This window comes from Emys orbicularis, chromosome 16, assembly GCF_028017835.1.
Source record: "Emys orbicularis isolate rEmyOrb1 chromosome 16, rEmyOrb1.hap1, whole genome shotgun sequence".
Taxonomy (NCBI): Eukaryota; Metazoa; Chordata; order Testudines; family Emydidae; genus Emys; species Emys orbicularis.
In genome coordinates, this window is record NC_088698.1 from 15286246 (window position 1) to 15430424 (window position 144179).

The 144179-nt window shown below is 44.0% G+C and overlaps 1 protein-coding gene across 7 annotated transcripts; it reads right to left on the minus strand.

Moving 5' to 3' along the window:
- Window positions 1–846: 846 nt before the first annotated feature.
- On the minus strand, window positions 847–102296 carry HIC2 (HIC ZBTB transcriptional repressor 2). Of its 7 annotated transcripts, XM_065417804.1 has the most exons (5): window positions 101962–102296; window positions 94690–94914; window positions 93719–93994; window positions 55862–56005; window positions 847–3681 (listed from the first exon to the last, which is right to left on the minus strand). In XM_065417804.1, exon 5 carries the CDS (start codon window positions 3643–3645, stop codon window positions 1945–1947), a length of 1701 nt encoding a protein of 566 aa, XP_065273876.1. In that variant the 5' UTR covers window positions 3646–3681; window positions 55862–56005; window positions 93719–93994; window positions 94690–94914; window positions 101962–102296; the 3' UTR covers window positions 847–1944. The 7 variants fall into 7 exon arrangements, 4 of the variants coding, with proteins under 4 accessions (XP_065273876.1, XP_065273877.1, XP_065273878.1 ...); XR_010562204.1 differs by lacking the exons at window positions 847–3681; window positions 55862–56005 and adding an exon at window positions 81834–83205; XR_010562206.1 differs by lacking the exons at window positions 847–3681; window positions 55862–56005 and adding an exon at window positions 92116–92507 and having other exon boundaries at window positions 93849–93994.
- Window positions 102297–144179: the final 41883 nt, after the last annotated feature.

The following is a 144179-nucleotide window of genomic DNA, read 5'->3' on the forward strand; positions in this document are numbered from 1 at the left end:
TAGCTTTCCACAAGGTCACGCCAACAAAGTCGAGGGGCCAAGAATCGGCAGGCTAAACTCTCTGTCTTCTCTCCTAAACCAATAGCAGCTGTTGGCTGTGATGTCTTAGGCAGATGTTGCAAAAACATTTTGTTGCTTTTTTCATTTTGGTGTGTGTGTGTGTGTGTGTGTGAGAGAGCAATTTTCTAAAAGGGAGGATATGAAACACTTTGGTTTTTTTTTTCCCCCCTCCTCCCCATCGTATTGCACTCTGGATTCTAGTAAATTATAGGCTGCTACTCCCCTCACCCTCTGTCCTGCCAGGTGTTTACACACTGACCCAGATGTGCTGGAAGAATGGAGGATGAGGGGACCTTTTTTCTATAGCATCCAGGTTCAATAAACAAAGCTGGAAAGGGCCCAAAAGCTCTAAGAAGTTTCCTTCCTTTTATCTAAAAGTGACTACAAAAAGCCAGGAGTTTGCTGAGTGAACCATTCTAAGCATCTATCCACTGGGGTCTCTGGCTTAATACATTTTTGTCTTTGGCCGAGCTTTGCTTTAATATTTTTCTAGCTGACTTTTGATGGAAGGACGGGGTGGTAAAAAATCCCTTAATTTTAATTTAGCTTCTACTTTATACATTTACTTACAATAAAAGAAAAAAAATACCTGCCTAATCTTTCACTAACCATCTTATTGTTCTCATGAATTCAAGAGGTAGCAAAGGTAACGGGTCTGTTCATACAGACTCGCTCTTTAGTGAGGGAGGAAAGCTAAAAACATACACACACACAAAAATAAAATAAAAAAAAATAAAAAAAAGTACCTAAGGAACTTGTAGCAAGTCCAGCCTACATCAAACCCTTTCCCTACCCCACCCACCCCAAGAATTAACCTCAGACCTTCCAGTTCAAACATTCACATAAACATTACAATGGTTTTTCCTTTAATAAAACAAGTACCTCTAAGCAAAGAATATTCATACGAAACTACTAGAAAAGTAAAGACTACCCCCTGCTCACTGAAAGAAATTTCCAGGGCATCCACACCCCTGTTCAGTCATGGGTAAGGCTGCAGAGGTGGAAAGGAGGGGTGAGGCATGTGGTTAGGTATGCCAAGATTAAAGACTAAACCCAAAAGAAAAAAAATGTGTTGCCATTTCCTTAACTGAAATACTACTTGGCACACACCTAGGTAGACTGCTTTAGCCATCTCCACCTCATGGGGAAGGATGACAACTCCCATCACAGCTTCCCACAGAATTTAAATGGGCTACCAACCCTGTTACAGTCAGTCCACAGCTTCTGCACTGGGTACAGCAAAAGCAATGCTTTGTGGTTTTGTAGCCACTTGGGCTGTTAGAAAATGGGGTTCATTTTTTTAAGGAGTGGCAAGAAATGCCCTTATTGAATCTGGCTGTAGGGACATTAGTAATGTAACATGAACGCAAAAGGAAAGGCAAAGCCCACAGAGTAGCCAGTGGAGGACAGGTTCCACTTGCACTTTTCGTTAGTGCAGGAAATAACACTTGATCAATGTCTATAAAGCACTACAGGAGTGCCAAGGAAGAGAGGGGGGAAAATAAAGAGTTGGTACAGCCCTAATTGATCAGATGGAATTTCTCTCATTCCCACTTACCATCCAACAGGCAGGAGACCTCACTCCTGCTACCTGGGTGGAGGGATCAAAAGAGAGGCCAAGTCAACACCCACAAAAATAAATGGCATTTCTTGCCACACCATTGAGATTTAGAAAGGGAGGGGTGGGGAATGATTTGAGAAGGGCATCAGCTTGGCTGTGGACCTACATTTCTTTGTCTTTAATTAAAAAAAAAAATCTTAAAGCTACGTTTGTTTAGGCCGCCCATGACTGAACAGAGGAAGGGAGTTGCCCTCTTAAGCAGCAAGTCTACAGAAAGGTAAATCACTGCGGATGGGCTCGAAGCTCATTCTGGAGTCTTTGGCTTATGTGGGAGAGGTATGCATTCGCAGGTGGCTGATCAGATTGCGCTGCTGGGTGAATTTCCCACCACACAGTTGACATTCGTAGGGTTTTTCTCCTGAGTGGACACGCATATGCTCTGTCAGTCGGTACTGCCGGGTAAAGCGCATCCCGCATTCCTCGCAAGCAAAGGGCTTGAGCCCTAAATGGCTGCGCATGTGCCGTGTCATGGTGCCCCGCTGTGTGAACATCTTGCCGCAGATGTTGCAAGGGAAGGGCCGTGTCAGCCAGTGAGTCTTCTCATGCTGCCGCAGAGTGGCTGGATCCTTGTAGCTCTTCTCACATACTGAACACTTAAAGGGCCGGGATTCTGCAGCGTAGGGCTGGTTAGGGTTGGACAAATCTTCAGCTTCCTCCTTGCCACCGTACGTGCCTTCCTCCTTGATGTAGAGGTCTTCCTCGGTGTGCGTCTCCACGTGGGCGTTGAGCTGCTCGGAGCTGGGAAAGCCCTTGCCGCAGGGGATGCAGACATACAGGTTGTCACCGTAGGCCACAGGCTCAAACCCCTCCTGCCGGTAGACGTAGTTGGCGCTGGTGTGCCCCCCACTCTCACACTCGCTCTGTCCACTGTCATCGCTCATCTCCTTGCCGTTTTCTATCTCCTCTTTGCACTGGAACGCCTGCTCCGGGCCATAGGCGTTGCTCAGGTTCCGCTCGGCCGACTTGGACAAGGGACCCACCAGGATGCCATTGGGCAGCCCCTCGCTTTCCTCACCACCTTTGCCCCCCTCTTTCCGGTCAAAAGCATTGTCTTTCTTTATCCACTCCTTCTTGCGCGCCGAGTGCCGGAGGCTCTTGCGCTGGCCGCTCTCCGCCAGGGAGTGGCTCTCCTCGTTCATGTCCATCTCCATGGGCTCGCTGCTGTCTGCTGCGCTCTGGGGGGCTCCGGCTGCAGACTCGTCAAATGATGAGGCACTGTTGGCTGCGGGGGCTGAGGCAGATTGGGGAGAGCCGTGCTGGCTTTCGCTGTGCTGTGTGTCGTCCTGGGAGGCTGCCGTGGGGAGCGACGGGCTTTTTTTGGACAGGTCGAGGCCGAGCTCCTGGTCGCCGCTGCTTCCATTTGCACTGCCGCCGTTCTTGTTGGCTCCCCTGCTTAAGGAGTGAGAGTTCTCTTGGTTAGAGCTGCTGATGAAGATCTCATCGTCAGAGACCTTTCCCTTTGGCAGCTCTTTTGAGTGCGAGCCCTTCATCCCCTCAGTTGACCCTGAATAACGAGTTTGGATGACTGAAGTGGTAGAAAGCCTCTGACTCCTGGGGGGTCTCCCGACACTGGGGCCGCCGGCCCTGCCAGCGAAAGACCTCCCATTCCGCTTCAGTTTCTTCCTGCAGAGAGCTGCCAGGTCGTGCAGTTGGAGGTAGCTTGCTGCGGTGAGGAGAGCATTAAAGTTCTGTTCACCGGGCTGGTCAGTCGTTAAGAGCTTCCCAGTATAAATAAAGTCCAAGATCTGTCGGAACACGGTGGGGTTCACCATGTCCGTGTCTAAGTTAATCAGGTTGTCATGCAGGACGAGGGATTTGAAATACATGCTGCTGGCTGCAAGGATGTTCTTGTGGGCACGAAACAGGGCATTTTCTACCACAATAATCACATCACAGAGGAAACCTTTGGCTCGTTGCTGGTTCAGCTGCAGTAGCAGTTGTTTGGCATGATTTGGCAGTTCCATCTCCACCTTCTCTTCCTTTCACCTTCTCTTCACCACCTGCAAGACAAGAGAATAAGGTCTGTGAGCCCACCATTTCCACTTGGACAAACCTGTGTTTAATAGACTGGTTTAACAGACTGCTGGTTAATACTAGGTTTGACACTGACTAAGGAGTTCTGGGTGCATTCCAGCACTGCAAGCTGTGCTTCTGCTAAGAATACAGGGAGAAACATTTCTCATGCTAAAGCCTCAGGGTTTTTAAAATATATATATTTTTAAACAATCATGATAGGCTGAAACTACCTATCCAAAGGCATCAGCAGGGAAGCAATGGTTAGTTTGCAGTTTGGTTTTTCTTCCACTTGAACTCCTTTAAGGGGGTGGGGGGAAGGGGGAAAAAAGCAAGCTGTTTCACCATTATTTGTATATTTGAAACATGTAAAATATTTATCATAAGCAGCAGCTTTCATTGCTTTAAATATGTGGTTTGTGTCTTTGGGGTTAAAAATATTAAATCAGCAATTTATTCCATATGCAATGCAATTTAATTACATTGAGGTGGGAAATCGGGGGGAGGGGAGAGAGGGAACTTTTAAGAGTATAAAATGTGAGTTTAACCCCCCCCCCCCCGTTCAAATCCACATCCTGGTCCCCATGAAGACAAGGACGACAAAACCAGGGCTCCAAATTAATTAGCATTAATAAAGTTCTTTAAAATGCTAAATGTTCTTGTTACCACTGCTAAAAAGCTCGTCAATAACTTTCTTTTTTTTTAATCCAAGAAAATAAATTTAAAGAAAAATGAAATAATAGTACATAAGGGTTTTGTTTAAACAGATGAATCACCTATCTCATGACACTGTTTCCTTTTTCTCATTCTGTCCCCTGAATGATGGTGAGATTGAAGACCACAAACACCTTTTCTATCCATATATTGCATATTTTTATTATACACACACACAGCGCTAATATATCTGGACTTTTAAACATCATAAAAATCCACTGGCTTTCCAAGCTCTATTTTATCTTTTGAAATGCATGGCAGGGGGAACATCAAGATCAATTACATTTGTGGATTTCCTGGGTATTACATGGAATACTTGACACTAACCCTCTATTATGCGCATTGTATTTGGATTTCCAGTTCCTTTTATAGTTCATTAGCTGGATTTCATACATGCAAAATCCAGCCCCGTACTTCACTGATCTCAGCACTCAAATTCTGTGGAGGCATTTCCCTGACATCTATTTTAAAAAGTATCTTTTCCCTCCCAGCCAAACGAGTTTTGGGTAACCAGCCTGGAGTTAATGAACTTCCTCCAGATAGAAATGTAAGTTTCCTCTTCAAAAAAAAAAAAAAAAAAAAAAAAGAAAAAGAAAAAAAAAGTTTGTGATTTTTCTCATTATAAATGGTTGCTTAAATTCACTGATCTCTATTAAACACCAAACATACACCACGTCAACACACTCTCTAGACCTTGGTTAATTAGTTTGTAGATTATCCTCCATTCTTCTCCCTCTGGTGAACCTCAAGAATTAATTCCAATTAACTTTTGACCCAGATCTGGAATAAAACCACTATCATCTTCAATATGAAGCTCTTACCCAGGGAGAGTTCATATTGAAGTCATTGAATACAAGGACTGACCTCCAAAAATCAGCTGTAAGCAACATGAGAAGTGAGAACAGAGAATTAAGCAGAGCGTTTGGAGGCCATAAGAACACTGGCTGGGTTCTCTTGGATATATAGCATCTGCCAGAGCGTGTTCATGCTTTTAACCATCTCTGACTTGGGCCTGTTCCACACAGTTTTTGTACCAATTTAACTATTTCAGTTAATGCTGTGATTTTAATACTGATATTGTTAAATCAGTACAACCCCTACACTTGCCACACAAACAGTTATATTGGTATAAAGGCTTATTACTATAAAACTTTAAGTACCTTTGCACTGATATAACTGTGGCCACGCTAGGAGCTGTACCAATTTAACAATACCAGTTTCAGATCAGTCTAGGTAAAGCAGTACAGGAATGGCATGTAGACCAGCCCTTGGATTTCTAAAGGAAAAGAAGGGAAACAGGGTGGGCAAAGTCTGAAGGTTCCAATGTGTTGACAACTCCTTTAGAATACTCCAAAATATTCTCCCTCCCATTTGTCTACATCTTTCTAGTTCCCTCCATACTCATATGCAATCCAGAATTGTACTGAAAATTTGCTTCCACTAGGTCTCTTTCAGCATTACAAGCTTCTCTCCCACTCTAGCTGTCCTGTCTATCATTCAAATGGTTTTCTCCAAGGAAATAGGCCGGGAATGTAGCAACATTCTGGTAGCAGTTAAGGGGTTAAACTTTCTCTTTTTAAGATCAGTAAGTTAGTTACCAGTTAATTTTTTTATTACTTGTGCTTCCCATTACCATGTTCAGACCCACCTTATCCCTCTGGGTAAAGTCTCACGTACTCAGGATAAAGAAATATTGAATGATGTTGTCAATCTCGAGGCTTGAAAAAAAAATCCATTCTACCACTAGCCAGTGATGAATGGTAAGGGTTCCCTGGCAAGGGTGGCCTGCATCATCAATTTCTGTGCCATGCAAGCTTTCACTGGATACCTGAGTTTCTAGCTCTTATGGCTGTATAGAAAAACCTTCCAAATATAAGCCAATGCAATCTAGTGCTCGCGCACACATACTTTTTATTTAAAATTTAAAAACCGAGGGCTACATTCACTGTACACTCTGGCTGTTCTGTGCTGTCTCAGCGACACAAGGCAGCCAGAGCGTACTGTGCAGAAGTTTAACACTGTTCCCAGAGACGGGTGGATGCTAGAAAGGGCGGAGGACAAAGAATAAAATGCAAGCCTGAGCAAAATAGTAATTATTCATTTCTTCTCCCCTCCCCATATGGCATTTCTGTCTGGTAGGGAAGCACACACTAGCTGCATGAAAGCCCTAGGAGACTAGGATCTCCACTATTTGATACTGACAAGCACTTAAAAAAAACTATGCATGCTGTAATTAGCCATACTGGAGAGTCACAGCACACATCCAATTTGTCTGGTTTTCATGGCTTGTTTCCGGAACTCCTGATTAAGAGGAAGAGACAGCAGCACACAAAGGCACCAGATACCCACATTTATCATCTAGTCATGTAAAATATGACTAACTTCTGTGTCATCGAGCCATATGGATAGGGAAGGGGAGAAAAACGTTACTTACAACATAACTAAACACAACACCTACATATAAATAAATACCTATTGCTCAATCAGAGCAAATGGTCAGCTAGTTGCATTGTTCTCACTAACAGTATGATTGTTGTTCTATGTGCACATAACACCCCACCCCACAAAGAGAGAGTGATTTTAAGCTGTTCTATAAAGGAGATATGTGGGAAGGGAAATGAGAGACAACAATAGGTCTTGCCTAGCCAGACAAATGAGAAATTTAGTAGGTTACTGAACTAAAACCCAACTTATTTCACAGTTTGTGTCACTTGGAAATAGTGATGTCCAGGCAAATTTGTATACACAGAATATGCAATATGCCTGAATTGCAAATGCCTGTTTGATATAAGGCTTTGCAGAGACAAAGCTCTGATGCAGTTGCTCAGGGAAAAGACCTTTGATTACATCATGTCAAATAAATCAGGGAACTAGCTGTGGAGGCCCCTCTTGAAGTAGCTGGCATATTCATTTCCATGTTACAGCACAAATGCCAACTATGGAAGTAACTATCCTAAATGGGCAAGTCAGTACTTGGGGTGGGGGAGGGGGAGGAAGGAAGTTTTACATTTTAACTCTTATTTACGATTTCTGAAAATACGTCTGTAACCTTCCTTCCTAAGCCTGTCTTCTTTAGCTTTTTTAGCATGGTGCATGTTCTTTAACGATGTCTGCTTATTAAAGTGCTTCAGTTTTCCTTATGTGTCTTTGTGCATCAGCATCACAAGTATTAAGTAATTACTACCACACATTGTTATTTTGTAGGGCTCATGAAAAACAGTGAGCTTCCTAAAGCAACCATGGAGTAGCAGAGATTGGGCAGAAGATTTTAAAGCCAGTAGTCAATTTTCAACTCCAGGCACTCCAATGCGATCTAACGGATTAAGAGTTCCCCAGACTAGAGATTCCTGTTGATTTAGCAGCAACTGTGTAGTGAACTCAACGGAGCAGCACTGTCCCAGGCCAGGTCTAGGAGCGCTTTGCCAGTATAGCTATAATCTATTTTGCTATACTGGCAAAAGCTCCTAGTGTGGACACCGCTTATTCCAGCCCCCACAAGCAAAATAAACTTTACCAGCAAAAGCAGGTGGCACAGCTATGTCGGTCACAGATCACACCTCTTCACACCCCTGACTGACAAAGCTATGCCAGCAGATATTTGTAGTGTAGACCTGGCCTTTATTTGTATCTTCTGAAGCGCTGAGCAAATCATCATAAATCCATTACAGACATTGGTCCAGAACTGACCAACTCCAAACACCTACTTAACAGGGATGCATCTTGAGAGAGAGAGAGAGAGAGAGAGCGCACCTTCTTGTTCACTAGATGGGCACAGGAATTATTCAGCAATCCACAGCATTTAGGAGACTACACATAATCCCTAGGATGCTCCCAAACAGTAAGTAACAGCATTGATCCAATACAAAAAATACCACAGCATTCCAAATAAATGGTGAACATTACAACTTTATAATAAATACCTTGCGCACCTGTATCATAGCTCTGAAAGGGGACAGGATCTTAAAGCTTTACAACTGTATCATGCTCAAGAGAGAGATTCCTGAAAAAGCCAAAACCAACAACTGTGGAGCATCACAAACACTAAGGTTATTTTTGGCCCACTGAAAGAAACCTGGCTCTGTTCTAGGGGAAGGAAATAAAAAGCAAAACTTGTTCCATTCCAGGAGTAGCATGGGCACAGAGGGATTTCAGATGCTTTTCCATTAAGAAAGATATTTAAAAACATGGCAGACTCTCTTTGCTGACTAGGAGACTTATTACTGACATTTGTGTTCAAACGCAATGGAGTGTCCTTTGAATACTGTGTAGGACCAAACAGGACTAGAGGTGTGTTCGTCACATAGTAGTAGAGATTACTCAGATATAAAGGAAGGCTCCTGCCCAGTTTCAGTGACCCTGCAGTAACAGCAACCACTTAGCATGCACCGTTTCCAGAGGTATGAACCTCATCAAGGATCCTGATGCACAATAAAGGAAGGAAACAAAATGGAGTCTTAGCATTACAGGGAATTCGCCCCCACCCACAGCCAGCGTCTAGCTAATGGAAAAGTGGGAGAGAACAGAAATGTTATGCTTCTAAGAAGATATTACACACAATGAACATCATTAAAATAAAGCTACGCTAACTAGGAGCTGACACTGTCTTCATAAGCAATATTGCCTAAGGAACTGGATGCTTGTGAGAATTGATAATCAATGTATTAAATCAGTGGCTCAAAGCCAAACTAGGGCATATTCTGGTCTGATGGGCATTGAATACAGTGTAGAACATATCACGTGCTCTAAGAGCTTTGCTGCTTTATTACAAAGTGAGAACAACTTAATCCTCTCTCCATTTACCATCAAGACTCCGGAAAGGAAATTGGTTAAAATTAGACTGTCAAAACACATAAAAACAGTAACAAAAAATAACTACTTAGGATGAAATACAAAATGCCACTACAGTGGTTTAGGATTGTTTAAGGGCCATAAAAAAGATAATTACACCGATCCCCCAAAGCAAATCCCAAAGAAACTAAGACTGTAACTATCTTTGCAACCTATGGCAGGAGACACTATTTGATTTCACTGCTGAGTTTCAGACTGGAGTGTTAGACAGTGTTTATATTTTAAAAGGAACACCAGTGAAGCAAAGAATCGTTCCAAAGCAGACCTAACGAATCACTTGTTTCATTTAAAGAATTTGTAGGTGGGAGAGAGGCTAGAAACTGAGAAGCCGTTTATTGAAATAACTCTACTATTGATAAAATCTAACAAGCGGAGATTAGAAACTATGTATCAAATTAGATGCTATTAATCTTTAGCCTACCATGCACATTTTAATATACAAAGGAAAAGGTGGTATTCTCCTTGACTGCCTGCTGTCCCCAGCAGCTCTGTTCACTGGAGTACACATGAAAAATAAACAAAAGAGGGAAGTTTATTCCCTGTTCTGCTTTCTTCTTCCACCAATTTATTTGGGTCCCTCTAGCCTTTACCAGTTAGAAGAATGCACTCTGTGTCCAACTGCCACCAAATTCCTGTGGGCAAGTCACTTCACTTCTCTCTGCTTTAGCTTCCCCATCTGTAAAATGGGGGTCAGAACACTTAGCTCTTTGCGAGAGGCTTGGGTGAAAAAGTGCTTTATCAGGATGTATTCCTACTCTAATGCTCCCTTCATCCCACGACCATCTGCACTGCGGGATTACTCCCCGCATGTTCATTTCATTGAGGTTTTTGGGACGAGGCATAGGAAACGTGGGCTCTCATGGATGCTCACCTCCCTGCAGACTGGTGGTGCCTCACAGGTTCCCCTGGGGAGCTGCAAATGCCACTAATTAAACACAGGCAGGGGGCCTGGGTTCAGCTCTAAAGCAGTCAAAGCCAGCCCTAGGGATGTGCTGACAGTGCTATCACAAATGGCAGCCTCCCATCTCCTGAACACAGTCAAAGCGCTGGAGCTGGAAGCAGTGTCAATGAAGTGCTCCTTTTCATTCTCTCTCTTTAAAAAAAAAAAAAAAAAAAAAAAAAAAAAGGGATCAGCAAAAGCTCTAGGTGGAAGGGGTGAAACACCAGGAGATCCAGGTGGGAGACTGGCCGCAGCACCATCGTGTTCACGGACAGAAAGTCTCACACTTCATCTCAATATATTTCAGATTAGCCCTGCAAGCAATACAAGGACAGAGGTGTGCACAGCAGGGGCCGAGCAGCACGCACAGTAGGAACAGGCTGCACAGTTGAAGCGGTAGGAATGGGGATGGGCGAGAGAAGGGAGGATTGTGATATCTTGTCAAACAGTAGGGTAAGATATTGAGAAACTAACGTGAGCCACAATTGGGCTGCTGTGTTGAAATCAGTACTGTGCAGAACTGCTCTCAAAAAGAAAGGGAGTCTCTGCATACTAAAGCAAATGCCTCAGAACTGCTGCAGAATCTGTTCTGCTTGGTTTTTGATACAAGCAGCTTTTGGTTTGGTAGCCTGTGCTGGGATGTCTGGACATGAAGCACTAGGGCAAAACAAGCTCAGCAGCTAGGGACCCCTGGCTTCTGTTCTCAAAATGTGAAAAACGGAAAAGCAAAAAGGTTTGAGGATTCCTGCAGCACCTTGTCCCCCTGCCCAAAAGATAAACAGTGCCAGATACCTGATGCATAGCAAACTGCACACAGGGCAGAAAAACTCAAGAGGGTGAAGAATGCAGGGATTCCTTAAGGCTAGTATGTGTTGACAATACCAGGAAAACAAAGGGACATCAGGTCTGCGTAAAGCTGCAGCAAAGCAGGGGCACCTTGTTATGTGTTGAAAGTATGAGCATTAGAATGCAGGTTAACCACTTTGTTGCCGCTTACCATGCCAGGTACATTGGACTAAGGGCACCTCCATCCAGTGCTGCCTGACGTGCCAGGTACATCCCATGATGTTCCATTGAAATCACAACAGGCCATCAATAGAACGTGGCTGCACAGATGCTGAATGAAGAACCAGCAGGGACGCTGTTAAATGCAATTAAAAAACTGCAATCAAAATTGAAATGTACATTTCAAACGGCCACCTAATTCAAAGACAACAACTGCTTCTATTAACCCCCTCTCAGACTGTTGAGCTGCACAGAGCAGGGATGTGCAAACATGGGGAAACCCTTGCAAACGTCTTGGATCCCCTTCCCTGGCAAGCTCCTTTCTCAGAAATACAAGAACCCAAAAGAGCTTCAGATGGGAACACGGAAATGCTTGCCAGGGAATAGCTGTCCGTAAGACACCTTCATCGCCTCATTTTGCCCCTTGAAGGATATCTAGCAACTAGATATTACAGTGATGGGCGATTTAGAAATCCTTCTACATAGTTAAAAGCTTCATGCCACAATCTTCAGAGTCCCATACTCTACACCAGAGGTGGGCAAACTACGGCCCGTGGGCCACATCCGGCCTGCGGGAACCTCCTGTCCGGCCCCTGAGCTCCTGGCCTGGGAGGCTAGCCCCCAGCCCCTCCCCTGCTGTTCCCCCTCCCCCGCAGCCTCAGCTCGCCCCGCCGCCGGTGCAATGCTCTGGGTAGCGGGGCTGTGAGCTCCTGGGGCAGCTCAGCTGCAGAGCCGCGGCCTGACCCAGTGCTCTGCACTGCGCGGTGGTGTGGCTGGGCGGCGCGGCTCCCTGTCCTGGTGCTCTGGGTGGCGTGGCTGTAGCGCCGCCAGCCACCAGTGCTCCAGGCAGCACGGTAAGGGGGCAGGGAGCGGTGGGGGTTGGATAGAGGGCAGGCGAGTTCGGGGTGGTGGTCAGGGGGCGGGGGTGTGGCTAGGGGTTGGGACGGTCAGAGGGCAGGGAACATGGGGACAGGAGTCCTGGGGGGGCTGTGAGGAAGGAGAGGGGGGGTTGGATGGGGCAGCAGGGGGCAGTCAGGGGCAGGGGTTCCGGAGGTGGTCAGGGAGAAGGGGTGGTTGGATGGGGCAGAGGTCCCGGGGGGCAGTCAGGAATGAGAGGAGAGGTTGGATGGGGCAGCGGGGGGCAGTCAGGGGCGGGGAGGGGTCCGGGGGCGGTCAGGGGACAGGGAGCAGGGAGGGGTGGATGGGGCAGTAGTCCTGGGGGGGGCTGTCAGGAGGCAAGAAGCCGGGGGGCGGGTGTCAGATAGGGGGCGTTGGCCGGGCCACGCCTGGCTGTTTGGGGAGGCACAGCCTCCCCTTACCGGCCCTCCATACAATTTTGGAAACTCGATGTGGCCCTCAGGCCAAAAAGTTTGCCCGCCCCTGCTCTACACAATGCTTTTCGCTTGGCTATTGAAGCAGCACTTTTAAAAGCTGCCATTGCCCTACCTTGAAATCCTGTCATAGAGCTGCCATCGCATTAAGCCAATCTGGTTTCCTGTGGACCCAGTTATATATAAGGGGAAAGAGTCCATTATTCCAAGACAGCACCTCAGGGCATGCCTACCGCACAGGCACTACAGTGGCATAGCTATGGTGCTGCAGCTATCCCGCGGTAGCGCCGTAGTGTAGGTGCTTCTTGCACTGACGGAAGAGGCTTTTCCATCTACCTTGTTAATCAGTCTCTCCAAGAGGCAGCAGGTAGCTGTGTTTACACAGGGATTAGATCAACCTAACTACAGCGCTCATGGCACAAAAATGTTCACAGCCCTGTGTGATGTAGCTCTGCTGATCTAATTTTTAAGTGTAGACCAGGCCTCAGTGTACCACAATGATAATGGAGCTCTCGGACGATTTAGGACTTTCACTGTGTCTCAGTGATTGAGGATTAAACCGATTCATGGCAAACTACATCGTGGTCCCCACCTAAAACTTAGGTCAATCTAACTAGATCGTTAAGGGCTGTGAAAATGTCATGTCCTGTGCGACACAGATAGCTCAACCTACTCTCCATTGTAGACCCAGCTAGGTTGACAGAAGAATTCTTCCACTGACTTAGCTACCGCCTCACAGAGAAAAACCCCTTCCATCGTTGCAGGAAGCATCTACACTGCAGTGCTGCAGCTGAATGTTGTTATACATTGAAATGTATAATTCAGAACCACCCTTTCCTGCCTACAAGAAAAAATGATGCGTCTTCCCCGTTTTAAGTGACTGTTACACAGGTGCTCCAGGCTTGTGAAATTTAGTGCAACTCCTACAACCGCAGAGCCTCCTCCCTCGGAGTTACCATAATCAAATAAAGAAGGATTACTGAGATGGATAATCCTTTGGATGAGACATTAAATATGGGTCCCTTTATAGGGCTGTTTGTCAAAGTGGTACCACTTGTGAAATCAGGGAAGTAATTAAAACTAAATTTTGCCTCAAATAGGAGAAGCGCCCGCAAAGCACTTCTAGTGCTGTGAATTTTGTCGTCAAATGAACACAGTTACACAATATGCGTCTGGGCCTGATAAACCAGGGGCTCAAGGACAGAACATGGCAAACACTCTTTCCCTTCCCCAGCTCCTCTTGGGTTAGGAGCACACTGTCTCCCAGCATCCCTCCTACTATTGGTCTGCCTGGAAGCCTGTGGACATTCCTGTACACCCCCCCCCCCCCGAAAGATTCGGGGGAGGAGGTAGGCTTTAAAGGAGGACAAGGTAAAACTCAGGAAGAGGAAGGATGCCTGGCTTGTCAGGCATAGTTTTTATGAGGGACTGCGTTGATATTTCATAATTTTCTCAGCAAAAGTAGAAATTACAAACTACAAAGCTTGTCCAAGAGGAAATAAAACCCCTGCCTAGCTTCATAAGTACTCATGGACTAGAAACCTTGCCTAGCTTCACAGGACTCTCAGCAATGAGGTTCGGCTCCCCCATTAGGGAGCAAAATATTATACATTTGCACAGCTCTAATTCTTTTTGCCTGCCTTGTGTGCCTGTCCAGCTGGGAGTTAATGATCTGATAGCACTTCTCAAGTAAGTTATAATCCTGGCTATCATTTCCATGCCCCAGAAAAATCAAACTGCAAGACACTTTCACTGTAATGAATTTCCTTAAAAGGGATTGATAGTAAATGAGGACCACTGGCCTTGCAGCTATAAAGCTCCTCCCTGGAGAGGATACCGAATGCAGAGAGAAGGTTCTTCATTCTGCCTGGATGTCTGCTGGGTTCAGGCCCAAAATATACAGAATGCTGAACCAATACCACTTGTATCCTTACAGTTTCATAACTAAGTCATTTTTATGCTGAAATAACATTCCTTTTGTATTAAGATTATAGCTGTTAAAACAGGCCAAATTGTTTATTGACAAGATTTCATCGAAGAGGCGAAATTTAAGCATTTACTCTCTTACTGACCCAGTTTACACTGGACCAGGATCAGCAGTGCAGAACCGGTTTAAAAACAGACCACTGCCAGTGTGAAAAGTCCAAGCTGTGTTTAAACAGAGTGTCTGTATTCGCTTAGGCACAAGGGTTTCAGCCCCCGTGAACTGGAACCTTTACCTCTCGTCTCTTTCTGGAGTAAGCCAATGACATCCAGGCTGTGGGTAAGCTACTGCTGAGTACATAATGGTGGCTGCATGTGCCAACACTAACTCCGTGAAGCACGTGGAGATACCCAGCTTAGGAGGGGGGTGCTGAGCAAGGCATTAAAGCATTTCTGGAATCTGGAGTGAGACAGCAGCTCAAATGCAGATTTACACACAGATTACAGCAATTTGCTACTCGCTACTGTGAAGCAAGAAGCTCTGCTCAGTGATTTCTGCTGTAAGGGAAAAACTGCTAATAGAAACAACACAGAACTGTTTAAATAAAGATACATTTCCCACTGGTGGAGCCTCCTACTTCACACTGAGGCCAAGCTTCCCACTGGTCTCTGCCTGTGCTGCCCATCCCTAAGCAGAAATCTTGTACAGAACACGTTTGTCTACTGCTGCCCACATGAACCAGCAACCATGGAGCAGTGAAACCCTTGTGATATTTGCCAAGCATGATGGACTCCAGGGATGTAGCAGAACCATGAAACAAAAACCACAAGAGACAGGAGGAGCAGGTAGCAAGCAACAGACGCTGACATTCCTGCAACTCACAACTGGCTGAACAAGCTCACCAAAACCTGCATTTCGACAAAACCCCACCAGACAAAGGCAGCCCTAAAGCCAAGCAGTCATCTGACACAGCCTCTTATTTCAGAAAGATGTCCATATCCTTAAGCAGACCCAGCACACACAAGCAAAAGACACCTCTAACGCACTTACCAGCCAGGTCCCTTTGCCAGAAGCTGGGAATGGGCGACAGGGGATGAATCACTTGATGATTACCTGTTTTGACTGTTCATTCCCTCTGGGGCACCTGGCATTGCCCACGGTCTGAAGACAGGATACTGGGCTAGATGGACCTTTGGTCTGATGCAGTATGGCCGTTCTTATGTATGCAAAATTCATCTAGCTTCTTACAGCCAGTTAGCTTTGGGCCTTGATATACAGAGTTCTTCCTTTAAGATTTATCTGGATGTCCTAGACCTTTCAAAGACTTTCATTGGTTAATTCATAGGACAAGAGCTAATCCTGAAGCGGTAGGCTCTTTAAGGACTGCAACGATGACACGGGATAGGAAGAGAAAAGGCTTCTAGTCCTAGGAGGTGGCACAAGGGAGGGACTCTTGCCTAGAGCAAGTCAAATGGTCAAGGTTTCCCCTACCTGCCCTGGCTTGCCATGTTTCACCTTAGGATGGCAGGCTAGGCGAGTGGGCATATAACAACTCCCTGCCAAAGCTGGCAAGTGACTCAGGAGAGATGTAAAGAAGTCCAGGAGATTCTTCGCCCATTCATGGGGATGGAATTTACTATGCTTTTATCTTAGAGCTTCAAGAATAAGCACATTTCCTCTTTGGGTTATAGGGTTAAAGCTGAAGTCTAAAACCTCCAGGCAGGCAGGCTTCCCCTTTAATGATCTTCCTTTGCATAAAACTAGTGTGATTGCCAAACCAAGCGCCACATACAATGGCAACCAAGTCCACCATCAGCACCAGCAAGATGCCTGCCTGACCCTATGCTGCATCACATAAAATCAACATCCAGACTCTACAGCCACAAACTAACTTACAAACCAAGAGAGCTACATTCTTCAATCCCATCATTAATTCTTCCAACCCCTACTTCACTCCCTTTCCAACAGGGCACTAGAGGAGAAACATGATAAACCCCAGAGAATCCAAGACCACACACAGCAGTGTAGCCACGCATCCTGCCAAGGATACAGCTAATGACACAGAGCTCTAGGTCATTAAGATGTACAGGCTGCTTAGGGGTGCATCTTCCACCCATTATTTATAGACTAACACTTTGCTCAGTGTTAATGATTGTTTCACCTGATTTGAAAGTGGGCACTGGACATGCACTGCTGCTGTAAGCAGCTCTGAATACTCTGCTGAAGTCCTGTTCCAACGTGAAGCCACACCCCTCAGCGAACCCAACTATGACTATCCCTCCAGCAGGGACAGGAAATAAAGAGGTGGTCAGGGATGGGAAAGGAGCAAACACTCCCAATGTCATAAGAGAGGAGCTGGACATCAGCGTGCTGGCCAGCCTGGAGGATGGAGGAAGCAGTGGCTACGGAGTTTAGTTGGCAAGAGAAGAGAGGAAAATCAGGTTTTAGATTTTCAGACCTGGTCTGCACTTAACGTTTAGATCAATCTCGCTACATTGCTTGGGGCTGGGAAAAATTCACACCGCTGAGCACCACTGTTAGCCGCTGTTAAGCTAAACTAGCTCTCGGTGCAGACACAGCTACATCAATGGAAGAATTCTTCCATTGACTTAAGTACCGCTGCTCAGGGAGGTGGATTAACTACACCAACAGAAAAAAAGCAGTTCTGTTAATGCAGGAAGCACCTACTCTAAGAGCACTACAGTAGCATTGCTGCAGCTGTGCTGCGGCAGCACCCGTAGTGTAGACGTACCCTGGATCCTGGAGTGGGAGGGAGTGCCCCACTCAATCTCTGGCACTCTCCTTTGCCCGACTGTGGCTGTCTCTACCACTTGCATTGTTGCAATTGCCAGTAGAGAATTAAGAGAGTTATAAAGTTTGTTAAACCAGGCCTCGGAGTGCTGAGGGAACGGGGCAGAACTGGAGACTGACTCTCCCACACAAGTCCCATTTATTTTGTGTCCTCCCCTGAAGCTCCTGGGCTCAGTGAGCTTTGCTGGTTGTGTCAAGAGAGGAGCATTCCACACAGAGCTGACTGCACAGCGTGACAGTGCAATAACCCCATGCACCCATTGCTGCAGCAGCTGTACTAAAACCCAGTGTGAAGGCAGTGATGGGAGGGGCTGAGGAGAGGAGACGGTATATGAGCACATTTTGCGCTGCTATAAGAACTTCGACCAAGCTGTCATTACACTTCTACGTCCTGACTACCAGAGAGCACAGAAGTTGGGTGTGCTTAACGTACAAAGAAATAGATTTTGTTATCACAGGTATGAAATTTTTGCCTAGACCCAAATGTCTGTGCAGCTAGTGATGAGGTAATGCATTAAACAGCGAAGTCGTCATCCATCTCCTCAGCAAGAAATGAAGGAGGTGCCTTTGGCGCTCAGTTACCTTGAACAGCCATTATGTACTATGAATTGTTTGCCAAGTACTAACTGGTTCCTCAGCCCTGTACAGATTTCTACACCTCAGAGAAGTTTCCACTTCTGAGTGAGCTGCTAGAGACTATTGTCCTGGAAAGTCCTCCCCCTCCCACCAATAAAAGGCAAAAGAGTAAAACTAGTGAAAGATTAAACTGGCCACAGATTCTTCAGGACCGGGCACATGTCTTACTTTGTAAAGCACCATTTAAACTTTACAGAGCACCAAATAAGGAGTAGTAAATAATAAATCGTCATGGAGCAGAGATGCTGTCTGTCAAATTGCAAAAACACGGCTGTTCCATACCTTAATCTGTGCTGTTGGTAGGACTGCTAGAGATACTGGTTGCCCTCAGCTGACTTACTCTAACAAGCACCCCTGTTTTTATTTTAGAGGTGATTTGGAAGATTTCCTATGCTGGACATCTGCTTTTATTGACACTGTTGAGATTAATGTTTTAACAGAGAGGTGATGGGGAGGATTAAAAATACTGTGGGAGATTTCTCTTCCCTTCATCCAGTATAGTCTAATTTGCCAGTCTGCACCTGTGTACCACTAATGATTCATTTACAAAGCATCTGTGTCTGTCTAGGCATTTATACCATGCTGAGTGTACCACTTGCTTCATATAATTTGGAGAACCAGATTTTGCTGTTACTCCATGAGAATCTTGGCCTGAGTTGATAGAACCAGAATCTACAGCACAGTGATGAAGAGTTGCCTGCCCTCCTACCCCCCATGCCTCTCTTTTAGCTCCCCACCTTCCTGTGTCGCTGAGTTTTCACTCCTACGTGTTCTGGCACCAGTTTCAAATACTGATTGAATTCAACGTGGCATAATCTGAAGCAGATCCAACAGCACACCTTGCAAAATTCTATTTGCTTGGGGTGTGCGCTTTTTTGTTTCCTGGAGAAGTGAGTGAGACGCCATTAGTATTTTCCATCATCACCACCATAATAAAGGCAAGCGAGTAGATATTGACCTGGGCAGGTATATTGTCATAACAATTCTATTAAGTTAATTTAAAGTACATTCTGTGGGTTACAAAACAATCAAACCATGAGTATGGGGCAACTAGGAAAGTCCCATTATCAGGATTAATGGGTGTTTTGTTGGTAACTGCCTGAATACCCAGGGTTAAGTATTTCAAAAGTCATTCATCTTCAGTTACCACCTATGCAACTGCTACTTTAACTGCCTATTAATTTGCTGAAGGACAGAAGCCTCAAGGAACATTTTATATGAGGACAGAATGGATTCCCTTAGTTCTTTAAGCTATATTAGCACAACCTCATTTGGCAATTGCCCCCAAGGGTGCTGGGGAGCAGAGAGGTGAGGCAGATTCTATTTATAGAGGATAACCCTGGAAGAAACAGGAGCTACTGGAGAATCAACCATGAGGGGTGAGGCTGTGACAATGCTGAATCTAGCAAGAGGTGCAGACGCACACAGTCTTTGTGACAAAGAAAGCTCTCACAACATGCAATAGGTGGGGCCACGTTCAAGTTTTAGGCTTGGCTGGCAGGTTTCATAGGTACTCCTGAGGAGAATTCACATAGGTGTATTCAAAAGCTGCTGCAAGAGTGAAGAACTAAAAGGCTATTTAACTATAAAAGACTGCTGAGTCACTTCCTATAGCGCTCTCCCCTTCCCACTTGAAGGGGTGGATGGTAAAAACAGCAGGCTGGACTGAAACTGCTGCACTGGTTTAAATGGAGTAGTTGTTCCCAACACGTTTACAGCCATCAGATCAGAGTCTGGGCCAGTGAAAGAGAACAAATTCTATCAACCACCTCCTCGAGGAACATGGATGCTACACATCAGGGGGAAAAAAAGTATTGTTACCACTCTGCCATTTCCATCTGAGCCCACTAAAATAAAGTAACAGCATCAAAGAGCTCTCTAGAAGGGATGCTGATGTGCTCTTTGGAAGAATATATCTGGACTAAAACTTCACTCTTGGCATGGTGTATTCTCAACACCTGTACCCAGTATTTAACTGCCATCACTTGCAGGACCTTGGCTGAACAGCATTTAACCACATACAACCCTACCACTGAGGTGGGCTAACTTAAATTCAAGCATCATTGTGCCACAGTGCAGGTGCATCAGCACAAGTTCTGCATCCTTGCTCCCTCAAACACACACCTGGTGAGGCTCAAGCAGGTGAAGAAACCGCACTAACCAAGAACCCTAACCACACTAGGTAGGAAACAGCCATACTCGGATGCAATCCAGCAGTCTTTAACCCTTGGTTGGTTGATTGCCTAATCAATCTACTACCCTAGCTATACAGTATTCAAGGTGATTTCTCTAGAATTCAGCAGAGATGTTAGTCTTTTTTAAAATAAAATAAACTGCTCATCCATTTTAAAGAATTAGAATAGCAAAAACCGCCTCACCATACATACATCCTGCAACAGGGATCTAGTCCATCCTGCGACAGGAGGAGAAGATAATGTACTAGTAGTAGGTCTTCTCCATGCCCGACTACTATGATGCTAATGTTTTCAGAGGCTTTTCTCCTCAGCTTCCTTATTAATACCACTGTTCCTGCAGACCTTAGAGTAACAACGACAGTACACCCGTATCCAAGAGCCCGCGTATCTCTGATTTCTCACAAAGTTAGTCCTTGCATATCCAGGTCTCCCACTGAAGTCAATGAGAGTTTTGTAACAAGGTATTTACTGGGCCCCTCGTCATCTTACACAGGGGAGAAATCCTAGATGGCTGGGAGCAGCCTGGAGAAACATTCCACTTTCAAAAGGGGTTATTTCCTTTTTAAAAAAAACACTAACTTTTTTTAGCCAATTTTTCATCAGTCTGGTTTAATGCATCCCAGCTGTATATGAGAATGCTGGCTCCCTCACAGAGATATTCCCAACTGTACATATTCATTTCTGAACAGGTAATGGGTCTTGGCACAGCCGCTGGATCCTATGCAGAGGTTGGTCGTGACATGTTGGGAAAGGAGTTGAATTCTCATCTCCTGTTCTAACTGGGAGGCAATTCAATGAATACACCCAAGAACCTGAAACAGACACTGGTCTAAATTTGTGATTTTTTTTTTACTACATTTTACTGTTAGCATTTTTATTTTCAGTGCTATTGCTCTCTCCCACTGATTGTGCCCTGACTATTTAGCAAAGAGATTCTCCGACACCCCTTCCTGGAGTTTCTAACAGGGAGAACTCAACATAGCTCTGTTGGGTTTAGCTGGTATACAAAGAACAGACATCACTGACAGCCACAGAAACATCTACAGTGCTAACAGCAGGGCTTATGGGTAGCTTCTGTCCCTGAAACTGTAGAGCCAAAGGGATCTTGGACAGCAGGCTTGGTGTCTCAGACGAAAATTGTTTTTTTTTTTTTTTAAATATGGTCTTAGTAATAAAGTGGAGGAAATAAACAGAGCTTTGGAGTTCTGTATTCCCTCCATGACTAGGGTAGTTTTAATAGAAATTCCTGTATTGGGCCTAAACACACAAGCTGAGATTTACAAAGGAGCCTAAGAGTATGTTTACACTACAATTAAAAACCCATAGCTGGCCTGTGCCAGCTGACTTGGACTCATGGGGCTCAGGCTGAGGGGCTGTTTAATTGCAACGTAGACGTCCAGATCTGGGGCTCTAGAACCCTGTAAGGTGGGAGGGTCCCAGAGCTCGGGCTGCAATCCCAGCCCAAACATCTTGTCTACACCACGATTAAACAGCCCTGCAGCCTGAGTCAGCTGGCACGGGCCCGGCCTGGGTCTTTAATTGCAGTGAAGACATACTGTAAGTGACTTAGGAGCTGTTGAAATCCCCACCCACAGTGATTGTTTATACATACTACAAATTTTAGAAAACTGATGAATAGTATTCCCATTTTAGGATATAAAACAAGATTAAAAAAAAAAAGACATGGGCTTATCTAACACATTAGAACTTTAGGGAGAAGAACATTCAGATTCAGATCTGAATTTTACATTTAGGACTGCCTGTAATTAAACAAAACCTAAAATCTAAAACCTCCATAATTTTGCGTGAGCGAGATATTTAAATCTCCAAATTGAAACCAACACCTAATGCTTTTTTCCCTGGTTTGAATAAAAAAAAAAAAAAAAAAAAAAAAAAAAACAACAACTGTAAGTATCCCTCTTTCCAGTTCTGGCAGCTGAAATTTCACAGGAAAATGCCAGACTTTTGCCAAGGATGGTGGAAAGTCTCATGAGAATGCTAACCTACTACAAAATCCTCCACTTTAACATGGCCAAAATCCCAGTGGATCTTGCTGGATCTCAGCCATTTGGAATTCAGCACCATTGAATTCAAACCTTAGCCCCAATGCATCCTTCTTGGATCATTGCTAATTAAAAAAAGAAAATGGTTAGTTATTCGACTTTTATTTTTAATTAATTGCTATTTTCCTAGAAAGGGTAAAGAGTATTTTTCTTTTAATGAGTCAAATTATTGGAGAACTCAGTGACAGATTATCTTAAAAATAGTTTGAAGGAAAAAAAATAAATTAGAAGGAAAAAAACTCCACAAAACAAAAAGCACTTTACCACCGCAGGGTTCCTTTCCCCTGCTGTGCACAACCATTACATGCCATTCTGCCTCCCCGTCTGAGACACTGAATCTGAAAGATCCAGCATAAAAGACCTGGTGAACACTGTGCCCGATAAGAAATGTTTAAAAAAAAAAAAAAAGATGGTTATAACGACACTGAAATAATTAGAATATTCACAAAAGTTCCCCTTGGATTCAAGTCAGCATGTGGGAGTGACAGATTAAGATCAAGTATTCACAGCATTTCCCAGTCAGATGCTGAGATATCAAAGCCTGCATACTAAGGTGCACTGGTGTTTCTTGGGGCGGAGGTGGCTACCTAATAGCAGACACTGCAAGCAGCATAAGTAAGAGAGAGGAGTTTGTTTTTTTAAGTTTGATATTTGAGAAAGAGTAACAGCTCTGGCCTAGTGCAGGCAGGCTCTGGGCAAGCTTTTCCCAAACTACTCTGCCAACATATGCCAACCCTGAATTAAACCAGGACTTACTGGTATGCCCACCCTTACACACACAGCAAGCCGGAAATGCCAATTGTGTCAACTTCTTCTGTCAACAAATTGGGGCCATTTTATGGTCTCTTCTCCTACATGACACAGTAAACTGAGTTACTCTTTGATTACAATAAAGCAGGCAGTCAGTCACCTGAGCAACGAGAGTACAGTACTGAATTTTGTCATCACCTTCCATACCAGATCTCAAAGCTTTTCACAAACCTTCCTGGACACGGTTGTGAGGGAGAGCGTATTACTCCCATTTGACAGCTGAGGAAAACAGGGCACAGAGAAATCAGTGACTTCCCCCCAGGTCATACTTCAAGTCAGTGACAGAGACTAGAACAGAACCCAGGTTTCCCAAGCCCCAGTCTGATGCTTTAATCACTAGATCATTCTTCATCTTGTGGAAGGGAAAGGCTCCTTTCCATGGAGTTTGAGACTCTCTTTCTTGTAGCTATGGAGAATTCCTGTCAATAGGAGGAAGAAGGCGATAGTGGAGATGGAGAGCCAGAAGGAGGGGGAAAAATGGGTATTTAAATAAAGGCATGCGATTCCCTGTGCAGGGATGAGCTGCATCTCCACCCCATGGGCAACATGGGATTTTCCTGAGGGGCAGCAGCCCTACCTCACTTTGGCCTGGAAGTCTCCTCCCCAGCACCCCATTTTGTTTTAGGCTAAAGCGATATGAGGATCAAGCCATGCAGGATGCACTTTACTTTTAAAAACAATTCTCTTCCCTTTCAGGAGCTCAGTGAGGATATTCATTGGCTTGTCTAGCCCCTTCCTTGAAACGATGCAACAGCCCAGTGAGATGGAGAATTCAGAGGTTCTCCCGAATGGCCCTGAAGCTACAGCTGGAATCTGCTGCAAGGCTGCCATGCATTGTATCAGCCGATTCAGTAGGTAACAAGTCTTCTGAAACCAAGTCGAACAGCTCAAGTGATTTAGTGTTCCTGCCTGGACTTGCCAAAAGACCTTAATGCAAATACAGCCCCAGGAAAATGAAGGTGGGCTCTATAGTTCCCTCCCCCCTCAGGGCTTTTTCTTCAATCCAGATGCACTTCATTACAGTTGCACTTCAACTGAGATTTCAGTTTATTTTCTGAAGCAGGGAAAGGGGGTTAGTAACCCACAAAGGGCACAAACTCTGGTGTTCCAGAGGATTTGCAGTCTTCTCAAAGGGGTGTTTTGTCCATTGACATGTTTGCTGTCACATGAGCCACTGGATTCCAAGCAAGTAAAACAGGCTCTCTCTCTCCCAGGAGTGACACATTCAGGCATGGCATTACTTTCCTTGAGGGTATTTGCAGTTTACTTTTTAGTGCTACTTTAAGTTCAAAGAGTCTAGTAAAGCCCCATTAAGCCATTTACATCAAACTGGTTAGTTAATTATCCTGTTGTAGACTTTAAATTGGTGATTTATAACCCCTTCCCAGAGATGCCAGTATTTGGAAGCAATTCAGCAGGGCAGGGCATTTTGTGGGGTCGGGTGACAGAGGGAAAAAACACAGACTTGTGTTGCACTCAATTAACTTTTTGGGGGAGAGCGGGGGAAGACACCCCACTGTTTAAAAGGTGGCAGGGTTCAGGAGACTATATAGCATGAGCTCTTCCCTCCATTATAAGGCTGTGTCACTTCAATACTTCCTCATTTGTTTTTACACGATGTGTTGGAACATATCTAAGTTGGACCAAAATCCCCGTGTGCCAGTTAAGATTAATAGATTCTAGGACTGGAAGGGACCTCGAGTGGTCATCGAGTCCAGTCTCCTGCCCTCATGGCAGGATCAAATACTGTCTAGACCATCCCTGATAGACATTTATCTAACCTACTCTTAAATATCTCCAGAGATGGAGATTCCACAACCTCCCTAGGCAATTTATTCCAGTGTTTAACCACCCTGACAGTTAGGAACTTCTTCCTAATGTCCAACCTAAACCTCCCTTGCTGCAGTTTAAGCCCATTGCTTCTTGTTCTATCCTTAGAGGCTAAGGTGAACAAGTTTTCTCCCTTCTCCTTATGACACCCTTTTAGATACCTGAAAACTGCTATCATGTCCCCTCTCAGTCTTCTCTTTTCCAAACTAAACAAACCCAATTCTTTCAGCCTTCCTTCATAGGTCATGTTCTCAAGACCTTTAATCATTCTTGTTGCTCTTCTTTGTACCCTCTCCAATTTCTCCACATCTTTCTTGAAATGCGGTGCCCAGAACTGGACACAATACTCCAGTTGAGGCCTAACCAGCGCAGAGTAGAGCAGAAGAATGACTTCTTGTGTCTTGCTCACAACACACTTGTTAATGCATCCCAGAATCATGTTTGCTTTTTTTGCAACAGCGTCACACTATTGACTCCTATTTAGCTTGTGGTCCACTATAACCCCTAGATCCCTTTCTGCCGTACTCCTTCCTAGACAGTCCCTTCCCATTCTGTATGTGTGAAACTGATTGTTCCTTCCTAAGTGGAGCACTTTGCATTTGTCTTTATTCAATTTCATCCTTTAAGGCATAAAGCCGAGGGCTAAATTCCCAGAAGTGGCCATCACCCAGCGGGTTGAGCACTTGGAGGATCTGACCACTTATTTTGGTGCCTCAGCTTCTTCTGAAAGCCCAGCACATAATGGCTAGAAAGGGAACTCGGTAACCTGCCCCCACTAGGGTTTATTTTGTCGTGTTCTTCTGCCAACCACCTCGTTTTCAGTTTGCTCTCTAGCGCCTTTACGCCAAACTCAAAAAGCGCTAGAGACATCTTTCCATTAAGCCTCATACGTAGGTGCTGGAAGGGGGGGGCATTTGCAGTGCTGCTGCCCCGCCCCGGCTTGAAGTGGGTTCCATCACATACAGGGTTTACCGTTTGGTTCAATGGCTCTCAGCACCCCCACAATACAAACTGTTCCAGCGCCTCTGGCCTTATCCCTCTCTGAAATGTGCTATGCCCATTTTATACTTAAGTTTATCAGCTCGGCCAGGGGGAAGCCGCAGCATGGGTCAGTGGCAGAGCAAAGTCTAGACCCCAGGAGTCGTGACTCCTAGGACCTTGTTATAAGGACACTTCCTTTTTAAAGGATATTTTTGTTCCTGTAGGCTCGGGTTATTTCCGTCAGTCCTTCCAGCCCATTCAGGGTTTTCACAGGCAAGTGAATGGTGCCCTTAGGCCCATAGCCACAAAAAGCTAGTCAAGCCCCACAAGAACAGCAAAAAGGACACATTAATTTCTCTTCCCCATCCCTATCAGCTATTGCGGGCTAGAGGCATCTGACCTATTGGACCAGTATGCTGAGTTTTACTGACCAATTAAAGTGGTGACTTAAAGCCACTGCTAAATTCAAATATACATACATACAGTTAGGAAGTAACTTTGGTGCCAATCCTGCAAACTGCTTTATGCAGACCAGTCCCTGTGCTCATCTGCAGCCATACGAACTTCAGGGATCCAGTCACACAGGCCAGCTTGCAGATTAGGGCTTTCAAAAGGGGACCCATTCTGTTTTAGGTGTGTGAAAAAGTCAAAGAGAGTGTTTCCATTCAAAATAGAACAAAGAAAAGTGGTCCAATTGTGTGGAAAAGCCCCACAAAATGGTCCCCTTTCCATGGAAAAGAAATCTCATTTTCAAGCAAACCCAATTTACCCAATATCAATTCAAGTTGGAAAACTTTGAAACTTTTCATTTCACAGGTTTTTGATGTGAAAGTGGCCATTTCATGAGGGTTTGGCATAATACCCCCGAAGTTTTTGGTTCAAAAAATGGTCTGGAACAATAGGATGAAACCGTTTCAAACAAAGTTCTGTGAAAATATAATCACTTTTGCACAATTTACTGCTGCAAACTGCAAAGCTCGAGATCTAATAAAAACATAAGTAAACAGAGGAATGCTTAAATTATCAAAGAATAATAATAAAACATTCTCTGAATTCCCCTGCCTTTTCTTGGAAGTAGTTACACCCAAACCATCAGTCAGGGTATGTCTACACTACAGCAGTTATACCGCTGTAGCACTGTAGTGTAGACTCTTGCTATAGTGACAAAGGGTTTTTCCATCGCTGTAGTAAATCCATCCCTTTGAGAGGCGGTACCTAGGTCGATGGAAGAATTCTTTTGTCAACCTAGTGGTGTCTACACTGGGGGGTTAGGTCAGCTTAACTATGTCTCTCAAAGCACACCTACATTTTAGGTGTAGACCAGGCCTCAGTCCAGTAGCTGTTCTGTTGTGCTAACCCCTCTGGAAACACATAGTAAGGTAAGTTCAAATGCAACTCTCAGCCTCAAAACAGCCCATCACAACCTGAACATTAGGATTCTAAACAAAGTAGATCAATTTTTCGAATTCAATAGGAAGGAGGGGAGAGAAGGGGGAAAACAGTGTGGATAGATGAGCAAACCTTTCCTTTACCTCCCTAAAACCTTCCATTCCTAACGCATGCAACAGCCATGACCATTTCTAGAACAGGTGTGTCCCATTAAATACATCCCATGTCACACTTGTGTCCCTTGGACACTGTTCTAGGGATTATTTAGTACCACTGCACACCAGCTGTAGTTCACCCCACAGAGGTATCCTGTAACACCCTGCAAAGGGGGGGGCACTACTCTCAATTGCGTACAGAGCCCCTCACCATATGACCTTCTAAAGACATTCTACAGATTTGCAGTGGCATCTTACAAACACTTGTGCTCTTGGTGCATGCACAAATACGGAAGCAAATGCCATGCCCCACTCCCCTAGACTAATATAACGACGAGTGTATTTTCAAGTTAAATGTACAAAACATTTCAAATAATTATGCTGGTTATTTTTCATTTATTACTTGCAAATCCTTGGCTCATTTTATGCCAAATGAAAACATGGAAGATCACCTTGAAGGAGGATACAGAACTACATAACTAGGGAACACCTGCTCGGACTCTCTTCACAAGCAGGAATTGCTATTCAAATATTGCATATACAGGATTATCACAGGCTGACTGGCCCTTTAAGAGGAGTTGGGCTCAGCCTTCCCTGCAGCAGGCCAGCCATCCTCCCAGCTGGTCCTAACTGACTAGGGATCAGAGGGCCCTAGTCAATTATTGGGTCCAGCTGGGGAGAGGTCAGAGGGTTTTTAATAACACAGCTGGGCAAGCTCAGCCAGAGGGAAGCCAGAAGGATGGTTGGGTTCCCTAGGACCCCAGAAAGACTGGGAGCAAAGCCAGGGCAGACCCTTAGAGTGGAAGATTCAGGTGTTACATTTGGGACTTTGATTACTATGGGAGGGAGAGTTGAGCCCTGGAGGAGCAGGTGACCAACCATCAGTTTTCTGTTATGTTAGGACTCTGAGGGAAGAAGCGTGAGAGTCAGTGCTGTGGTAAAAGACTGGAAGAGGACAGAGTCTCAGCCCAAAAAGGCCAGAAGGCTGAGCCATGTGCATCCGCAGGAGTGACTGAAAAGTTGGATAAGTGGAAACTGAGGCAGGGAAGCCACAGGGCCTCGGAGGAGGTTAAACTGTGACAAGAATCTGGATCAAAGGAAAGTGAGCAACAGACACATCTAAAAGTAAGTGAAAAGCCACCGGCGTCATGGTGGTGATATTATTATTGGTTATTTGTTTTACTGTTGCACCTAAGGGCCTTAGTCCTAGACCAGGACCTCATTGTGCTAGATGCTGTATAAACACAGAACGAAAAGACGGTCCTTGCCATATGGGGCACACAACTGAAGTGTAAGACAAGAGACAACAGATGGGGGAGTACAAGTAATCCAGGAGACAATACTGGTCAGCAGGATAGGGTGTGGTCTCTGCACACCAGCAGCCTGTTGTCAAGTTTTCTGTAGCCACTGTGGTAAAGGAGGAATTTGAAGGTGACTAATGAGTTGGCTTTATGGATGTTGGCGAGGATGCCACCAAGCACCGAGGACAGCATGGGAGAAAGCTTTAAGGTGTGTGTTTGAAAATTCACGTGGGCAGTGGAGGCTGGCATCGTGGGTCGATCAGAGGCAAGCACCAGCAGCGTGACGGTGAACCAGAGATGGCAGGTAGGGTGGGGATTGACTGAAGGGCCTTGCAAGTGAATAGAAGCAGTTTATGTTTGATGTGATAGAGAAGTTCCAATTTAAATTCTTAAGAAACTGTTGGCCCAAGACGCAGCATTTGCCAAAGGGGCCTCAGGTTACGAAGAGGAGACTTGAGGCTGCAGGTCAGTAAGTGCCATCGCCTACAGCAGATACCAAAGAAGGGCAAATTGAATAGTAAAAGCTTCTTGGTAACACAAAGAGCAATGCTAGTTTGGTGGCCAGTCATTACTTCTCTATCCTCCTCCACCACAAAGGGGCTAGCTGGACATCCCTACGCACATGTACTGTCATTGCATCACCTCCTATCCCACAAAAGACAGCTCAAAGTATGTGGTGGGGAGCCTGGGGACCATTGGTTGCAAGCTGTCCCAGGATGATATTCATAGGATATAGCACCGGTTCCCAAACTGTGGGGCGCACACCCCTAAGGAGGGTGCAGAGGGAAGTTTGGGGAGGCACGGCAGGGAATGGGTCAACCCCCACAGGAGGTAGGGAAGGAACACCCCCCAGCCCCACTTTGCCCCCTGCTCTGCTCCAGCCCAGCTCCCAGTCCCCAGGGGGTATGGACTGGGTAAGGTGGGGAACAACTGAAGAAGGTTGGGGACCACTGGGTTATAGAGCAAGGCCAGAAGGGACCATTGTGACCATCCAGTCTGACCTCCTGCGTAACACAGGCCAGAGAATTCCACCAAGTGATTCCTGCATCAAGCCCATAATTTCTGGTGGAGTTCGAGTAGAGTTTAGAAAGGCATCCAACCTCAAATTAAAAAAACGACTCCAAGTGATGGAGAATCTGCCATATCCTTAGGTAAACTGTTCCAATGGTTAATTCGGATTGAACGGTCTGAACTCACATGAGTAGGGCCCTACCAAATTCACGGTCCATTTTGGTCAATTTCACGGTCATAGGATTTTTAAAATCATAAATTTCATGATTTCAGCTATTTAACTCTGAAATTTCACAGTGTTGTAATTGTAGGGGTCCTGACCCAAGAAGGAGTTGTGTGTGGGGGGGTGGGTCACAAGGTTATTGTAGGGGGGGCTGCGGTACTGCTACCCGTACTTCTGCACTGCGGCTGGCAGAGGTGTTGCCTTCAGAGCTGGGCAGCTGGAGAGCAGAGGCTGCTGGCCGGGAGCCCAGCTCTGAAGGCAGAGCCACTGCCAGCAGCAGCGCAGAAGTAAGAGTGGCATGGTATGGTATTGCCACCCTTTCTTCTGCACCACTACTGGCGGGGCGCTGCCTTCAGAGCTGGACGCCCAGCCAACAGCCGCTGTTCTTCGGCTGCCCAGCTCGGAAGGCAGTGCAGAAGTAAGGGTGGCAATACTGTGACCCTCCCCTCCCACAAAATAATCTTGCAACCCCCTTTTGGGTCAGGATCACCGATTTGACAAACACTGGTCTCCCCCATGAAATCTGTATAGTATAAGGTAAAAGCACACAAGACCAGATTTCACGGAAGGAGACCAGATTTCACAGTCCGTAACGTGTTTTTCATGGCCGTGAATTTGGCAGGGCCTACAGATGAGCATATTTGTCCATCTGTACTGTTGTGAAAGTAGAGACAGCTTCAGAAATCATGAGTAGCCTGCAGGCGTGAAGCAAATGGATGCCTGAATGCCTTTAGTAGGGCTGGGCAGAGTCCAGAGTTCAATCATCTTCTGATACCCAGCTTTTTTAGGGCTGGGTGAGAGCAGGTTAGATGAATCCAGTTTAGGTCACCAGTGAAGAGAGGAGTCCTTGGTTTCAGTCTAGGCCTTAGTAAACCTGCATCCATTTATCCCACAGAATCTCAAACTGGCTCTGTCTGCACAGGTGAAGCCTAGAGCTGGGGCATCCTCTGGCAGTTCTGGTTCGAGGTTTGTGTAGGCAAAAAACACACACAGCTCTAATCACTGCTATTTTCCCTCTTTTCAAGAGATCCCAATTCACACCTACACAAACAGCTGTCAGCTGTACCCTTATTCTTTATTCAACTTGGTCTTTGACCAGGAAAAGATCTGTGGCATAACCGCCACCCGATGTTCTGTGACAACCAAAGTTCAACAGTTAAGCTTTTCCTATCCCAAAGATTTTAAACAGTTTCCACTCTTCACCGCTATTATAGTGACTGCTATATCAGGGATTTCTTGGCAGTCAGAGTATGTCTACACTGTAGCTGGAAGCCAGCCTTGAGCTAGTCCTACACAAGCTAGCATGCTAAAAATATCAGTGTGGATGTCACAACTCTGGCGGAGACTTGGTTTAGCCACCTGGGCTCAGACCCAGGGGTCAGGTGGGTTTGAGAGTCTGAGTTGCTGCATACACAGTACTATTTTTAGCATGCTAGCTAACACGAGTCTGTCTACCTGGGCTTGGAAGCTCGCTCCCAGATGCAGTATAGACATACCCTTAGTGGCCAGCTGGGTTAAGGACCCTTCAACTCCACAAGAAAATGAACACACAACCCAGCTCTTCTGCTGTTTTACTTCCATAAAGCCAAACGCAGGACATTTCTGCTACTGAAAACCAACCACAAGATCACATCTGCCTCACCTGGAAAGAAGTTTAAACCCAACTACTTTTCTGTTCCTCGCAACAAACAGGATGCAAATCTAGGGAATCTTTCATACTGAATTGCTACTTGGTTAGACATAGACTTATTTAAGAGAGCAATAAAATATATTGTCTTCAGCTCTGTAGTACTATCACTCGCTTCCTTTGCCAAATACAAGTATCAGGCCTGGAGGAACTCCTACCTCCATGGACAAGGTCAACTTATTACTCTGACCGAACGTGCCCAGCTCTGGACTGGGATAGTACGTACACCTTTCTGTTTCCACACAGAGCCACTGGGTCTTCATTTCGAAGTAAATGAGGAAAAGGGTTCAGGTTCTATGGGGAAAATTAGCTAATTTCAGCTTGACGCACAAGGATTTAGCTGCCAGTTACTAGTTGTGTGGGAACTGAGCTGTACAATAGCTTATATCCAGGACTCAGTCCAAGTGTTGAACTCTCACTGCTGTCAGCATAGCTAAGCACCTAATCCACTCGATATTCTGCAGCAAACTATGGCTATTTCGAGAAATGTCAGCCTTGGGGGTATAAACTCCTAGCAACGTTCCCAAACTTGACTGAATGCATTATATAATTGAAAGGAGTTTTTATTAGTGAAACAGCAAAAATCCCACTGCCATTAAGAATAAAAATTAATGAGCTACTGAACAGCAATGATTATTCAGAAGGCTGTCATGTTTACTGTGAAACCATAGCCATAAATTATGGGTTTTTTTAAATGTAATGTATAAACAACCCAAATTTTTAAATAATTTTAGCCAGCAGCTCAGCATCCAAACCAATTTTACCATTGGATGGACTGCCTTTCAGATCACTTTTCCCCCCTCCTAAATTACAAGACCAAATATACGGTTAAAGGGTTAAATAAAAAACAACCCCCTTATGTTTTCTCTTTCAATACATAGAGCACAGGAAGATAGAACAGCTGTACATGAATGCCAGCATGCTGACAACACCATATCACTTAAATTTTGCTCTCATGGATTCCTATAGTTGATTTGCTCTGAGACGTATGGAATATTGGTGTTAAATGCCTGCTGTTTTCCCCCCCCCCTTTAAAAAAAAATTGGGGGGAGAAAGGAAAGTCCAAGGCTATGTTATGTGTGTATTATAAACACTCACATGCAGAGTGGGTGCCATTAAATTTTTTTGATATTCGTCACATTGCAGTATTTGCGATATTTCTTGTAATAAACTTGCTATGATGTTTCCTATTTTTAACTACCATGGGTGGTTAGCAACCATTTCTTAATGGCACCTACTGTACACTTCCCACAACATCCTCCAAGCTTCTACTAATATTCAATTCTGAAAGCCTAAGTAATAATAAAACCACACCCAAAACCCCCAGAAAACAGACATCAGTTTCCATTCTGCTTTGCTTTCCATGGTGTAATGATGGAGAGGCTGATGTGCTGGATACTGGTGAAGCTGGAACCTCTACCACACTTTCATAATATCCCTTATTAGAAAATGGGCATTGTGTCAGTTTAAAAAAAAAAAAAAAATCATACAAATTTCCAATTAATAGTTACCATTTAATCCTGTTGTCCATCTACATTTCCTTTAGTTGCTTGGATTAGGGAGAGGAGGTTATGGAAAAATATAAAACATATCCTGAGTATAAAAAGATGAAGCATATATTGCCATCAGGGAAAGTTTTTTTTTTTTTTAAATATAAACACAGCCTTTTTCCTGAGCAGAGCCCACTTTACATGAAAAAGCAGGAGACAGGTATTCATCACACGGTTCCTATGGAAACTGACACTAAGCAACTTCCCTGTTCTACCTTTTGGCTGTCTGCATGTGTGCCCACAGTACTGGCTGGAGCATCCATCCCAAAAATGTTTTCTCATCAGGAGAGAGTGAAACCGTGCAGGAGGACAGCCATGTAAGAGTCAGGGACTGGGACAAAACTAGGAGTGAAAATTAGTGAGTCCTGCGGCTTGTTGAAGAGAACAAACAGGAGAGTAAGAAGCTGGCATGATGAAGAGAGGAATGAGATTTATCCCCACCTGAGCCTTGTCTATACTAGTAAATAGGTGTTTTTTTACAAGATAGCTTTCTCATTATAAAAAACCCACACCATTATGCCTAGTGTAGAATAGTAAAAAGCTCACATGGTCTTGTTTAAAGACTATAGATAAACTTATTACTTTTACTCTCATAGCAAGTGGACATGCTAACTATTTCCTGCAGCTAAACCAATGCAAAGCGAACCTGTTTGGTTTTTACATCAAGGGTGTGATGAGGTTTCTTGCCCAGCAATGTCGTTTCTCATACATCAAATGAGTGATTATTTAATCTGATGGCTACTGGTAGAATGATAGTTCTTCATTGTATCCTGTCATTAATATAGTACACTCAGATTGGCTTTAGGAACAGACCTCTTGTACACTTCAGCCAATCAAGAGGCATAGAGTTAACCACAAAAGTACATAATTACTAGTCTGGTCCCTGACTGGCTTAAGATTTAAAAAAACCAAACCAACCTCCCACCCACCCATCCAACACATACCCATGCCTAAAGATCAGCCATGCAGTAACCTGTTTGGTGTAATTACAGCAATAAAAGAAATCCTACATTAGACTGAGCTACGTTTTCCTAATTCAAGCATGTGTCAGGCCAAGCATGGCAAATGCCACTTGGTCACTCACACTTTCTGTGAAGTTTAACAGTATTGTTGGTTTTCAAATGGGGTGGGGCAGGGCAATCAAATCCTGAACTTTAGTATTATGGACTGAATAAGCAGGAGAAAGAGGGGGCATGTGGCTTATTTGTCATGTATTTTTGCTTCTTGTGATGGGCAGGCCTGGTGTGAATCACCAGAGCATATGCCCCGTGTGGTGTGAGAGTTGGTGCTTTCCTAGTGCCTTCCATATGGGGACCTCAAAACTCTTAACACACAAACATCAACAACTTTTTTTAATTGACTAATGGGGGAGGGGAGATTCTGATGGCACACACTTGGAACAGAAGGTCCTGAAAATTAAAATTCAACACCAGATTTGGCCAAATAGTGAATCTGGTGTCTCCTTTGGAGCTACACATTTGTTGCTATCTATATTAATTCTTGTTTGCGTGCGAGTGGGGGGCAGACAGGTGGATGGTTCAAAGATTCGTGTACTGTTCCTTTAAACGGACTGGAGGACGTTCTGGGTAGAAACTTCAGAAAGAATGAATAGTTTTAGGATAATACTGCTTTCCTCATCTAACAAAGTTCTTTGTTCAGTGTTAGAATAAAATGACTTTTTCCCCCAATACTTTACCAGTGTCAATGACAATTCCCTTAAGGGGGGAAAAGGGGCTGTTCTGCTCCCCTCTTTAAAGAAGTCTTTTCTGCAATTAATCTGAATTACAGTAGTAATACCCATTGGCCCCAACTGAGATAAGTGCCCCACTGTCCTGAACAGCTTACAATCTAAATAGACAAGACTGTCGGAGGGTGGGATAGGGAGAAAACCCATGAGTAAGTGACTAAAAATATTCATCAATTAAAACCGGAATAAGACCAATATTGTGTGCTTGAGGCCTTTGGAATTAAAAACCTGCTTAAAAAGGAGTAGTTACTTCCACGCTTGTTCAATCCTGTCAGATAGGGAGGGCAGTCCAAGACTGTAGACTCCCAAGAACCTCATTCCGTGGAGGTTTTAAAAGACATTAGTGTCTGCCTAGCGTTAACCAGAGGGGCACCAAATCAGGCACAGTGGGCAGGTACAACGCTCATTTGCCAACAGAATGGTTGAGCAATTGGGTTTTACTCAGACAAGGGTTTGCACACACAAATCTTCTACACTCCCAGTTTTTTGTTATATAAATCAAGCAGAGACTAATTCCATCTTGGCACAACAGGAGCTCCCCCAAGACCCTTGCTAGAGCCCTGGCATAGAGGTAATTGCGAGAGCCAGGCAAAGACCTGACCACACCCATCACAACTACTTTGTGTGAATGGAACATTACATTTAAACTTTGTACCCAGCCCATAAGTATTACCATAGCTTAACTTCTCTCTCTCTCTCTGAATAATACCTCAGGCAAGGACTGTGTATAGCCCAGAAAGGGGAAAAACATTTCCAATTTTCTAAGATTCCGTGATCCTGCTGATCTTCAACCTTTCCCAAAACTGCTAAATCCCTGAGAGATGCCTTCTCCAAGGCTGCCTCCTGATGATAAAGTACCTTCTTCCAATCAGGGAACAGAAACAGTACAAGGTAGCCTATGTGACCAATCATAACTAGCAGCGTTAAGATTGAACAGTCACACAATGAACAGGAGCAATTCCTAGAGTAAAATAACTCACAAAACAGCTGCCAAATAAAAATGTGACAAAGTGACCATCTGCTCATGGATGCTGATCACAGGGAGAGAAAGCATGCATGTGCACCAAAAAGCAGCTAGCATTGGCTGCCTTATGCTTGGCTGCTGGGAATGCTCTAGGCCAAGAACTGAGCATCAGCACGTTCCACCCCCTACGTCTGATAGGTACCCCCGGGGAGGTGGTGTGTATGCCATGTTAGCTAGCTTCAGCATAAGCCAAGGAAATACTTTTAATCTCAGTCTAAACACACAGTTCCAGCTAAACAGGTTTCCAATAATGGTTTGGCTGGATACTGAGGATGCCATAGAAAGTGACATGTTCTGAACACCTTCCAGGCCAGGTTTTACTCTGTCAGAAGCCCAGTACTGACCGGACCTAGGTTTGGAATATTTGACAGAAACTGTGTTTGCGAAAAATGCATTTAAACTCAGGCTGGGTCTACACTACAGACTTTAATTGATGCAAGTTACATGGGCAAACAGCTGCTAAAGTTTATATATCACTTGTGCATTGGCATACTTGGCTGTTTACATTGACACCATGCGTACTCACCAGGAGTGCTTTTCTCAATGCAAAGTGTGGTGCACCATAGATAGGTATCCCAATGTGCCACGTGCTGCTATCTAGCGTGAAGCCTTTTCTCAATGTGTTCTGGGGTAGAAATCACTCTCCCAGGAATCTCTGGGAGCTAGGGGGTCAAGTTCCCAGCATGCAACTTTCGCCATCCCAGAATGTCATTCATATCCCATAATCTTTTTGCCTTTTTTTTTTTTTTTAAATCCCACAAACCCGTGCAGCACTTTTGGCACTAGCCCATCTTGCTACAGAATACATAAACGGCTAACTTTCTACGAGTATGCAAGTGTTGGTGGATCACACTTCACCAATATCCAAGGTGGCTGGTCAGGGAAGGCGCATGACACTTGCATCTGTAAGAATGCGCTGTTGGCAGATTGATGGGATGCTGGCAGTGAGGAAAAATACCAATGGTTAGACCTGCCTGTTGTGGTGGACACTATTTGAGAGGAAAAGCTGCCACCAGGGTGGAGGGTCAAGGTGGAGCAGCTCTTACTTTGAACAGCTAGACACAAGGGCCGTTACAAGAGCTCAGCATGGAGTTATGCAGTTGAGGGAGGTTTTGAAAAAGCCCTAGTAATGTTCGGTGCTGGACTGTTCTTTGTGCTTGGAGAATTGGTGCTGCTAGGAACTATGTAGTACTTGCTGTACATTTATAAATGTGTATTTCCCTCAAGCTAGGAGTTATGCAGTGCTTGCTGTACACTTACAAGTGCTGTGTGCGTTGAGTACTGCTGTGCATTCTGCAATATTTCTTGTGAACTCAAAGATAATGGTATTCTTCAAAAATAGACATTTATTGACTTGCAAAACCAGTGCAGACAAACAATGTGCAAAAAACAGCAGGCAATGAAATACAAACTTTAAACTTAACAGAATGGGACTTTGACATTGGAAAGGCAGCAAACATTTCTGCCCATTTCAGTGCACAAATGTAGTCTGTTGTGGCTACACATACACTGACCTGTAAGAGCCAAGGTTGGTGTACATGCAGCTGTGGTTTTCCTTGCTGTCACCCAATGTGGAGTAGGAAGACTAAGGATGCAGCCTGTGATGCCACAGGGGGGATGTAGGGAGCTGCTACCATGGAGTTCTCCAAGGATGGCAAAGGGCAAGAGTCTGGAATCTTTGGATCTGTAGGTCAACCAGGGTCTACAGCAGTTGGGTTTGCTGCCTGAGAAAACCCATTATATGCTGGTTCATCTCCCTCTTTTTCCTGATGGGATTCCTGGGCCTGTCTCCTGTCCATTCTTTCCTTCTCCATGCCATCTGCTGTGTTGATCTCCAGGCCATTTGTTTGCAGTCCAGTGCAGCATTAACTTGCAGGATCTCCCTGAATATGTCCTCCCTATTCCTTGTTCTCCTCCTAGTCAGGGCCAGGAGTTCTGTGAGCAAGGGAGGGGCGCCTCTCAAGGCTGCAACAGCAGCAGCTGCTGATAAAAACAGACAGATGTGTCATAGGATTTACAGTCCCAATGGAAAGGGAAAAATAGTTTCAAAACTCCCTTAACCTTGTTCCCATAAACACTTAATATGAAATGCTTATTGATACTTCAGCTTTGGAGCCCAGCCACAAGGAGAGCAGCCCACCAGGGGCAAGGAAGGAATTTCAGTTGCATGAAACAAAATTCTGGTCCCTGTTCCATGGCTACATGTGCAGGGCAACAGCACTGAATAGTGGCACTATTTTCTAAGGCAGCGGCGGTTTTAGCTGAGGTCTTGCCCAGGAGGGTAACAAAGGCATAGAACACTCAGCTGCCACTGGCTGCCCAAGGCCGCCTAGGTCCATATGCCTCTAGCCTGTTTACTGCAGAGTTATCTCTCGGATACAAGGGACTTCCCTATGTACATAAACAAGCTCCATGTGGCTCCCCCTGCCAGCCCCCACATCTAACCCAACAGGGGAAATGAAGAGCAGGTGCCAGCTCTAACTCGTCTGGTAGGAGCAGAACAATGAAAAGCAGATACCTTTGTCTTGTTAACCGGGGGATGGGCCAGGTGCCATCTTGAAATTTCAACAATTTAAAGAAAAATGCCTGCTTACCAGAGGTCCTTTCCCCTCCACTGGGCTCGTCCATGCTCGCCTGCTGGGACTCGCTAGATGGGGGTGAAGTCTCAAACAGGTCCTGGCTTGTGGCATTGTTGGAGTCTCATCTCCCTGCTCTTCCTCTTCACAGTAGGGATCTGTGGCTCTGGCTCCTCAGAGGTATCCATGGTGGTCTGTAGGGTCTCCGCCAACTATGGCATGCAGCTCGTTGTAAAAGCAGCAGGTGTGTGGCTCAGCGCCAGATCGATTGTTGGCCTCCCTGGCCTTGTGATATGCCTGGCCAAGTTCCTTCGCTTTCATATGGTGCTGCTGCTGGTCCCTATTATGCCCTTTTGCTGCATCCCCTGTGCAATCTTTTCATAGGTTTCTATGGCAAGGCGACTTATGTCGACCTAACTTTTAGGGTTGCCAACTCTGACTGAAGCTATTCCGGGAGATTCCCCCCCCCCAAACATGACAATGTCATTTTCTTAAAATCTCCCAGATTGCTTTCAATAGTCGCTGGGAGATGAATGCCAATTCCGGGAGACTCCAGGCCAATTCTGGAGGGTTGGCAACCCTGCTAACTTTGCAGTGTAGATCGGGCCCTAGTTCTGCTAGTGTTCTATCTCCAATGAAGACAAGAGCCTAAAAAGTGTAGCCAATAACACTGTTAAACACAAGACAACAGAAAATACCACTCCAGAAGATCCTCCACATCTTCATAATCTTTGGCCCTGCGCAGCCTGATACTTGATGAAGAGAAGTTATTGCTGCTAAGACACAGGCACTTCTGAAAATTTTACCCATAAGTCACATGGACAGAGGCGGGGGGGGGGGGAGGGGAAGAGAACTTTGCAATTTGGGATGAATATTTTGAACAGAAACTAAAGCAATCACCAACAAACTGGTGTAGAATAAATACTAGGACTCAAATTCGTCCTTTATAGAGAGGATTTATAAAGACTGACAAGTCTGAAATGACCTGAAATATTATTTTTCCATGTATATGAATATTTCTAAAACCATCCAAGGGACTGGAGAGAGTTTGTTGCCTCCTAAAGGGGGAGCTTTAACTAAAAGGTTGAACAAGATTATAGTGGAAACCCTGAGGATACTTTAAAGTGGTTTTGCTGTGTTTGGGCATACCTTCTAAAAACCATTATTCTTGGGATTTTCCAGCAAGTTAATATTTTCCTTGCTGCACCAACTTTCCTCCCCCCACCCCCCTTATTAAAAGGACAAATTAAAGTAGTATACTGAACAGAGAAATGGCGGTGGAGAGGTTAAGTAATTTGGCCGAGGTCCCAAAGAAGAGCATTGTCTAGAACCCACATCACCCAACTCGCTGTCCTTTTGTAACAAATCCAACATAGTAGACAGGCAGTTAAGTAAATTACACTGGTCTACAATTTTTGAGAAGTCGTCTGCTTCAGAGATAAAATGTGCTATTTATTATGTATTTTGATGTGCTGAATTCAAATATGACAATTAAAACAACTGATTGGCTACTGTTTCTAAGATATTTAAGTTTTTACATTTTATGTCTATGTATATTGTGTAGATAGTAGAGTTTTAATTATAAATTGTAAACCTAGGTCTTTTCATGTGTTTATGGTTGCTTTACATGATAATATTTCACCTGTCCTGTTTATGTAACACTTTAAAAATCAGCAAAAGGGTTATATAAATAAAATTTATTATGAAACAAAAGGCAAACTATTCTGTACATAGTTTAGTCCTATTCAGTGTCTACTCGGTGCTTCTTGGCTTGTCTCTTGTATTCATTAAATGGAGCATCTCTTGTCACTGTCCAGCAATAGTCTGCAAGCATTGATGGGCTCCATTTGCCCTGATAGCGTTTCTCCATTGTTGCAATGTCCTGGTGAAATCGCTCGCCGTGCTCGTCGCTCACTGCTCCGCAGTTCGGTGGAAAAAAAATCTAGATGAGAGTGCAAAAAATGTATCTTTAGTGACATGTTGCAACCAAGGCTTTTGTATGCCTTGAGGAGGCTTTCCACCAACAACCTGTAGTTGTCTGCCTTGTTGTTTCAGAGAAAATTTATTGCCACTAACTGGAAGGCTTTCCATGCCGTCTTTTCCTTGCCACGCAGTGCATGGTCAAATGCATCGTCTCGAAGAAGTTCACGAATCTGAGGACCAACAAAGACACCTTCCTTTATCTTAGCTTCACTTAACCTTGGAAATTTTCCACGGAGGTACTTGAAAGCTGCTTGTGTTTTGTCAATGGCCTTGACAAAGTTCTTCATCAGACCCAGCTTGATGTGTAAGGGTGGTAACAAAATCTTCCTTGATTCAACAAGTGGTGGATGCTGAACACTTTTCCTCCCAGGCTCCATTGACTGTCGGAGTGGCCAATCTTTCTTGATGTAGTGGGAATCTCTTGCACGACTATCCCATTCGCAGAGAAAACAGCAGTACTTTGTGTATCCAGTCTGCAGACCAAGCAAGAGAGCAACAACCTTCAAATCGCCACAAAGCTGCCACTGATGTTGGTCATAGTTTATGCACCTCAAAAGTTGTTTCATGTTGTCATAGGTTTCCTTCATATGGACTGCATGACCAACTGGAATTGATGGCAAAACATTGCCATTATGCAGTAAAACAGCTTTAAGACTCGTCTTCGATGAATCAATGAACAGTCTCCACTCATCTGGATCGTGAACGATGTTGAGGGCTGCCATCACACCATCGATGTTGTTGCAGGCTACAAGATCACCTTCCATGAAGAAGAATGGGACAAGATCCTTTTGATGGTCACGGAACATGGAAACCCTAACATCACCTGCCAGGAGATTCCACTGCTGTAGTCTGGAGCCCAACAGCTCTGCCTTACTCTTGGGTAGTTCCAAATCCCTGACAAGGTCATTCAGTTCACCTTGTGTTATGAGGTGTGGTTCAGAGGAGGAGGATGGGAGAAAATGTGGGTCCTGTGACATTGATGGTTCAGGACCAGAAGTTTCATCCTCTTCCTCGTCTGACTCAAGTGAGAATGATTCTGGTGCATCAGGAACCGGCAGTCCTTCTCCGTGGGGTACTGGGCGTATAGCTGATGGAATGTTTGGATAATGCACAGTCCACTTTTTCTTCTTTGACACACCTTTCCCAACTGGAGGCACCATGCAGAAGTAACAATTGCTGGTATGAGCTGTTGGCTCTCTCCAAATCATTGGCACTGCAAAAGACATAGATTTCCTTTTCCTGTTCAACCACTGGCGAAGATTTGTTGCACAAGTGTTGCAGCATATGTGTGGGGCCCACCTCTTGTCCTGATCTCCAATTTTGCAGCCAAAATAAAGGTGATAGGCTTTCTTAACCATAGTGGTTATACTGTGCTTTTGTGATGCAAAAGTCACTTCACCACAAACATAGCAGAAGTTATCTGCACTGTTCACACAAGCACGAGGCATCTCTGCTCACTTTGACTAAACAGAAATGTGTCCCTTTGCAAAATCAAACACTGACAAATAAGAGAGCACGACACTGTATGATTTCTAGAGCTGATATAGGGCAATTTGTTCAGCAGAGTGATGTAAGCTTCGTTATGATTGCATCATCCATGACTTCTAGGAATAACATGATGCAATTCATATCATGTATGACGCAATACCAGCTTCAGATTGCATCATTCATTGTTTTGCCTAAAAAGCAAGTACTGTCCAAACCCAGTCATAGATTTATTCATAGATCCAGTCAAAGATGTATTTTAGTCATTTCTGGTTTAAATTGAGATCCCTTCCCTTTATAACTCACTTATCCTCCGCCATTCCCAAGTCAAGGGTCGTATATACTGACCCAATAGCATATCTTGAAAACTAGAGCCAATCAACAATTTTAAGCATCATTTTCGTTCTCAGTGACCCAGAATTAGTAAAGTTTGACTACATTTATTTCAGAAGCATTTTGCCTGTAGAGCAGTGTTACGTATCTGCATAGCTGGGACTAGAGCGCTGATCTTTCAGCTCCCCCAAAACAAACAAAAAATACAATGACCTCTACCACTTGGGCTAAAGCTGCTCCCCCATAGCTTATAATAATAAGGCCCCTCTTCTGAGGGCCAGCCACTAGAAAATAATATTATAGACAGTACATTATACACAGATCTATAAGGTGGGCCATGCAAAATGTAACATTTAAGGTGCCTATCACTGTAGTATCTAAATGCAAATATCATAACACTTTAGAGAGACCAGACAAAAGCTCCCTGCCCTGAGCTGCTTACAATCTGTGTGTTCCAGAGAATCCCACACGTGGAAGATAATCATGGTGGTGATTCATTGAAAGAATGATTTAGGTTTGAGACTGGAGGCAGCCAGCTGGACTAACTTAAGTGCTGTAGTTAGAGCTTCTCCATGCCATTCTCTTCCACTCCCTCCCCCACCTCTCTACCCCAAAAAAAGTATGGGGGGGAGAAGAGTCCACAAGTCAATGGGAAAACTATGAATTAACAATGCCAATGTCAGGAGCAGGATACCAAAAGCACTATCATGGGCTCTCTCACACAAAATAAATTCTACAAGAGCACCTCTTCTCCCAACCCCCAAAACCACACACATTCACTTCCAGTCTTAGAAGCTCATATCAAATTCCAGGCCAAAATAAAGTTATAAGCCTGTTGGTTTTTATAGTCAGTCTTAGACAGGACTGTCCTGACACAGCATACACAGATTTTTTGTAATTGTAGGGATTGTTCATATGTTAGAGGTATTGCATGTAAACAAATTAATGGTATTAAAATACACAGGTCCTGTCCACACTACAACTTTTAAACCAAGCTTATCAGTTACCTGCATAAACAGCTCCAAACATACTTTGTGTTCATACATCACAAGGTTAATCCTTGTTTGGCAACTGGCAACTTACAGTATTCCACCCCTGCCAGCAGACACAACTTCTTCCTCGAACCAGTTCAATGCAGTTTTTTGCACCGTGAATAGAACAGCTCCCGCTACACACCCTATTGTGCATGTGCAACTTTGCGATTTCTACTCCCTCTCAACTAATAGTAATAGGGTATCTGTGTGTAATGCCCCAGTCACTGCTAATGCTGCTCTATCTGTAGGTCTTCCAAGAATACCACTGAGACAGTATGGGATTGTTCCAGAATGCAATTATATCGAGTTAGCCAGTGTGATAGGTGTGTCTACACCAAGGAAATGAACATACAGTTGTGCTGTGAAGAGAGCTGCTATGTGGACATAAAATTAACTTATGCCTGTTACAACACACACAGTTGAGACAAGAACTATTTAAAAAGCCATGGTTGTACTTGTAGCATAGACAGCCTTATACATATGTGACATTTTTCCCACTTTAAAACCTTTGGACCGATTTTCTTCCAATTTGGCTTATTCCTCAGACCTAAGAGAGGTCACAAGTCAAAGGGATGTTTGAGCTTTCTATGTTCCTCCATTATTAAGTCATTAGGGTAAAAGATTTCTGATCCAAAAAGGGTGGCAAAATGCCTAGCACATTAGGGATGCTAGGCATTATTGACTAAATTAAATAAATACATGACAAATTCTCTCCCCTCCCTCCACTAAACAGATGCAGGTATAAATAAAAAAAATCCCTTTAATTTAAGGGAGTCAAGATAGAAAACTTCATGTATTATGTGCAACTGAAAGGGGAAATGGGGGGGGAGGGGGAAAACCACAGACACTGAAATTCAGCCTTCACTACAGTGTGCACAACCTATGTCCACTGCTATGTGAAGGCTTGTCATGCGCAATTGCATTAACACATTCATAAAGAAGTTTTTACATGGGCTCTGCATGTTTTTAAGGAAAGTACAAGTCAGGCCAAGTTTGGAATCCTCCAACCTATGCAGTTTGAATTACAGCAGCCCAAACTAAATTCCTTTGTGGAACTCCGATTCAAAAAAAGAGGGGGGGGGGGAACCTCCCCAAACTTGGATTATCTAAGGATTTTATCATAAAACCAGAGAGTAGTAATATTTATTGACATGCCAAGAGTCCTGCAGCACAAGAATTTAGGAAAACCTAGAATACAGATACACCTAAATATCTTAACAAACCACCATTTTGCTTTATATAATGTAATCTTACAAGTGGGGCTGATCGCATTGCCTATTAAGGTTGCTTGATACGTTTCATCATAAGATTGTGTTTTCAGTTGCTCATAATTTTACCAGGTTTTAACTGATTGGGCTGAAGTTTTCCATGCTGTGTCTGCCTGAGACTGATTTATTATTATTATTATTAAGAAAATTTCAAGGAAGATAGTTCAGTCATTTCCAAGGGAGGATATGGGGGAAAATATATTGTTTGGCCCATATTAAATTCTGGCAAACTTCTCTTTTGAAAAGCTCTAGTCTCCCTAATGTGTTGAAGGTAGAACTTGACTTTTAGCATGGGGGTGGCCCGGGTGAAAATCTGGAGACTTTGGGGGGGGGGGGGGGGGGAAGAGTTATCATGCTCAGACTTCAGGTTTTAGCAGCTTAATTACTACTACACCTCTACCCCGATATAATGCGACCAGATATAACACGAATTCAGATACAACGCTGTAAAGTCGTGCTCCGGGGGGGCGGGGCTGCGCACTCCGGCGGATCAAAGCCAGTTCGATATAACGCGGTTTCACCTATAAAGCAGTAAGATTTTTTTGGCTCCCGAGGACAGCGTTATAGCGGGGTAGAGGTGTATCATTCTTAATACCTTTTCCAGAATGGCTATTTTGGTAAATTGTCAAGTATAGACAAACCCTCAGACTCTGTCAAATATCTGTGAAACTCACTGGCAAAGTGTCCCATCCTCCTCTAGTGCTGGTCCACACAGGATAACAGCCTACTACAGTTATCAGTTACTCTGTTTGCTGAAGTGGCAGAGGTCTGTGTGGTGCACCCACTTAGGGTACGTCTACACTTACCTCCGGGTCCGACGGCAGGCAATCGATGTTCTGGGATCGATTTATCGCGTCTTGTCTAGACGCGATAATACATCCCACTTCCGGGATCGATTTAACAGGTGTGTTGTGAGCAAGACACGAGAAGTCATTCTTCCGCTCTACTCTGCTCTGGTTAGGCCTCAGCTGGAGTATTGTGTCCAGTTCTGGGCACCGCATTTCAAGAAAGATGTGGAGAAATTGGAAAGGGTCCAGAGAAGAGCAACAAGAATGATTAAAGGTCTTGAGAACATGACCTATGAAGGAAGGCTGAAAGAATTGGGTTTGTTTAGTTTGGAAAAGAGAAGACAGAGGGGACATGATAGCAGTTTTCAGGTATCTAAAAGGGTGTCATAAGGAGGAGGGAGAAAACTTGTTCACCTTAGCCTCTGAGGATAGAACAAGAAGCAATGGGCTTAAACTGCAGCAAGGGAGGTCTAGGTTGGACATTAGGAAAAAGTTCCTAACTGTCAGGGTGGTTAAACACTGGAATAAATTGCCTAGGGAGGTTGTGGAATCTCCATCTCTGGAGATATTTAAGAGTAGGTTAGATAAATGTCTATCAGGGATGGTCTAGACAGTATTTGGTCCTGCCATGCGGGCAGGGGACTGGACTCGATGACCTCTCGAGGTCCCTTCCAGTCCTAGAATCTATGAATCTATAAGTGCTCGCCGTCGACGCCGGTACTCCAGCTCGGCGAGAGGAGTACGCGGCATCGACGGGGGAGCCTGCCTGCAGCGTCTGGACCCGCGGTAAATTCGGACTAAGGTACTTCGAATTCAGCTACGTTATTAACGTAGCTGAATTTGCGTACCTTAGTCCGAAGTGGGGGGGTAGTGTGGACCAGGCCTTTGATGTCAATATGATGGAATCAGCTTTTTCAGTTTGCTTTTTTTAATTATTTATTTATTTAAAGTAGGCCATTAAAAACACACACAACCATGTTAAAAGGACATTAATGTCGTAAAGTCAAGCACTCAGAAGTTAGGAACTACCAGCAGTTTTACTAAGGGTTTACTTAGCAGTTTACTAAGGCATCCTTAGTTAGGAAATGCCAGAATTAAAGTTGCCTGTGCAGCCTTAATTTGGTCCCTTTACACATATGCATGAGCACATTTTTTTTCCACAGGCCCCCTGCCTCATTCAGTGCTCAGGATGGATGGCGCTCACTTAATGAGCAGCTATTCACAATTTTGTTTTCTCATTGCACAATGTGTGGCCCTGTGCCTTATTCACTGTATTCTATCCAAACCCTGCTCTGAGGCACAGTTATCAATTTCCGCAGTGGTTTTTCTATGATGCTCATCACTATAGGCTCAGTACTTCAGAAACATTCATGAATTTATTTTCATAACACCCCGTGAGCTGAGGGAATACTATCCCCATTTTGCAGCTGGGAAACTGAGTCAGATTAAGGTCAAAATTAACACTGAGTTTGGGTGTACAGTTTGAGAGGTCTAGGCCCTCGGAGCACTTATCATATTGCACTTCGTTTGTTCAAAGCAGAGCTCAGCTGCTTCAGTTGCAGCTGTGGGTGCTCAGCACTTCTGCAAATCAGACCCGGGGTCTCAGGCTGGGCACCCAGAAAATGAGGAACAGACAATTAGTGAGCAACTGTGCAATGTTTGGTTTAAGTGACTTAACTAGCATCACACAGGAACTCTGGCAGAGGCAGCAATAGTCACATTCTCCAGCAGTCAGCTGTCTTAACTGTGACACTGTCCCTTCTCTTCCTGCAATCCCCAGCCTCACTCATTACACTCCTTCCAACTGCTACAATGAGCAAAGCCTGGGTCCTACAGACATACATAACCCTGAATCATCCCCAGAGCAGATCCATCTGCAATGTATGAGACAAGCATCCTAAGAGGAAAAAATACTATGATCATGTAACTAAAGCCTGAATCAATGCATATGCACAAAAGGCTGAATTAAGGTTACACAGGCAACCTTAATAGTGGCATTTCATAACTTGACTTAGCAACCTTACTAATGTTCTTTTAATGTAGTTTTGTGTGATTGCTTTTTACAACATTTACAGACCATCTGTTAAAACACAAACTTGATTTTTCTCAGTTGAATTTGCCTGGTTTGGGGGCTGCTCAAGGCTATAAAAAAATTGGAGCCTGAAGCAACTTTTGTGGGTTCATTTCCCCAGGGAACAGCATAGCTAAGAGGAATAGTCAACACAGAGGAGAGAGGAAAATTATAGTACATGTACATCAAATAGGGTCACAGAAGGAAACTGAAACCAGTTCCAATCTCTGGATCCCACAAATCCCTCACCCATGTGTTCTCTGGCACCACTTCAAAGTAACCTGGGGAAGAGGCATGTTCACCTGTTTCAGTGTACGCTATTTCCTCAGTGGCTATAGAAACAGGCACCAAGAGGATCCCACCTGGACCAGCCATTGTAGTTCCTGACCAGAATCTTGCAAAGGGTAAACTTTATTCTGAAGGGGAGGAAAAGAACAAACAGCCCGTGCTTATGCCCTCTCTGTCTTCTTTGAGCAACTAATATCAGGAGATTTATATTCAGGGCAAGAGCCCATGCTGGCAGGAGAGGAAAGTGCTTCTGAGAAGGAGGGGGAGGTGGGTAGAGGGAATAGCCTACAGTTTCTTGGCTTGTGACCAGCAAGCTGGACGCATTCTGTGGAACTAGGCCAAAGTATTAGTTGTTATATTCAAAAGAATACTTGAATCCCAGCTCAAGGGAGCCTAGTTTGTGGCTCTCATTTATGCTGTACATCAATTGAATATCAAACCACATTTTCTGCCTTCTGAATAATAAAGCTTAATAGTTTGGGACTCCCATATGGCCTATTGTTAAGATATTTCCAAACACTGGCTGCGGTTTTATTTCTGAAGGAAGGAAGACTTCCCCCTCCTCCGAGCTTTACTTGGTAAAAATAGGCATGTGGCAAAATAAAAATAAAGTACATCAAAAGTTCTGAGAGGGGCTTAAAAATGAAGGGGTCGAAAAGATGGGAAATACATTTTGAAATGTAAAGGGGGGGGGGGGGAAGAGAAGGCCACTGTCTCATGCAAATGCGTGTTTCAGGCACAAGCAGCTGGTGCCACCAGCCTCTGCAGTACTGAACAGGGGGTGTAGAAGCTTTCAGAGCCCACGAGCTGCCCTAACAAAGAAGGACCACACAGATTCAAGCCATTCACAAAAGGAGCCAGGCTGATTATTTGATGATTACTTACAAGGGAGCTTGGCCAGTAATGTAGGCAATAATACTGGAGAAACCTGTTCAATGCGTAACCTGAGTTTGTCTTTTCACAAGTCCCTCTTTACTCAGCTACTCATTCTCAAAGGGCACTGCTGAGGGATGAAATGTATCAATTTTCTACACAAGACTAATTTTGTTAACGATAATAATAATTATTATTATTAATAATAATAATAATAAATGCTTCTACGGTGCAATACACACAGGCACTATTTTATCTGAACATCCAGGTGAAGGCAGGAAGTATTTTTATTCCCACTTCACAGATAGGACAATGAGGCAGAGAGATGTTAGAAAACTTGCCCAAGGTCAGAGTCATGGTCAGAGCCAGGATTAGAACTAGGCGTTCCCCACTTCCCGTCCTGTGTTCAGACCCCTTGGCCTCTTTGAAAAAGAGTAAGTCAGTTTGAACTGTAACAAAATTTGACGAGTGTGCCCAAGCACCCAGTTCCATTCAGTACAGGGCAGCGAACTGCTCAGAAACCTCTCAAGTCTTATACTCTTAACAGACAGTGTTACAGAGGGAGCACCACAGGGCATCCAATTGAACAAACTCCTGCTCTCAGCAAGCAGCACCACAAACTGGCCCTAAAGAGGGGCTATCCAGGCCTCCTCACTGAGGAAGATGAAGCCCTGCATCTTGACCATCCATGGTGTAACATACTGGACTGTGTTTAAGCAAATGATCCAGGAAGATAAGAGTTCTCATACCAGGCAGGGGTATGGGGGCACAGCAAGATCACCAAAACCTAGCAGCCACTAGACTCCAAGGAACTAAGGGGGCAGGAAGGTTAAGGAGCAACTTTTTTCCTCTGGCTGTTGCCACTGCTTCACCCTTGCCCCACAGCAACTTCTCATTCCTGCCTCCTCCCTTCCTCTCACGTTCTGCTCTAGAGAAGAACCAGGTTTTAGGAACCAGCTGCCTTGACCCTGTAGCTCACAGCTGTCACCTGCCTCCTCCCTAGAGCTATGCAAAACCCAGAATTTCCATCCCACAGGGAATTCTGACACTTCAACATTTGTCTTCATCCCAAGTCAGGGCACAAAGGTGAAATTGTGAAACTTTTTGCAGAACAGAAAGTCTGAAAAATGTGTTTCCAAAAAGTTGTAGTGTTTCAATTTGACATTTTCCATCAAACCAGTTAGACATTCCCCAAACTGAAGTTATTTAGTTTCAGTTTATTGAACTGAGCTGAAATGTTTTATTTCCAGTCAGTGTGCTATTAAACCTCCGTAACAGGAAAATCTGTGTTTCATTATGGGAAGGCATAATCCTCCAGGAATCCTGGCCCATAGAAGATAAAGGTGGCCTGAACAACAACTCCCATAAGGCAATGCGCTGTCAGGGAAATGCAGTTTAATGTTCTGTTGAACTGATTGGAAACAAAATATTTCAGATCAGTTTAAAAAACAAACAAACAAAAAAACCCTGGTTGAACCAACCCAAAATTATTTCATTTTGATTTTCCTAATTGGGGGTGGAGCTGAAGATTTTCAACAAAATCAATTTTCCCCACAGAAGACTTTGATTTTGCAGAAACTGCATTTTCCTTTGGACAATCATTGACAGGATTTCCAGGTAGCTCTGTGTCTCACCATGTGTAAATGGCACTTCTGGGAAGCATAACACAGGCTCGAGGGGCACAGAAGGTATCCTACAACCCCACGTACACCTTTACCCACTAGCTACAACCTGCATCCCTTCCTTGGCACCTATTCCCAGCTGTCATTACCTTCATAAAAAGTTCCATCAAATTTTACATAGAAGGATAACTTCTCTGTGGAGTTACAATAAATTCTCTCTGTGCTGTAGAATTCTGGGATACCTTAAAAATAAACTATTGATTGAAGCTCATTCTCTATCATAGAAATTTCTCTAAAACGGTATTTTAGACTTGGGTCAGTTTCACACCTATGGAAAGGGTCTTTAGAAATTAGAGTAAACACCCTTTCCCCCCCTACCCCCCCATAACCTCAAAAGGATTGGAGGATCGAGATCATGGCAAGAATAGACAGTGGGGTTTGGAAAGAATGTTGAGACCCCCTGCTACAGAGGTTACTCAACATAGGTGCCTGTAGGTAGAGCCCATCCTTCTACTGCTTGAGCTGTTGATACTGCCTCAACCCAGTGAGTGAAGAAGCGAGTGTGTATGGAGGTTCTTTATGTTGCAAGTTCTTTCTTATCCCACATGTATGTGTCTAGCTCATCCATAACGACTCAATGGAGGATCCTACTGTAAGAATGGGTGCAGGGTTACCCTGCCACTGCAAACAACAAGATGCTGCATAAGGACCAATGTGCAGTCAGTCATTTTTAGTAGTTTTCCTCTATAAAAGTAGTATAGTATATTCCTAATTCTTGTACATCTTAGGGAAGGGGAAATGGGATGTGCATATATTTTGATTTACTTCTTTAAAAAACACTTAGCCCACAGAATTCCAATGTTGGAAACTCTAATAAACCTCTTTATAAACCCTATAACCTTGTGACTGTTTTATAATTGTAAGGAATCATAACCAGAGAAAGATTTAGTCTAGCAGTGATCTGCCCTCAAACATATTAATCTGTCACATCTAATATAAAGGCAACAAGGAGACTAACTTATACAGACTGAGTATGGATTTGATGGGATCTTAAACTTAAATTACCCCTAAAGCCAGAGTAAATTTCTCAACCCAGCACCTACTAGCCCAAGGACTAAGCCTACTAGCCAGAGTGGAAAAAATACCTTTGTTTTTATTCATGATTTTTAAGCCTTCAATGCATGTTTTACAGTTGTATTTTACTGCTGTTGGACATTCTCAATATGGCTGTGACACATATGACCAGCTTTCTTTTTATTTCCTCCTTTAGCTGGGAGATTTGATTTTTCTGTTTCTGATTACAGTATGTGGTGGGGGACGGGGCCTTTGCTACCATGCCTTCCCCAAAGCTATGCTACCTGAAATGTAAAGGAATACAATAACTATCATTGTATACAACAACGTTTTTAATATCAATTCTCTACTTAATATTGGAAATGTTAGTTTTTCCTTTTCTAGCTTCATTCCACTTTCTTTCCTAGCACAGATCATAGGGTAGGTTGTTTTGCCTTGTTTTTAGGGCATGTTTCATCTTTCCTTCCTTTCCCCACACCCCCGCCTCTCTATTTTCTCTCTCCTGAAATCTCAGTCCCCTGCTTCTCTTCTCTAGCTTAATAATTCAAATATTATCTAGATCTTAAATCTCTCCCTTCTTTCTCCTACCCACTCACACACTCCTCTGTTCGCTGAAGGGAATTGAGTTCTGGCCCACTCCACATTTGGTTCCACATTTGGTTCCTTTCTATCCTCCAGAGAAGAAGCAAATGTCTCCTAGGACGTGCAACTCCACCTTTTCCTCCAGAAAGGAAGACAGCAGCTCACTCAATCCTCCTGTCCCCGGACCTGCCACTCAGCCCTCTAACCGATCCCAATTGCCCGTTCACCCTGCAAGAGCGGTTAAGTAGGTTTTTCCAAACAGAGATTAAGAGATAACCCTGAATGCAATTTATAGTTGCTTGCATATAGGAGCCAGACCTGAAACCCACTACTGATGCTTACAAAGTCTTTTGGTGTTGAACCAGGGAGCCCTGGTTTCAACAGTTGCAAGACCAATGAAACCAAGTGTGTCAGCGCGGCTGACTTAGTGGGATACTGAAGAGGGTTTTTTACATTCTCGCATAGTGCCGTAGAATAGACGCCTATGCCAACAGAAGCATTTTTTCTGAACAACGTTGGCTAGGTCAGCAGAGGCCCTCTAAGGTTGACATAAGCCCCAGCGTAGATGGAACTACGTCAGCATAGCTACATTGGTCAGGGGTGTGGGGTTTTTCCATATCCATGACCTATGCCGCTATGCCCACATAACCTTTCACAGTAGGCCAGGCCTGAGCATGTGGTTCTCAGTACCAGTCACCCAAGGTAGGGTAATCCCATCAAGAACTTCAGAACATACCGGAGGGACATTGGTTCATGTGGTGAATAACTGTAGCCAGGAAGCAGTTGCCTACTGCTTCAAACACGAATTCCTTCTGCTAGCAGGGAGCCAATCACCTCCCTGCTCAATATTAAATTGTAACATTATTAGTGCCTAGGATGAACTTTTAGTTCCACTCTACAGCAATGGACAGACTACAACATGTTGGAGAGACAGGAGAGAGAAAAAAAATATCCAGGTGTGAGACGCTTATTGCTCTGGTCACTGCAAAAAATGAAGGCTTGAGCTCACATTTTTGCCTGATTGCATAGCTGTCTCTGCTACCCATCTAATCTGCTTAGAAAACTGGTTTTGAAGGATATGGTTCAGACATACCAGTCGTGTAAAGGGGGGGGGGGGAAGGAGGAGGAGAAGTGCTGCAGCTGCAAAAGATAAAATAGAGACAACTAATTTTCTCAGAGGTTGCAACACAAGCTCTCTCCCCCTCCTCCATATACAGTCAACTACACTGGGTGGATAAGCTAGAGATTCTGCAGTGTAAGCAATAACGCACAACAAGGTGTGAGAGCCTCTCTCTCCCCCCTTTCCCTAATACCCACGCCCTTTGGGGGTGCAGTGGAAACCAAAAGGCTGAAAGCCCAGCCACCAGAAAGAGGGAGGTGGGAGAAATACCTGTCCTGGCTCATTTCAATTGTGATACCACTTTCATGATGGGGTGGAGGGAAATACATGTCACTAGATGTTATACTGAGACAATATGTGGATAAGGAGTTGCAACTTCTGTTTGGTGGTTAGGTTTTGAACCCCAATTGTGTGATCAGATTTCTCCTATTATCCAGGCCATTTTACAAACTCCAACAAAAATTCAGTTGAGCCATATGTCCTGGAAATTAAACAGATGAAGGGGGAGGGAGGGAGGGAAATCCACTGCATTTTTTGGTGACAATATCTGAAACTTACACATGGAAATCTCATTTTATAGTCGCTGCCATCTCTAAACTACGGCTGGATGATAGATGGGGTATAATTTTAAGTGGCCCTTGAACAACACTAAATAGGCCAAAACATTTTCAGTCTAAAAAAAAGGTGTGTGTGTGTGTGTGTGAGTGTGAGTGTGAGTGAGAGAGAGAGAGATAATGAATGGGTCACCAACAGACAATTAAGCAGCAAAATTAGTGCACCAGATTGTGGTTGCACTTACATCCCATCAGTTAAATTACTCCAGATTTTACAGTAGAAAAACTGAAATCAGAATCCTGCCCAGCACTTTAGGAAGGCAGCTGCATTTTTTTTTTTTTTTAATGCGTAGGATTTCAAACCAGTTTGCTTTGTTTCAGAAGCTTAAGCTCCCCTTATCAGAGGGGCTAATGGCCTTTAGCAGCTGAAAGAAAACTTCTAAAAATTAGACATGCGTGCTTTTTTCCTTCTTTGTGATGGCTAAAGAAGGTATAGTTGTGTTTTTTCTCTGCTTATTGTCTTCCTCTTCCCCCTCCCTCCTTGGAAATCTCAGCAATGTGATACTAGTCATTAGGGGGGGTCTCTGAGGATGTATTTTGAGAGTGCGGACTCCTTAATTGAAGGTGCAAGTGTATCGAGTCTTTAACAAAAACTTCCTCTCCCCAAAGTTAAATATGTATTAATGAAAAGAGCTTGAGTCTGACTAAAAATCCCTTTTCCCACTTAATTATTCCAACTATCACAGTCTTGACTCTTGCAATGTCACCATTTAATTCATTCTCAAGTCCTCAGAATCTTTCAGGCCGTTCTTTTTCCTATCAAAGACCAGACAAGGTTCCAAGTGCAATTCTAGCCACCCACACCTGTTTGCTGGTCAACTCTCAAGGCATTCCACAACCATCTCCCCCTGGCCCCCCAATTTTTAGGTGTATTATGCTACAGCTGGCTGAAGTAAGCAGATATTCTAGATGTAAATGGAAGTCAAAATACAGCCAATGCAGGGATGCTTAGAACATCTGATATCAGGGGACACCCAATCAACTAGCAGCACCCCGCATGGTGTTGATAGGGCAAAGCCCCACATGCTTCTGCTGAAGCACAAAGCTAAAAGACCGAGTATTTTTCACTATCCAGAGAAGTGCCTTTTTTTCCTCCTGCTTAGCTCCCCTCCTCAGCACAGCATACAATTCCGAAAAATCATTAGAAAAAGGTATTTGTGACTCTAGAGAACACGACTAGTCCTTTGTATTTAAATAGTTCACTTCATTCAAGAATCTCATAGCGCTTGGCAGTGCTATTCGCCACTTTACAGATGCGAGGTTAGATGACTTGCCCAAGGTCGCAAAGCAATAAAGAGGGAAATTGGACATAGAGCCCAGACTTCTCCAATTCTGAGCCCACTACCCTAACCTCTAGACCAGAGGCATCAAACAATGGGGTCTGCAGGCCAGATCAAGCTCAGCTGATGGACTTGTCTGGCCATTAACATTCAGATACTGTAAAATCTGAAGCTTTTGTTTTGAAAAAGCATTTCTAGCCTTCATGGTTACGAAGGTAACAATCCAAATAAGTGTGTGAAGCCCTGCAGCAGCATCCTTCCAGGTCTGCAAGCAGCCGGAAAGATGTGGACTGCCCACCCCCCATTAATCTCATTAGGATATTAATCCTGAAGCCCAATGACAACACTTCATTAACTATTTAATTGCTGATCACTGCTTACATTTGAGCAGATGGAATGGGAGTTACTGTAGGGAAGAACAGAGGCGGCACAGACAGGGAAGACAGAGAAAAGGGAAAGGAAGATGGGAAGATGACAAAAGGCGCAGAAACAGCAAAGATCCTGAAGGGCAGCATAATTTCCCCCCTCGGTGCTGATTAGCAACCAAACCATGCAGCTTCTAAGACCCTGTGCAGACTAAGCTAGTCAGGACACTTTAGCTAACATCACATTTCTAAATCCTAGTCCAAGCATTCAAGTCTATACAGATCCTGTTTCTGATGACATCACAGGGACTAAGAGCAAAGCTATAATGTGGTATGAGATCACTGGGATGACAAGCAATAGAGAGCACCTTGCATCTATGTTCTGGTGTATTTTATATTCAATAGACAAGAATAAGTTGTACTTCTCAGACTGAAGGTTGCATGTGGAAGAGTTAATTTCCAATTTCTAGTATAATTTTGTAGTTAGACACTACCACATGGCTAGTATTCTCTCTGATGCTCCATCCAAAGCCCCATTACCCAGTGGAAAAAGGGATTCAACTACTAGTTTGCACTCCCCTCGAACTTTCCAAATCAGAGGATTTCAAATTGCTCTACAATCAATGACTCACCTACCTTGAGCGCAGCTATAAATATTATACCCGTTTGACAGATGGGTAAACAGTCCCTCTGAAGTCACCGAGATTGCAAGGCTGTGATTGAGGGCATACTTGACCCAAAGATGTTGACTTCAATGTGAGTTGTGAGTGCTCGTCATTTCTGGAAGAAAAGGGGGGGGGGGGGAATCTACTTTTACTTAAGTATTGAAGCCTGGAAATTTTGTCTAACATTAGGCACCTAAAAGTGACTTATCCAACGCCACAGAGACCAAAACCCTCACCCCTACTTCAACAAGTGGGCTACACTTCTTGCCTATGGTCTCTTTGTTCTCTAGAGCTGGGGCAGCATTATTTGGGGCCTGGTCTTCTTGGTCTTTATGGCTCCAGAGTGTATAGCAGGAGAGCAAGGAAACTCTAAAACTGAACTCTGAAGTTTTATTTTGTGGGAGTGTGGTGAATACTTACGGGATGGGGGATTCTATCCGGGAAGCAGTGACTCAGAGATTTTGGATAAGCAGCTGAACATGAAGTCCCAATGTGATGCTGTGGCCAAAAGAGCTAATGCAATCCTGGGATGTGAGAATCTCGCATAGGAGTAGAGAAGTTATTTTACCTCTGTATTTGGCACTGGTGCAACCACTGCTGAAATACTGTGACCAGTTCTGGTGCTGACAATTCAAGAAAGATGTTGATAAACTGGAGAGGGTTCAGAGAAGAGCCACGAGAATTATTAAAGGATCAGAAAAACCTAACTTATAGCAATAGACTCAAGGAGCTCAAACTATTTAGCTTAACGAAGAGAAGGTTAAGGGGTGACTGGGTTACAAGTCTAAGGGCTTGTCTACACGTAAAGCGCTGCAGCTATGCTGCCGTAGTGCTTTTGTGAAGATGCCACTAGGTCAGTGGTCCCCAACCTTTTTGTGGCCAGTAGCACATTCATGTTTTCAGAAGAGTGTGGCGGGTGCCAACAATTTTTCAAGGCTTATTTTGAATTTGTACATTAAATAATACAAAAAACATCATATTTAATATTACATAATATATGAATCCAGAGAGAAGAGAGAAGCCGCAAGGACAGAGAACACCGGTGCTCACAGCCCTGGAGTACTCTGTCCCCAGCAGGTGCGGGGCCCCAGCTTCTCTCCCCTGCTGGGCACTAGGCGGGCCCCGCGCCTGCCGGGAACAAAGAACACCGTGCCCGCAGCCTGAGTTCTCTGTCCCTGTCAGGCGCGGGGCTGCAGCTTCTCTCCCCTGCTGGGCACTAGGCGGGCACACATAAATGCCCCAACGGGCACCGCACTGCGTTGGGGACCACTGCACTATGTTGATGGGACAGCTTCTCTCGTCGCCGTAGAGATGGTACTTATGTCAGTAGGAGACGCTCTCCTGGGGACATGGTGCTGTTTACATTGGGGGTTAGGTCAATAGAACTACGTCACTCAGGGGTGGATGGCCATAGTACCTACATGGGGAACAAATATTTAATAATGGGCTCTTCCATCTAGCAAAGGTCTAACACGATCCAATGGCTGGAAGCGGAAGCTAGACAAATTCAGACTGGAAATAAGGAGTAATTGTTCCAGCGGTTAACTTACCCAGGGTCATGGTGGATTCTCCATCACTGACAATTTTTAAATCAAGATTGGATGTTTTTCTAAGGGATATGCTCTAGGAATTATTTTGGAGAAGTTCTATGACCTGGTACACAGGGGGTCAGTCTACATGACCACATAGATTCCAAGGCCAGAAGGAATCACTGAATTCATAAGAGAAGGGAACTGGACTTGCCCCCTTTCCTCCTCCAGTATGACCAAGGTGCTTACAGCAAGTATTTAAGGAGCAGTAAAGATGATGCCCTGGATCCCAGCAACACCATTTTCACAATCCATTACCCGATTTATTATTCGAATACACAGAGCTCCACCTTGCTGGAGCAGCATCGCTCATCCACACAGAGCCTGTTCAGAGTTATTACAATAAATACCAGAAGTTATGAGTCTTGTGGCATCTTCTAGCCCTCCCAGCAGTATTTGGGGAACAGTCTGTCAGCTTGAAAGACTGATAATTTCTCATTGCTTGTCCTGGGCAATAGGTGTGCCCCTCACCAAATAGGCTTACTGCTTAAAAGCTTAATTGCACCCATGGTTTAAACATTATCCCCAACCGCACTTGGGAGTATTTGGATTTGGGTGTTTCAGGTGTGGGACTAGGGCCTGCGCTGGGCTATGTTGGAGTGGAAGCCACTGGTAAGAGCAGGTTATGTACACCAGAGGGCAAAGGCTGGGCGGAAAAGTGTTTGTGTTTTGCTCAGATTTGGCTGCACTTGCATTTCCAGCTGGGTTTGGGTAATGTCCACCGCATTGTTTGTGACTAAGGGCAGGTTTCCTGGTCTCAGATTTCGTTTCCACAACAAAAAGATCAAAGTTTGAGCCACTTGTGCAACTGGGGTGTGTGCAGCGAGCAAGTGGCAACTGCACAGCAAGCACACTCAGCTGTGCTCCTTCATCCCGTAGGCTACGTGAAAAAGAGAGGAAGAGGAAATAGCCCAGGTCAGACCTGGATTACAATTTGCCATCCTTCCTTTACAATCTGACGTTTTACAAAAAGGGTTTTAATACTCCAAGATTAAAGGCACACTCAAATGCTTCTCTATAAAACCCTTCCAAAAAAACCAAACAAACAAACAAACAAACAACCTGCCACCTACAGAGCCAGTCCTCCTTTTCTCCCCCCTCATTGGGCAGATATGGATTCCTCTACCCCACAATTCTTATGGAGAACAACACAGAAGATCAAGTTCTTTTCATTCACTCTCATTTCTGGACCCATTTAGTCCATACAATGTAGACATGCAATGCACTCTATTCCCAAAAAAGAGTTTGTGCTGCTTCTTCGGAGACTGTGGGAGAAAACAAATAAAGTAGGGCCTGAAACTAGGTACATCATAATAGTCATAAACTTAGAGCCAGGGACCAGGAATCAGCAAGTCTTAAATTCTAATCTCTATTTACAGTGACTTACCGTATTAACTCAAGCAACACACAAACTTGCCGGGTCTCAGTTCTGCAGTCTATAAAAAGGGAGAAACTATAGGGTGTTGCATGGTTTTATTATAGCTCAGATATGGGGAGCTTTGCCCCTCTGGGGGTGTCTGAGCCCCTCTTGTTGCTGCCCTTGTGCACTCCAGGATCTGGAGGGACCATGCCCATCTACAGGGGTTGGACCCCCTCCTTACTCCCCCACCATGTGAGCTGGTTCTGGGGGAGCCTGTCCTTTTGGAAGAGTAGAGGCCCCCTCCCCACATGAGCCAGGATCTGCCCCTTTGAGCGGGGTGCAGAGAACAGGTAAACGTCATCTATTTCATAGGCTCTAAAGCACACACGAGAGAGATGGAGCAGTTCACACATCTCACTGCTGTTTCAGGTTGTGTTCATCTCCATGGGGTGTTCGCATTCAGCTCAGATCACCACAGTGTGAGGAATGGGCCACTTCGGACCTTTCAGAGCTTCCAATGCTACAGATGGCCAAGCAGAGGAGCCTTTCCCCTCCATCGTCCCTCAAGCCCTCCTGTTTAAAGGACGATGATCATTGAAAATGATACCTATGCCAAAAGGAGGGCTTCTCCCACTCCGTGTCGGTACTCCACCTGCCCGAGAGGCAGTAGCTGTGTCAAGGGGAGAAGCCCTCCCATTGACATAGTGCTGTCTACCCTGGGAGTTAGATTGGGGTAACTGCATTGCTCGGGGGCACAGGCGCCAACTTTTCAACCTGCTGGGGGATGCACAACCCCCGGCTCTGTCCAAGGCCCCACTTCTGCCCAGTCTCTCCCCGCCTAGTTCCGCCCCCTCCCCTGAGCAGGCTGCATCCCTGCTCCTCCCCGCTCCCTCCCAGCCTCCCCGAAACAGCTGTTCACGGGGAGGTGCTGATCCGCAGGTGGGAGGAGCCATGGAGTGGGCAGGAGCTGATAGGGGGGCTGCCGGTGGATGCTCTGCACCCACCTTTTTTTTCCCCTGTGGGTGCTCCCGCCCTGGAGCACCCACGGAGTCAGCGCCTACGCTCAGGGGTATAAATGCTTGCATGGATTTTCTTGAAATTTACTATGCTTTGTGGGAATGCAGAGTAGGGTTAGTGACCCACATTTGGAGAGTCGTTTGAGCCCAGGGTTCCGGAGATACAATCCCGGAGAAAAAATTTTTTTAAAGAGTTTCTAGGGTTTGTCTTGTTTTGTTTTGCACGGAGCTGAAGATCAAACTACTGTATTGCTGTGGTGTGTGTCAAAATGGTCTCCAATCAGTCAATTTTCACCCGAGGTAGTGCATGGCACCCACTAAGTCTTTGGAGGACCCAAATTGTGAATGGTATTTAAGAACACCTTCACTTCCCTTGCACAGATGTGCAGTCTGGAAGGACTGAAGTGTGCATGTGCCAATAAAGCAAAAAGGATTTCTAGGCAGCCACTTTGTGCTTGCCTGGGTAGTCCAAGGGAATGTGCTGACACCATTGCCCCAGTGAACACCTTGCCACTGATGTTTCGAGTCTGAACCTTTGTCCCTCCGTGCACAAAGAGGGAAAGTAGCCTGGGCAACTTCTCTCCCCCCCACTCCCTGCCCTTTTTGTCTTTTAACAGTGTTAGATGGAATCCTGTGAGTGAGTGTGACCAGGCTATGCGAAGAGCTTGGACATTGTAGCAACTGTGTGTTAATGGGGCATACTGAGGCGTTGCTGAAATGAGGGCAGAGTTAAGATTGTATGGACAACCTTAAGTGAGCATTTCCTGGTTTTGAGAAGTTTTAAGTTTTGCTCACCTCAGTGTTCTGCAAGGGGCTCACCTACCACCAAGCAACCTTAACTCTGCATTAATGTAGTTTTTTGCTGCTGAATACATATATTTTTGGGAAGCACACAGATCTTCATATAAAAACCTGTGGCTATGGGCAAGGGGTCCGTCTCTTGGGCAGGGTAGATTAATTAAAATCAGCAAGCAGGAAACCCTGATTTAAATTATCGATTTTTAAATTGCATTTTGCACTGTACTTTATTTTCCTGAAGTAGGTGGATTCTTTTTAACATGTTATTTACAACTAAATATAGCCTTTACACTAACTTTGATGCTTCTCTTTGCTAACCAGGAGACTACACTATATCTATACACAGTTAAATTATATAGCTCAACTTGATCTTTATTCAGATTCTTACTTTTTACATTTACTATATTAGAAAATGCTTAAAGATGCAAGAAAAAATTTAGCAAATAAGAAATGTGATTTGTGTCAAGCTCTATTTGGATGGAAATTCAATTCAAAATATACAATTAATTTTTTTAAATTAAACTATTTTAAAAGTGCCTGATACATTAACTCTTTTCTTATCAAAACATGTTTTGGTAAGAAAACTGATTTATTAAACAAAGGAAGTATGAATAGTTAATGAATTGAACTGATAGTTTCTGGTCACCCTGACCTTCAAGATTTTAAAACTAGTAGATCTTACCCTCTCACACCTAGTTTTTAATTCATAGATTGGAAGAGGAAAACAAACTTTCCTGCATTTTCAGCTCTCAATTGGTTTAACTGTTTTAATTAACTGAACTAAAAGGAAGAAAATATTCTCTGCATCTGCAGGAGAGACTACTGTTAAAAGCTGGTTTAGCTCTTTAACAAATGTGGTTACAGGAGTTTAGCCTGTAACTTCCAGCAGCTCAGTGGTTTGACTTTCTTTAAAACTTGGCAGCAAACGTACTGCTTAATTTTTTTGTATTAAATTATTCTAATAGATTATAACGAAGTTTAGGCCTTAATGTAGGTTGTCAACTTCACATTTAATTTTAAATAGGTTTATGTAAAAAAAAAAAACCAACAACAACAACTATTTAAATGAAATCTAATTTAAATAAAAAACGGTAGGGTTTTTTTTATTATTAAAAATATGATTTTTACCCACCCTGCTCTTGGGAATAGTGAAGTTCATGCATGGATCAAAGAGGGCATGTAGCGCTAAGAGAGACAGCGGCAAGAGTTGGCTCTGTGTTGAATTTTTTTTTAAACGAGATATTCTGGAGATGGAGTATTGCCTACCAGGTTACAGCAGCTTTCAATTAAAGTTACATTTTATCCTTAGGCAAAGTTATACAGCATCTCTCTAATATTAGCAGGGCACATTTTCACTCATGTAGATCTTTATTCCCCACACACCACATGAATAATAGAACAACATTGTGAACATCGGCCAAATCAGCTGGGAAATAAGAATTTTCTCTTCTCTCTCATCTAACGAAATATCCCTCCTCTAGAAACATCATTGAACAACTGGAGTTAAGGGGGGAGTGGGGGGGAAGTGGGGTGAAAATGCAGGAGATGTTTGCTTCCTAGTAATGTGTGGCAGGAGTTCACACACAGTATACTTTTTTGTGCAGCATGAATGACTGAATCCCACCCCCCCCCACACACACACACACACACACGTGTGTTAAGGCTCAGCTTCTGCTTTAAGCCATCATAACCAGAACACAAATAGCACCAACCTATTGTTTTGAACACGCTTCAGAAAGGTCCAAGGCTCTGGCCATGACTCTCTGAGTATTGCAGTCCAATGGCAGCGGCAACATTAGAATGGGACCTACAGCAGGCCTTTCTCATCCCCTACCCTGCCTGGGAGGCATGCTGAGAAGGCGGCTCTTTGCAGCAAGTCTCCGGAATGTAGCATGGCCCCAGGCAGCAAGAGTGGTTTCCAGAGAGGCTGTTTGCCAGTTGTTTCTTGTAGGGTCCCACAGTCCTATTCTTTAATATTAAAGACAATGGGGATCAAAGGCAACAGAATCAAAGGCCTCTCCCAGCCCAGCTCCTGGGGAAAATTCTGAGCCTCCTTAGCAGCCTTACCTTGCTGAAGAGGATTCCCATTCTAGGCATGGAAGACAGTTGTTGGCAGCCAGGCAAAGGAGACCTTGAGTAAAATTTTCAAGAGTCCCTATGTGACAAGTTCCTAAGTCACTTTAGCCTGGTCTGCACTGCACGGTTAGGTTGAGGTAAGCTGCCTTGCGTCAACCTAGCTGTGGAAGTGTCTTCACTTAAATTTGGCTACCGCCAACATAAGTGCCTCTCTGCACCAGGCCTACACTATAGATTTATATTGGTATAACTCCGGGGGGGGGGGGGGGGAAGGGGAACAGTTATACCAACCGCCTTCCCCCCATTCCCCAAAGACAGCGCTGTGTCGATGGGAGAGCTTCTCCCATTGACATCACTACTGCCTCTCAGGGAGGTAGATTAACTATGCCAATGGGAGAGCTCTCTCCCGTGGTCATCACAGCATCTTCACTTAAGTGCGACAGTGGCATCAGCGTTTTTAGTGTAGACCTGCCCTTAGCAACACCACCTCCCCGAGCGGCATAGAGTCAGTGTCGATGTAGTTAGGTCGACGCTGCGTCAGTGTAGACACTGCATTGCTTACATCAACTGTTGCTGGCTTTCAGAAGCCATCCCGCAATGCCCTGCACGGACAATACAATCCATACGAGTGCTCCTGGTAAGGACGTGCACTGCTGACATGAGCCAAGTGTGCGCACACAAGCGATTTAATAACTGCCGTGACTGTATGCCGATGTAAGTTAGGTCCACGTAATATTGTAGCACAGACATGGCCTAAGAAAGTCAAGGGGACTAATGCTACTAAGTCACTTCTGAATCCTTCCCATGCCATTTTGCTTAGGGCAGTGGTCACCAACTGGTCGATCCTAGAGAATCTCTCTCTATTACGATCTCCGGTGGTGCAGTGGGGCTGTGGCTAAGGCAGGCTCCCTGCCTGCCCCAGCCCCACACCGCTCCCGGAAGCGGCCAGCGCGGCCCTGGGGGAGGGGGTCTCCTTCCATGCGCTCCTCCTGCCTGCGAGCACTGCCCCCGAAGCTCCCATTGGCCAATGCATTAGCCCCTTCCAGGAGCAGCGTAGGGCCAGAGTAGGCAGGGAACCTGCCTTTGCCTTGCTGCGCACTGACCGGGAGCCACCCAAGGTAAGTGCCACCCGGCGGGAGGCCGCACCCCAACCCCCAGCCCCTCCTGAAGCCAGCACCCTAAACCCCCTGCCCCAGCCAACCCCCCCTCTCAGAACCAGCACCCCACACCCTCTCCTGCACCCCAACACTGCCCCAGCCCAGAGCCTCCTCCTGCATCCAATCTCCCTCCCAGAGCCTGCACACCCTCCCGAACCCCAACCCGGTGAAAGTGAGTGACGGTGGGGGAGAGCGAGCAACAGAGAAAGGGAGGATGGAGTGAGCGGGGCAGGGCTTTGGGGAAGGGGTGGAGTAGATCCTAGGTTGACCTTAAATTGATCTTGGGCATAAAAAGGTTGGAGACCACTGGCTTAGGGCATGAACAAAACCCCTCCTCCCTCTCTATCATGTTGTTTGCCAGAACGCCTACTTTGTGTTTCTATAACTTAACTTTTTTTACTGGGACAGGTTAGGCTGGAGGGCCAGTCGGCTGCTTTTCCGGTGGTCCCTACCCTTTGACAGTCCTTCCTGGAGTTAAAGCTCCCACCAGCATAGCTTTAAGGGTCATTTGAACATACAAGCCTTCCTGCTGCATCTCACGATGTAGTCCCCAGGGAAGACTTAAGTCACTTAAACACTTTAAAAATGTTTAGCCTGTATTCCTGCATACAAACTTGCTAACCTCAACCATGCTTTTTGGAACAATGCTGGAATGGCTTGTTGCCTTGTACACTTGCTGTAAGCTTTCACCCTTGGTTCAGGTGCATGCACTGGCTGTATATAAACTAGGAAAACTGGGAGCTAGATTTTATTAATGGTGGTGGTGGCGGCAGCAGTGGAAACCATAATGTAGACGTGACTCAGACACTTCTAGTTGCATCATCTAACTGCTTAGAACAGGTCCAGAAAGGGCAGCGAGGAAGAATGCATGTGGTTCTGTGTTGTTCACATTCATGCTACAACCATGGTGGGAGATTTTCAGAAAAAACGCAGGCAACAGGATCATTACTGTGGGTACTGGATATTCATGACATGGGTAAAGAACTGCTTAGTGTATCCAGAGTCCATACTGCCTACTTTTGAACACCTTCCGTGTCAAGGGTGGTGTAGTGTCTAGGTAGGGGCATGTTATCTAAAACATGGAACTGGTAGCGGCAGGTCACTGAGTCAAACAAACAAAAACCCTTACACCCAAAGTGGATGGTTAGTCAGTCAGCTTTTTCCAACTGACTTTTGCACATCTACCATGATAACTGATTGAAAGGCCATACTCAAAGAGCAGTTATCAACGGCTCATTGTCAAACTGGTAGGACGTATCAATTGAAATCCCACAGGGATCTAGCCTGGGTCAGGTACTAGTCAATATTTTCATTAATGATTGATGAAGGAGTAGACTATGCTTATAAAACTTGCAGATGACACCACAGTCAGAGGAGTTGCTAGCACTCTGGAGGACAGGATTAGAATTCAAAATGATCTTGACAAATTGGTCTGAAAATCAACAAGATGAAATACACTAAAGAGAAGCGCAAAATACAATATTTAGGAAGGGGGGGAAAATCAAAAGCCCCTATGCACCATGGGAAATAACTGGCTGGGCAGCAGTACTGCACAAAAGGATGTGGGGTTATAGTGGATCACAAATTGAAAGAGTCAATATGACGTTACTGAGAAAAAAAAGGGGGGGGGAAGAGGGGGAAAATGCCATTCTGAGATGCATTAACAATGCAATATGTAAAACAGGGGGAGATAATTGTTTCGCTCTACTTAGCACTGGTGAGGCCTCAGCTGGAGTACTGTGTCCAGTTTTAGGCTCCACATTTGAAGGACATGAACAAACTGGAGAGAGTCGGGAGAAGGGGGTGGGGGGAGTTTAGAAAACATGACCTATGAGGAGAGGTTGACAGAATTGGGCATGGTTAGCCTAGGGAAGAGAAGGCTGAAGAGACACATGACACAGTCTTCAAATGAATAAAAAGGCAGTTTAACAGAGGATTGATCAATTATTCTCCATGTCCACCGAGGCTAGGACAAGTAGTAATCTGCTGAGTTTGCGGCAAGGAGATTTAGATTGGATATTAAAACTTTTTTCCTAACAGGTCATGTAAGGAGGTTGTAGAATCCCTATTATTGGAGGCTTTTAAGAAACAGGTTACACTAACTCCTGTCAGGGATGGGTTTAGGTATACTTCATCCTACCTCAGTGCAGGGAGATGGACTAAATGTCCTCTTGAGGTCCTCCCCAGGCCCAGATCTTAATTTAAAAGAAAAACCTAGCCTCAGTGGTGGCTTATCCCTCTCACTGAACAGCAGCCCCTCCCCCCAAAAAAAGTCAATCCGGAACGTGTCGCATTTGAGGAAACTGGATATTCCAAGCCCCCCCCACCCCCCATTCTGTCGCCCAGAATTCAGTTAATTGGCACCCAATTTATCTCCATATCATTTAAGGGCCCAGACATGAAGATACAATGCAAAACCAGAGCATGAGGGGATTTACATTTTCCCCCAAACAAACTTCTTTGTAGCAGCATCTAAATTCCCTCTGGTGATCGCTAACGAAAGGGCACAACAGCAAGGGACGTGTACTTGGTCGTTAGTCCAGTACTGTGTCAGGGTTAAAGTATTCAGCACTGCCAGAGGCACTAGATTCTAGGAGCAGGCAGGCACAGCTCTCCATCTGTATTCGTTTTAGTGAGTTAAACATCAGGTTTCGATAAACTAATATATGAACCTTAGAAGTTTGCTCTTCTCCTTGATTTGGAGAATTTTTCAACAGAGCAGGTTTTTTGCCCCCTGTACACCTATCTTGTTTCCTCTTATTCCATCTAGGCATTTACAGCACCCATCACTGAGGTATTCCACCTGCCCTCTAACTACTTAGATGCATTCACAAAGAAAATAAACCCAGATTAAAAAAACCTGTCCGTTATGTCCGCACACAGCTGAAGTTTAATTAGAATTAATTAGTGGCAAAACAATGCTCTATCTATGAAGTCTCACATTTATTTATAAAAGGCAAAATTAGCCCAGATCTAGAATACAGGTCTTGGGCACAGCAGCAGTGTAATAAAGTTGCCTGGCACCGCGCTTACTGCTGACTTTCAACAACACTTAAAAAAAAAAAAAAAAAAAAGTGTTTAGTTGCAGAAACATCCAGGATGATCCACCTGTAGCACAACATGCTTCACCTGCATTGAGAAGTTCCATTTTGTAAAGGAAGGGACAGAGCCCCTGCTTTTCATTCAGAACATAACTGGAGCCTACCAACCAAGAAAGTGGGTTAGGATTAAATCACTGGAGTAGTGACTAGGGTTGCCAACTGTCTAATCACACAAACCCAAACACCCTTGCCCTGCCCCCTGCCCCGCCCCCCCATCGCTCCCTCTCCCCCACCCTCACTCACTTTCACCGGGCTGGGGCAAGGTGTTGGGGTGCAGGAGGGGGTGCAGGCTCTGGGCTGGGGCTGAGGGGTTTGGAGTGTGGAATGGGGCTCCGGGCTGAGCCTGGGGTGTAAGCTCTGGGAGGGGGTTGGGGTGCAGGAGGGGGCTCGGGTGCTGGCTCCGGGAGGGGGTTGGGGTGCAGGAGGGAGTGAGGGGTACGGGCTCTGACTGGGCAGCGCTTACCTCGGGCAGCTCCTGGTCAGCAATACAGTGGGGCTAAGGCAGGCTCCTGGCCAATGGGAGCTGCAGAGCCGGCGGGGGGGGGGGGGGAGGTGTAAGCGCGCAGAGACCCCCTGGCCCTCCTCCCTGGGGCCGCAGGGACGTGCCGGCTGCTTCTGGGAGCGGTACTGGGCCAGGGCAGGCAGGGAACCTGCCTTAGCTCCGCTGCGCCACCGGACTTTTAGCGGCCTAAAATCTTCCAGTTTGGCTTCAGTCGCCTCCAGGAGATAGAGCCCGATTCCGAGAGACTCCTGGCGAAACCGAGAGGGTTGGCAACCCTAGTTGTGGCCCTACTGCTCTCTCTAGCAGATCCCTGCTTTACAGGCCTATAAAAAGGACCCAGAGACTATTTAGGTCAACTCTCCAAATCACACATTGCTGAGCATCCCTTGTGAGTGCTCACTTGCTGCTCCTGTCTTCATGCTGCAAGTCTGTGGCAAAACATACAAATAGTATGTAGGTGTCCAATGTAGAAAGGGTCCCAAATTGCATCAGTGGGATAAAACTTTCAACTAAGAGGGGATTGAAAGTCTATTTAAATAGACTCCAGCCTTGGTCAGGGGTATCTGCCCCTGCTGGAAGGGGTAAATAATGGGCCTTCAGGAGGCACTTGAGATTTCAGCATCAGAAGTCAAACAACAGCTGAACATGCTGTGGTCGACAGATGGCCACTGATCACCGGGGCTCAGACTATTCTCAGAATTTCGAACCTGTCACTTCCCTTAAACACCAACGGTTCATGACTTTAAATACAAGAATGGGGAGAGGGGAGAAAACTAAAAACCACCTGAGTCAAATACCAAGAGCCTTTTTGATTCACAGTGCTCCAAACTGCTCAAAGACCAAAGATTAGTCTCACAAGAAATTCCTCTTTATGAATTCAGGGCAGCCCAGATGACAAAAATTAAAACTGCAGCTCAGCTCTAGCAGAAATGTACCCATCTTTCAACACCCACTGACATCATTAGCATGCTACTGTCAGCAATGAAGAGCAACTGAGATCAAACACAAACTAGCAACAACACTCTTCCTCGGCTCTCCCCCTAATGGGTCAGAATTTTTGGCTGGAGCTGGTCTTTTTCGGATAGTGCCACTGCATGCTACTGTTATGATCCAAAAAGCACAGAGCCAGGAAATCCCACGTTCACACCAACGCGATCCTCTTCACTCACACCTTTTAGCACATGGAACCCAACGTTAGTCATCTAAATGTGAAAATTAAATCGGTTTTAATGTGGGTTTGGGCACCTATAATCAAAAGCCTCCCCTGTTCCCAAGTTCAGAGGCCCTTTCTTAGATTTGGGATAAATGTTTGTTTTTATAAATCTCTCTACCAGTTGATTTGTACAATAGTTTGCAACACTATTTTTAAACTGCCAGTAACTAAGCTAAAACATAGCCTGAAACACCAAAGCAACTGCTGTCACAGTCCAGAAATGTTGGGATTTTAAAATTCAAGTCCAGTCCTGTATAAAGGGGCTGCACACACATGTGTCAATCAGCCACTGTGGCAAAACAGAGGAGCTCAGGCTGAGATTTCAGAATGGCACAAACGTTTTGGGGGTGAGAGAAACTGCCAGTCCCCTAACACATCTGGAACACTCTCTGAATTGTTAGTATTGACTCAGGGGTTGGCACTTAGAAAAACAAAACTAGAATGAGAGTAGCATCTGGCTTCTCCATCTCCCGTTTCACATAAAGGGACACTTTTGGTAGCGAAGAAGAAAAGAGGGAAAGAAACCAGTTATCTATATAAGAGCTAGGCACTGTATGGATGACAGTTTTTACAGACAAACTGCCTACACTCAGTATCCTGAAATTCTTCAAGACCTGGTCTGACATTTTTACATCAACCTGTATGAGGAAGCATCGTGAACCCCCATCCTCCCTCTCCTAGCACCAGAACAAAAAGGAAAGCAAGCAAGCACCCGCAGGGTATTTATGGAGAGTGGTAAACAAACAGGTGACAAAACCCTGGGGTGCAAGGCAGCAAAAATCCCTGGCAAGAGGGCTGGTATTGCCCTGGGTTTGGATGCTCAGCAAAAGGCTCATAATTAAGAAGCCAGAACTAAGCCTACATGATATTGCAACAGCTCAAGTACTATTCTGAAGCAGGTAAACTAATATTGCCTGTACCTGTTCCAAACCACATATTAATACATGGCTTCTGTTTCTACAAAGTCTGCTGGCAGCTCTCCTGGAAGGAGCTCCTATCTCCAAGACGATCTTGCATTTTTGCCTGGTTTCTGAAAAAGGATCTCAAATAAGTGGCTGGAGCGCATGGTTTTGGAAACCCCACTGTGTTTATCTTTACTGATAAGCCTGCAATCTTGGCTGGGAGTGCATCAGCCTGTGTCTGCAGCAAAAACCCTTCTCTAGCCAATGCCTTCTTACAGAATGGGCTCTCAGGTCTGGGTATTTCATTTAACCCCTTAATGGCCTGTGGCTAATAGTCTTCTGCATCAGTGCCTTTGTAAAAGGGCACAGACGGAAATAACTCCATTGAGTCAATTGCTGAGAGCCCTTTGGTTTTCTGAAGCTGGAGAACAGCGCAATGCCCAAGTATATTTAGTAGGTTTGATCCTTTGCTAGTGGACTGAAGGTCTGCTCGTGCAGGTTTGTTAGTACTTGAGCGCTCCATCCAGACACAAACCAAGGCTAAATATCAAGAGTCCCTAGGGACTTCCCAAGGTTGTGATGCCTAGAGCTTGGGCAGCTGAATGCTACAAACAAGAGACTGTTCTCTCAGAACAAGTCTCCACTTCTTCTCTCTTCCCCCCCACCTCCAGTCCCCTTTCAACACACATGAGGTGGCCATCACCAGGCTGGTTTCAGTTAAGCATGTGCCTTGCCAGAGGTGTTTTTTAAATGGGGTTTTCAAAAAGTTTTATTTATAGGACGTGCATACAGTGCACCAGGCTTTCAGAAGCAGTACAAGCCTAGAGAGGGCTTTTGCACTCATGAGCTGCTGCAGCCTTTATTCCAGACACACCTCTTGCCAGGTGGAAGAGCATTTACTCATTAACTGGTCCATAAAGATCCACTTTCCCTAGGTCTGCCTGTCCCCATACCCGAATCACGTACAAAGGAAATAGTACTACCTGTCTCCCAATTGCTCTTAAACAGACACAACCAGCGTACTGGAAATTCCAGCTGAAACATTTTCATCTCTGTTTTGGAGCAATACAGGTCCCAGCCTACTAGACCTCCAGCAGAAATGAAAAGCCAGACAAAGGATTATAATGAGTCTACTGGAATTTCCATTAGAGCATTACAGCTCGGAGGGACACAGTGCAATAAGTGGGGCTGGGAAAGCTTGCCGGCCACGTGGCCTGGCGCTCCTTGAGTTTGACGAAGCCAGCAAGTTTCTTAAGCAGCGTTTGCAAGGGTTTATTTAACTCGCGTGACCAGTTTCACACTCTCTTACTAAAGGAAAAACAAGATTACAAAAGAGTTTCCAGACAGAAAAGCATGCCCATCCAGAGAGACACAAACTTTTGCTTGGGTTCCGATCGGAAAATAGAGGCTCATGTGCAACTCTTCTGGTTTTGCTTTCACATCCAGGTGCAAAGCCAGCTGAGATTCACTGTGCAGGTCTTCACAGCAATAGCTGCAAGTCCCATTTCCCCCTCACCCTTGGCTTGTCCTGCACAATCTAAATAAACCGTTGCCAGACAGACACAGCCTTTCAGATCACAAAATAGATTCCTAGACCCTGAAAATGACTTTCCTCTTCTGAAATGATCCAAACAACTGAAGCATTTTGTCTTGATTATACAGCAAGTGGCTTAGAGCAGTGATAGAGGAGGAGTGGAGATGTGCTATGGAAGTACAGAAAAGGAGTGGGCAGGCTGACCCAATTGCTAATGCCACTCAAAGCCCAGAAACCCTCACTGAAAGGGTCAGCTGCATGCTAGACTGCTGCTGGACAGAAATGGCTTTGCCATTCCCTGGGCTCACTCTTGGGAGGTTCTGAACAAATTTGGGCAAACTCCACTAGTCCTGCATTTGCCCTCCATTTTATTTCAATCCATTGGAACCATGAACAGTACAGTCATGTGCATGTGAGTACAATATGGTTTTGAGTCCAAGAATGACAACATAGGAAGGAGGAGAAGGGGACATGAAATCAGTTCCAGACTGAGAGAAAAAGACCACCTATACATAGATGCTCTCTGAAGCATCTGGCATTTGCCTCTATTGGAGAGGATGCCAGACTAGACAGACAGATCCTGGTTCTGATCTGGCATAGCAATTCTTGCATTCCAAGCTGGAAAGGAAAGAACATGCTGGGGAAAGCGTAGAATACATAGATGCTCACAGAGCACTGTCACGTAGAGGGGGACCAGGCCACATGACTAACCACCCCCACCCCATCTCTGGAGAAGTTTGATTCTGGAACTGCATCCAGATCTGAACTCCTTAGCTCGGGCCCACTGACCCTCTTGCCAGGTTGCTGGAAACAGGGACTCTCAAACATCTTAAGTTGTATTATTTTTTTGGCTAGTAATGCTGAGAAGGCCCCCTTGGGCCGAACACAGCACAAACACATAATAGAATCCCTGCCCCAAAGAGACGGTAAGCTCAGTAGTACAGCACTATCAAATGCCATACTATGTAACTTAAAATACACGCAATTATATAGTGTTTTTCCATCAGATGACCTCAAAGCAAAGCACTCTTCAGAAGTGAGGAGGATTTATTATACCCAGTTTCCAGATGGGTGAACTGAGGCAGAGGTTAAGTGATTTGCGCCAAGGCAGAGCAAGCGAGAACCCAAGAGGTCCCAAATTTCCCCTTTCCATGCTCTAACCACGAGACATGCGGTCTTACATTTCACCTTTATACTGTTGTATAGTAGGAGAGAACAATTGAGTACAGGTGGGCAATAAGGTACCTCAGCTGGCATACAAGTCATTGATCGGGGGTTTAGGGTAAGAGTATTTGCTAAGGTGAATATGCTATGAAGCAGGGCACCATTTCCAAACACAGTATGTGCTAGTTTTATAGATCGTCCTTATCACCAGCTTTTTTTCCCCTGATGGTGGTGGTGGTGGTGGGGGGGGGGTTTGGAGGCAGAATTTCTCTAATTTATATCAATAATTTAAAAAATAAATCTGTTAAGAGACACTCCTGCCCCAATGGAATATTCCACCAGGAGGAAAACTCCCCTCCCAAGCGAGTCAAGATTTCCAAGCATTCCGTGAGCAACGTCCTTAGTTAGCTAAATACAATACGGCTTCAGAATTCTGGGGAAGCCTGGGCACTGAGTGGCTGGAGAAGAATTAGCAAATCAGAAATTAAAATATGCCACCCCCAGAGGTGGATACTGGTCCTGCCTAAAATTGGCTTCTGCATCAACACCAGAAATGGAGGTGCTGCTTAAGGTCTTGCTCCTCTCAAGCAAGGAGCTGGCAAGGCCTCTCCCCCTTGTGCTGTGTTGCTTGAGGCTATTTCACACCAGCGACCAGCAATATTCCTACGTGGCAGGACACACTGTTTATGCATGTAGTTTGTGATAAAGGGTTTAGCTGCTGGAAAACACTAGGCATGGGAGAGAAGATAGGGAGTTCTTATCTTGTCCTGCAATAGACGCTTGATGGTACTCAGTTATTGAACTCAATTCTGTACTGAATGGAATGGATCAGCAGCTCCCTCCCGTTCATTGGTGAGAGAGAGAAGGAAGAGTTTATGCAATGATTTACTGAACAGGAAAAATATTGATGTGTCTGTTTAGAGTATCCTGGAACACAGTCTCATGAGATGATCATCTCCATAGCTAGTTATTTTAAGGCGTGGAGCATCCGGCATGACCAAGAGAATTCCAGGTCTAGCAGAAATAGAAAAAAAGATTGAGATACGGGTAAAAAAAATTTACAGCATGAAAAGACTTTTGTAGGAGTAGAGAAAGAAAAGATTGAAGCTGTTTACTTCACAGAGAAGACATAATGGAGGGTTGCAAAACAGGGAATGCTACAGAGAAGACAGACAAGCAGGCACTATTTATCCCCCCTCAATAACTCAAAATGCATTTAAAACTGAAACACAACATACAGTTAGCCTATGGAACTCATTGCCACAAGATACAAAAGGCTGGGAGCTTAGGAGGATTAAAAAAAAAATTAAAAAGATGAGATTTAAAAATGGATGTGAATACCCAGCTACACAAATTTGAATACAAATCTGAGGGATACAAGACCTCATGCTTCAGGGCATAAAACCAACGACTTGCTTCCCCTATGGGCAGGTTATTCCTTAACAAATTTACTTTTATGGTTCCTGTCACCTTTCTCTGAAGCATCTGGCATTTGCCTCTGTTGGAGAGGATGCCAGACTAGACAGACAGATCCTGGTTCTGATCTGGCATAGCAATTCTTGCATTCCAAGCTGGAAAGGAAAGAACATGCTGGGAAAAGCATAGAAAGATAGCAAGTTCCACTGACAACCCTGTTAGATAGCCTTCGCTCCCCATCAGGCCCTGCACTCAGGCAAGTGGGAAGCAGGAGAGCATGGCAGTGGGTAGGTTGCTTCAAAACACCAAGGGCCAAACTTGGTCTTCAGTTGTGGGTGCTTAGGTGTAAGAGGGGGCTAAATTTGGCCCTTTAAGCCCCCCTCAATGGGAGAAGGGATGCTCTGGAGCAGATGTTACAAAAGAAAAGAAGGACCAGCAAAACAGCCATTTGCAGACGACTGTACTGTAAAATGCTAGATTTAAAGCAGAAATACTGACAGTGTCAGGCATGAAGGTCCCAAGAGTGAGCTTAAAAAAAAAAACCAAAAAAAAAAAAACCAATCAATCACGCTCCTGTGCCACGAGTACTTCTGCAGCTAGAAAACCTAGTTTTCTTGGCGCTCTTTCCTATTAGCCTTTAATAAGTCTTACCTCTCACAGCAGAGCAGTAGTGCAAATTCATACACCAGTTTGTAAACCTCAGGCCCAGGACATTGCATCCACTCCAAAAGGGCATTTAAGACAATGGCCTCGGTCTTCCTCTTGAGCTAGGAGGCTGAGTCAGCTGAGGAAATTGCCATTTGGGGGAAATTAAACCCATGTCTCTGGATGAAGCATCCCCGTTGGCTTTGGCTCCAAGCCAGATTAGCCCTCCGATTGAGGCCTCGTGGAGGTGTACTCTACACTACAGAACATGCTACCAGATATCTGCCCAGAGCAGCATCCTGGAAAACCAGCTCGCTCAGACCCCTGCTTTGCGGACACTCTGCTTGAAATCAGCTGCCATTGTTGCATTATTCATTATTATTAACTATTATACTAGCACCTAGGCGCTCGAGACATGGACCAGAACCGCACTGTGCTAGGTGCTGTACAAACAGAACAACAACAAAAATATCTCCTGCCCCCGAGTCCTCATTCAACTACCCATGCCAGATATCTAGCAGCAGGCACCGCCACAGACAAGAGACAAATAAACCAATCAACATTAAATGGAGTTGCAACACTAGCTAATAAAAGCCAGGAAATCCAAAACCTACAACTAAAGATATTCTTGCTTATTGTAAAACAGAGAAAGCTACATAATTGTCCACACTGATGACTGTTTAACTTCATTTGAATTTCTTAACTCAGTTACTATTAGATACAAATTTGCCTAAAATGGTTAGCAATATTTCAATTTAATTCATTAAAGAAGAGTTGACATAAAACACTTGTTATTTTTGGACCAGAAAGGGCTGCATGAACGAACCAAGGAGTTCATTCCATTATCTCATCAAATCAGTACATAAAAATTTAACATCTCCATGCAGCAATAAAACAAAACCCTGAGTCTGTATCACAAAAGAAGTCCTCAAAAGATTGGGAATCAGGAGGAAGAATTAAGCAGGCACAGGGTGACTGACAAACCCAGTTATTGTATATGTGTATTAATGATTCCCTTACCTCTTCAAAAACACTACTTACTGTTATCCTTTAAAATTGTACATAGGGTTGCCAGTTTTGGTTGGACATATTCCTGATGGTTTCATCACATGACAATCTTTAATTAATCTTTAATTCCTAGAGACCTCCAGGACAATCCTGGAGGGCTGGCAACCTTAGTCAAACTTGTACATCATGGCCAGGAAAACTGCTTTTCAGAACATCTCATTTCCACCTCTCCAAAAAGGGCAGTCTATAGAATTCCCCAAAAAGCTCCGTACAAGGGCACGGGTAACAAATCCATTAGATGGAGGGGAAAACTACTATGTCTGTTGTCCTCTCAAGGCACATGTGTAACACCTTATTAAACATTAATAGGTTAGTACTTTGCATTTATATAGCATCTTTGGTCTACAGGTCTCAAAGTGATTTACAGAACACGGGGATGTGTTATTGCCCCTGGTGAAACTGAGGCACGCACACACAAAAACAAGTCAGGTGTCTCACCCAAGGTCATGGAGAAAGTTGGGGCAGAGTAAAAATAGAAACCCAAGTTCACTGACTCCCAAACCCTGGATCTAACCATGCAACACTGCATCCTAAACAACGGGAGCGATGTATGTATCTAGTAGAGAATAGTCCTCATCACCAGGGGTATTTAACCCATCACCCCAGCTCTGAAGCAGCTGAATATTGAGCACATTACCTATGTGGTATAATTTGTGCACCCTTGAAAAAGCAGAGCATTTTAAGCCCATTTGAGTTATGAACACTATGATGTTACAAGGAAGAACATCCACAGAATGAACCTGCAGAATCAGAACGCTTTTACTTGGAGAAAGGAGGAAAATCCTGCTACTAATCCTACAGACATTTTAAACAAACCTGCTAAAGTGAAGCTCTCTCTCCTCGGCAGGAGGGGAAGGGGAAATCTTACTTCAACTGGGGGTATAAGAAGGATCATGGAATTAATTTCAAAGCACTGCAGTTAAATAAATAAATAAATAAATAAATAAAATAAAGTGAGTGATTACTTCACTTCTCCTCCCCCACTCCCATAGCAGACAGCGGAAACAAACAGCCCACAGAGGGTAGAATGGTCAGACTCAGTTTTTAAAATATTAATAAGGAAAAAAAATATCCACCCAGTGCAGCTTTAAAGACAAGGGCTCGTCTAGATTAATACACACACACAAACCTAGACTCCGGGGGAGGTGAGAGATTTGGTGGCTAGTAGCATTAGTCAAAGAATTGTAATGGAAATATTCTAAAATGCACTCAATAGTTATAGGCTTTTTTATGTCTTGGGAGGGGTGGGCGTGGAGAATAGTAAAAAGAAGAATTAAATCCTGTAGTTTATTTATTTATTATTATTTTTTTTAAAGTTTTCACATCAAATAAAGCTTTGTTTTAAAATGTATAGGGCCAGCATTGAGCTGGAGGTCCTGGGTATTAGCCAACTAGAGCCTGTGAATTGTGTTTAGTGAGAAGTTTATTAGCTCAGTAAACACCATTCTAGTTCCCCTCACCCCCAAACTATAGATGTTAAACCATGAGGGCATAGGGGACCTCGAGCACCCAGAGCAACAGTTAGCTAGATTACAAGAGCTTTTTAAAGGAAGTTGCTATAGCATTTACTACAGCGAAATCACAGCACAAATGGTAGGTAACATTTTTGAGGGTCGTTACCATGTTGTGGCATCGGGAAGCTAGTTTTCATTTGGTAACTTTTAGGAGCCAAGCAGTAACAAATGCCATCATGGGTGCACTTGGCAAGGCAGGACAGCAACTTAAACGCTAGCGAGATAAGTATCGGAGAGGTACGAGGTTTTGAATCAGAAAACATTCCTTGTGGTCTCTGTGTTTCTTGAGGCTGACCAATGAGAATTCACTGTTTTAATCTGTTGGTGTGCTCTGTCACCGGGAGGCATGTATGGGAAAAACTTGTCCAGTTCTCGTTCGGAGAGCACACAGCAGTAGGGTGACCAGACAGCAAGTGTGAAAAATCGGGACGGGGGTGTGGGGGTAATAGGAGCCTATATAAGAAAAAGACCCAAAAATCGGGACATCTGGTCACCCTACACAGCAGGAAGGCTCAGTGCAGTATGTTGTAGCTCAAGAGATGCACTATCAAGAATGACATCTTATCACTCGACCCAACCAGCGAGCTGGTAGAGCTTAGAAGCAGTCCGAGGATATACGCGTGCCAGGGCTGTTGAGAGGGAAAGCAAGAGTTGCTTCAAGTTCCTGGGTGACAGCGTGTGTGTGGCAGAGCTAATGCTACACTGTAGGATAATTAGGTAGTGAGAGTACGAAGCAATAGGCAGGGCATCTTCAGACCAGCAAGGGCTTGTGCTAGCTGTACAAGACATGAATGCAGAGATATCTACTTGTTTGGCTGAGCGGAGAAAGCTCTTCCAAAGGTGTTCTGGACAGAAAGTGTAACTGGTTTTGACCAGCTACAGGCAGTATTTCAGTTTAGACTATGTTAGACAAAAGGGAAATCTGGATTCCTGGTCAGTGAAATCTTTTCTTGACTGACTTCCCACCTCCCACCCCAACAAGCAGAAAATGCTAGTGACCAGCACGATATAGACAAACACTGCAGCCTACACAGATTAGTAACTAAATAAAGGGCCATTAAAGGGAGCCTGCTACATTGGTGCAGCGAGTGAATGAGACAGTGGAGTCACATCTTGTGTTTTCTGATTGCAGCTTGGATTCTATGGGTATGTCTACACTGCAATTAAAAATCCGTAGGCCGCCAGTGCCAGCTGACTCGGGCTTGTGGTGCGCCGGCTAAGAGGCTGTTTAATGGCCATGTAGACATTTGGGCTTGGGCTGGGCACTAGGACCCTATGAGGTGGGAGGGTCCAGAGCTCAAATGTCTACACCGCAGTTAACAGCCCCTTAAGCCTGAGCCCCTTCACCCAAGTTGGCTAATTGCAGAGTAGACATACCTGAAGGGGCGAAAGGCAGCAAAGCCAGGACAAACAGTGGTGAGGAACCAACTCTTCATACCCTCTAGCAGCTCGGCTCCTCTCTGTTGTCACTTCCTTTCCCAATCTGAGGACTTCCATTTGAATCAACACCAAACAACTTGGAGAACATAATATTTTTGAACTTAGTGATAGGTGGGTAGCTGTTGTCCATGCCTTCATGGATGGACCTGGGTGACCAAGACCTCAGCTGCTCTGCCCTTTATATTTTCTTCAACATTCTCCCATGCAAGAAGTCAGGGAAGGACTGAGAATCCAATTGTTACATTAAAATGTACAGTGAACTGGGAGAGCATTGGTGCATGCACTACCTACAGAACTGGTATTCATTTTCAGTGATTTCCCTAGTGAGAACTGGAGATGCAGTCATACTTTAGCTGTCTGTCTGAAGGGACCATGGATTTTACAGTGAGTGAAACTATGAGTTATGTGTTTGCTTAGGAAGCCAAGACTTGGCCACTTACCCACTTGCAGCTGGAGACTTATTCTATAAAGACACTGGGGAAAAGACACATAGGGCACATACTGCACATCCCAGAATGGCCACATCAAGTTAATGTTTGGGGTTTTTTGCCACAGGTCTCCTCCACTATATAAAAGTCCTTAGGGAAGTATTGGCAACTAGGATGTGTTACATCCAAGAGCCCAGGGAGAGGTCTACTTGCAGAGCTGGGCACCAGGCGTTCTAGATGTCCTTTCACGATTGGTAATTCTTATTAGGTAGCATCTCCTTTAAGTCAAGTAAAGCCTATCAACTTTCTAAGAGGCCACAAGTAAGTTATTTTCACTTAGTCATCTAGGAAAATGGGAAGACGAGTGCCAGTAGCCTCTTCTTTCTCTAAGGGCTTGTCTTTGGGGGGGGGGGGAGAAAGACAGCTATTCTGGAATAATTCCCTGTGTGGACACACTGTTCTGAAATAAAGTGACTATTACAGAATAATTAATCCACTCAAAGCTAAATTCTACCAGAATAGTTATAGTGGGATAGTTACTTTGGAACAGCTAGATCGGTCAATTTCTCCCATGTAGACAAGGCCTTAAGACAAGAGTCCAAGTAAGAGGACTGAGATACAGGGATTTAGGAGAGAGAGCATGTTTCAGTAGATAGGGCTCTGCCACTCACCTGCTGAGTGACCTTGGGCCCATTAGTTCACCTCTGTGCCTCTACTTCCCCTTTGTCTGTTTAAATTGTAAGCTCTTGGTGGCAGAGTTTGTCTATTACTATGTTAGTACAGCACCTAGCAAAAACGTTAGTGACTTCAGAATCCTAAACGAACGTGGCCCTTTTGCGTAATTTAGCTTCAAACAGGTAGGGGCTAGACAACTGCAACTCTCTTTATTAAAGAAATCTCATCTTCCGAAGTAAATGCTTTCTACGTTGTTGCTGCCAGGCTCGGTGTTGAGGACCCTTCGACAAGGAAGAGCTATCTAACCAAACCCGCCAAGGACACGCCAAGGCCATGTCATCAAACCCATAATAAAGCAGTTCCAGAGAGCAGGCTCAGTTCAACCCCCTCCTCCACCAGCAGCAGTGAAAGACAAGACATCCAGCTCTTTAAACTTAACCCTCTCCCTTCCAAAGAATGTCTGGAATTTCTTCTATTTCCCTACAGAGAATGGAGAGGAGAGGTTTGGCAGTGGGGTGACACAGATAACAAAACCTGCAGCTAAGGCAAGCATTCTTAAGTCCACCTGGATGCTTAGGGCATGTGATGGCAAGAAGGAGACAGACTGGAAAAAAGGGGCAAATTTTTAACAGCGAGGGTAATGAACCATTGGAACGCAGTGGATTCTCCATCACTTAAGTCTTTAAATCAAGATTGGGTGCCTCTTTCTAAAAGATACACTGTAGCTTAACCAGGAGTTATGGGTTTGATACAGGAATCACTGTCTGAGGTTCTCTGGATTGTACTATGCAGGAGGGCAGACAAGATGGTAATGGTCCCCGCTGGCTTTACAAACCTATGAATCACATCGGCAAGAGACTCAGACTACAAATAGCTGGAATGATGGCCAAGTAAACAGAAACTGCAGTTTACAGCATGGTAAGAGTATATAAAACACCTCCATAAAACAACAGTATAATCCAACTGCTGCAGGTTTCATTTATGAAGCAACAATAAAATTCCTTTTCCCCCTGCAGAACGCCCTTTAGGGTTTGCTAAGGTGCTGTATAAAGTGCCAAAAGAGGGCTAACAGTAGTTACTGTTGCTGGGAAGCTACGTACGGGTAGCATACTGCAAGGCAGACCCACATTTTTAAAAGCATGTATTGCAACCAGACATGCACAGAATTTCCGGTGTGTGAATGCAAGTCCCTGCACCACTGAAATTTGGGCCAGGGCAATTTACTTATTTTTGTAATCCTTTCCCAAAGTTGATGATGTATGGTATTTAAAATTGTAGATATAAGACCACTGACCAAACTGCTATTAGCTGCTCTACATCATGCATGCACTGTTTAGAATTTATCTGCCAAGCCCCACTGACACACTCCCATAGTAGTAGGAGATTCAGCGTACACATGATGTGTTTTTTGGCAGTCCTGTAAAACTAAACAGTTGAGTGTGCAATCTAGGGGTCCTACTGGGTCCTGAACTGTCTTGAGATGGTCAACTATGATCTGTGGCGGAGGTTTTCTGTCTGCAGTCAGCAAGGAGCAAGGGATTTTTCCCCTCGGATGGGGTCTTTGCCAGTTACCCATGTCTGTGTCACCTCCCTGTTGGATTACTGCAATGTACTCTTCTTGGGGCTACAGTAGAATACTTTGAAACTTCAGCTAGTGCAGAATACAGCTGCCTGCTCACTTAGCTGCATGTCTCACAGAAATCATATAGGACAGCTGAGTTCTGTGGTGGCTTCCACTTAGTTACTGGGTGTAAATCCAGGTGGCGATTTTAATTACCTAAGCCCTGCATCATTTGGGTCCTGGCTAACGATCAGCTCTCTTCTTGTGTATTAACACCGAGTTGTTAGCAGGGTGGTAGGCTGGTAGTTATGCCACCCAATCAAGAGTCTATCCCAAGTCTAACATGCACAACCAAATTCCACACTAAAGTTATTGTATTAAGTATTGTAAGATTACCAACATGCTAACAAAATAGGGCTGCAAACAGTAAAAACAAAGAAACCTGGAAATATTCCCACTGTCTTGAAATATATTCTGTAGTCATAAAATATTCTTAATACAATCTGCATGTTGGGGACAGAGAGCGAAAGACAGTAAGTGGAGTAATATGGTCATCCCTACACGGTCACTTACAAAGGGAGAGACTGCACAATCCTACACATCTTAGGTGATTTCTGGATTCTCTTTCCCTCATTCATGAGCCAGGAAGAATTAAAAATATCTGCCTACGCTAAGCTAAAGGGAGCCCTCCCCTCACTTCAGACACAACCACAACAAACATTCCCAACCGTCACTGGCTTAATGGAGCACCACTTTGTGGTTATACCCACCACTGGGATTTCATCATGTTGAATTTATTATAGTTCACATATCAAGCAAGTCAAAAGGAGGCATTCAAGATTTAGATTGATTTTGTTTGTTTGTTTGTTTTGAAGGGAGAGTATAAAGGACAGGACAGAGTAGGGACTGCTGGGGTGTGTTTGTGTATTTGTACACCCACAAACTTGTAGAGAATGCTCAAGAAACAGAGCTGGTCTTAGAGAAAAAGAAAGTTATAAAAAGAAATCAATTCCATTAAATAGCTCTATAAATCAGTTCCACCCAAAAATCAATAGGAAACTACATCTGCTAAATGCTAGGTAACACCCACACTGTGTGGAGTGCAGCCGTCTGTGAAAATGGCCACGCCAAAGCCGTCAGTAGCTGCTTTTCACCAGGCTTAGTTTAAGTGATACTTGTGCTCCCCACATTTCCCCCTTACCCAGCTCTCTGTTGGCCTGCATTTGTTCGATTTTGAACAGAGCACAGAATGGAGCTACGGGGTATATGTAAGCTGGAGCTGGAGGTGCAATTTCCAGCCCAGGCAGACATACCCGAGCTCTCTCTGATCGAGCTAGGGCGCTAAACACAGAAGTGTAGCCATGACAGGATGGGCTAGCCACCCCCAACAGAATCCCATCCAAGACCCTAGACCTGTCTTCAGGAGGCTAGCCACTCTCTCCAACTGTGCAGCCACAGCTACTGTGCTAGCTCAATCAGAGCTGGCAATGACACTCCAGCTCCAGCGTAGACACACCAGTTGACTAAAGAGGATTCAGTGTAAGGCCCCCCGCCCCAAGCAGTGGCAGGAGGACACCTGACCAGAAACACTCACACAGCCAAGCCACTTTTATGCTCTTTTCCTAATAGGCGTTGGCTCAATATATCTAGGCACTTGAAACCCTAGCGTTTGAAAGGCGCTTAGGCCTTTAGAAAGACTTTCCCAACATCTCACGTTAGAATTAACTCTCTCTTCCTCACCGCAGTGTGGATAGCTGTTGTCGTTACACCAGGCTCATCCTCCATTTTGGAACGGAGGGTTCTGGCCAGCTTGGTGCGGCAGGCTGCAGAGATCACCTCACGCTGACTGCTGTTGTGCTAAGTTATGTAAGGATTAAAACGGAAACAACTTTTATTTGGCAACAAGATCTCTGCGCCTAAAAGAGAAAAACGCTACAGCCACCACAACTGTCCCCAGAGACAAGTGTTCCAATATTAGATGTCAGCCGTCACGTGGTTAGATATCTGCCCATTGGTGGTGATTAGCTACCACTCTCTCACTTTCCAGTTGCGATTTGGCTGCAGCTTCATTGTCTTTTCTACAGGGGAGCAGGTATCTTGCCCCCAGCTTTCCTGGCAGTAGAAACCTCTGTAACTTTCATTTTGTCATGGCACAGCTAGAAGGGTACAGAAAATTCATATTTTATTTCAACCAGCAAGAGATTGACATACTGAATAATTGTACATGCTAACTTTCATTTTATGCACTTCAACTCATGTCAAACCAACCTGATAGCTTTCTTTGACAGGGTAACAAGCCTTGTGGATGGGGAAGGGAGGGGGGGAAGTGGCAGATGTGGTATATCTTGACTTTAGTAAGGCTTTTGATACTGTCTCGCGTGACAGTCTCATAAACAAACTAGGGAAATACCACCTAGATGGAGCTACTATAAGGTGGGTGCATAACTGGCTGGAAAACCATTACCAGAGAGTAGTTATCAGTGGTTCACAGTCATGCTGGAAGGGCATGAGTGGAATTCTGCAGGGATCGGTTCTGGGTCTGTTCAATATCTTCATCAATGATTTAGATAATGGCATAGAGAGTATACTTATAAAGTCTGCAGACGCTACCAAGCTGGGAGGGGTTGCAAGTGCTTTGGAGGATAGGATTAAAATTCAAAATGATCTGGACAAACTGGAGAAATGGTCTGAAGTAAATAGGATGAAATTCAATAAGGACAAATGCAAAGTACTCCACTTAGGAAGGAACAATCAGTTGCACACATACAAAATGACTGCCTAGGAAGGAGTACTGCGGAAAGGGATCGGGGGTCATAGTGGATCTCAACCTAAATATGAGTCAACAGTGTAACACTGTTGCAAAAAAAGCAAACATTCTGGGATATATTAGCAGGAATATAGTAAGCAAGACATGGGAAGTAATTCTTCTGCTCTACTTTGCCCTGATTAGGCCTCAACTAGAGTATTGTGTCCAGTTCTGGGCAGCACATTTCAGGAAAGATGTAGACAAATTGGAGAAAGTCCAGAGAAGAGCAACAAAAATGATTAAAGGTCTAGAAAACATAACCTATGAGGGAAGATTGAAAAAATTGGGTTTGTTTAGGCTGGAGAAGACAGAGGGGACATAACAGTTTTCAAGTACAGAAACGGTTGTTACAAGGAGGAGGGAGAACATTTGTTCTTCTTAACCTCTGAGGATAGGACAAGAAGCAATGGGCTTAAATTGCAGTAAGGGCGGTTTAGGTTGGACATTAGGCAAAACTAACTGTCAGAGTGGTTAAGCACTGAAATAAATTGCCTAGGGAGGTTGTGGAATCTCCATCATTGGGGATTTTTAAGAACAGGTTGGACAAACACCTGTCGGGATGGTCTAGATAATGCTTAGTTCTGCCTTGAGTGCAGGGGACTGGACTAGATGACCTCTCGAGGTCCCTTCCAGTCCTACGATTCTACGTGCTGCATGTTGCCTATTTTCATGCAAAACTTATGAAATTCAGACATGAAGTTTTTAAATTGCAAAAGTGAACTTAAGGCTCAATTTTTTCTTTTCATATTTTGTAATCACACCCATCACCACATTTATTTTTAGTTATCCCTACAGGGAGGCTCTTGTCTGGTCTTCTATATGGGACCCAAATTAAATGATAAGGCCCCAGTACTGCCCAGGGAGGGAAAAGAGAAGTGGGCTGTATGTTGCCTTCCTCTTTGGTTCTATGGCCAAAGGAAGAGCTGATGTGGTCTGTGGGTTGCGGAGATTGGGCCTAAGTATTTATTATTTGTTCCACCAAAGCATCTGGGGCCTTTGTCCTGGTCCAGGACCCCAGTGTGCTAGGCGCTGTACAAAAAGAGGGTCCCGGCCCCCAGGGGCTTACAAGCTAAGTAATTGCCACAAGATACTGAGCACCTTCAATTGACTGATGTCCGTGGCATCTGAGGGCATTCAGCACGTTACAGGATCAGGCCCACAGTCACAGGTTCCCCCAAAAGAGAGAATCAGTTGGCCCTGGATAGCCCCAAGGAGGCCAGCCCAGGAACACACAGATGCACCCTGGTGGGCAGACTGGATGTTTTTAAGAACAAGATCAAACATGAACTGTCCAACTGAAGACTTCAGTTTAACTACTGGCATTCAGCAGGAATGAAGCATATGCACCAACATCAAGTTCTCCTGCTTTCCTAATAGGTAAGAAAAGCAGAAGCAGCAGCAAACGGACACCCCTGACAAACTCCATCTGAACGGTGGTCAGGTATTATTACAGCCCAGTGTACACAGAGTAGTTCAAAAACAAACAGCCTATAAGCGCAAGCAGGTGCGGCACACAACGCACTGTGGGTGCCTTACAGATGCAACGCTTCATGGAGTGGTTCAGTACCTATTAGACGGCTGGCTGCTCCATATAAAGTGCAGCATAAGACCCAATGCAAATTTGAATGGAGGAGACAAAAGGGGACGACAGCAGACAGGAATGAGCATAGTGCTAAGAACGGGAAGGTACATAGGAGAAAGTAGGGCAGACACTAAGGCAGAATTGGAAACACAGGAACATGCTTTAGAAGAAAGGCAAAAACTTGACTTTAAAAGATATGGACTAAGGGGGGGGAAAGTCAGCATGGACATCTGATGGTCAACTGGAATTTAAGAACTGGCATGGTAAAAAAGTTAAGTCATGCACCAAATTGTTTAATAGGAGAGACAAGTCAATTAAGGTGACTGACATAGGAGAACTGGGTTCAGTGGACTGCAAATTATTTCACCATTAAAATTCTCCTCCCAACCCACCTCAGTCACTCAAGCATCAGAACTTAAATCCCATATCCATCCACTACAAAGCTAAGCTAAGCTTTTTATGAATGGGATAGAACAGGGGTAGGCAACCTATGGCACGTGTGCCGAAGGCGGCACGCGAGCTGATTTTCAGTGGCACTCACACTGCCTGGGTCCTGGCCACCGGTCCGGGGGGGCTCTGCATTTTAATTTAATTTTAAATGAAGCTTCTTAAACGTTTTAAAAAACTTATTTACTTTTCATACAACAATAGTTTAGTTATATATTATAGACCTATGGAAAGAGACCTTCTAAAAACGTTAAAATGTATTACTGGCACGCGAAACCTTAAATTAGAGTGAATAAATGAAAACTCGGCACACCACTTCTGAAAGGTTGCCGACCCCTGAGATAGAGAAAAAAAAAAAAAAAAAAAAAAAAAAACCATTTCAAAACAGTGCATGTGAAACAGCACTATTGTGCTGGTTCAGTCTTGGACAGCATATATATTGATAGAACTGGATCAACAAGGTGGCTGACTTCATCCTGTCAATTCCTAGAACAAAAGAAGGGAAAAAAATACAGAGACTTCTAGGAACCAACTTGCTCAAATCCTCAAGCTGCCTACCACCCAAAACAGAACTGATGTTCATTCCCAAACAGTTCTAAAATAAAGTCTGAAACTTTTGTGCAGTTGTCCATTGTAGATTCTGCTTTTGAGGGAGAGATTGTTCACTCAAATACCAGTGAATTAGAAACAATTACTATGAGAGAGAGTCCATTTTACTAATTACTGCAGAGTGAAGAGTTGCTCTTCTATTAGGGACAGCTCCAATTCTGACGACTCTAGTGCCTTGCAGAATCAGGTCCCATTAGAAAGCCATTCTTAAACAAGTAAAGTACCATTTTTTTAAAAGGTGGTTTTCATTTGATACACCAAAGTGATAATGTTTGCATTAAAAAAAAGTTTAGCAAGGTAATTGATTAGCAGGAGAACTGCAAGTAAGATAATAAGTTGTCCATTTCCCTGCCCTTCAAATGAAGGCTTTATGTTCTCATCAAATGCTTCTTTCGCATTATTATATGCAATCTTGTTGTAGCTGTGTTGGTCCCAGGATATTAAAGAGACAACATGGTTGAGATCTCTTTTATTGGACCAACTTCCATTGGTGAGAGACACAAGCTTGCAAGCTCTGTAAGTTCGCAAGCTTCTCTCTCTCGCTCATCAACAGAAGAGATATTACCTTGTCTCTCTTTCACATTATGTCAAGTAAGTGTTGCATGTTCTTGAAATAAGCTAGTTTTCAGAGTAAGTCCAAAGAAAAAAAAAAATCTCTGGATCCACTGGCCCATCAGAGAAAAGGATTTTTGGTAATTCATTGACTAACAAACCTATTCAGGAGGTTTTAGGGGGGTTTTCTTCTTTTTAAAAATACAGACAGACAAGACGAGCCAGAGACTCATTGGGAATCACTCTTGCCAATCTATTTTACATGGAAGGCACTCTGACATGGTGATAATGGGCTCTAGGACAAAACCCTGAAATACGTGTCCAGGTGGAAGAGTCATGTCTTATCTCAAACCTCTAAACTGTGGCCTGAGGCCAACTGGTCAAAGAAGAAAATGTGCATAGGGTTAGGACTCAAACATGCCTTCCCTAAACTATCCCCTGCAAGTTGTAAACTGAAGTGTTTGAGCCAGTCCCACTGCTAGAAAGAGGAGGTAGAGGGTGCCGCTTCTCCAACTGCCCCCACCCCTTCCTCTGCAGCCTCATGAGCAGCTGTAATGTCAAAATGGAATACCCTGCATGGGCAGCTGCCCCTTTCCTGTTGCAGCTCCCCCGCTGCGGCACAGGGGAGGGAGAAGAGTGGCTCCGGCTCTACTATCTGCTTCCTGGCTAGGCTCTGGGAGAAAGGAGGTGAGCAGGTCTGAGCTTAGCTGCCTCTGTCTGAGCATAGGGGCACACCTAGCAAGGGTGTTCCCCTCCCCGATAAAGGACAGCCCGGAAAGCAGCAGGGTGGGAGGAGTGGGGACTGAAGTAAGAGAAGCTGAGAACCCACACCCAGTGAAGGCTCTCCAATGCTCGGCCCCAGCCCCAATGTGCTCCAGGCACATGCCCCTCCTCACTTCCTGCACTAGGGACTATGGCAGCTCCACACCTGTTGGAGGCTCCTTCACATTTTGAGAGAATCTCCAGCAGGAGGCTTGCAGGTGGTTTCCATCCCCTTTACGGAGCACAGGGAGCAGAATAGGACCGAGAATCTGTCCCAAACTATCAACTGTGACCCAGGGACCATTTTGAAATAGTATCTTCAGCCCCTGGTCCAAAAGACTGGACCACACCGAGTGTCAGTTCCAAAGTAGGAAAAGTTGACCTGACTTTTGCCTTGGTGACCTACAGAGCATTCACATATGTCTCTGTAGTGCTTTTTCCAATTGTAATTATCCATTTTACAACTGGAGTAATCATCACAGAAAATAAATGGTCTCGCTCAAGGCCTTCCAAGGAACCAGTGAGAGAACCAGGCCTTTGCCAAGAGCCCTCTGCATAAGTCACACACACACAAATATCCACCAGCAGTTCTCTGTCGCTCAACGGCTACAATGTCTCCACTCCTTGGACCTGATTGTGCAAGCCCTTACGCCAGCAGAGTCACACGGACTTCCAGAGAAGTGCCCAAACGTTCTATCTTGCACCTATCTGAGCGTTTGGATTGCAAGTGCCTTAAGCCAGGAAGGTGGCCTGGTTTTTGAGTACATTCTATCAGCTGCGAAGTGCTCTACATCCATTTGTGGCACTAAGAGCAACTCTACACTCCATCATATGCTCATAGGGGCTTTTTCCACTGAACATTTAGCTCTGACCAACAACTAGTTTGCACTAATTAACCGATGTCTTTATTTTACTGCAAAAGTTGTGTGTTCATATTACCACTTGTTTAATATCTATATGGCACAGCAGTGAAGTCAGTGCAATGCCAGGATACCCTTCAGGCCTTGGCATTCCCTCCTGCTGGAAGATTTAAGAAGAGTGGGAACTGAAAGTTTTTCTAGCACAAACATGCCCAATTAGTTTCCAATCATTTAGATTAAATTTAGCAGAGACGGGGTTCTCTCTCCTGGCCAACACAAATCACTCCTCCCCCACCTCGTGAGGCACAGATCAGTGTGGGGGTGGGGCAATAACATGGCACGTCGTGTAGCAGTTCTTATGGGGTGGGAGGGGGGGGCACTTTCTGAAACTTCCCTTGAATTGCTGCATGCCACAAAGGACAGCTGCTACCTTCTCACTTACAAAAAACGTGACCTCAGCCAATCAATCTACAGCCCTGGGGCTGAAAGATACCCTCTTACTCACCACTTTGACTGGCCAAACCTATTGAAATAATGCAGCTTTTCTCTCAACCTCAAACAGGCATGTGCATTGCTATTGCTTCAAGAGGTTCTGGAGGAGGGCAGGGAGAGGAGAGAGAGAGGGTGCAGATCAAGCAGTTTCAGACAGACAGACACAGCGTGGGTCTATGTACTATCAGTGAGGAGACAAAGGCGAGTCAGCAAATATTTTGAATATCAGAACAACTACACATCAGTAAACCTGCTTGGACTTATCTGGACTCCTGTCCCTTCTCTCTTGTCTAACCAGTTCACTAAGAGTGGGGGAGAACCCCCAAGCCTCTGACACATACTACTGGATGTGCTGGGCAGATTTAGTACACTGCCATCAGTAAAGTCGGGCTCTGCCACGGATGCAGCTAGTTTCCCTGCCATTAGAGGGGGGATATCCTGGGTGGATTTGGTTTCTCAGGACTCTGTTGGATGAGGTTATGTTTCACAAAACCCTACTCGCATGGTTCAGATACAGATCCCACTCATCTGAATCCCTCAGATTCCGGGAGGGGAAAGGAGTCAGAAAAGATTGGTTAAGTGTTTCAGTTTAGTTTGCTCTACGTGGGGAGGAAATATGGTTGTGTGGTTAAGGCCCTGGGTTCTATTCTTGGCTCGGCCATTGGCGCACTCTGTGACCTTGAGAAAAATCACACAATCGCCATATTTCAGATCTGGAAATGCAGGCACAGAGGGGTTAGCACCATCAAGCCGACAGTTATGAGGCTTAACTGTTTATAAAGCACTTTCAGATCTTTACTTATCCTTATAGCATTTCCATCCAGTCTGCCACTTCCAACCTGTAACCACCACTGTTTTAATGTAAAGCTACTGTATATATTCCTTTTCCCACAGCCTACAGTAGCTGGTCACACCCCTGAAACAGCTTTCCATTTAACAAACTGCTTCCCACTGCAGTAGTACTGCAAGTTCGAACTTTTTTCCTTAATAACCAGCTCTCCATGTAGATATGGGCAACTGAACCAGAAGTGTTAAGCCTGAAATAATCAGGCAGTTTTCACCAGAAGAACTTAGACAATGGCAGCAGCTATTACTACTTTCCTTTCATAAAACATGAAGGAAAGCCAAGGAGGTCATCTAGCCCATCTTTCAAATATCATGCCCATTATACAGATGGAGAAACAGAGGGGTAAGTGACTTTCCCAAAATTACACAGCCAGTCAGTGGCAAAGGAATCATTACACCCATGCCTTTGTTTTAGCCACTAAACCAGGGATTCTCAGACTCTTTCCATACTGTGTACTGCAAGTTAACAATGAGATCTCCTTGTAGCCTTCCAAGCACAGACCACCTTGCCTCTAACTGGTAACTGAGTAACAGCACTACAGCAACTGCTGACATTTAATAACTGGAAATTACAAGTGCCAGCACCAAGTGACCAGCCAGCTATCTACAACCCACTATCAAGTAGTCCACAGACCACAGTTTGGGAAATTCTGCATTAGACCATGCTCTTTCCTTTTCAATGAGTCCCACCCATTACAACAGGCCAGGATTTTCAAACACCTCCGCAACTTGGATGGATGCAGAGCGCAACACGCATTAAACTGCTCTTCTTGGAGTTCGCTTAAGAATGCTGCCAACTTGTAAACAGTAGAGTCAGTTTTGCTGCCAATACAATTTTGACCTAGAGCAAACGGAAGTGCTTTTCCAAGAATCTCTAAGGCTGTTGAGTCACGCAGTACGCTGGCACTGGACCACGTAACCCAAGAGGGGAAAAACAAAAACAAGAGAAGAAACCACTCCTAGCAGAGGTTAAAGGGGGACAGATGACTGCTTTCAAATTATTCGGGGACATTTCCAGGAAGAAGTAGGTGGTGCAAGAGAGTCTTTCCAAAGAGCTATTCGCCACAGGGGAACAAAATCTCATTCATATTTTCATCATTGTGGTAAGGTTAAGCAAGTAGATTTGATACTCAGGATGGTAAATGTTTACGATATTTTGCAACACTGATTTAATAACCATACAACAGAGCCTAACAAGCACAACTTGCAAGAGGCCTGTATATCAAGTGCTTCACCCACAGCATGTTTTGCATAACATAATTGACTTAGCCCTTTAGGATGCATCAATAGTTTAGAGGTTTTTTTAAAGATTATTATTTGTATTATGGTGGCTCCTAAAGGCCCCCAACTCAGGTCAGGGTCCCAATGTGACAAGATATAGTAAGAGACAGTCCCTCCTCCAGAGGGCTGAGAGCTAAATAGACAAAGGACATCATCCCCATTTTACAGATGGGGAACTGAGGCAGAGAGAAATTAAGTGACTTGCCCTCGGTCACACACGGAGTCTGTGGCAGGGCCACAAACCAAATCCAGATCTCCCAAGTCCCAATCAAGACCATCCAAAGAAGTTGACATACAAGCCAGTGGTGCATTCATATGCACCAACTCAGGGCAGAACAAGGTTCCCCACCCCCCCTTTTTAAATGAACAATGTCAGACCATTTATTAAACCAACTCAGCAGTTTTAAGGAGAATCTTCAGCTTTGGGAAACTTGGGTATAACTGGATTTCAGGTCACAAGTGAAATTACTTTCAAACTAGTCCTAGCAGACATCAGTCTATGAACCTCACAAAGCTACAACACAACTGGCAGTCTCCGACAAAAGGAAACCTTTTCAGGACATCACCCACAGGTCAGGATTGAAATATACGAGCAGAGCTCTGAAAATGCGTATGGGGGGGAAAGTGAATGGCTACATTCTCTGCGTCATACAGACATTGGGAGGCATGGGCCCTGCCCCAAAGCACTTACAGATTTTTCTTTGAAAACGAGGTTGTGTCGGGTCAGCAATATCAAAGAGTATCAAGAGCTTTCGATCTCCTCTGAAAATGGACAACAGGTTTTTTTCAAGAGACTCAAAGAGTTTAATTCAAATAATTCCCCACAAACACGGCTTTGAACTCTTTATTGTACAAAAGGAAAGATTTCACAGGGTCACACAAAACTCAAGAGACAGGCCAGTGGCATATTGACAGCACATGGAAAGACTAGAATAAGCATGATGATTTTAGTCCTGTATGACAGCATCTTCTTGTGGCATAATGAAGACTGGATCCATGCACAATGAATGCTGCTTTTAAGAAGCTACAAACGTACATTTCATGAGTGAGAATTTTCTGCATACCTAAGCAGGTGAAGGCAACCTAGGGGTGAGATGGGCTTGCAAAACGTCAAGCAGCACAGTAAATTAACTTCTGTGATGCAGCATTTCCAATGGCCACCATATCATGCATCACTTTTAAAATCCAGAGTCGTAAAAGCAAAGGGAAACAAGGAGACGTCTATGGCCAACAGAGTTAAGGACAATAAGGAGTTTTTTAAAGTATGTTAGAAACAAAAAGAATCCAAACAATGGTATTGTCCACTTGTGGAAATGATAGAATTATCAATAATAATGCAGAAAAGGCAGAAGTGTTCAATAAGTATTTCTGTTCTGCATTCAGGGGGAAAACAAAAACAAAAAAAACCCAGATAATGTAGTCATATCATCGGACGACACTCTTTCCATTGCACTAGTATCTCAGGAGGACATTAAACAGCAGCCACTAAGGGGACAGAACCCTCTCTTTCACCAACAGAAATTGGTCCAATAAAATATATTACCTCCCCCACCATGTCTCTCTCACATCCTGGGATCCACACAGCTGCAATGCTGCAAACAGCAGCTATTAAAGTTAGACCTCTTTAAATCAGCAGATTCAGATAATTTGCATCTAAGAATTTTAAAAGAGCTGGCTGAGGAGCTTGCTGGACGGTTAATGTTTGATTTTCAGTAAGTTGTGGAATACTGGGGAATTTCAAAAGACTGGAGGAAAGCTAATGTGACAATATTTAAGAAGGGTAAGCTGCATGATGTGAGTAATTATAGGTCTTTCAGTCGGATATTGATCCTGGGCAAGATAGTGGAGACACTGATATGGGACTAGATTAATTAAGAATTAAAGGGGTGATAATATTGTTAATGCCACATGGGTTTGTGGAAAACAGAGCCCATCAAATTAACTTGATTTTTTTTTTTTTATGAGATTACAAGTTTGGTTGATAAAGGTAATAGTGTTGATGTAATCTACTTAGACTTCTGTAAGACATTTGGTATAGCACAACATTTTGATTAAAAAACTAGAAAGATATCAAATTAACATGGCACATGTTAAATAGATTAAAAACTGGCTAACTGATTGATCTTAAAATAACTAGACAGGGAATCGCCATTGAGGAGGTGTTTCTGGAGGTTTCTCCAGTGAGCAGTACTTGGCCCTCATCTGTATAACATTTTTATGAGTGACCTGGAAGAAAATAAAATCATCACTGATAAAGTTTGAAGATATTATAAAAATGAGGGGAGTGGTAAATAATGAAGAGGACAGGTCACTGAGAGCGATCTGGTTCGCTTGGTAAACTGAGTGCAACCAAACGATGTATTTTAATATGGCTACATGTAAAAAGTATGTATCTAAGAAAGTATGTAACAAAGAACATAGGCCATACTTACAAGATGGGAAACTCTCTCCAGGGAAGCAGTCACTCAGAATAAGATGTGGAGGGACATGGTGGATAATCAGCTGAACATGAGCTCCCAATGCAATGCTGTGACCAAAAGGGCTAATGAAATTCATGGATACATAAATAGGAGAACCTCGAGTAGGAGCAGAGAGGTTTTCTCCTCTGTATTTGGCACTGGTGCAACCACTGGTGGAATACTGTGTCCAGTTCTGGTGTCCAAAATTCAAGGAGGATGTTGATAAATTGGAGAGGGTTCCAGGAAGAGCTATGAGGACGATTAAAGTATTAGAAAACCTGCCTTATAGTGACCGATTGAGCTTCTTGAGTCTACTTAGCTAAACAAAGAGGGAGTTAATAGGTGACTTGGCTACAGTCTATAAGTACTGTATGTACATAGGGAACAAATATTTAATAATGGGCTCTTCAATCTAGCAGAGGAAGGTGTAACACAATTCAATGCTGGAAGCTGAAGCTAGACTAATTCAGACTGCAAATAAGACACTTTTATTTTAAACCAAGGAGGATAATTAACCATTGGAACAATTTACCAAGGTTCATGGTGGATTCTCCACCATGGACAATTTTTAAATCAAGATTGGATGTTTTTCTAAAACATCTGCTCTAGGTATTATTTTGGGGAAGTTCTATGGCCTGTGTTCTACACAAGGTCAGACAAGATGACCACAATGGTCCCTTCTGGCCTTGGAATATAAGAAGAGCTGCTTTGGTTTGATAAGTTCATGTACTATTGAAAGTTACCCCTTCTCCCTTTACCCAAGAGACTGAAGGACAGATAATGCCTCAGGCCAGCCTGCTAAAGTGCAATGCTTTCTACCTCTCTCAGCCAGAGGATGAGCTAGGGCAACAGTGGAAAGTTTTTAAACCCTAGTCCTGCCAGACGACACCTGCTTTAGCTAATGGGTCGAATCATACCTAGCTCTTGGACAGCACTATCAATACCTCTCAAAGCTTTCTGCAAAGGAAGGAAAAAGCGAATAATGATGCATCCCAGTTTTGGGTCCAGTGGTATTAGGAAAATGATCCACTGATGACAATGGTTTTCAGAAGTGGACTTCCTGCTTTTCTGTAAACAGTTTTCAACGCCAGCTGAATTGCCAGAGTAGGGAGACAGAATGCATCAGTATCTCCATCATGCTGACTGTTGAGCCTGGTAGAACATCAACTCTGTAACAGAAAGTGTGATGGAGATGAACAGTTTGTTCCATCTATGCTAACAATAGAAACCCTTTCAGCATTGGCTGAAGCGGCCCCATTTCTGACTACCATTTTCTACAACAGGTCTGTTCACTAGCAGAGACAGGGCCTTCGGCTCTCAGGTTACAATTTTAGTTACTATGTAAGTGCAGCCTTGTCCCTTCAAGTCCTGCAACATGCACATCAGGCAACCTGAAATATAAGAGATGTAGGCTTAGGTAAGTCAGATTCCCCACTGCTTTCCAAACTTTTTCAATAACTCAGATCTGCAAGTAAAGCCCTTGTTTGGGATCAGCAATTACCAGGATCACTCTCCACCCCTTCATCCTTAAACAATACAGGCTCTAGGAAGGCACGAGGGTTGTCATTTCAATAATGCAAAACCCTGTTGCTTGCACTCCAGAACAGCTGACTTCAAGTGCATAGTAGGCTGTGCTCATTAACAAAATAGGAAATCTGATATATAGAAAGAAAACACTGGGGATTAATCCTGGATTGCAGTTTGTGGCCAACACTGGGCCTTCATCCAAACACCGATGACAAGGAGCGAAGTTTTCTCCCACCTGTCACTTAAAGCAGGTACAATTATTGCAGTGTTGTAGTCTCTCTCCTACAGCTATTGTAACAATCAGTTTTATATCAGTTTCACATTCATGATGACCTCATTATTTTTTTCTTGTTTTGCCAACAACCAGCAATGGAGGGTGAATTTTCCTTCCACAAAATTGCAAATAAAAAGTGACTAACTCTTACAAATTTTGACAGCTAGCTTCTAATGCACACACTCTTCAGGGAAAATATTCTGGTCTTCAAATTGGCATTCTGGTGGAAGTTTGATGGGCCAATTTAACAGGAAAATGCAACTTGAAAGAATATTTTGAGGCAGATTTTGAACTACTCCAGGCAGAAGAAAAAATAATTACATGTACCATTGCGGCAGCTTAAAGTAGTTGCTTTAGCACCGAAGCTGCAGTGCAGGAGACAGAAATCTCTATTGCAATGCACTATCCCTGCCATGGAGAGTGTATTGTAAACTCACTTAAGCAGCCTCAGTGATACATACAGTCAGTCATTTTCAATCACAGCCAACCCAACAGGGAAGGCTTTTTAAGTATTTTTTTTTTAAAATAGTCTTCTGCTTGTGGTTGGGCCAGGACTCTAGTGTTGTAAGCAATTCCACAGCTGAGCCCTGTTAATTTTTCTCCAAGCCCAGCAGGGTAGGCATGTCCATTGATGCTGAAATGGTCCCCCTTCTCACTGAGCTTTGCCTGTCACAGAACAGCCTATGTAATGGCTGCATCGCAAATGCAATTCCATTTTCTCCCACTCCGAGACTGTATCTGCTGCTGTGTTGAAACCCAGTGAATCACTTTGTGGCAAGTATTGTTGACTGCCATTAAATCACAAGATGCAGCAGCAGCTTTGGGGTACAATGAATCATTAAGTGACAATAAAGTCCGATTTCACTATTGGACCAAAAGTTTAGTGTCCTATGGTGGGGAAACTGAAAACCATCTTTCTAGCAGTACCAAGACCTGCTATCCATCAAACTCGATGGCAGTGCAAAACACCATAATCAATGCAAATAGGAATTCTGATTCTAAAGCAACTGTGCATCCACTAAAAAGCATTATCATAGAATTATAGAATATCAGGGTTGGAAGGGACCTCGGGAGATCATCTAGTCCAACCCCCTGCTCAAAGCAGGACCAATCCCTAACTAAATCATCCCAGCCAGGGCTTTGTCAAGCCTGACCTTAAAAACCTCTAAGGAAGGACATTCCAACACCTCCCTAGGTAACCCATTCTAGTGCTTCACCACCCTCCTAGTGAATAAGTTTTTCCTAATATCCAACCTAAACCTCCCCCATTGCAACTTGAGACCATTACTCCTTGTTCTGTCATCTGATACCACTGAGAACAGTCTAGATCCATCCTTTTTGGAACCCCCTTTCAGGTAGTTGAAAGCAGCTATCAAAGCCCCCCTCATTCTTCTCTCCTGCAGACTAAACAATCCCAGTTCCCTCAGCCTCTCCTCATAAGTCATGTGCTCCAGCCCCCTAATCATTTTTAGGGTCTTGTGGCACCTTTAAGACTAACAGAAGTATTGGGAGCATAAGCTTTCGTGGGTAAGAACCTCACTTCTTCAGATGCAAGTAATGGAAATCTCCAGAGGCAGGTATAAAATTATACTAAATTATAATTATAAAATTATAATTTTATAATTATATAAATTTTATAATTATAAATTATAAAATTATTATTGGATTTATACCTGCCTCTGGAGATTTCCATTACTTGCATCTGAAGAAGTGAGGTTCTTACCCACGAAAGCTTATGCTCCCAATACTTCTGTTAGTCTTAAAGGTGCCACAGGACCCTCTGTTGCTTTTTACAGATTCAGACTAACACGGCTACCCCTCTGATACTAATCATTTTTGTTGCCCTCCACTGGACTCTTTCCAATTTTTCCACATCCTTCTTGTAATGTGGGGCCCAAAACTGGACACAGTACTCCAGATGAGGCCTCACCAATGTCGAATAGAGGGGAACTATCACGTCCCTCGATTTGCTGGCAATGCCCCTACTTATACAGCCCAAAATGCCGTTAGCTTTCTTGGCAACAAGGGCACACTGTTGACTCTCATCCAGCTTCTCGTCCATTGTAACCCCTAGGTCCTTTTCTGCAGAACTGCTGCCTAGCCACTCTGTCCCTAGTCTGTAGCAGTGCATGGGATTCTTCCGTCCTAAGTGCAGGACTCTGCACTTGTCCTTGTTGAATCTCATCAGATTTCTTTTGGCCCAATCCTCTAATTTGTCTAGGTCCCTCTGTATCCTATCCCTACCCTCCAGCGTATCTACCATTCCTCCCAGGTTAGTGTCATCTGCAAACTTGCTGAGGGTGCAGTCCACGCCATCCTCCAGATCATTAATGAAGATATTGAACAAAACCAGCCCCAGGACCGATCTTTGAGGCACTCCGCTTGATACCAGCTGCCAACTAGACATGGAGCCATTGATCACTACCCGTTGAGCCCGACAATCTAGCCAGCTTTCTATCCACCTTATAGTCCATTCATCCAGCCCATACTTCTTTAACTTGCTGGCAAGAATACTGTGGGAGACTGTACCAAAAACTTTGCTAAAGTCAAGGAATAACACATCCACGGCTTCCCCCTCATCCAGAGAGCCAGTTATCTCGTCATAGAAGGCAATCAGGTTAGTCAGGCATGACTTGCCCTTGGTGAATCTATACTGACTTTTCCTGATCACTTTCCTCTCCTCTAAGTGCTTCAGAATTGATTCCTTGAGGACCTGCTCCATGATTTTTCCATGGTTTTTTTTAATCATATTTCTCTATACCTATTAGCCAGGAGTGTGGGTGGGAATCAAAACAGAGCTATACATTCCATTTTCTACAAGGTCATAAGAATTAGGGCTAGTCTACACTGCCGCGCTAGTTCGGCGGCTGGGGATCGAAGTTCCGAGTTCGATTTATCACGTCTGGTCTGGATGCGATAAATCGAACCAGGAAGTGCTCGCCGTCGACTGTGGTACTCCAGCTCAACGAGAGGAGTACCGCGGAGTCGACGGGGGAGCCTGCCTGCCGCGTGTGGACCGCGTCTGAACCGCGGTAAGTTCGAAGTAAGGTATGTCGAATTCAGCTACGTTATTCACGTAGCTGAATTTGCGTACCTTACTTCGACTTGGGGGGCAAGTGTAGACCAAGCCTTAGTAATATGCAATTTAGGTTTAGCACTACAAGCTTTAAAAATGCTGGAATCTAAGAACTTACAGCAACATCCTCTAGTCAAAATTTGGATATTCAAATCTGATCAGTATTTTTGGATTGCAGTGGCTATTTGGGGGGCTTTTCAATCCATTCCACACCAAAACGGACTAGCAATTAAAAAAAAAAGGGGAGGGGGGGACCATGATACTAATCAAAGTAAATTGAGCCATGCAACCTCCAGGACTGATGCCTGCTCACCCCCTTTATCCTTTCACACATTGGCCTCTGCCAATTCAGTACTGCCACTACAACACACCACGTGATAACAAGTGCTTCAAGCATCTTACGATATTTATTACTATCTACATGTCTATAAGTCATTTTGCACAGCAATGTATGTGGATACTAACATGAGTTATTGCATTAAAGATGTAAATCTCTCCCAGATCTTTGGCAAGAGTTGTTTTTAAAAATGTGGGGAGAGATGCTTTTGTATTTTTTCTTCATTTCACTCAGAATAGAGAGGATAAACTAAGAACGCGTGCTACAGGTTCACACTCGCCACTTACTCCCTTTTGCACCCAACCACACGTAGATCAAGCAATATATTTTAGACCCCAGAGAACAAGGCATTTGTGATTGGTGTCTTTTCCCCACGTTTGACTAGAAAGTAACAAATGTAAGCAGCAGTTTATTCTTAATGCTGACCTCCCCTATAACTAAAATGATATGCCAGTGGCAGGTGGCAAGTTTGAGGGGGGATGGGAGTTGTTTCTTTTCTTTCTTTCTTTTTAATAAATATAACAACAAAGGGCAGCCAGATTTGACCTAATGGGTCAACCATCAAGAGTTAAACTGATTTAAATAATTAGACCTAGAATGTCAGGCACCACCACAAATAATTGCTCCTAATGCTTTTAGGATTAGATTGCTAATGAAAAGGCACAAAAAAGAGGCCACTTGCAGTTGTGGAAATAAGTCAATTTTCCTTTCATATGTCATTTTCTCCAAGCAGAGCTACTGTGATATGATCCTAAGGAGCCATTTATGGTTCTCTCTCCAGAACTGCTGCAGCATAAGCAATAGCTTTAAGTCACAAAAAATTCTGACTGTGCTATTTATATGTACAGTGCATTTATTAAACATAAAAATTCAATATTTGTTCAAAGTTCAGGATGTTTTTCCAGTGAAAACAATTGTTAGGAGTAGCATATTGTTTTCTCCTTTAGTCGGTGTATACATTCAACCAGATTATTCAAATTCAAACAGCATTTTGCAGTATTTTAAGCTTCCTTCAATCAAAAGATAAAACAGTAGTTTTGTAATAAATTATGTTCTTATTGGTTTTTGGCTTCTTGCATGAATATATTCCATACTTAAGTAGTATCCAGTGGGATTTGAGTAGCCCTCTGGTACATACTTGGTTTCATATATAATTCATTAATTTTATGTAGAGCTATACACCCTTACACTCACAGACATTGAATGCAAAGTTACAGCTCCCTCAGTAACAAGAAGTAGCTGTTATTGTGTTTCTAAATTGCAAGTTTTCCTAGCAAAAAGTTTGCAGAAGTTATCAAATCCCAGAGTATATTATAATTTACACAAAAGACTCAAAGCTGCGCCTAAATAAAAGGCTCTCTGCTTGCATTAGCTACACTCGATGCACGGTATCCAGCACTGCTGTAAAATGACCAAATAAGAGCGCCCAGCTGGCAGCACTGATAAAGGGATAAACAGACACGCTGGAAAACCCTCCACCCCTCACTAAGATGCCCACTTCTACGTGGGACAAGTTCAAACAGAAGTAAATTATTGACTTCTCCCCTGTAGCATGGTCACTATCAACTCAGACTGGGTGTTTGCAACACGCCCCGAACTGCAGCGAACATAATGGGCGACTTACGAGAGATCGCCCCGCAGCAGCTGCCGAGCGTGGTCATTTCCCAGGCGCGAGAGATTTTCATTCAGAATTCGGCGGGGGTAAAAGATTGACTCACACTTTTTACAATTCTTATTGATCTGGGAAGAGGGAACCCACGTAAGCCTCGGAGCCCCCATTGAGAAAAAGAAGAGTTCACGGCTTAGCCATGGGGATCCCACCGGGTCTTGCTTTGTAACGGGGGGGGGATATACAGCTGAAGGGGGGCAGAAGCCCCACTCCGTGGAATATACAATGTTACGCTCCGGTCTGATTTAACAGCAGCTTGGCCAGGCTTTAAATCTTTCCCCCAGGTAGCTCGGGGACTAAATGGATGGGGGAGGGCATGCACCGGGAAGCCGGGTCCTAGCGAGCCCCAAACAGTGGGGCTGCGTAGGATCCTCTGCTCCGTCCATTGCATTGGAGACGGTGCAGTCGGTAACAAAAGCCAGAGACACCCCCCTACACACACACACACACACACCGCAGCGGCGGCGGCTCCTCCGTCCCTCCTTGATCTAAGGGCGGTGGGGAGGAGGAGATGGGGCAAAAGTTCAATGCGATCCCACTGAGCGGTAGGGGTGCCTGTTTGGGGGAAGGGGTCAGCGTCAGGGATAGGAACCCTGGCCTCTGGGCTCCAGAGAGCAGCAGGGAAGAAGAACCGAAGCCGGCGATTGCCACCCGTGTCTCGATCTCCCTCCTTAGCGCTCCCCCGGGGAGGTGGGGGGTGGAAATAGGTGGACCGTGGGGAGGGGGGGGTATTCACGGGACCCCCCAGCACAATACAGACAAATGCAAAACACGCCCCCCACCCCAATGCACGGCTCCCTCCCTGCCCAAGAATGGCTCAATCGCTATCTCCAAGCAGGGGGCGGGGAGGGGGTGAGGGCAGCTAGCGACTCCGGGGGCTGCTGGTCCCCCTGGGCTCCTCCAGGCAGCAGCTGCCGCAAGCTTCCCAGTGCCCCCTCCCCCCGAGCGCCAGGCATCGAGCAAAAGGGGCAGCGCACCGGGGGGGGGGGGGCAAAAACTTTCCAGCCGCTGCGACCAAATAGCAACGATTTACCATCCCGAGATCCATCCAAATGCACCCCCTTCCCCGCCCCCTTCCCATGCAGCGGGGGCAGCACATGGGGGGAGAGAGCAGCGGCTGCCAGGCACGGGCACTGCAAGGCAGGGGACACCCCCCACGCCCTGAGCGTGCGCCCCCCTTGCACCCATGCAGTGGGCACATAAAGAGCAGGGGGCAGCAGGGCTGGGCGGAGAGCCCCGAGCAGCAGCAGCTGGGCTGGAGGCTGCCGCGACCGGCCCCCGAACGGGGAGACCCGCGAGCCCCGGACCCTCCACGGCCACTTGGTCTCGTTACCTTTTTTTATTATTATTGCATCGGTAGCAGCAGCTTTGCTCCCCCTTCCCCTTCGGCTCTCGGGCTATACCAGCCTGTTCCTCATCTCACAGCCTTCCTCCCAGCGCCATCTTGCAAGCTTGTGACGTTGGGAGCTGCTCACCCCTGACCCACATTTGAATAGAAGCCAAAATGAAAAAAAAAAGAGGGGGGGAGAAAGAAAGAAAAGAAAAGGAGGAGAGGGGGGAAGAGGGAGAGGGGGAAGAACAAAAAGAAAGAGAAGGAGAGAGAGAAAGGCAACAGCCAAGCAAGTGCTGCGCCAATAACACATCAGCTCCTGCCCTCTTGCCAGCTAGTTTAGTAATAAGCAATTTCCTGCTTTTGCAATAAATGTTGCAGCAGCGGAGCTGGGAGAGAGGGACAGAGGGCTTTGTAATTCCCATTAAAGGACGCAGGCTTCCCCCACCCCCTTCCCCTACCACCCACACCTCCGAATTCAACCCCGCAATCCTCTCACTAGTTTATGGCAATCTAAATATTGCTACCCACGCTCCGATTTTCAGTAATTAAAAAGGCATTTGTGAAGATTATTTTTTTCTCTCCTAGTGAGATCTAGACGGTCTGTAAAAGAATTATAGGGAATATAACCTGTAAATGTGTTCAGATTTTCTTTTTAAAAAATGAGTTTCATGCTGTATGCAAAACCAGAAAAATTTACAATGCAATCTGTATGTTGTTAGTTTATTATTACCATTATTTAAGCACTGCCAGTGTGTTCTGTATCATACAAGATACAAAGAGAGACATAGCCCTTGCCCCAAGGAGTCAATAGGAATTTAAGATTTATTTTATTTATTGGAACTATATTGGAGGGGAAAGTTGTTTGGGATTTACATCCTCAGTCCTGCAAGCACTTACACCTGTTTAATTTTAAGCACAAGAGTAATTCCCTTGAACAAAATGGGACTCAGTGCTTAAATTGACCATGTGCATCATTTATTTTAGGATTAGGGCTTTAATTTTAAAAATGTGAACCGATAGATAAGCTTCAACTTTTCCACATTGAAGAGCATGGCCAGCAACATGCATGTAATGCTGAATAGGAATAATATTTAGTATTACATTTTCAAAATGCTATACAGAACTTAGCTAATTAACCTCTAATAATGAAGCAACATAGATGACCACATATTATGGCAATTAGATATAAGATTATTTTGCTCCCACATAGAAATAATTGGAATATTTGCAAGTGTGAGATAATGTTTTCTTTTTATATGATATGTTATATATTTATTAATAAAGGAGGAAATTATTGTGCCAAGGGGGTTTTGCCTCTAAGAAGCAAAGTCCTCAATATCGCCCAGGACCCAAGTCCCTTTTACATTGGGCAGGGTGATTACGTTAATTAAGTTGATCCTGTAATTTGTAATGTCTCTGAGAATTTGATGGTAGCCCTAGCAATATCAAGTATTTCAGGGTCTTCTTGTGCAGATCCAGGCAGTTAAGCTCCATCATAGCCCCACAGCCTACATTAGCCTTGTCTGATAATAAAGTTCCTTTCATAGTTGTTCACCTGGGGTTCAAAGTTTTTGCCACAGAGGTCTCTCAGTCCCACCATAGAGGGCTGAATAGACAAATAAAGATAAGACAGATCACAACAGAGTGTCAGAAGGGTCTGGACTTGCAGTACTCTCACCATACACTCAGTAAAGAGCAGAAATCCTCAGCAGTGGAGAGAACAGCAGAACTGACTGTGAGTACAAGACACAGCGAATTAGATAGAGATCAGTTCAAGACTCCTGCTTCACTAATGCTCACAGGGAAATGGTGATGGGAGTGGTTTCCAGCTGTATTTTAAAGCTAGTGGCCTTGCAAAAAGCTAGAGAGGTGCAGGGAGCTATCTCACTCCATGCTGTGCTGGAGGAGTTGTAGGATAATACCCAATCCTTGTGGCATGTGAACTTAGCAGGGAAGAGAGACAAATCTGGAAGCTGTTTTAGCCAAGTTTAGAAATTACTTTCATCCAAAATCTCCATAGGTTTGGGGACCATCCGTTCTGGACACATCCACTCTAAGGAAATGGAGACAGAGACAAATATCTAATGGAGCTGAGACAAAAAACTATAAATTAGGAGGTTGGCACAGTGGAAAATGCTACGATAGGACACACATCTGTGTTCAGCTTAATATATATGTAAGAGTTATATGGCTAAAAAGGGGCTAATGAGAAAGCCAGACCTGGACCTTCCATTAAAACTGTTGATATCTGAGTATCTGCTGGAACAAGTAGGGCACAGGGCTATGACTACACCTCCATCTGAACAAGACTTACAGGCATACAAGAGAGATACCAAGATACTTATAGTGTGTCCAAACAAGGCACACAGCCATGGATGTTGCCATCCAAACAAACAGTGCCCCCAAAACACACCCACTGTGGGCATGTCTAGCATTGGGTACATGTGCCCAGTAAAAGTACTACTCAGGCATGGACAGCAGCAATGTCAGGGCCAAGACCAAATGAGAAAGACAACTCTGGCATAAATACATTGTTCCTGGGGACTGTGGTGTGGCACATATGAGTAAGTTTTGAGAGATGTTTGGTACTCAGTAATATCTTGAAGAGGACAACCATTCCAGTTCTAATCAGATACTGGTGCTTATAACCGTTATTTTTTAATATATATATATGCTGCAGCAGCCCTCTGAGGCCCCAATCAGGATTGGGACCCATTATGCCAGGTGCTGTACAGACATATACAAAGACACTGACCTTGTCCTGTGGATCGTGGTGAATATGTTGAAGACACTGGATCCGATGCAAGTAGAACAAACAGATTTCATCCTAGTAGTGTATTAATAGTTCAGAATAGAACCTGAAGAGCTAGTAAACCTGGTTGGAATTATATCCCCTACTCACATTAGTCTCCAGCCCTTCCTCATAAACGTCTCAGTGACACTGTTTCTGGGCAGAGAAGCATTTGTGGACCTTAATATTAAATACAAGATGGAGACGCTGCAGGCAAAATATTTAGGTTCAAAACAAGAGTTGGTAGATGAAACCTCAGAGGGTTTTCAGGGCTGTAGTGAGTTTAAAGGCACTCGCCACCCACGGATGGACTTTAAAGCACCTCCAGCCTTTCAAAGCTATGCTGATGGCTGGCTTATGCTCTTGGTAAAAAGGCAGGAGGACATTGCTGTGATGTGTAGAGTTGAATCCCTACCCTGTGGGTCAGCAGTGAAGCCATCACAGAAAAGAACATGTCACTGCAGAAAATAAAGAGGACTCCGGAGCTGGTGTGCCCCTGTGCCCTGACAGCCATTCAGCACCACCTCTCCCAACGGCAGTGGATGTCCAGTGCCACCTAGCAGGCAAAGCAGTTGTTTACAATAGTGAATGAAAAGGGTGGGTAAGGGTGAGTTAAACTCGACACTGTGTTCTCTTTCTGCACCTTGTATGCAGGTGCAGATTTAAATAATCACTTTTTGCTGTTAGGCAGCAAGGGAAATTTTCCAGCAGTGAAACTTTCAGAGAGGTACAAGACAGCCACTTCATTGGCTTATTGCAATGTCTTTATTGCAGGTGCAACATAGAAAATAATCTGACTGCAAAGGACGGCAGGGTATAAAATGTACAAAGGAAGAAAATTTTGAACTAAATCAGGAATCAAATGCAGTTCTAGGAAGGAAGCAAAGTACATGGGGGCAAATAATCATACCACCAAAGGTATGAGTGAAAGGAAAATACAGGCAATAGCTAACCTACCAGCTCCACAAAGACAAGAAGTGGTTACAACATTTTCTAGGCATGGTCTGCTGCCTGATTTACTGCATCCCGAATGGGAGAAGACTAAGTGTCCCACTGAAAAAACTGTTTCTTAATGATATGAGGATGAGAACATAAGATTGCCTACGAGCAACTGAAATGCATCTTTTTAGGTATTGGTACTGAAGTTCTGACCTAGACAACTGTGCGAATTGTGCTCAAGTGGAAAAAGACCTGTTGGTAATAGTATATACAATGTAGTCGTACCAATGTCTGACAAAGAGGTCCTTCTACAATCAGACCATAAGCCCCTGGAAGGCATGTTCACTAACCCACTCAACAACAGACACTCCAGAATGGCCATGAAGGAGACTGTGTTTTATGACAAGATGTATTTGAAAAGCTTCTCCATCTCTTCTAGCTCTTCAGCTGTAAATACATCTATGCACTATTAGACTATTCTCACTAAGACCTCTTCATAATTAGGTTATTTCAATTTCCCACCCCTTTTTGTGGGTTATTGCTGCTCGAATTATTATTGCAGTTGATGGATGCTTGCAGGAAAATTACTTTTTTACCCTTGCATATAAAAACCTCCACCTCTAAAAAACTCTTTAATAATTACATTCTAGACAGTGCTGGAATTTCACTTTCATTTTTCATGGAGCTTTGTTCCAATGGAATTGAAAGGCAAAACACAAGTTTTTAAGCAACACGTGTTTAATTTAGAAGAAAACTTTACTGAAAACATAATATGAATCCAGAGCTATCTGGTGAAGAGATGAATTGGTTAGGTCCAACCTCTCAGATCTATTGTTTTTGTCTGCCTAGCTGTAAACTCAGTGGCCCGGTCCAGCACTGGTTCAGATTTGGAAGATTCTCTTTGCAAACAGTTCAATATCATATACACAGTCATATAGTATTTTAATTTCTTTGGGAGAAGGAGGGACAGTTGTATTATTGTAAGACGAGTTCTTTTGTTTTACACCAAACATTTTATTAATTCACTGCAAAATACCTATGTCTGCCATGTTAGTGGTTATAGTCTGTGCAGTGGTGTATCTCCATTAGACTATGGGTACACAATATCACAGGCGGAAGACAAGTGATCAGTAAGTGTGTGTACAAATTTCAGACTGATTTGTTCAGTTCTACTTTTATTTTTGTACTTACAACATCTTTGGTTAGAATTTTTGCTAAGATAGGAGTATTAAGTGGTATTTTACATTGTTTATAACAAACCATAGAACCAGCAAGTGCTTGTTAAAATGCAGGTCTTCTGAAATACCTGTGGTGTGGATTTTCAGATTATATGTAGCCTAGAATTAATCTCTCTCTGTCTACATGTTAGAAATAAATATTAGAAAAGCAAATACAACAATAAATAAATGCTTTTTACTTTCTTTGTGTGTGTACCTGTTTGAATGAATGTGTGTGCTGCTTATCTGAGTAATTAAGATTGCATGCTGAAAGATTAATCTATCAGAAGATGGTCAAGGAAGCAATTCCAACAGTAGGAGTGCATTATGAAGTAACATGTATTGGAGAACAGTACACTGGTTGCCAACTGATGTCTAGGTGGAATTTAAAGTACTGGTTTTGCCTGAATGCTTTGGAACCTATTTGCGGAATGGTGTGAGATGGCTCATTCGCCGGTGTAAGCGTGATGGAAGAAATGGAATTTATTCCAGAAGGGGAACACAAAGGCTATGTCTGCACTGCAAAAAGAGATGTGTTCTTACATTGGGTTAGCTATCTCAGACCTTGTCTACACTACAGGTTACTTCGGTCTAACTTACATTGCTCAGGGGGTGTCAATAATCCACATCCCTGAGCGATATCAGTTATACTGACTTAAGTGCCGGTGTGGACAGCGCTATGTTGATGGGAGAGCTCTCTCTTGTCAGCTTAGAGCATCTCCACTCCACCACAAGCTGTGCCACTGTAAGTGCTGTAGTGTAGACGTAGCCTTAGTGTAAAATCCTACTGGAGACATGTCACAGGCAGTTTTTACCTCAATGTATCTAGTGGAGGTCAACCTTATACCCCTCTACCTGGGGTTGATCTTGACGAGCTACTCTGAGGTAAAAACTACCTGTGCGTGTCTGCTCTAGGGTTTTACATGGAGATAGCTAACTCAGTGTACAGACACACCTATCTTGCAGCGAAGATGTAGCCAAAGAGAAGAGCCCTCAATAACAAGCCCAAAAAGGGTGGGGAAAATTGTCCAGAACAGAATTAAAGATCCAGGAAATGCTCCAGGCTTGGACCATCCAAAGCAGTCTTCTGAATTAAGATGGTGAAGAAGATAGTCACCAGATACAGATGAGATGAACAAGGAAGATTCTATTAGGTTCAATTACATGCAAAGAGGATCCTGGCATGTTAGGACATATTGCACTGCAGCTGCATGGCAAAAGCTGCTTTTTAATATCCATAGAGATGCAAACATCACTTTCTCTGTCTCATTATATACCTGTAGGGTGAAATCCTGGACTCTGTGGAGTTTTGCCATTGACTTCAATGGAATCAGAATTTCATCCATAATCTTTATCTGACTCTCTTCCATCAACTTTTTTTCTGGATACTCTGTGTTACTCTTTGCAATGGGGTCTACTCTATACAGGTGGTGAAAGGGTTAATGTTGGCTTGAGAGGTCAGTTAATCACCTGGTTGCACCTGGAGGGTGGGTCAGGCCTAATTAAGGATTAAACCCAGCTGGAGAGGATCTGGTTGGTGCTATAAGGAGAGGAAGTCGGGAGCAGAGGGGGGCTGTAAGGAGAGAGGAGAATTCTGCCATGACCAGTCACTCTCTTGGTAGCAGAGAGTAGAGAGACCTGTGGGGACCAGGAAGTCTCCTGCAGGTGAGCAGGAAGCCTGGGGTGAAAGGGGAAAAGACACCTGGAAGACGCAGGATTGGAGCCAGCTCCTGTGCATGACCCTGACACAAGGGTAGAAACCGGACCTCTGGGGAGAAGTCTTGGGGGGCGCTCTGGTCACAAAGAGCTCAGGAAGGGGATGGGGGGAAGACCTGTAGACGGCTAATGGTAGGAAGGAGTCATGGGAGGCAATGGTGAGGTGTCTGATGGAGCAAAACATGGCTGCTTGTCCTTGGGATCCTGGACTGGAACCCAGTGTAGTGGGTGAGCCTGGGTTCCCCTACCACCCTGCAGGAAGGTGCTGCGAAGCCCCCTGACATGAGGGAGCAAGGACAATTTAAAGCAATTTAAAGAGAAGAGCGTGAAGACCACGGGACCAAGAGGTGGAGCGGACTAGGTGTAAAGACACTGGATTTCCCGTTGGACTTTCTTTTACCTGTCCAGTGGGTCAAGTCGCAGGAAAAGAGACCTGCACAGGAACAGAGCGATTGCCTGCAACGGGTGCTAAAGAGGACCGAGCGGCTACTCCACACCCAGCAATGAGTTCAGTCTCCTGCACCTTCATATGAATTAGAACACGCAATGTGCAAACACACTGACAAGAGTGGGTGACAGTTACAGAGTGGCTACTTCTCCACCTGTGAAAGTGCCCATTGGCAGGTCAGCAACACCTAGTGGCTAACGGTAACAAAGGCTGCTGAATGCTAATAAAATCCATATGTCCTTTTGCCAACAGGACGGCACTGACTGAGGATTCAAGCCTCTGTACCAACAGTGAGTCATCTTGTTTGGCACCAGAGCAGAATGTGTTTATTATGACCTAAAATGTTAATGCAAAAATATGGGTGTGGAGTATGTGTTGCTTTACGTTGGCAGAGGATTTGCCTTGGAGGCCAGACCGCCTTACTCTACCAGACGCTCTGCTAATTTGAGAGGCTGAGGCAGTCGAATGCACCTGACAAAGGAGAAAATAGCTTCACTGAGACTTTCCCTTCTGTTGATTTTGATCTGTTTTCTTCTTGTCTTCCAAAAACCACCCTCCCATCTGATCCTGATATCACTGTTACTGGTGGAAATCAGGAGTAACTCTGCTGGCATCCATGGAGTTACCCTGGTGTATGTCAGAGGAGAATCCAGCCAAGTGTTTGATGTGGTTTAAATGAGGTTATAAACACTTAGGGTCAGTTTTGAAAGTCATCTTCTGTGATTAATGCTGATCACCATGGAAAGCCTTGCAAGTCATTTCATACCGTGTAATGGAAGGTGACTATAGTTCAGGGGACAAAGAATAAAGGGGTTGGGGTTTTATTCAGCTGCAGAAAGAAAGAAGACTGGTTATGAGCGTCTGGAAAGGTTTAGTCTCCTGATTGTCTGCGTTGGCACCATGGTATGAGTGTGGCTTTCCGACTGGCTTTGGGTGTGGGATACCAGTCCAGGGTTGATAGTGTGGGGACAGAACTCCAGTTATTAATTTTTTCTTTTCTCGCATTAAGATTTGTATTCTATTTTTCTTTAAGACAGAAAGAACATGGCATTGCCCTCACGTTGTTCAAGCTTGAAGGACAATTCAAGTACAACATGAACTGCTAAGAAGCTGAAGAAGGCACACAAGGCATATGCTATGCAGTGTGGTCCCTGGACCCTCTTTAGGGATCATATGTTAGTGGTGTAAGATAGAGCTTCCCCCAGTTTGCTCTAACCAGGGGAGAACGAAGTCTCCTGACTCAATGGGTGCACTGTACTAAACTCTAGTGTAATTGCAGTAAATCAGATAATAGCTTCTTGGACATCATTTTGAGTTGTAGTGAAGGAGGGCACTGACCACCCACAGCAGCACCCACTGCCCGGGCACTGCAATCCTAATCTTGGCCTGGTGCGGTGGAGGAAGGCCATGGGGTGTGGTGGGGCAGGACAGTGAGCCCTCTCTGCACTCATCCAACAGCGGTACCTCCTGTCCCACAAGGCTGGGCCTGGCTCGCCACTTCAGTCATTGCAACCTGGCACATGGGGTTGCAGCGCCACTTAGATTTGGCACCCTTGGTTGTTTGATTTCTGTGGGTGCAATTGAACCCACACTAAAGCCACCCCAGCTCTAACTGATGCTGGGGCCAAGCTGGTGCAGAATCAGGGAGCTGTAACTGGCTCCCTTACATTTCCCCCGCTTCCTGTGCAAAGTGGAGTTCAGACGCAGGGGAGGATGGAGCGCTGCGTACCAGTTTATCACGGCCATAGTTTCAGGCTGTTAGTAAAGTGACGGCAGCAAGAGGTGCTCAGCAGGCTTTCAGCTTGGATCTCTGCGGGGGAGAAGGGGTAGAGTCTGTTAACTCTTTATGCTAACACATTTCCCTGGTGTAATGTTTGCAAACTGTATAACACATTGCCAGGTGATATTCTGCTTAATCTAAAACCTCAGTAAAGATAAAAGTTGATGTAGGAGAGATAGAGAGAGAGAGAGAGAGAACATTGACATCATGAACAATAATTGCAAAAAATATATCTCTGTATCATAAATAAAATGTAGCATTTACATAGTGCTTTTCAGCAGACAGTAGCTAAGCCTTCTAAGCAGACAGCCTTCTAAGATACAGGGCAGTAAATATTATCCTAATTATTCCACAAATGTGGACAAATTCTTGCTTCCTGTATGCAGGTGAACAAGGGCCTTTCATATCTGGAACGGTAAAACAACACTATGGCACTATGGTAATAATAATAATAATTAATAAAAGCTGCCTCAGATCTTCTAGTTCAGTGGTTTTCAACCTTTTTTCATTTGCCAACCCCTAAAAAATTTCAAATGGAGGTGCGTATCCCTTTGGAAATTTTAGACATAGTCTGTGGACCCCCAGGGGTGCGCGGACCACAGGTTGAAAACTTCTGTTCTAGACCCATGTCAGTAGGGTTACAGTACTGGATATGCTTCAGAAACTACACTTATCACACGGGTCAATGGTCTTCTGAAGTGTCCATGGTGATAGTATTAGATGTTTCGGCTGCCTTTAGTACTGCTAATCATGAGGTGATGTTGACTCACCTGCAGTCATAATTAGGTCTCAGAAGACTGTATCAGGAAACTGTTCATTGCTGTCCTGCAGGATGCTGCGGGGTTCCATCTTATCAACCCTCTTGTTCGGTATGTATGTGGGGCAAGTAAGTGAGATAGAGCGGAGACATGACTGGTGGCGGCATCAGTATGTTGATGTCACTCACTTCTATACCTTCATGTTAACTAATCATGCTGGTGCAACTGAATCTTGTGTCATGGGTGAAGGATAACTGGCTGAAGTTAAATCAAAATAAGATGGAGGTGAGGAGAGCAAGTTCCACCTACCGATCACCAGAGGCAATCGAGCCAGAGCCCACTTGATTTATGTAACAGAGAGTTGCTGGCAAGCCATTCTCCTTCCATTTTGGAATTACTGCTCCCTTTTGGTCCAAAATGGCTTAAATGTGTTGACCTTCAGGGCATGCTACTGAGACGATGTATTTTCCTGGATATTTGGAAAGGTGGGGTGTCATTGAATGTCTGGATTTCGTTGGCTTGAATGATTTTCTGTATTTTAAAATTTTGTGTGCAACATTTTAGCACCTGTGAAGGCGCTTAGGGGTATTGCAGAGGCACTTCTTTTAGTCTTTTAAAATATCACAATAAACAAATAAATGGCATCTATTCCTGTTACTTTGCTACTCAGAATCCAGGAGTGAGATTCTGAGATTGAAGGAAAATGAGAAAAGATATTAAAAAAAAAAGACAGTGCCCTAATAAAAAATGCATGGAAATCTGTTGGTCTTGTTTTAAAAGTAATTACAATCTTTGTAATTAAGAATTAAAGGGTCTATATGCACATATGTACAGTGAAGACCCCCCCCCCCAAGTGATTTTGAGAGGAGGGTAAACTATATTTTTTTCACCTAGTTGGGTTGAAATTACTTACCACTTGAATAGGATCTGCAACAGAGTACGCCGTGGAAGCAATTTTTCTTTTGCAAGAAGATGAAAAAGAAATAAAAAGGGAGTCAAAGAGTAAGCTGGCTGAATGGGCCATTAGCACCAAACTCTAAAGATGTAGAAGTCAAATAGGATAGAAAGGCCCCATAAATTTTTACAACTCCTTGGAGAAAAACACTGTGATTATTAAAACATGAAACCTTGCTTTTCTAAAATGCTGAAAAGATGAATATAGAAATGTCATACTGTGGCTGCTGGCGGGATTATCCTTAATGGGAATGTTCGAAGTTATTTTAATGTAAAGCAAACATAGCCACCGAAGAAAGATCAAAAGTGGAACAAATTCAAGGCTCTTAATTTCAGGAAAATGAAACGATTTCTACTTTGTTAATTAGAATGAGCAAATTCTCCATAAATATTGTCCGTATGTGACCACATCAAATGTGGTGACCTCATCTAATTAGTCATTACTTAATCCAATCACTAGTGCAAGAGAAAAGCTTAGTTCTCTTTTGGGAAGAATGCAAAACTCCTAGTTCCCATTTCTGAATGAGGAAAATTTCCTTTTTTGCAGAAGTACTTTTTTTTTGGTGAGGTCATGTGTGTAGCCAATAATGTCCGTGATAATGCATGGTCTTCAGGCAGGGTTAGGTACATCACATGATCCAATGGGAAATGCTAACTGAGTTTGTGGTCTCTTCAATGCACGCCCCAAGGTTACATTTAAGAGAGGATTTTTTTGACTTTGAGTTTTCTTTTTAATCTAGCGTCGTTGCTTCTTCCAGCAAACTGGTCACAATGCTACATACTGCTCTGTGCTCTAAGTAAAACTTCAAAGTTTTAATTAATGACTCGCTGTTAGTAAGAAACTTAATATTCTCTTTGCCGTTCTGAATGGCACTTGATTTACTGTCTCTCCTTGTTTGGCCATTGCTGCAGTCAAACACCTGATTCTCTTAGAACTCTAGTTGGCAGCACAAGACCATCAATTCCAGAGGCTGTAATTGGTTTACAAATTGTGCTGGCGTCTACTTGTTTTTTCCGCTAATGTGAAGTATGAAACCACACTACTCCATGCTGCAGTCCTAACACATTGCTGTCCTTGTTCCTCTGTGAAATGGTTGAGCGGATGGAACACAGGTTCTTTTAATATTTATTTTTTAAATGATCCATCATCACGTGAGCACTCAGTTTGAGTCAGCTAGTTTTGCAAGAAGAACATTCCCAGAAAGTGAAAAATAAAAGTGCTCGATCACTATATTCTGTACCCACAAGTGCATTTAATACAAAGTTCAGTGATGTATATGCTGAAAACAATACTATTAGTGAATAATCAAATAGCAATGACAGTATTTTTCTTAGAAAAAATAGTTTGCAACTATTTAAAAGAAAATTCTGATTCATCTGGCAAAATCTGCTTCTTTGTATTGTCTTCCACAAGACAATAAATTAATGCCTAGATCTAAACTATGTTGAACAGAAAAACAGTGTCATTCTTTTTGACCTGTCACTTGTCTGCATTGTAAAATCATACAATCCTACACATAATCACTTAGGAGTTTTTGGTTCAATCAAAACAACGTCATCATTCAGTTATTGTTAATGTTCACTTAGGGACATTACTTCATGTTCAAGTTCTTTCTTTCTTATAACGTATCCCTTTGCACCTTGGATGCCTGCAGCAATTTCAGTTGGCTCCAGGGATGTAGCTTGCTTAGGCAGAGCTACTCAGCTGGATTCAGTCTTGACTTCCATCTTCAGGAAATCTGCAGTCTCCCTGTATTTTCTACATTCTCTGCAAGCAAATGTCAACACTGATGACAAGGTGACACAGTTAGAGATGTGTGACTAACGGGTTTTTTGGTTTGCTGACGGTTCTGATTAGTAAAAAGAAAAATAATAATAAAAATCATTTCCCATTGACCCCAAAAAATGAATTTTTCAGCAAATTGAAAAGCTGAAGGAAAATTTTCTTTGACTTGAACAAATATTTCATTTTGATTTCAAGCTCTCTTTTTGTTGCACTTTTTAAAAATTGAAGGAAATTTTGGAAAAAAGTTATTTTGACCCCCCAAAACCAAAATATTTTGTTTCTAAAATGTTGAACCAACATACGTTCACAAAACACTTCAATGTTGCGGAATCTGCATTTTTCACTCAAAAACTTTTGACAGAAAAGTTTTGTCTGGCTCCAAACACAATGCTGGAGATGTGCAGCTGAGTGCGGTGTGCGCTTGGCTCAAGGGAAGGAAGGTCTCAAAAGGGACAGAAGGAACATAATCAGTAGAAGTAGAGGAATCTAGTTAATTTCCAGGGATCTAAACACCTCAAAACATTCTGTCTTGGTTTAATAACTAATTGTAAATTTACAAAACCCCAACTGGCTTCTGTTGCAAGAAACTAGAAATATATATCAAAATACTTAGAAAACTATCAAGCAGGAGAAAGGGGAACCAGGCTTTGTAGAATCAGAATCTTCATTTGTAAGTGGAGGTACAATCCACACTTGAATGCTTGGGAATGTTACCTATCGATACTGTATGAAGTTATTTGCACACCTGACTTTGTTTTGGTCACCATAGAAATCAATCTCCTACTTCTCCAGTCTGTTTGCAGACCATGCTATATGGCACACATCCTAATTCTGGCATGCCAAAACAGTACCTTACCAATGAGAGAGCCTGGGACACAAGCACATGTAAAAGATTACTGCTAAAATGTGTAACAATTTCCATATCTCATTACTATTATTTTTATCCCCCAATTCTCTTTGAAATAAAAGCAAGCTCCACCTAGGAAGAGGCATCCCTTTGTCTCTAGTCCTTTTTCTTCATATGGTTTTGGGAAATGTGCTGTTAAGATAAAATGGAAGCACTGTAATTTCCTGAGGTATCCTAATTGACACAGCAGCAAAGAGTCCTGTGGCACCTTATAGACTAACAGACGTATTGGAGCATGAGCTTTCGTGGGTGAATACCCACTTCGTCGGATGCAAGTGGGTATTCACCCACGAAAGCTCATGCTCCAATACGTCTGTTAGTCTATAAGGTGCCACAGGACTTTTTGCTGCTTTTACAGATCCAGACTAACATGGCTACTCCTCTGCTAATTGACACAGGGCTCTTTTGTTGACAGAGTTGTGGTCTACAGGGTGACCACATAAAGAAGGTTGCTGTGGCAAAACACAGTGAAGCTGTACCTTGGCAAGTGTATACAGTCTCTAAAACTTAACAGACTTGAGGGCTGCACTCCTTGCCTCTCTGACGTTCCTTGAATTTGCAAGTGTAAGATAACACAGTAAAAATCATCTATATGCCTACGTTGTCATTAAAATATGCATATATTTTAATTAATTGAAATACTCTGATTACAATACCAAATGCAGGATGTGAACCATTGCATGGCAGTTCTGAATTCTGTAGATACCTAAAGCTTTACAGCCCAGTTCTGCCACCATTACTCAAATAGCAAGTTTTACTCATATGGGTATTCCTATTTACTGCAGTGAAACATTAACAAAAAGGAGGGCATGATTAGAGCCTTAAGTAAATGCTTACATTTACTACTCTCCACTTTGTGGTATCCACCCGTTTATTGGTTGCCTGACCAGTGGTTGAAAACAGAGGAAAAAACTGGAAAGTCCATATTTTCTAAAGTTATGAAAAGAGAAGAGGCTTTTAAAAAAAACTTGACTGTGCGCTGGTGAAAGATCCTAGATTGGTTGCACTCGAAATCTAAATCTACTAGCCACGGCAGTTGCAGAATGTACCGGGACAGTGCAAGCTTCTCCGTGCTACTCCACTAATGAGCCTCGGTCCTGACAGATAGCACCAACCTCTAGAATAGAGAGGACAGTTCTTGTGTTCAGGTGAAGTCACGATCCTATTGGAATCAATGAGAGTTTTGATATTGACATAAAGGGGGCCAAGATTGGACACATGTCCATAAGAACTTGTTGGCCTACAAGTCATTTCATATAAGCTGCTGACAAACAATTGGATTATTTCCATTCACTACCAGGCCCAAAACTGAACCAGTGTCCTAAGAGTGAAAGTCTATCCCAGTACCAAGGACCTGAGCCCATATCTAAACCTCCCACTCCAAGATCCATTGTCATTGACCCGTACTGGGACTGGAAGATAAGCAAATGGAGATAAACTATTCCGTGTGTCAGATTTCTTCATGTTGCTCTGGCAAAGTAGGTGTCATTTTAACACTGTGCATACTTTTCATTCTCTTTAGAGTATGTCTCCACTGCAGTCTGGAGGTGTGACTGCAGCAGCGCTAGAGAAAGCTAGATCAAAGATAGCTTGTGTAACAATAGTAGTGAAGCCCAGCAGCACAGGCTATCCCTGCCTACCCAGGACTCTGGGTACATACTTGAATGGCCACTGCCCGTGATGGATTGAACAATCCATTCATTGATCAGATACTTCATTAGAAAGCATTTCATGCCATTAGGGGACTGATTCTAACTAAGGACTGGTCTGTACTTAAAATGTAGGTCAACATAGCTATTCTCACTCCTGACTTGTGTAGCTATGCCAGCCTAACCCCCACTGGAGACACAACTAGGCTGACCGAAGAATGCTTCCATCAGCCTAACTAATGTTGATCAGGGAGGTGGTGTTCCTACAGTGACATGAAAACCCCTGCTGTTGCTGTAGGCTGCATCTACACAACAGAGTTATGCTACAGTGCCACAGTCCCTTACTTAGCCAATCGGTCAGGACTCTGGTCTTGAGCCCAGACCCACGGGGTTCTTGAGAAGCAGCTTGGGCCATCATGCCACACCAACTTGTCTACATACCAGGGAATTCACAGACTTGGACGGGCCAGTTTCTAGGGTTCTGCGATCTGCTTCCTGATTGGGCACATGGTCTTCACCCTGACTGGCTGGTGACCATATATAAACTTCCTGCTTTCTTTCTGGCCTTGTCTGAACAACAAGCCGTTGCCTGCTAGCAGCTATTTGGGCCCTGCTTGACCCTGCCAGCTGCCTTGTTGTACCTTCCTCTTGGATTGGATCTCCTGCCTATCGGACCTCTTGTGGGAACTCTGACCACTGATCTGTCCTTTGACCGGCTTGACCCCTGGGTATTACATGATCTCTTCCCGTACCACCTTCCCCTTTCCCCCAAATATTTCCTACTAATAATTTATACTAAATAATCCTGGCTTCACCATATGTTTTGACCTCTCGATAGGCCCTCAGCAGTGTCAAAAATAAGTAAAAAATTGCAGCTGTAACATTTTGTCATTTACGACCAGAAAAACAGAGATTGTTGTCCCTCATCTTCAGAGTTCCAACCCTCCGGCACTCATACTTTTATACAGAGGCCTGCTCAACACTTAAAAATTACATTGACCTCACTACCTTGCTCAGGGCCGTGAAAAATTGAGTGTCCTGAGTTCTGCAGCTAGGTCGACAGAAGAATTCTTCATTGACCTAGCTACTGCCTGGGGGACAGGAGGAATAACTATATCGATGGGAAAATCCTTTCTGTTGATGTAGAAGATATCTACACGATGGTACTGTAGCAGCACAGAGGCAGTATCGTAGTTATGCCCCTGAAGTGGATGTAGTGTAGCCATACCCTCAGTTCTGTCCCAGTACTCCGTTATGGTAAGAATATTTCAAGTACCCGAAGCCTGCACAATGGCTGCCATAGGCCCTGTCTTAACCTATGGAACCCCCATTTCACATTAAAAAATGGGGAGGAGAAGGTATAGGAGGAAAAACATTTCATGCTTAGCCTTAAATGCCTTTGAAATAATTAGAGTAAAGTATTATTTAGTGGTGGTGTGTGTTAGGGATCAGTAGGGGATGCTAACAAAGAGCCATGCTCAGCTGCAAACTGGTCAGTTATGTCTTGGCTAGGGAGCATCATAAGAGACCATGGTCTAGTTGTTTCACTTGTGGGTTGTATACAGATAGCCATGAGCCGGGGGGCATGCAACTGCTCACACCGGCTGCTTGATCTCAGAGAGGAGGCCTCACTCCGTTCATCCAATATCCAGCCAGCTCTAGGACCAGAGTCAGAAGACAGAAGACAAAGACCATGACCTGCATGGTGAGCCAGCTAGATCCAGCCAGCAAAGCATGTAGCAAAATCAAGAATGTACCTGGTGTGCGCACCCAAAGCAGTCAAGGGGTTCAGAACACTGTACTACTTTCAAATTTGAATGATAATTTTAACAGATTATTACACTCTTTTAAAATGATCTTTTGCAGCAACCACAAAAAACAGCACATGAGATTTCATGTGACAGGAATGGGGTAGCTGTGGGGCAATGTGAAAGGAATAACTGGTGCATACGTGCACAGTTTTATCCACAGAACTAGCACTTTTTAGGGAAGTTGGATATACAGCGAAACCTGACTTGTGATGACTCAAGGGATTGAGAGACTCAGTGAGAACAAGTATCAGAGGGGTAGCCGTGTTAGTCTGAATCTGTAAAAAGCAACAGAGGGTCCTGTGGCACCTTTAAGACTAACAGAAGTATTGGGAGCATAAGCTTTCGTGGATAAGAACCTCACTTCTTCAGATGCAAGATGAGAACAGTTAGTCTTCAAAGACGGAGTTCAGCTGCATCCAATGGGCCTGATTCACCACTCCATTACACCAGCTTTATACTGGTATGACTCCATTTACGTCAGTGTAGCTCCATTTAAGTCAAAGGCGTTACGCTGTCATAAAACTGATGTAACAGCCTGGTGATCCAGACTCAATATATAAGGGAAGGTACCTTAAGGCAGGAGATTGCCTAAGAAGGATGATCTTTTGTACACCTTTTCCTGTAGTAAAACTTGAGTTATAGCGTGGTAGAATGTGGGAGTGACTTTCTGCTGCCTTGTCCCTTGTGTCGCCATTTACTCCTGTGCAAAATGAGTGTAAAATGTTACTTGTTACCAATTCAGAACAGCAGCAGTTTGCAGCCAGTCTGCACCGGTGTGAGCAGTTTACAAAGGGAGCAAAGCAGTGGAGAACTGGGCCCTGAAGGTCCCAGATTGTTTCACACACTGCACTGTGCAGGTCCTGGTTACAGTGAACCTCTGCTTACAGTAAGGCGGTTCTGTGGGAAAAAAAGACTTCTCCATAAGAGGGTTTCGCTCTGCATGTATAGACAAGTGCATGTCTGAACGTATGCGGGTGAGAGAGAGATGAGGCAGGTTTTCCAGGCCACCATTTTGTTCTTGCTCTGATAGAAAGCAACAAAATGGTTGCTATTAGTGCTCCCTTGGATAATGCCGCACAAAAATTCCAGATGTTAGCTCTGTGATCGGTCTGGATTAAAAGGAATGCTTTCTCTTGGCCCATGTGTAATTTCTGTGCAAGGAACAGCAATTACCCGAATCCTAACTACTGCATAGGGATTGAACCATGCAAACAGGGCATTTCTCACTGTGAACTATGGGCAGAAACTGCAATCTACCTTAGGCACAAACAGCTAATAAGCCCCAAATGAATGCTCTCTAACTGCAGGGAAAGGGTTTATCCCCTAAGCAGAATCCTGCAGTATTTTCACATTTCACTCAGGATGTTAACTGGCATCACAGTTCTCACTAGAAGGACACATGCTGCCAATGGGAAATACACATTATTCACTTTCCTTTATTTTTAACACCATTCAGGCACAACATGGTGAATTCGGACGCAGGTCCCAGCAGTTTCATGACCAGTTTGTAAGATTGTGTTCAAATTTTTATTAATGTGATTGTTCTAGCAAACTGCTGCTCTCTTGTACGTGACGAGCCCAGTTTTGAATTTCACATGGGGAAACTGTAAGTGAATACGATGCAGGTTGCTTAAAACAGTGGGTTAGTCAATGATTGTGTAATATGCTGCAACTGACAGGACCTCAAATGGAAGTGTCCACCAGTAACCAAAGTACAGTTAAAAAGGAAGAAACATGCCTAGAGACATAGAGGTAGGGAGTCAGCAAGCCGAGGAAATAAGGGGCTGAGAACAGCTATCCCAAGATGGAGAATTTCTCATTTGTTTGCTTGCTCCTTTGCACTGAGAAACAGAAGGGGTGCGGGGAACTAGGCCGGACAACATAGTTAAGAAGTAGGCCAGCATTAAAAATGAGGATAAAACCTTGCAGCCTCTTTTCATCCCTTAAAACACTCTGTACCCAGCTAACACATTAGTGAATCAGAGCAGCAGTCTCCTGACATCTTGTGGCTTCACTGCACAATACAACTAACACCCCCCACCCCACCCAGCCTGAAGGCACAAGTGTCAGCTGAAAAAGTTGACCTTGGCATTAACTACAGCCACAGGCACTGAAGATCCTTATATTTATATATAGCCCCTCTCAAATGCTGGATTGCTTCCCCCTCCACCCCGAAAGCACGTATGTGTTCAAGTGACGCTGCAGCTTCCTAGGCGCTTACATATGGACTTAACATGCTGTACACCAGAGATGGCTGCAAAGCTAAATCTGGGAGCTGAATTGGATTCAGAATCTGGGCCTGCCACCCTGCCTTTAATGAATCAACCAAAGACCCCGGATCCAAACATCCCAAGCGTTTCCAGATTTCCTCCCTCATCTTTGCCCCCGAAATTCATCATTTCTCAGGTTGGTCTTGGCCTGCAGTAGAGACACGGGATTTTATTTTCCCTCCGTAGAATATAAATAATTCCTTTTGGCTTCAATGGCCCAGCTTCATTCATGTCACTCTGGGGGAACCAGCCATTTTAAGAGCATGAGATAAAGATTTAATTTTTTAAGAATTAATTTAGCTTTTTGTTTAAAAATCCACTGTTGTTACAAACAATCGAAATTTACAGATTTCTAAAAAGTCAAATGTATGCATAATAGAGCTGAGGCGTGAAAACATTATCTACTATCTGTCACCTGAAAGCATCGTCTCATTCTTGAATGGATTCATGAAGGAATCTTTTATCCTTCTTCTGAGCAGTTGTTCCTGACTTTGGTCTTTGCCCCAATTACTCTGTTTCAGAAGCTGTAAAGGAATGAACCACACTGAATAATCACAAGCACAGAGAGCAAGTCACCTTCTTGGTGTCTGGGTCCCACTGGGTCTCCCTCTTGTTATTCATCACACTGGAGTTTTAGCTCGTGAATGGCACTGCACTGGCAATTAGAGAAAACAGCCCTAGCCAGATTCGGAGCCCCCGGAGAATACCAACACCGGAACTGGAGAGAGCTCAGACTGCCCATGATGTGAGTATTATGCAGAGGTGCTGTGTGTTGAGTACTAGGTGGGGAGATAAGATGCTTCTCATATATTTTACAAAGTGCATTGTACATGTTATCTACTACAGATGGCCAGATTACCATACATGGGAAAATATATAAACTACACTATGCGCAAAATCCCTCTGAAGTCCAGGCAGGGAGGCGTACTCCATCCCACAGAAGGTGGGGGCTCAGTTGCCTCTGTGGCACTGTCCCTCCCCCCGCTCTGGGAGCCAAAGAGGGGGCAGGCTGTGAGCAGGAAGGCCAGAGTTGGGGCCAGGGGGGATGCATACTGTTCCCTGTTAAGCCCAGAAAAGTAAGAGAGCCAGAGGTTATATTGACATTTTTGTGTCTAGGGAAAGTGACAATGTGCAGGGCAGCCCGGTGGCGAGGGATAACTGCAAGGGGCTAGGAAGCCATGGAGAAGCAGCAGTTCCCCCAGGATCTGTGTGAATCCCAGCTGATTTGCAGGGATAGGAGTTAAACCCACTGGTTCCTTGGCTAATACCCTCCTCCCATCACTTCCCAGGAGGACTTGGAGGAAACTCTCACTCCTAGGCCAAGAAGCCCCTGCTGTGGACTTTCCTGTAGGGTGATGCAATTGGGCTCACTATTACAAAATTAGCCAGTTTTCCAATTTAAAAACTCTGGTAGTTTCTGAAACAGGACTAAATGACGCGAGAGATTTCTCCCAGCCTCGGCTCCTGTGTGAACCGATTTTAAATTCATATAACGTATGTACTTTATGAAGCACACAATGGATCAGATTCTGCTCTCTGTCACATCATACAACCAACCCTCTTAAGTTCAGTGGGTTTGCCAGGGCTCAGAGCCGAAATTTGATCCAATAAACATATGCAATATACCACAATGAAACCTATGCTAACGGTTGCCTATATTAAGGCACCTCAGTCTTATGCAAGCACTTTACAATATCACCAAAGTCAGCTTTCAAGTTTAACTATATTAACCCTTTAAAGTCTACCACTAATGTGCAACTGACTGTGACTTGTGGCTACTCTCTTAAGACAGGTTATAAACTGAAGATGATTACCAAGTGTTAAATAAAACAAACATGTAACCAAATGGAAATTATTAAATGCTCAAAGAAATTCCCTTTCAAATATTTATAATTAGGTGTAGAGATTTCTCATATATATATAAACACACAGTCTGTACAAGTGTGAATTTCCTTGACAGAAACAATTCACACTTATGAAAATGTAATGGTTGTCATGACATATCTTGCTGCTGCAAACTAAAGTCATCTGTTTCTCTCGAATGCTAAACAGGGTAAAGGCAGCTGCGATTTGCACTTCTTTGCACTGGCCAGCTAAAGTGGGGGAGGGGTGAGTTGTCCTCACTAACTTGGTCCTTGAACTAGCCAGAGTACAAGGTGGCTTTGTTAGAAGATGGGTTATTACTCACTGGGAAGTACTGCTGTGTTGATATTACTAGCTGAATTTCACTTAGAAGGCTAGCTTCTGCACCAGGCTAGAAGCTGAGTCTCCCGGAGAATATACAGCGTCTCATATTGACTCAGCGCCACCTGTCTAGAAATACATAGTTCTCAGAACATTTCTTTGACTTTTCCCCCTATAATTAGTATTTGTTTCTCTCTCAATTTCCTGTCAAATCATTGTAAGTGTGGCCACACTTTAAAAAGTGGCATTTAACTTAAAAATACAACATCCCTCCTCCCCATTTTAGGAATATCATAGTTAGCTACTGAAAAGACCAATTAGGTCGTCTTTCTCCTTACATCTCCAGAATATAGTTAGCCTCCCAACAGGGGATGTACAGTAGCAGATATTAAAGTGATTCTACGCTTGAATGTGTATGTGTGTGTGTGTGTGTGTGTATAAGCGAAAGAGAAAAATGTTACCTTACATCAGCAGCTGCATGTGGAGAAGAATTGACACAATGGCATGTGTAGGGGCTCATTTGAATAAGTAACAAGAGGAAAGAGAAGAGGAAAACCTGTGATTTATGTCCATTTAGTTATTTTAAGTGACAGAATGCTTATCCACAAACTGGCTACAACTGGCTTTCTTCTGTGGGCAAATACCCTCTTTGCAGCTACTAGAGCTCAATGCTCAGCACCTGAAATATAAGACCTAGCCTAGCTAGTGCACTGTAATAATAATAACAGGAGTACTTGTGGCACCTTAGAGACTAACAAATTTATTAGTCTCTAAGGTGCCACAAGTACTCCTGTTATTTTTGCGGATACAGACTAACACGGCTGCTACTCTGAAACCTGTAATAATAATATTTCACTTGTTTGTCACCATTCAGAATTTTTTCCAGTGACTATTTTTCCTGGTGTGTATGTACTGATTTTAAGATTTCAGAATCACAATGCAGAAGACCCATCAATATGGAAAGGCAATCTTGAATATACACATGCAGACTGTCTGGATGGATAGCCATATTTTTTCACTGAAGAATTTGTTTAGGTTAAATAAAAGAAACAGGCAGGAACCCGGGGGGGTTCATTTGGTGGTGCTCTCTCTGTTCTGCTTGGCTTCTCAGCTTTCAATAGATCCCAAGGTCAGGCAGTTGTTTGTTGCTAGGCCAAAGTGGCAGCCTCCCACCCTAACAATGCTGCTATCTTCATATCATCTGAGTGATGGGGGCCACATTGTGATGCTTTGGCAGTGTTGCTAAGGAGGTTGCTAGGTTAGATTGATGTCACAATGTGGGTTATAAATTGCCTTTACCCTGCTGGCCCTTACTTGGCCCCATAACACAATGATCTAGTAGATGGCACCGAAGTCTTCAAATGATACATTGGAGCAACATGTTAAGACCCTGAACTTGGCAGCAAACGTATGTGGTATCCATTGAACAAAGGGACCACTTGTAATATAGTGAAGTAAATAAGCAAATTGCTTTTGATACTACAACCAAAATAATGATGCATTCTTTCATGTCCAGAAATTAACAAAAGTGTAGTGACAGAATCCCCAGTTTGTGACCCAAATGCATGCACTAAAAACAGGGCATTCAGTTAACAAGGACACTCTGCACTTTATTTACACTATTCCTGAAAGAAGAACGTTTTTAAAAGGCATAAGAGAGTGAGTGAGCTGAGGTATAAATGAGCCGGAAGTGTGAATTTCCCAGCTTTGAGTGGCGTGTGCCCATAACCTCAACAATACCAAAATATAACAGAGTCCTCTTTACATTAGTATCTGTTTATTCTAGTACAAAAGCGACCAGGCCCGTATTTACACTGAATTATTTGCAATGCATGTTCCAAAGCAGCCTCCACAGAAGATGCTTGCCACTTGCCTATTGCCAAAAATAATTGCTGAAGAGTCATTTTCACAGATTTTTTTCAAATTCATGAATAGAGCAAAAATTAATGTTCAGTCAGTAATTTCAGTTCTACAGTGCCTACATGTGTGTGGGGTTAATTTCATTTTTAAAAAGAATAAATAAAAATTGATCAACATTCATGCCCTTCAGAGCTGTGCTGATTTAATAAGTAAATATATCATTAGGCAGGCTTTTCTTTATGCACGACGTCTTGATAGCTGGGCTTTAGCTGCACACCTCTCATTAGTGTTAATGAAATTTATGTGGCTAAATCCCCATGCATTGTGTTGAGCATATACCTCAGTATATTTATAATTATTTTTAAAGACTGCATTACTCTCAAGACAGATCAGAACCCAGCTCGTACAAGGCCATTCTGGTCCATAGGGTGAATACATATTTATAAATGTTTTAAAAATGCATATTATATTTACTCCACAGAGCATAACAGCTCTGCTAGCTAGCAACACATATTAAAGGAGGTAACCAAAAATCCAGAAGAAATGTCTTTGAAAAATAGTTAATACACAGGGGGTACTGCAGCCTTTTTAAAGATTAATTTCTTGGCCATTTACAATGTGGTTTTTATTATTAAAAGCCATTCGACCCTATCACTCAAAAGCATGCTTTGTACATTTCTTTTACTCTTATTGGGCCCCATTCTGATCTCACACTGGTTTTATACAGACTTCAATGGCATGAATTCTTGATTTACACCAAGGTGAGATGAGAATCTGGCCTACAGAATTTGAGGATCACATCTAGCCCACCATACTCACATGCAGTCCCATTGAAGTCACTTGTACTCACTGGGTACGTCTACACAGCAGTTAAAGCTGGCCCAGGTCAGCTGACTTGGGCTTGCCAGGCTTTGGCTGTGAGGCTGTCCAATTGCTGTGTAGACATCCGGGCTTGAGCTGGAGGCTGAGCTCTGGGACCATGTGCGAAGGGAGGGTCCCAGAGCCCAGATTCCTGAGCCCAAATGTCTACACAGCAGCTTTTAGCCTTGCAGCCCAAGCCCCTGAGCCCAAGTCAGCAGCATCAGTGCTATATTAAGGGCCATGAATTGCTCTGCCACCCCCCACCCTCCATGAGAGAAAGGATGCTCTAGTTGTTAGGGTGCTAGCTGAACACCTGGGTTCAATTCCCTGTTCTGTCACAGATGCCCTCGGTGCCCTTGGGCAGGTCACTGAGTATCTATCCTGCAATCACAGGGTGTGAGTGCAAGCTCAAGTAACGTACCTGAGCAAGCTTTAATCTAGCCTGTGGCAACACACGTTTCAGCACAGGCTAGCTGTGCATATAATTACCCAGGGTTCCAGGCAGGCTTCTACAGCCTGTGCTGAAGCACATCTCGCCATGTCTTCACTGCTCAGGACCTGAGCTAGCTAGATTAAAGCTAGCTTGGGTAGGTCTACGCAAACTGTGATTGCACTCTATGACTGCAGTATAGACAGAGGGGGTCTCAGTCAGCCATCTGTAAAATGGGGATAACAGCCCTTCTGTGACACAAAGGGTGTTGCAAGGGTAGTCATTAGTGATTGTGAGGTGCTGGGATGGTGAGGGGGGAGCCATATAAGTACCTAAGATAGAGATGTAAATAATCATTCCTCAGCTCCAGAGAGCCCCCCTTCCCCGCCTTAAACCAGCTGCTTAGCATGGAAGACAGGATTTAGCTGTAGATAAACAGGATAATTTGCAGTGTATTTATTACTGCATGGGAGGAGGTATTCTCATTCCTGTTACACTACTCAGTATATGAAAATTCCCATATTGTCAATAATACAGAGGCCTGATAACACAGAACATTCCAAGGTGACTTATTTTAATGGAGGTTACACACTACAACTGTGGCTTGGGTTGTTACTTTAACTCTATGCCTGATGATACAGTGTGTACCCTTAATACTGAAATGTACAGTTCTTCGAACAGGTTAAAAACAAATATATATATTTTTTTAATAATGTGCTCTGAGGCTTTCACGGGCTATGCCAAGATTCAGTCCAAAGGGAATTTTTACAGCCAACTTGTAAATTCCCGAAAAGAAAAGCTTAGAACAAGACATGTTGACATAGTCTTAACTACAGTGATAACTAAAGCTGGTTTGTTGGGAAAGAAGCAAATAAGTTTCATGCAGTAAGGCAAGAGTTGGGTATGGAAGGTGAGGCAGCTAAATGTTTCCTCTGAGAATCCCTGGAGGCTATTGTGTGAGACAGCATGTGAAATGAAGCTGAAGCAGATTGCAAAGCAGGCAGAGGAAGAAACTCGTTGGAATTTGTTCATTTTCATTAAAGGGAAGGTGAATTTATATATGTATAAATATATCAGAATTTCTTCCCTCAAAGGCGATCAGCGGTCTGCTAGCATGTCAGTGCTCGCCTTCTTACCTTCTATGGCTCTGACTTATTTCTTTGTATCAGAGATCCCACAGAGGAACATGCAATGAACTTTTGTGTGTAATCCCATTCCCTCAATGGGGGCAGGAGCAGGCTCTTTGTTTGCAATCTGTCCCGTGTCTCTTAAGAAGAAGAAGAATAAAAAATCCCTCCACATGCGAGTCGGGTTTATTTCCAAGTTGTGGGACACATAAGAATCAGAAGTTTGAGATTTTAAAATAACAATCAGCAATAGACTGATACCCTTTTGCACATCTGTACTGGGCCAGATTCTGATCTACATGTCAGTGGAGTTACCCAAGGCTTGTACTGCTGTAACTGGTGGTAGAATCTGACCCACAGGTAAACACAAACAGCTCCTGAGACTGGGATTTTTGGACAATCATAGAATCGTAGGACTGGAAGGCACCTTGAGAGGTCATCTAGTCCAGTCCCCTGCATTCATGGCAGGACTAAGTATTTTATAGATCATCCCTGACAGGTGTTTGTCTAATCTGCTGTTTAAAATCTCCAATGATGGAGATTCCACAGCCTCCCTAGGCAATTTATTCCAGTACTTAGCCATCCTGACAGTTAGGAAATTTTTCTTAATGTCCAACCTAAACCACCCTTGCTGCAGTTTAAGACCATTGCTTCTTGTCCTATCCTCAGAGGTTAAGGAGAACAATTTTTCTCCCTCCTCCTTGTAACAACCTATTATGTACTTGAAAACTGTTATCATGTCCCCTCTCAGTCTTCTCTTCTCCAGACCAAATAAACCAATTTTTTTTCAATCTTCCCTCATAGGTCATGTTTTCTAGACCTTTAATCATTTTTGTTGCTTTTCTCTGGACTTTCTCCAATTTTTCCGCATCTTTCCTGAAATGTGGCGCCCAGAACTGGACACAACACTCCAGTTGAGGCCTAATCAGCGCAGAGTAGAACGGAAGAATTACTTCTCGTGTCTTGTTTACAACACTCCTGCTAATACATCCCACAATGATGTTTGCTTTTTTTTTTTGCAACAGTGTTATAAGTGTTGACTTATATTTAGCTTGTGGTCCACTATGACCCCCAGATCCCTTTCCGCAGTACTCCTTCCTAGGCAATCATTTCCCTTTTTGTATGTGTGCAACTGATTGTTCCTTCCTAAGTAGAATACTTTGCATTTCTCCTTATTGAATTTCATCTTATTTACTTCAGCCCATTTCTCCAGTTTGTCCAAATCATTTTGGATTTTAATTCTATCCCCCAAAGCACTTGCAACCCCTCCCAGCTGGGTATCATCTGCAAACTTTGTAAGTGTACTCTCTGTGCCATTATCTAAATCATTGATGAAAATATTGAACAGAACCTATTACAAGAGGTGTAATATACACAGCTGGAGGAATATGCACAGCTGGAGGAACTATTTCCCCACCACACATGATGCCATTTATTCATTTTTGTTACATTTATTTCCCCAGAGCCAGCCCATATTTGTTTTTATTCTCTTCAGTTTTCTCCCAGAGGTTACGTGGCAGGGGAAGGGAAGAGTTTTCAGTTCCTCTGGCAGGAGTACAATCTTCAGGGTGGGGTGTCAGTGTGATGTCCTTTCCCACTGGAGGAATCAATCTACGGGTGGGCCAAGCTCCCGCTCAGAGTGGTGGCTCAGGTCCAGCCTGATCCCACTCACATTGCTTTCAGTGGGGCAGGTCAGCCCAAAGCCCTCCTGCTTCTTCTTCAGGGTTTACTTCTAAAATGCACCATATTTCCTAAATGCTTAAGAGGGAAACTGACTCCTTCCTCTTTTTAATGTTTACTTGTGGGAGGCAATAATCTAATTAGTAAATAGCAAGAAGGTTTGTTATGAGCGAGAACAGTTTAGAATCACAATGTTGGGGAGAAAAGGTTGATACTTCTCTTCCTTTCCTCCCCCAGTCCGTGCTCCCTCCCATCCCCAACCCCTGGCAAAATCCTGAAGTAATTTCCCTGAGGTGAGGGGAGGGGAGAAGATGGGACTCAGAAGGTGGAGAGAGCTACAGCCTGGGAGGGAAAGCCAAAACAAAAACCATTATTAAAGAGTCAACCCTCAGACAGCTGTGCTGTTAAATGAAGCTCAGAGCCAGACTGTGAACCACTTACTCACCCTGGTACACAGCACATGCATCTGCTTACTTAAGGGCAAAAGCAAGCATGTTTTTACTGCAGGGTGAGCATGTGCCTTTGAACACAGACTGCATTTTTCAAAACAAGATCTCAAATATACAGCAAAAATTTGGGGCAATCTCCAGATTCTCCTTTCAGCCTTTTCTAGGAACCAATGTATTAAGCACTCAAGGAAAATTCCTAAGGTTGGGTATGCATCTCCAAAAATATTATTCACCTGGGCCCAAATTGTCATAAGTGAATTTGGCCGCCTCGATTTTCAGACACTCAGCTTGAGACACCTGACAATCTGGTTCCAGATGTGCTGAGCATGCGTGTCTCCAAGTAAAGTCAGTGGGAACTGCGGATGCTCGGCACCCTTTGAAAATCAGGCACAGCGTGTCTCAGGCTCAGCACCCAAAGGCAGAGACCACTTGTGACAATGTTGCCATCTGTCCACATGGTTCACAGACAGGTCAGAAGATACAGTCCCTGTCCCAAGGAGCTCACAGTCTAAATGCACACGCTAACAGCAATGCAGGATGCAACCTAAAAGGAGAGCGACTGAGCAGAGATGTCCTCCTAGTTCCAATGGCTTCTTAAACATTTGTCTTTAATGGTTAAATTGTAATATCAGCTAAGTGACAGGATGATGATGTGAGACGGGGTGGCCGGTTAGTAGTGGAAGGCAAGCGATAAAGAGAAGGATTTGGGGAGGGGACTTGGAGAGCAGAATGAGACCCTGGAATTCTCTCCTGCTCCATAAAAGCAAGGATTTGTGCATCTCCACATTTTTGAGTAAATAACAAACTCAGAGTCACAGCGCTAATGCACCAGTAGTGAACCCAGGAAAATAGTGCAGTTAAATCAATAGCTCGGGGGGGGGGGGGGGGGGAAATCATTGTTTTCTTTGGCAAATAGAATACATCCTGACTGTAAGTCAGAGAGGCTAGCTGTAGAATGAGCTTTTGTGCTTTTCTTCAGAAAGTTCATTTTTCCTAGGTGCTTCCCAGACCAGTGAGTGCCCATCAGGTGAATGGAAAATAAACAGGCCAACAAGAACAGTGTGTTTAAATTGCAAATATTAAGTGCAAGATTAATAATATGGTACTGGCTTTTGCTTCCACCTTCTGCTTAACTGGAGGTCTCTTCCAATGCTTGTTAAGAGCACCCTCTCCTGGTGCTAGGGTGAAAGAGGATATAGAAGTATTGTAGCTCAAGCCAATAAAACAAATCGGTACGCTGACTCTGGCTTGAAATCTGGTGTGGTTGAGTTATGCCCTCTTACTGCTCTGCACTCCAAAATGAAGTCATATTTCCTAGTCAGGATGCCAGGACTAAAGTCTGTGTCTCTGTGATTGTGTGTGTGTGTTTAGCCTCAGGTCTCTGTCTCTCACATAGGGATATGGCACATAAAGTAGATTTATACCGACACAATACGTGGAGGCATACAGCCACCAGAGATAAGCATGGGGACTCTTTCCCATCACATACTGAGTCCCAGCTCATGGTTATGATTCAAAGTATTGTTAGCAACAAAATGGCAGCATGCAGCACTGCAAGGGTTTGCTGAGGTATCTAGATTGTATCTAGGTGGCTGATATGACTGTTTTCTCTTTCGTACATCTTTCCATTTTGAAGGAGGCTCCCTGTTTGTGGGCAGCTGTAATTAGAGAGGCGGACTGAACTCTGAGTGTTACAAAGGACATAGTCACTGTGCTCTCCCAGGAATACATCACTTTGTTTGTTTTTGTTAGGTTGGCTTTGTTCCTGTTGATCTAAAATCTGTGACATTTGCCCTGAAATCATAATACAGCTCCGTATATGGAAGAACATTGTGTCTCAGATGCTGCTGCTGTTGAGGAACCTTATCTGCTAATGCTTTTAAAAAATCACAGCCTTTTACCATTTCAGTTTATCATGATTTTCAGTAAATGCGCAAGTTTTAAAGAAAAAATCGGGGTACTTTTTGGATGCCTGCATGCTAGGAAGTTTTCACAAACCCCAGTTTGAGCACAGCTGGCCAATCAGAAAGCTATCACTTTCTACTGAAACCCAACTGCTCTTCAGCAAAATCACTTCCCTTTTCCTACATAGCAAACCAGCCACTTTTTCTTTTCATGCACTAACTTCTTCAGTGAATTGAAAGGGATTTTTGAAATAAAAGATTGTGAACAGTGATCTAGGGCATGGAGCAAAAACATGGACCCTTCCAGGGAGCCGTGGGAAGATATATGCGATGTATGTGATGGTCTGAAGTAAATAGGATGAAATTCAATAAGGACAAGTGCAAAGTACTCCACTTAGGAGGAACAATCAGTTGCACACATACAAAATGGGAAATGACTGCCTAGGAAGAAGTACTGCAAAAAAGGGATCTGGGGATCATAGTGGATCACAAGCTAAATATGAGTCAACAGTTTTACGCTGTTGCAAAAAAAGCAAACATCATTCTGGGATATATTAGCAGGAGTATAGTAAACAAGACACGAGAAGTAATTCTTCCGCTCTACTTCACGCTGATTAGGCCTCAACTAGAGTATTGTGTCCAGTTCTGGGCGCCACATTTCAGGAAAGATGTGGACAAATTGGAGAAAGTCCAGAGAAGAGCGACAAAAATGATTAAAGGTCTAGAAAATATAACCTATGAGGGAAGTTTGAAAAAATTGGGTTTGTTTAGTCTGGAGAAGAGAAGACTGAGAGGGGACATGATAACAGTTTTCAAGTATATAAAAGGTTGTTACAAGGAGGAGGGAGAAAATTTGTTCTTCTTAACCTCTGTGGATAGGACAAGAAGCAATGGTCTTAAACTGCAGCAAGGGTGGTTTAGGTTGGACATTAGGAAAAACTTCCTGTCAGAGTAGTTAAGTACTGAAATAAATTGCCTAGGGAGGTTGTGAAATCTCCATCACTGGGGATTTTTAAGAGCAGGTTAGACAAACACCTGTCAGGGATGGTCTAGATAATACTTAGTCCTGACTTGAGGGCAGGGGTCTGGACTAGATGACCCCTCGAGGTCCCTTCCAGTTCTATGATTCTATCACTAATACATGGAGAGACAGGAGAACTGGAAGAGGGACAAGCTGAAGGAATGAGGGTGAAGGAATTCTCCTCTAAAGAAAAAGGGTGATGCCTTTGAGATGTGACAAGGGTGTTCTCTGCCCCAGAGAGTGTTGGAGGAGGATTTGGAGGGATCCCAGGAAGGGGGAAACTGAGGCTGAGCACTTACAGGGTACTTTCCTGCCATGCTTGGGGCACTTAAGGAGGACTTGGCTTGTTGCACCATCCCTAGTATGAAACTACTGTATAATACATCAGCTACTGTGTTCTAGCCAGATTTGAAGTGAAGGTCGCTCCAAACTAGACACAGTTTGTATCCAGATTTGGATCTAAAATTTCAAAAGTTTTGGATCAGGCCTATCGCTACTAAAACCAAGCACAAATCTCCTAGCTCTGTTCAGACTTGGGACTCTGCTGACTAACCTGACTTTTGGAATATGTTGCGAGCATTGGTTAGACTAGGTGTACACCGACATGAACTGTGGCGTCTATGTTTGAATTGGAAGTGCCATTTTCATCCATAGCATCACTCCACTGGCTTCCTGAAGCGTACCCTGGGGAGGTTACACTTCGGTGTGAACTATATGAGCAGCATAACCAAGTCCAGGTTCATTCCAGATGTTTCTTCCCTTCAGACTTGATCAGGAATCGCATCGGGCCTATGCCATTTTTATTTCCTAAGATTATCTGAGAGGCCATGGAAAGATACTGTGCCAAACCACAGCCACAAAAAAATTATAAATAGTAATGACCATCCCACACCTGAAAGAAGCAGGCTGTAATGATGCAGGAGGGTAACCAGTCAGAAAAATGTCCTTTAAGTGAAAGGTATAATTGCATAAGAGAACACTAATTGAAGAGACCATGTTTTGTTTATTAATTCCTCATTTGCCTGGGTGAGGGTATGCCACTCCTTGGCTTAGTCTGTTGAACTGTACAGTATGTCACTCTACCATCCTAATATCATCCTTCCAGCATCCCGCAGCTCCAGAGTCCTCATGTTAATGTCATAGGAGGGTTTGTAATGCTAGTACCTGCTTAGCTCATGCACATTAACTAATGAATGTCTGTCCAGTGCTTTGAAGATGTAAATCCAGAATGCAAGTGCCAAGTATTATTGTTATTAGGGATTGGGGAATGCACTTGGCCCACTCAAACACTGCGGGTTTAAATGAATGCCAATGTTACTGGTGTTGCATTCTGCTTAGGAGAGGTTGTGAAAGGGTGTGGGGGAGGAGAGGAAGAATCAATAGATATTGCATATGACGACTTATGTCATCCTAGCTTTTAGGAGGAGCTCTTCTATCTTCCCATGAAAGATAGCACAGGTTTCCCTTTCGGTACAGAAATGGTGGATCACCATTGGGGAAAGAAAGGACTGATGTTACAGGAAAATTTGTTTACAAACTAGGCAGCAGCCTCTCCATAACTAAGGTTGCGACCCTCTTCCCTGATTCTTGTCCCATTATAACTTTAATGTAGAACATTGGTTTGGCCTGAAAATTGCTGTATTTATTCTGAAGGCAAAAGAGTAGTCTGGTAAAAAGCAACCCCAAATCAAATGGTTTCTGAGTTACAGGTCATTAACATTTCAACTCCGGTTCATTTTTTATTTTTCCCCCTGAAGTTTATTTCTCCTTCCAGCTCAACAACAGTTTATTTCTACCCCTTCAAACTTGTAGCTAGTTAAACTTCCTTGAAAACATGTGGCTTTGTCTACATTTGAAGAAAATAGGAAGAAATTAACCAAAGTTATTATTAATTCAGGGCCAGCTCCTACTCCTATTGATGTCATTGGGAGTATTCTGCGATTACTTCAGTGGGAGCAGGATTGGGGCACTATATTTTTGTGCAAAGATGTTTCTCTTGGTTGGTGCAGATTCGAAGGAACATCAGACTATTTCTATAAATACCAGCCAAGAGATCTTCCTTCTGCTCAGGTAGCAGGGACCTGTTTTCTGGAGCTGGGAGAACACTTCCAAATCTGCCTCTGCAGGTGTGTGCAGTTTATTATGGAGTGGGGACAGTCTTTCCATAATTATAGTCACAATCCTAGTCCCATTATAAAGCTGATTGGAATTCCCTGTGGAGGGCCAGTAGTGCTAAAATAAATAAATAAATAAATCCTCGTTTTTCAGATTTGTGGGACCAATTCTTATTGCAAACTAGGAACTGGTGTGATTCTAAAGAAAATCTAATGACTTCATAAGTCTATCATAACTGAAAGGCAAGGAAGCTGGGTATCACGGAGGAAGCTCTTACTCTGCAGTTTCAAAAGGAGAAATAGAAACTCAGGAAGTGACTGAAATAGTTTTTGTGTATGTTACAGTTACGCATTTCCCACAATATGGAATCAGAGCAGTTGAGTGCAGAGGTGAGGTCTCTGCTTTAAAAAATTGTTCTATCCTCATTCGTTCACCAGGGCTCCTTTTACATTCCACTGGTCCCCAAGCAAAACCAGGGTCCAAGGCGCTGGGGAAGGAACTGAGTTATGAATTGCCTCCCCCTTCTGTCTGGCAGATAAAAGGAGAAGGAGGATATGGACGGGGAGAGTTTCCTTCCCCTGCAGACTTTCTGCTGGAGGGGAGAGCAGGCTGGACAGTGAGTGGCCAAATGCAAACCCCAAGTGGTTCCTCGTGCTCAAGGCTGGCCCTGAGTATATGAACATTCTGGACTTCATTAGGTGACATTTCAAAACTGAGCCATCGAGTTCTGAACATGTTTTTAAGTCTTTTTTTTCTTCATTCATACACTTGATTTTCTCCCCTATAAGTGTATATTGCAAAGAGGGGAAATCAGGAACATTTCATACCATGCATAGCAGCAGCCAAATCTGTTTTCAAAGCTCCAGTTAAAGACAAAGAAGCCTCAATGCTTTTTAAAATCTGCCGTCCTGGCTTTAACTCACTTACACAAACATTCATGGACTTAATTTACCTAGACAAAATTATTAAAAGCCTAAATAGATCAAATGTATATGTGAGCAAAGCCTTCCATCATGCTCTCGGAAGGGGTTTATTTCACACACACCCTGTTTGAGAAATCCATTTTATAGCTTCAAGGACAGCTCTCTCCAAGAAAAGAAGAGATGTTGCCAAGATACCAGATGTGGTTCCATTCAAGACCACTCATAGGAGCAATTCAAGATGAAATCAAATTAGATGTGTTGGTTATACATAGCGCAGCCTGCTCAGGATACTAAATGACAGAGTTTGCCAATAATTAAGTGAAATCTCAGAGATGATGAGTCCCCAGAGCTCTGTGGGTTATGTCGGTCTAATTCTAAGTGTCATCATTATAGCAGCAGAGCAGAATATTCTGCACAGGCCACAGAGAGGGAATTGTTGCTGTGGGTTATTAGCTTTTTACATGCACTATTAGAGGGCAGTGCAGTGCTTCATTACATGTATCTCTGTTATTACACTCTCTTAACCTTTCCCTGTTATAAAGCTCCTGAAGTCTGACTGTCATTTAATAATTAATACTTAGCACTTACTGTACAATGCCGTTTTCATCTTCAAAGCACTTTACAAGCCTGTAATTAATCCTCCCCAAACCTCCTAAGAGGTAGGTGAACACAGTTATTCTCATTTTACAGATGGGGAAACCGAGGCAGAAAGGTTGTCACTTAACCCAGGGCCACCGCGATACTGACAGTGTTACAGCCAGGAGTAAAACTCAGGAGTTCCTGTGCAGAAACTGATATGGGACAAATTATTTTAATTTCAGTTCAGGTGCACTGGGGGAAGAAGATTCAGGGATCCCTTTCCAACACCTTAGCACATGCAAAAGAGGCTGCTCTCATTTGACTGGAGAGTGCTAGGAGGTAGCCAGCTAGAGTTACCACCTGGCCAGTATTTGACCAGCCTGGCCAGTTCTTTTATGGATTTGCAAATTACCAGAAAAATAATTTAATCTGCCGGGTTTTTTTTTTAACATGTGTCTAAAGATTTGCATTATTATCACAATGCACTGGGATATCTAATGTTAAACGTTTGTGTGTCCAGCTAAAGATGCTGCTGCGTTACCATTGCTGCAGTTTAAGAGATAACAGATTAACACTGTTGACAATACAGCAGCTGTCTGGCCACCAACATGCAAGCGCACCGCAAGTGTGTGCGTGTGAGAGAGGGTTTGAGTCACAGGAGAGTGAGGAGACCTGTGATGGTATCAATCTCACCTGTATGTGTTATCGCTCTGGATACTATAAGAAGCTGTTGAAAGGGGGGGTTCCGGACTTGTCTTGTGGTCGGGGGTTGAGGTTGTGGCGGGGGAGGCTGGGGTTTTTTGCATTTGAAAGGTGGTAACCCAATAGCCAGAGGGGGCTCCTCTGGGTGGGCCTGCACTAAGGGGACACTGCTGGGCAGGTGTAACAGTCCCACTACCCAACATGTTCCCCTGCCACCTCAGCAACGTAGTGTCTCAGGCAAGACGGAGCTGTTCTCCTCTGTGCTGCACCTTGGGTGATCTGTTACACCTGTACAAAATGGGTGTCCCACACAGGGGGAAGAGCAGGGCAGAATCAGGACCAGTGCCTACTTCCACCCCTTCTGCTCCCCCATGACCCCAGTGTAAATAGGTTGTGGGAGCTTCTAGCGTTGCAGTGGTGTTACTATTAAAAACGAAAAAATGAGCCCACAAATAGATTCAAACAGGGGTGTTCGCTGCTTCAGTCTGTCTGCACTGAAAAAAAACCCCCGGTGTGTTCTTAACTCAGGTGAGCGAACTCCAAATAGCAGTGAAGATTTAGCAATTCATCTTTTAATGCAAATTAGCAGCTCAAGTTAAAACCGTGAGAAGAGCCTGGGCTTGAACTAGAGCTGCTGACCTAAGTTTAAAGCCGAATTGCCAAGTGTTCACTGCTGTTTTGACCCAAGTTAGCAAACTTGGGTCAAGACCACACCTTTTCTTTTTCTCTTTTTGCGGTGTAGATATACCCTTCATTAGCATTTCATTCAGATTTCATGAACAAAAATGGTGGCAAATTGAATTGCAGGTTGGCTTGAGCACTCTCTGCAAAGGAATCAAAGAGGAAAGCATTTGTCTTTCTATAGAGAACATGAACCAAAACTTCATAGATAATCTTGATATTAAAAACAGAGGGAAATAATCATGAAACAAAGAAAGCCAGATTCAGAATGATTTGGATGGCACTGGTGACTGGGTCAGGAGAGGGATAATGCAGTTCAATGTAGACATGTAAAATGCTTAGTCCGAAGGCAAGGAACTAAGTGAGAGGGTATATTCAAAATTCAGCCACCATCATGTACATGAAGGATGAAAAAGATCTGGGGATTGTTACAGAAAAATCACTGTAGCCATTGAAGTATATGACCACAGATAAAAAGGCAAACACTACGTTACATCAGCAGAAGAATGGAATACTGAGGAAAAGAGGTGATAGTGTTCGGGTCAAACCTGAATTGAGCGGAGTTGTGGGTGCTCTCCACTTCTCCTGATTTGGCCCTTCCTGTATACATTTAGGATTTTAGGCCCTGTCTAGACAAATACGGTGTGACAAGCTGGGGTGTAAATCTACAGCGCACTAGTGGTGCCGCTGCATACTATTTGCCTTGCTCCCTTGCACTTTGATCTACTCCCGTTTTGAAGCAGAGGTGATCAAAGTGCACGAGGGAATGTTTAGTGCACGGCAGAATGGTCCACATGGACAGTTAGTGGGAGGCAAGCTAGTGGAGGGTAGATTCATACCCCTGCTTGTGGCATGCTAACTGTTCATCTAGCCAAGCCCTTAGATCTCCTAATTGGAATCATGCATTTAGTCCTGGTTAGAGGCGGATTGGGGTTTGTGGGGCTCTGGGCCAGAGCAAGTGGGGGCCCCTCCCCACCTCTTTCGCCTGCAGTCCCCCCCAGCACTCCTGCTGGGGAAATGGGGTCGGGGCACAGGTGCTTCCCCCCACTCCCCAGCAGGAGCGCCGGGCGGGTAGGGCAGGGCAAGCCCCCACACCTCAACCCTGCTCCCTGGCAGGAGCACTGGGCAGGCGGAGCAGGTCAGGGCACAGGGGCGCCCATTTTTCTGGGGGCCCCCAATTGGCCAGGGCCCCTGGGCACGGGCCCCATTGGACCAGTGGCTAATCTGCCACTGGTCTTGGTCACCATCCCACAGGAAGTATACTGTTGCCTTGGAGAGCATGTAATATTAGGCATGAGAATCGCTTCAGTAGGATAGACGCTAGGAGGGGAAAACGTTAAGGGAGGTGGGCTTATTCTGAAAGGAAAGAGGCAACTTGGAGGTGACCAGAGGAATGTTAGCAAATTTATGGGAGGTACTGACAAAGTTCTTAGGCATGTTCATGCCACTGCCAGTAAAGGGTTAAAACCTAAGAGGCTGAACATTAGGGCACTCCGGCAGGGCTATTTTACAAAAAAAGCATTATAAAATTATTGCCTAAAACACTAACAAAGGCAACTGAAGCAAAAAGTTTAAATGATTTCTAGAGACTGTGCCCCAGCTGAAGGTTATAGTGAGAGAACCAGCAGTGCCGTTAACCCAAATGAGGTCAAGCATGTTGGGCCTTAAGGTCTTTGCCCATTCCTCAGATTCTTTTTGTTCTTATAAGTCAGTTAGAGGGAAGCCCCCACCCCCAACCATTTAACTGTCTCATAAAGAAGTTTGTAAAGTTTTTTATTTTTCTGCAGATTGTCTCCTACAAAGTGGCTTTCAGCATTTCAAGCAGCATGCGGCCAATGCATACTTCACACTGTCTTTTGTTCTCGTTTATCCTCTGCACGTGCAAGGTACTTTATATGCTGACCCAAAGGTCTGCCTTGTCAATGTGAAATGCAGTCAGTAGAAACACTGTAGCCATTTAAAGCCCTACTGTATTATGCTGGAACCTTGTGTGGGTCTTCTCTCTCTCCCACCTACATTTACTTTCCTTTATTTGCTTTCTTGTGCCTGTGTGAATGAGAAATGGGCAAACTCATTTTGTCACATTTCCCATCCACTTGCACGCCACAGGCGGACGTGCATCATTGTCTCTTGGCCATGAGTGTTACCATGTTCAATGAATAGGAGAAGAGATTCTATTATGATAAGCCCGTAAGCAAGCCCTGGTAGACTTAAGAGATGCCAATGCAATTTCATTAATATATTATATGTTCTTTATAGGGATTTTTAATTAATTAATTGATTTTGTAATAGTTCACTTGTAAAACAGAACTTTTTTACACTTAAATCTTCTGGGCATAAGGAGTTCTTGAGCTCACAGGCATATCGGGGAAGGATGCTCCAACCTGCCATAAGAAAGGCTTAGAATTCCCACCTCTTAAAGTTGGGGAATATTCTGGACTTGTTCACCACTCAGAATGCTCTGGTAATGTGTCTAGTCACGGGTACTGTGATGGGGAGTGTACACCATATGCATAATGAATGGGTTAACTGGAGCTGGCGTGCTCAGTTAAGGCACCTAGTTACGCCTGGAGGATGGGCCAGACCCAAGTAAAGATGAATCCCAGCTGGGGTGGAGCTGGGTGGTTGGTATAAAGAAAGGAAGCTCAGAGTAGAAGGTTGGCTACAGAGAGAGAGGGAAAGGACTTTGTAGTCCTGCTCTTGGTACTAGAAGGCGGTGAGACTGGCAGAGTTGAAGAGGAGTCCGAGGGGGAGAGTTGGCCTTGGGATACTCTCCTGAGCAAAGAAGTCTGTCAGGAGGTCAAGAGAGACACAGAGCACTTTCTGGGGTGGGGCAAGCTCCAGTGATGAGCACTAATAGGGCAGGATCTGGACTTCCAGGGAGAGAGAGCTCTGGAAGCTATTCAGTTCAGGAATGCAGCAGGGGAAACTGAAGAGGGATGAAAGGTCAAGTCTGAGGAGGGCAGAAGTCAGTTTAATTTTTTACTTTTGATGTGGGGATTCCAGGGGAAGAGTCCTGTGAGTCCTGGCCCTGAAAGAAGGGTGAACTTAGAGAGGCTTTGGCGCTTGGGAAAACAGAGAGGCCAGTTACTTACTGGTGCACATGAAGAGATTCTGGCTTCTCAAAGGAAAGAGAAAAAAGCATGTAACTGTCTAGGCATGAAGTCACAGGCAGAGTGAAGGCTGTGATCTGCCTCCCAAGCAGTGTCATAGTAAGGTTTAGGAATCCCACTATAGGTATGAGGACATCTGAACAATCTGAAAGCTGTTAGTTACTGTTACAACTGTTCCTTGCGGATTTGTCCAACATCTTCACTCTTCATTGTGCCAGAGGTCCCATTTTATAGGGTTTACTCTTGGTTTCTTGTAACAGAGGAATCCTTACCCTTCCTAGGCAAAATAAAGATCTGTCATATTGCAATGAATATGCATGTTACCAGAAATATTTAAGTGAAAGTATTACAACTGAACTTAGAACTTGCTCCTTATAAGGCTCTGATCCCTGTTCTAAGCCTATTGCCCTCTCTTCCAGTTTGATGAAATGTCTCCTTCCTCAAAGGAAGCAAATGTTATATTACAAAAAAACTGTATTACAAATAAACACAGAAAGAGATGTTAGTGCAACATTAAGGTTGCACAATTAGAGATTTGGGAAATACAGATGTACGGTTCTATGTCAGTGTTAACTCATTCACATATGCACACATGCAGTACTGCCTGTTCTTGTTTTACTGGTTACATGTGTAGCTTAATATAACTCTCTCTAAATACATACCTCAAAATACCCAGGATGTGCAATGTGGCTTCATATATTGGGCTATTAGAATGTTAACACTCGTGTTTCCTGACTATTTTAACTGTGCAGTTTGTATTAATATAGATCTTGCATTTAATATCCTGGTTGTTTTAAAGTAAAAACATGGTCACCAAGTTTCCAGCGTGTCAAGTCCGCAGGTGAGGTAGAGGATTGTTCCATGGTGGCTTCTATTAACTGGCAGTGTACCTAAGATGAAGTGGTACAAAGCCCTGTACTACCGCTCTTTCCAGCCCTGGGGCCTACAGAGTCATTCCACTCTGTATACACTAGCCCAAAGCCCAGTGGCATGTGCCAGGTGGCAGAGGAGTTTTCTGTTGGGAAAAAGTGCTTTTGTTACTGTAAAAAAAAAAACCCCAAAACAGAAAAAAACTAATGTAAAACATCAAGAATTTCACATACATGCTGATATTGGCAAAAAGCCAGAAATATGTTGGTTTCGCTTTGGGTGTGAATATGTTTGAATATTGTAATTCAAAAGCATTTTTTTCAATGGAAAGATACGGTATGTTGCAACGGACTTTGCAGCGATAAATATCAACTGTGTCATTTCTCTCACCAAAGGGGTTTTCCCACAGTGATATCGTAAGATGCAGTTCAAAAGGCCATACTGAGATTTATAGAGCTATATATTTAAAAAGTGGCATGTAAGTCATTTTGTTCAGCTTGAGTGTTTGACATGCAACCTTCACAGTTCTGCATGACTGAAAAAACAGCCCCATGTCCCAAGGTTCCAACAGACCTGAAGTGATTAGTGACAGTGTGTCAGTCAGGTCATACAAATTTGTGTGAGCAGTTAATCTAGCGAGCAGTCGCTTGTCATGTGACTAGACATTTTGGGAGTTTTAGAAAGTATTTGGGCAAATAGATTTAGTAACCACTGGTAAAAGGGCACAACTCCAATCAAACCAATGGAGTCGTGCCTGTGTACAACAGCAGTGAATTTGGCCCCTGCCGCTTGTGGATTATAATTACTATAGTTGTGGGTTGAATGAAACATACTTGAAACTGGGGGGTGTAACTGCAGCCCTTCTTTGAAGATAGCTGTAAGAACAATTAAGCTCCTTTATAGCAGCCCCCACCTAAAACAAAGGTACAGGGAAGTCTACCCAGGAATTAGAATATGTGAGTGGAGGGCTTCACTAGGTATTGTTTTGGATAAAGGTGTGTGAAGTAGTATGTGACAGGACAAGAAAGAGGAAGCACATTGAAATGCAGAGAGAAGGAAGCTATGTACAGAGCCTGGACAAGCTGGCTAAAAGAGGGTTGGGGTTGTAAGCAAAGAAACTGTCTCCTGTTGTTTAGTTCTTCCTGTGCTTGGAGGAAAGAAGGGTTTGTACATTTCTTGGAAATAAACAAGATAGCATCAAAATTACCTGATTCATCATCAGTTTCTCCTCTTAACAGGAACCACCTTCAAGACCCTGAATTCTTGCTTGGCTGCTCTGTAATATTACTTATGCTTACAGTGCCCAAAGTCATGCTATGCACTTTACACCCCAGATAAAAAGACATGGCCCTTGCCCTGAAGCGTTTTTTAACCGTAGACTCTGAAGGACTATATATCTTCACAGGAAATGTGTCCAGTTATACCTATATAATTATACTGGTATAGTGAGACCATTGTAATTAAGCTCTTAAATTATTTTATCTTTCTCTATCCACTAAAAGTAAGGATTGCAGTACTGTCTCTATGCAAGCATTGCAAAGCACAGAGGCCAGCACTAAAAGGGACAAAGTCATGACCATCCTGTTCGTGTTTATCAGCCAATCCCCGGAGAAGTTCATTTATTCTTTATTTTATGATCATTTTAATTAGTTTTAAAATCAAGAATGAATTCCTTCCCTCAGTGACTTGGAGCAGCACTCCCCAGCTCTCCCCGAAATAAATTTTCAGAGCGTGGACAACTTCTGCTGTACAAGGCTGGAATGGGGAGAGAACTGTTTTATGGAATAACTCCAAAGGGAACTGCAGAAAGGTTACTAGTTGCTTAGGATTGAATAAGTATTTCAAATGCGAGCAATACTGGGAAGGAAGACTTAAAATCAAGGACCAAATCATGACCCCTTTGAAGTCAATGGGAAAATTCAGTGGGGCTAGACTAGAGCAGCAAATGTGAATGTAACTCCCAGCTCCAGCAGGCTGCAATTATTTCCCCCTTCAGGGATAAGAAGGTCTCTAAAAAATACAAACCCCAAATCACCTCCTTCAACATGAACTGAATTTGAAGTGAATATTTATTTGCAGAGGCTTCAAAAAGCTAACTCCTACTTTACAATTATTTCACATTTGTGCATAGCCCTACTTCCTGGTTCTGATGAGGTCTGGAAGCCAAAGTTCCAAAATACCATGAGAAGGTGCTGTTCTTGTGATGTTTCTAGCCAGCAGGAAGCACCAGAAATATCTAGAGATGGGTCAAGCTGCAAAACTCAGATCTGGATTTTAAATACCCGAAAGGGAGCTCTAATCATGACCATTCTATGACATTATATGATCTGGCAGGTGTGAACCGAAGTCATAGTTTCAATATTCGAAGTACTTGGTGTAGTTAGGGTTGCCAATTTTGGTTGGACATATTCCTGGAGGTTTCATCACACAACATAATCTTTAATTAAAGATTAATCTTTAATTCCTGGAGACTCCAGGACAAGCCTGGAGGCTTGACAACCCTCGTTAGTAAGGTGGTCATGATAGGCTGAACCGGAGTTATCCAGAGTATCATGGGATGAAACTGTACTCCACCCTTCCCTTCTTTCCTGTTTTAGTCAGTGGGAGTTCCTCTACCCCCCCCCCCCCAGGGGTTAAATTAAGCAGCAAGTTTCCCACCCTACAGTCCTGTGAGTAGACTAATTTCTTGCACT

What these genes read in the sequence shown, in the direction of transcription:
- HIC2 (XM_065417806.1), bottom strand. Translation starts at nt 3,645, where the DNA reads ATGGAACTGCCAAATCATGCCAAACAACTGCTACTGCAGCTGAACCAG.